General features: G+C 47.0%; 1 protein-coding gene across 1 annotated transcript; it reads left to right on the top strand.

Moving 5' to 3' along the window:
- Positions 1-51548: 51548 nt before the first annotated feature.
- LOC147706579 (cornifelin homolog A-like) lies at positions 51549-112942 on the top strand. Its single transcript, XM_086929100.1, has 4 exons — positions 51549-51594; positions 72655-72765; positions 100798-100934; positions 112546-112942. The coding sequence occupies exons 2-4, from the start codon at positions 72663-72665 to the stop codon at positions 112633-112635; spliced, it is 330 nt and encodes a 109-aa protein (XP_086785226.1). The 5' UTR covers positions 51549-51594; positions 72655-72662; the 3' UTR covers positions 112636-112942.
- Positions 112943-144179: the final 31237 nt, after the last annotated feature.

Genomic DNA, 144179 nt, shown 5'->3' with positions numbered 1-144179 from the left:
TGCTATGGAGCTTATGATAAGGGATACAGTGGTGTAAAACATGTGGCTAAGGGTGGAGTAAGCAAAAAAGCTAATGATAAAGGATACAGTGGTGTAAAATATGCGGCTAGGGGTGGAGTAGGCTACGTGACTAATGAGAAGTGATACGATGTTATGGAACATACGGCTAGGGGTGGAGCAAGTTATGCTGCTAATGTTAAGGGGTACAATAGTGTAGAATATGCAGATAGGGTGAAGCTAGTTATGCGGCTAATAATAAGGGGTACAATAGTGTAGAACATGCGGCTAGGGGTGGAGTAGGCTAAGCGGCTAGTGAAAAGGGATACAATAGTGTGAAACATATGGTATGGGGTGGAGTATGTGAAGCGGCTTACAGTAAGGGCCACAATAGTATACAACATGCTCCTAAAGATGGAGATGGGGATGCGGCTAATGATAATGGCTACAATGGTGTTGAAAATGCGGCTACGGATGGTGCCTCTAGAAGGAGATCCACTCCTAAATGACAACAACATCGCAACCGCTTTTCCAACATCAGATGGACTTACAATCGTTCCCTTCGCAAACTCGGAATGTATGTGGTACAGCTTATCAGGAGCTTTCCCTACTTCCTTGTCCCATTTTTCAACAAGAAAAGCACACATCGTATCGAAAACGTACCGTTGCTTCGGTGCTTCCCATTGAAGGAAAACATGCAGAACTCTAGGGAGGCGCTAGAGGGCGCACTGCGGAATGGCCGCACTGTCGTGATGCTCCCGCTGCCCGGAGCTATTATCCGCCTAGGTATCCTGATTACCATCGCTGCGCCCTGAACTGACCCCACGGTTCGGATGGGATATCGGCTGTCCACCCACGGTCCAACTCCTGTGCCATTCGGAGGTTGCTGGCCGAAGTTATGGGGGCCCCAAGTTTCTCCGACTCGCGCTCTGGAAGTCTGATGCCATCTTGCCCGGCGTCGCTGTTCATGCCAGTCCGGGGCTCTGTACGTGGGGTGTAGGCCTAGCTCCGCCCTTCTCCGCCAGGCCTGATCGCTGGCCGGGCGAGACGCTTGGCTCTCCCGTGTTGTCGGACTTTTCTTGGCTCTCCCATCTGCCTGTCCAGATACCATCGCCCACGGAAGTGCCGCGGATTTAATACTTGGATTCTGAGGATTTGCCACCTTGGGCTGGGAACGGCGACGGCCTTTGCTCATCGGTGGGAGTGGCGGGGCGTGCTGGCCTGCTCGTGCCCCCACGATTCGAGCTGCTCTCTGCTTGGTCGGGTCCCTTGCCCGACCTGTATCCTGACCCCCATTTGCCTCGTTCCCCTTCTGTACCACCGTTATGGGGAAGCCGGACACTAAACAGTCCAAACTGTCCTTTGACTCTGGAGGGGCCAGGCGTGGGGCGCGTTCGCTCCAGGAAGCTGGAACTTCGCGGTCCCCCCCCCCCCCGACTGTCGCTGAGAGTGTCCAGCACCCACCTCTGCCGGACTTCGCCCAAATGATGCAGGAGATGAGGCAGGGGTTCGCCACTATAGTGGACAAAGTGGACAAGATATCGTCGCGCATGGATGCGGTCGTTCAGAAACTGGACGTACATGAGGAGCGCTTGACGGCGGCGGAACAGCGCATTTCGGACCATGATGACACGGCGGCCGCCCATACCACCCAGCTGGCGCGGATGGACAATATCTTGCGTGTCATTGCCGCCAAGAACGAGGAGTTGGAGGCGAGGAGTAGGCGCAACAACGTGCGCATTGTAGGTGTGCCGGAGTCCACGAATGTGGGCAAAATGGAGACTTATGTGGAGAGGCTACTGGTGGGCGCCATCGGAGCGGAAGTTTTCTCGTCCCAGTTCATCGTCGAGAGAGCGCATCGGACTTTGGGACCTCGTCCGGCCTCTGGGGCTGCACCGCGTCCCATCATTGCGCGCCTATTGAATTATCGTGATCGAGACGCTGCTCTTCAGGCTGCCCGCACTAACAGGTCTCTTTCCTTCGAGGGGGTGTCTTTTACCATGTACCCCGACTTCACACCGATGGTACAGGACCAGCGTCGGAAGTTCTTGGGGGTGAAGAGGAAGCTTCGGGACCTTCAAGTGGACTACGCCTTGCTTTATCCGGCTAAACTTCGAGTGACGCACCAGGCTAAACAACATTTTTTCACCAACCCACAGCATGCTGAGGACTTTGCGAAGCGCCTCCAGCGCGAGCGCGCTGCTGCGGATCGTGGCGACGATCGAGATCCGGAGGGTGATCATTCGGCTGCTGAGGAGGAGGTCGCCTGATGCTGGTGACTTTGGACTTTGTCTATCATCTTTCCGGTTTTTGTAGTATTGTGGCTATGTAACTTTTTGTATTGGGGCCTGCTGGCTTCCTTCTCAGTGTTTGCGGCCTAGCTATTGTCCGTTTTTGATTTTTTTGCTGGTGCGTGGGCTATGTCTGTATTATGATGAGTGAGTGCGTTTTGCTGTTCCTGTGGGGTTGGGATGGCACCGCGGGGTGGTGTTATGGGAGTTCGCGCTCTGGGCACCCAACCCCCCGCGCTGCGCCTGGGGCCGCCTGATACTCGTTGGCGCGGACACTGGCGTGGCGTGAGGGAGTGGCGTCGTACACCTCTGGAAGGTTCCCCGGAGGGTGTGCCCCATATTTACCTTTTGTTTGGATTCTAGTCCTATGTTGGTTGCCTGGATGTGTGTTGAGGGATGGGGGGGAGGGGTGTATGTGGCCTGATAGTTGGGGTGGTGTCAGGTGGGTGGTTGGGGGGGGGTTGAAGCTGTCCATGTCTGTTTGCCCGGGACTTTTGGTTCGCTTTGGTGGATGCTGCTGTTGTTCGAGTGTACGGACATGTCGTGACGCCCGCTCTCCGGGCTGTTCCACTTTCCTATCTTACGAGACGGGTTCTGGGATCCGTGCTCCCGTCCATTTTGGGCCCGAGCGCGCCGGCCGCCATTTTAGGCTGCCACGTGCCGGGGCGCACTCTGCGAGCGTATCACGTGTGCGTGATGTGGGCCGTGTGGAATGGCTTGGCGGCGCGCGGCGCGTAGGCTGTCCCGAGTGCTTGCTGCGTGGATGGGGCGGTTGGGGGGGAGTTGCTGTGTTCTTGTTTGGTTGTTTTGGAGATGAATGGGAAATGTCTGGAGTGTATGTGGAGGTCTGCCCGTGCCCTGGGGCGCGGACCTATCGATGGCTGTTGCTGGTAGTTGGATGCCCTGTATTTGGCTATAGGGTCCTGTGGGGCCCTTACGTTATGTGATGTCAACTGCTGTTGTAGATCAGATTTCGATTTTGTCCTGGAATGTATGGGGCCTTAATGATGCCAGGAAATGTGGCAGTGTGATACAGTATTTGGACAGGCATGCTATTCAAGTTGCTTTTCTCCAGGAGACGCATCTGCGCCCCGCTCCCTCCCCCACTTTCGGCGGAAGGTGGGCTGCGGCCAGGGGGTTCGCTTCATACTCTTCTTATGCTCGTGGGGTTGTTACCCTTGTTAGGAAATCGCTTGCATTCCAGGAACTTGGATCTTTGGGGGACCCTGAGGGGCGCTATGTGCTACTGTGGGGACGGCTTGGGCAGACCACTGTACTGTTTGTTAATTGCTATGCTCCCAATGTTGATACGCCAATCTTTTTTGTCACTCTGTGGGGTCATGTTCTTGCTGTGGATGCTACTCACATTGTGTGGGGGGGTGATTTTAATTTTGCATTTCAGGCCCAGATGGATAGATCGGAGGGTAGCCCTCAGTACAATGTACAGGCAAGGGATGTGCTGCGGGGGATAGTGGAGGAGGCTGGGATGGTTGACAGCTGGAGGTACACCCACCCTGCCACTAAGGAGGGCACCCATTACACCACACATGCTCGTTCATGGGCGAGACTGGACTATGTATTTCTCTCTAGAGGGTTGATGGCTGGCCTAAGGGGGGCCTCACATTTGGCTCGGACGTATTCAGATCATTGTCCGGTGAAGGTTGATTTGTCCGTCCCCGGGTTACACAGGCCGCGCCCGCCTTGGCGTTTGTTTCCGACTGCTTTGCTTGACCCGGTGTTCAAGGAGGAACTCGGTGCGGAGGTGGAGGCGTTCTTCCCTAGAAACAAGGGCTCTGTGGAGAGCATTGAGGTCATTTGGGAGGCATTCAAGGTTACGATCCGGGGTGTCACTATTTCTAAAAGTTGTGGAGTACTCCGTCTGATTGTTCAGGCCCTCGAGAGATTGGAGGCTGACTTGCGAGACTTGGAGCGCAGGATGCAGGTGACTTCGGACCCCGCTCTTTTGGCACAATTCCGCACTAAGCTCTCCGAGTATGAGGAGGAGGCTGCTCGGGAGGCTAAGCACAGGGGGAAATACTGGACGGCGAGGCGATACTGCGAGGGGGAGAGGCCCGGTAAGGTCCTCGCTGCCCTTACTAGACATCCTAGGCATGGGTCGGACGTGTTGGAATTGGTGTCTCCAGATGGCACTCGCTGTCGAGACACATCGGAGATTCAGCGCACTTTTATTGATCATTATGCACACCTTTACATGACACAGCAGACGGGTGAGACTCGATACGGTGGCTTCCTCGATGAGCTGGCGCTCTGTTGGCTCTCGGATGGTCAGCGTGAGTTCTTGGGCAGGCCCCTGGAGGTGGAGGAGGTCAGGAATGCCATCATGTCCCTTTCTAATGGGAAGGCTGCCGGCCTGGATGGCCTTCCTGCTGAATTTTATAAGTGTTATATTGACATCATGGCCCCTGTGCTCCGTGAGGTGTTTGATGAGTCTCTGGAGGAGGGACGCCTTCCGAGCTCCATGCGGGAGGTCGCCATCACGTCGCTGCTCAAGCCGGGTAAGGATCCACTGGATGTGGGCTCCTACAGGCCCCTCTCATTGCTCAACTGCGATGTTAAAATTCTCGCGAAGGTCTTGGCGGTGAGATTAGCCGAACTCATGCCTGTTATCGTGTTGCCTGATCAGTCGGGATTTGTGCCCGGCCGCGCCACCTCTCACAATCTTCGCACTTTGTTTTCGCTTGTGTCGACCATCGATCCCGCTGTCCCGGTTGCCGCTGTTTTTCTTGATGCCACTAAGGCGTTTGACTCTGTCGAGTGGGGCTACCTTATTGATGTTCTTTGTCGGATGGGTTTCCCCAGGATTTTCATATCTTGGGTTAAGCTTCTATATACTGATCCGATGGCGAGGGTAGTAGTGAATGGGGTGCTGTCCCCCTCGTTCCCTCTCACGAGAGGGACCCGACAGGGTTGCCCCCTCTCACCCCTCGTTTGCTATCGCCATTGAGCCGCTAGCCTGTAGGATACGTCAGTTTCATCAGCAGAGCGCCTTTAATTGTCTTCAGCGGCAGGTCGGCATTTCTTTGTACGCCGATGATGTCACACTCTATGTCAAGGACCCTGAGAACAACCTTAATACGCTCCTGCGGGAGCTGGTCGCTTTTGGTGGCGTATCCGGGGTTCATATCAACTGGCGGAAATCTCAATTTTTCCCCCTCACATCTGCGGTGGCCAGGTTTCCCCTTGACTACCCTCTGGAATGGTGTGACTCGGAGGTGCGCTATCTCGGCATTGTTGTATCCTTGGATAGGGGAGACGCGGTTCGGCTCAACTATGGAGTGGCCATTACTAAACTGGCGGATGACGTCACCAGGTGGATGTCTTTGCCTCTCTCCATGGCCGGCAGGGCGTCTCTTATCAAGATGGTGGTTCTGCCCCGCTTTCTTTATCTCTTTCAAAACCTCCCATATCATCCTGGTGCTTATTTCTTTCGTAGACTTCGTTCTGAGCTTCTGCGATTGTTCTGGGGGGGCAAGCAGCCGCGGGTGGCCTGGGCTACCCTTACGTTGCCTTATGCTGATGGCGGTTTCGACGTCCCTGATTTTGAACTCTATTATCTCAGCGCTCAGGCGCACTATGCCTATCATTGGATGCGCCCCACGCCATTCATGCCCCAGATAGCTGCTGAGCATTGGGTCGCTCACCCGCTCCCACTGGAGGGGATGGTTTTGGGCAAGGTGTCAGATGTAGAAACGCCCCGCACGACGGTGACATGCACGGTGGACGCTTGGAAGCGGACGGCTCAGTTGCTAGACGTTTCCTTTCTCTACTCGCCGGCCTTGCCTCTATCTTATCATCCGGATCTGTCGCTGTTGTTGGAGACGGGGTTTCAGCGGATGTGCAAGCGGCTAGGTATTCTTACGTGGGGCGACTTGTTTCATGAAGGTGCCTTTCGTACGCAGGCTCATTTCTTCGGGTCGGCTGCTTGCTCCCCTTTAGACCTGTTCTATTTTGTCCGCCTGCGGCAGGGCATGCGTGCTCTGCTACCGGACTACCCTTCGGAGCCTGGGGTGACCCTCCCCCTCCATGTGCTGCTGGTTTCGGATGGGCGACACCTGGTGTCGAAGTTATACGGGGCTATTCGCCGACAGCGATCGGTCCCGACCAATCGGGTGCGCGAGCAGTGGGTTGCCGAATTGGGTGCTCCTATTACGGACGAGCAGTGGAAATATTGTTGCGGGCTCACGGCCAATGTCTCTTCTAGTTGTCGCCTTAAAATTATCCACTACAAGTTTGTTCAGAGGTACTACTATACCCCGGCGAGGAAACTGCGGTTTCATTTGGCGGAGGATGACAGGTGTGCTAGGTGTCGAGCGGAAGGCGCTGACTTTTTGCATTTGGCTTGGAGCTGTGCGGGGGTTTTGGAATATTGGACTCAGGTTCATGAGGCCCTGCAGGTTATGGCGGAGGATGGGGTGGCGTTTGACCCCTTAGTGATGTTACTTGGCTTCTCTAAGGACGTACCTGCCTCTCACCGTAGATTTGTTGACGTGGCCCTGTTGTTGGCTAAGCGTAGGGTTGCTTGTTGCTGGGGTCGTGGTAGGGTGCCGCGTTTTCAGGACTGGGTGACTGACCTCATTTACTGTCAGGATCAGTATAATATCTATTCTGAATTGATGCCTGTTCGATGCAGACCAAAGGACTTTTGGAGTCCGCTCCAGGTGTACCTCCTGACCAGGGCTGCGCGGGACTCTGATTCTGAACTTGAGGACCGTGAGGGGATAGGCTGATGACGACGGGATGGGCTGGGATTTTGCACGACACCTGCTGCTCTTTTGTTATCGGGGGGGGGGGCTGACTGTCTCCTGTTCCTGCGAGCTATTGAGGGGTGGGAGTCTCCCTTCGGACAGGTAATTTTTTTTTTTTTTTTTTTTTTGGGACTTCGGATTGTATCCCTGTGCGGCACCCCTCTATCCAGTGCTCCTCATAATTGTGTCCCCTCTGGATCACGTGGTCTCCGCTACTGTACTGTATTCATATTGCATTGTCTTATTGGCTCGCCTGTCCATGCTGGTTCATTGTATTTTAATATCTCCTGCACATTTCGCTGTTGCTCCTTGTATTGACTGATGCCTTGCCCTGTACTTCCTCGTGTCTCCTTATGTATTTCTGTTTTGTATGCTTTCTGGGCACTGACGTACCACTGTAATGGCCGAATGTGACTGTATGTTTTGAATGTACACTTCCCTTGTACCTACTTGTCTCCAAATAAAGGTTTAAAAAAAAACAAAAAAAAAACCATGCAGAACTCCCTCAAGATCATACTTTGTATTGTACATAATCCATTTACGCGCCATGTGGTCCAAAATCGTACGATCATCCATATTTGGCAACTGACTACGTGACTGTCTACGCTCAGTAGCAGGGGACATACCCAATTGTCCCAACAATGGAATCAGAAAACCAGAAAAAGCAGCAATCATTCGCTGTCTAGTAGAAGGAGAAGATGGAAAAACAAGAGAAGACGGAGCAATAGTGGAAGAATCCAAAGTCGGAGCAGAAGGAGTGTTAGAAACAGGCGTAGGAGTAGCAGACAAAGGAGGAGGCAAAGTTGGCGGTCCCTGAGGAGGCTGCGCCAAAGAAACAGTAGCCAACGGAAGAGGAGCTGGCTGTGGAGGAATCACAGGTGGCACAACAACTGGAGGTTGCACGGCCACAACTGGTGGCGGTGGTGCCATAGCATTTTGTGCATAAGGGGGTGGCGAACTCAAGAGACATTAAAGGATCTTTCTCAAGATCTTTCCTTGCTTCCTGTTCTTTAGTTGGCAAAACTGGGTAGCATCTATCTACCGCTAACTTCTTTACCCTTTTCATTTGTTCGCTTTCTTGCTCTTCTTCGTTATCCCTAAATGCAACAGCAGCTTGTACCATTGACATACCTCGTTCTCGTTTATTTTTCTTCGCTAATTTCATTTCTCTCTGTTTGGCTTCTTTGCGCCATATGCGAAAAGAGTCAAACATTGCCGGCCGGGGTTTCTTCTTAAAAAGTTTAACCTCTAAATTATCCAAAACCTCTCTGTCAAAACTACCATATTTGGGACATTTTAAAACACCATCTTTCCTGGTGTATCGGATCCATATTTCGTTATATGCGATAGGGCCTCGCCATGTTTCACATATAATTCGTAGGTTGGAGTTCCAATCGGAGGAACCGGACACAAGTCCGCCAATCAGGAATTCCTATTACAACCAAGACAAAACAAATTTCCAAGTCTGCTAAGACCAGGCATCTTCGCTCTCTAGTCTAGCTTCAAACTTCAAAGGATTATCGAATACGATATTCTCGTGAATACACGAGTCCCTCGGCTTTGGAGCTTGCAAGTTCCAAATCAAAGCGATCCCAAGGGGATACCAAAAACTAAGAACCAAACTAAGGACTGGGAGACGCTCCACTTATACTTAACTGAGGTATCGATGACGTCACCAGAAGACTCGTCTAACGTTTCGCTCTACCAATCGTCAAAGGTCCAAAACAGGGCGATAGTCAGGGCAGCAGTCCTTCGTAGCCGCCGGGAAGCAGGGAACCTCGCAGCAAAGACTTTCGGACCACGTCGACATGCAGGGGTCGATGAAGTGGCGGCCTTCCTCCAGAATTTTCACACGAAGCTCCTCACGAACCTCTGGCTTGGACCGGTACAGCTGAAATCGCCCCACGTTGGGCGCCAACTGAAGTACCGGGTTTTTTAAGAACCCAGCGGTGCCAGGGAAAACACCCAAAGACTTCGAGTCCTTCCTGTTTCAGACTACAGAAACACAGCGTCTTCTTGGTGAAGTCAAAGATCGTATTTATTGGCTGCAGCCAGTAACAGGTATCCTAGAAGTACAACACGGTGTATATTCTCAGGAGACTGCTCAATCTTACAAAGCCAGCCTTCTCCTTTTATACAAAATAATATGCTTTAGGCAAACATTCCTTATTTTACAGTTGACCATTCACATATTTTCACTACAAAGAAAAAGCAGAGTCATGATGACAACAAGCCCACATTTCAGTTTGTCCAGTCCACAATCAATTACCCGGCAAGGCCCAGTTTTCTCATCAGATATCGATGGACCCCCAATAAAAAACAGGCACATCCTCCTCGTAAAGCAAGTCATAAAGAAAGAAACAGGGACAGGTGTGTGTAAGATTAGGCATGGTTTGTGTGCGATGAAAGGTTTATGATATGTTGTGCCTTGATACTAATCTCATTCGGCCACTGGGAAAGGAACTGGCCGAACAGGTTTGGCTTCAGGCAGTGGAGTCAGCTTGCCCAGGTCACAGAGGAGTCGGCAAAGGTGTACGTGTCCTTCAGATCGAATTTAGCCTTAGTCATTTGGTTATGTGAGGGCAATCACAAAATGGCTGCCGTTCACAAAATGGAACCCGAGGGTTCAGGACGAAAACTCCGATTTCAGGGTGATTTCGTTACCCGAACATGACGGAAATGCTTGTGCATAGTATTCAAATCATTACCGGTCTGCTGATACCAAAATCGTCATGATACGGCGATGTTTATAACACGGGTCCAGAATTTTCAATACCACAGACCCCACAGAGGAGACGTGTGGTGGTTGGTGTAAGATTGGTGTCACCCCACTGGTTTTTCCTCTACATACTGCAGTGGTGAACACCAGATGCCCACAGATCAGAACAGCAATGGAGTGGGGCTTGTTGCCATGAACTCTCTGACTGATAGAAAATGACTACCAAAACAGAGCAGCTGCTTTCAAGCTGTTTTAAAGCTGCTCCGTGTTTTCACAGTGCAGGTGGCAACCCGCCTGCACTTTTAAAGCGGTTTAGAGATCCCCTTGCAGACGGCTTCAGTGAATGACTGCCCCCGCCTACATGGGAATGTCTGGGGGTTCATAGGACCCCTTGCTCCACCAGAGGGCTCCAATCAGGGAGGTGCACTCTCAGTGCACCTCCTGAGAGCTTCTTTGTCTCTGCACCCGCGTCTGCAATACGGAGCAAGTGCAGAGGCAAGGGGATTACCTAATTTGCATGGGACCATCACCAGGCAAATAAGGAAACACCTTCTTGAGAAAGGACTGGCCCTGTATGTGCACCAGGGCTTTCAGTATTACAGAAGGAGATGCACAAGCGTCTTCTGCACCTTATGTAATACCAAAGTGCCCCGGGGGCAAGCAAAGCGGGTGGCAAACCCCCATTATGCCCCTGGGGGACCTCCCTAATACGGGCCAAGGTATTCTCTGCATGCACACAAAGCTTTCGTTTTTCAACTAAGTCCCTTGTCTGATGTCTCCAAAAAGGAAGAGATTCCTTTTCTTATGTTAGACCCTCACTCGCTGTGGTAGTGGCATGCTGCATCATCAGGTCTCATCCCCGTCCCTAAAAACCATAATACGCTGGACCATATTGCCGGGAGCACTTTTAATATTCCTGTGACCGGGGTACCTAAAAATATAAAAATACCTTAAACCAACCTCATTATCCCTTTATTGGTGGTTGTTTGGGTATGGCTATAAAATCTCAATTGGCGCCAAGGATAGTAGAGTCCTAGGACCCTAATAAATCTTCAACATGTTTCAGCCCCTGCACTCAGGCCACTTGGGAACAGGGCTCTCATCGGGACTTCAATCGTACACTGCCCTGGATACACAATCACTCCATTTGAGAAAGCATGCAGTGCCAACTAGCGTGCAAGGTAGGTATTTACTCACCTTTCAGTGACTGTTAAACCTTGATTCCTACAGTAGAAAGAAAAATAATTTGTCATCTGCAGGGTAAAAACAGGAAAACAAACAATCATATGCTTCCAGGTTCATTCAATATTGGTAAAAACAAACCATGTGGAATGGTGCACCCAACCATTAAAGAATCCATAATTCGAAATATCTTGACATTTTTATTTATTGAATTCCTTTATTTCGTTTCATCAGAACAGCCAGACAACGCATTTCGTTCAAATAATTTGAACTTCCTCAGGGCTCTTTGTGTGAAAATGTGCAAAAATGTGAGTATTTTCACACAATAATCCAATCCAACGCTTCAATTATCACATAAGTCATGGTCAAATGGGATAGTCTTCCAAAATTCCAAAGGAGGGATTCCACCTCAATGTTGATACTCAGATCAGTGTTAATTGTCAACAATATAGCGTCTAGTTGCACGCATGGTAAAGATCTTGAGGAAGCCTGAGGAAGATCAAATCTTTTGACCGAAACGCGTTGGCTGTTGTCTGATGAAATAAAATAAAGGAACTCAAAGGAATTCAATCAAATAAAATTTCAAGATGTTTGGAATTATGGATTCTTTAACGGTTGGAGGCGCCATTCCACATAGTTTGTTTCTAGGTGTTTTCTGCTGAGGAAGCAGTGCAAATCAGTGGCCAGTACTGAGGAAGGAGTGCACCGAATTCTTACTTCCGGAACTGTGTGGGAGATGCGGTTCTGAATGTCTGTCTTTGTTCTTAGTCTCTTCATTTTATTTTGGTGATAACATAGGTGATCATAATCTGAAACTTCTCACGCTATGCGAATGCAATTGTGAGACTAACAAACATGCAATTATGCCACCATGCTGAATGCTCGGAAACAAATTATATGAACGCTATTTTTGGAACGCTTTGTGCTCTCTTGATGTCATGCCTAAAAAAAGAGCCAGCATGCCATGCACAACAGGAAGAGGTGGGTCCTCTTTGTTAAAAGCATTTGTATGTTCTCACTCAAAATGCTGGACTTACCCTAGTTAGGAATCCTACCGAACCACATGGAAGGAGGAGATAGCACGCCCCTGTAGTCACACACTATAGACGTTTGTCGTCAACACTTGAAAACTGTGTTGAAGAGGCACATACTGATGAAGGGTACAAGAGAAATCAATCAATAAATCAATCAGGTGCTTGTGTAGCACTGCTAGTCACCTATGAGGGTCTCAAGGTGCTGAATGAAATGAGACAGTGGTTAGAGTGCGATATCCTCCAAAGGTATCCCTCCGCCATGAAAGTTCGCCGTAAAGGGGGGGGGGGGGTGGACTCACTTCTTCAAGGGTAGCATGCTGTTGTTACCTATTCAGACTGCCTGCATTCATCAGGCTTGCCATGCCTGTGTTTTACGGAGGGCTGATCTATAATGCCATTCGCAGGCCTCTAGTCGGGGGTACACATGGATGGATGGCATCCACCCACTCTTTTCACAGGGTGGACGCAGTCCACACTGCCAAGAAGTTGAGCCCCACTCTAAAGTATGCTGAACTCATCCCGGTGTAAGTTTGAGACACCGGCATTCATTCAGCAGCGCCTGCTCGTTATCTGCTTTCCTTCCGAGCAGCAATGTGAAGACGGGGAGGGGGTTTTGTCATTTGAGGCTCCCGCGGGGCCATAACAAAGGCCGAACTCAAGGGCGCATTTGGCCTTCTTTGTCTGAGTATCCAGCCTGGGGCTGCCTGAAGCCTCACACCACTTGAGAAGGTCATAAGCAACATTACACAGATTCATCAAGAGATCGAAGATTTGTCAAAGATAAATGTTTGGGAAAAAGTAGGTCATGGAGTAGGAAAGGTTGGGAGTTGCCAACCTTGGTAAAAGCATAGTATGGTATATATTAAAACCTGTGTTAATAGTATTAATTTGTATAATAACATTATTAGGATTAGTGAAACTATATAAATGGTATAGGTCGAACCAGTTACAACGATCAATGAGAGAACAAGAAAGGAGATTAGCTGCTTTACAAGATCAACAGTATAAAAGTTTGAGAGCACTCGAAACGATAAAAAGAGGGAATGTTGTAACTAGTTCTGTGTAAAGGAGTTATTCAAATTGCATTTAGTGATGACTTCTAAAAGTCATCAAAGGGGGGAACTGAGAGAGCGCAATTTGAATAAAACGTATATCCGAGCCATATTTAGAAGTATATAGCATAAACCGTAGGAATGAAATGTATATCGTAATGTGAAGTGGACGCTTATAGCATAAAGTTAACAGATGTAACAAACGTAATATAGGAAATGTAAATGTATTCACTTTAGAACATGCATTAGATTTAGAAGGCCCGTATACATAGTGGGCTAATATAGAAATGTGTAGAAATGCTTACGAAATGTAGAACGTGCAAAGTAGAATTCATGTACGTGTGTAACTTTAAATGGAGAAACGGCGTGAAATATAACATGGAGAAATGTGCAGAGAGCATACACGGCGATGTAACAAATGAGAATATAAAGTTATACTCTATGTAATTTATATTCTATGTACAATGTATTCACTTATACGTAAAGGATTTGCTAAATGCGATTATATATAAATGTGTGTTAAAGGTTATACTGTGTAGAAGAAGTTTGTAGGAATGTTAGAAGAGTTTAGGTCATTTGTGATTTTAACCTGACTGACCAAGGGTTCGCAGGAGTGTAGTCCGCTGTATGTAATTTAGTGGGCTCACAGGAGTCGTGAATAGCCTTGATGTGAACGTGAGAGCCAAGGAGTCTAGCTCTCGTTAGATTTAAGGTGACAATGCCGGACGAAGTTTATTGCCTAAACGTGAGAGGAGACGCTTGGAATTTGAGTCTTGTTTTGAAATGACCATTCACAGGACCAAGAAAGGTTACATACATAGTCGTAAAGTTTAAAGTTCTGCTGAGGTTATAGACTTTTTGATCCGAAATGTCAAATGAAGTCACCAACAAGAAGACGAAGATGGCGTCTAAGAAGAAGGGTCAACTTAACGGACGACGCAAAGAGACGAAGCAATGAAAAAGCTAGAAGATGACCTCACGGGGAAAGTCCGTGGTGGGCGTCGAAGGGGCGTTCAACCCACACTGTGATTGTGTATTTTAGGGACAGCACCCCGGGGAGAAGAGAGCGATTAGCGAAAGGCGAGAGCGAAAGCGAAGCTAATTGCTCAGAGCGAGAATAGAGAGAAGGGCGAAGAGCAGATGACTTGAGCAGATGCGCTGAGAGAGATCAGAGCGCAAGAGAGCAGTAGGCCGAGGACCCTTAGAGAGCGGATGGGTAGGCAGAGAGGGTACTGCTTCTTAAACTTAAGTTACCTTTAGAGGCTAAGAGAGTTTGAACTTCTTTGGGAGTCAAACTGCTGACACCTTTTTAGGAGAGGAACTTGCGAAGTAGGGATGTCACTTAGTATAGAGTAGGGACAGATTTAACTTGATTATTTTTCTCTTTCTGTAGATGACGCAAAAGAACCACTTCATATCGATGCTTTTTAATTTACTGATTCTTGAACTGACTTCAATTGTATTCGTTTGTAGACTGAGGTTCTTTAGGGAATATATGTTCCTTCTAGTTCCTGTATATTTGTTGAATTTGATCCTGAGAGGATTGTATTTGCAACTTTTCTTAATTTTATATTAAACCTTTTAAACTTTATCAGTTGTAAGTGGTTCTTCAGAGTGGCGTCAGTTTATGGGGTTTATCTAACCTATGCGGGGTTTGTCTTTTACTCAATGACAGATAACAAGCGATCCAAAATTGACGAATGAGATAAGTTATTAAATTGATCATAAATTGATATTAAAATCTCATTCCCTGCAGTTGGTAGCAGAGGATGGTTTTCTTCTTGAGGAAGACAACCTAGGTCAGGTCTAGTTTACCCCAAGGTCCCTAGTCATCGACGACCAGAAGAAGAATCCCTGCCGAAGAAGGTGCTGACGGTGCGTCGAGAGAAAAGCAGCAGAGTCGGTCGAGAGTGAGTATAAGGGTCATGCGTTGTAAGATTGCGGTGTTTTATGTTGTACCTGTGTTGTAATGTCAAGCGGAGTTGAATGCCTGTAGTGTGATTGGGGGAAGGTTGTGAGCGCGCGCAACCGGATGAAATCTTAAGCTCCAGGGAAGGACTTAAGTGGTTCGGGTGTATCGAACACCCAGAGTAATTTGACTACCATTGAAAGGGGGTCATGAGGTACCATTGATCGCCCGACAGACCGATGATAGGGGGAGCGTAAGAGTGAGTGTATGAGTAACGGACGCTGGTCGTACGTTTACTGTGTGTAAGTAACCTATCAGTTGAGGCAAGCGTCCGACCGTCAGAGGGAAGACGTTTCGCCAGTTGAGGTAGCAATTACAGTTAGACTGTGGCCGTACAGTCAGAGAAAAGTGATCGCTTGGACGGAAGTAGTCATTTTTCGGTGTATGAATGAAACGCATGCAAGACCGCGAGACGAGTTGAGAAAGGAGGGGAACTGCTGCAGAGGGGACGAGTGACGTCAGCGTAGAGCCGCGCTGAGATTGGTCGGTTGGCGTAGAACCGCACTGGGATAGGCTGATTAGCGAGAGTCGCACAGGGATTGGTGGTTGTCATCAGGACGTAAACAAGGAAGAGAATTAATAAGAGAAAATCGTAGATTATCAAAAATGAAGTGTTTTAAGAGTTTAAGAGCAATCTTTAGGAGGAATAGAAGAAACTTATATGCCGGAGAAGAAGCTCCACCAGAAGGCACACCAGCTTATCATATGGCAGTAAATGTAGGCTTACACTCGATACTATGGATCTCCGAGTGGAATAAGCTAACTGAAGGGAATAAGGAACTGACGTTTCCGAGATTCGGAACGTTTAAGCTAGACGTGTTGAACGAACTAAAAGCGGTAATGCTTGCAACGAGACCTCTACCGAGGCCAACACAGTTTGAAGCCCTTAGTGCATGGTTTAGAGCAGCACACGAAAAGAGCGTAAAGAGGCGCCAAGAAAGAGTGAGACGATCAGTAAAGGCAGTACAGGATGCCAAATGGGACGATGAAGCCAAAAAGTGGAGGGTACAAAAGATAGAAGCAGACAAACTGTACCCGATGCTAGAAGTTACGGGAGAAAAGAAACCTCTAGAGGAAGATGAGGAAAGCGAGACGGAGGAGGATCTGATAGAGAGGCTATTAACAGATAGACCACCTCCGTACAACAGCGGAACCGCAAGTCCCATACTACAGCAAGGGGACGGAGCTAGATGGGGGGAATATAAATCGATCCCAATAACAGAGTGGGATACCAAGAAAGGTGAGGAAATACCTCAATCTAGTTCCGAACAGGGAGTAGTGGGAAGATTCGTGGTCCAGAAGGTGCCAGAAACGCAACATGCAAGGTCGTACCAAATGCCAGACGCTTTACAGGTACCTGTTACCATAGGCCCTATTGTGTCAATCTACAACCCAGAAGGGGTCCAGCAGGAGGAACAGGCACGATGGGACAGGGAAAGGGCAGAGATGGAGAATAGGAACAACACGATAAATCCTCAGAGGCAGATACTAGCGCCGATGAGTCGGAGTACCCCATTAGATGCCGCAACAGGTCCCTGGGTAGAACAGGGGGGTCAAAGAGGGCCAATGGACTTAAGGGGACCAAAACCGAAATCCTATAAGGAATTAAGGGAATACCTGAAAGAATGGGATACTGCCGAAGAGATTCGGAATAAAAGTTTAGAAACAGGAGCAGAGTGGAGAGACCAGGATAACAGGATCCTCTCTCACTGTGGAGCTGGCGAAAGCAGCCCGGAGTGGGAGAGAGGGAGCCAGGAAAGCAGAGGAAATAATTGTCCTACTATCAGCGGCAATAGGCAAATGTGCGACGACAGGAGTGCAGGGTGTGGCGAAGTGCCTCGCGTCACCTTTAGTGAGGGAGAACGAAGGACGCAGGAGTACCGAAATACTTTCAGATGCACTCACCATACCCCAGATGAGAATGTGCAACATTGGAATCACGGGAACATGGAGAGTCGCGAAGGGTCTCGCCATGCATCCGGTGATCGCGAGCGAAGTCATGAGAATATAGGGAGTCGCGAAACGTCTCGCCATACTTCTGGTGATCAGGAACGAGATCACGGGAGCATGGAGGGCCATGAAGGACCTTATCGTTTATTGAGCGACACCAGACAGCAAGCGAGTTACAGTGGTTTTGAACAGAACGGTGGATCCTATCTCGTATCTGGAGAAACCGAGCCGAAAAGACGGAATGTAGGGATGGGGGATGGAGCATTGTTCCATCACACCCCACGGGAAGATGGAAAGGCTTGGGATCTAGAGAGGTGGGAACAAAGAGATGGAAGAAAAACTCCTCATAACTCACCTGTGTTTAGGCGTAGGGCGCATAGTGGAGGTGAGAGGGGTGTGAGCGATCAACCTAGGACTGACGTACTGAGAGCTGAAATAAAAGCAAGACGGATTGATGTAATGAGTCTAAAATCAGACTTGGATGAAATAATTGACGGCACAGTGGCAATAGAGAGGTTAGAGCTGTACGCACCAGATGAAATATTGTTTTTATCCAAGGATGTTACTCGGAAAGCAAGGGCAGCTCATGAAAAACGATCCGAATTAGCAGAAAAATATATGATAGACATGTCACGAACTAAAGCTTTACAGCCCAACCATAGGCTAAATTGCACAGATCGAGATCTAGATGAACGTAGAACGATTGGGCTAAGAGTACACATAAGGGAACTAGTCATGTGTATTAGAATATGGAGAGATCTGGATAGATGGGAGGAAAAATGGTCTAAGAGGGGATCTGTCAGAAGAAGTACAATTGTGAAGTCCCAGGATACAGACCTAATGCGAATGGAAGCTTTCCCTTTGCGAGAAATCGCGAACGGAAACTACGTTCATGTGCCCTGGAGTAGGGGGGATTTAGCAGCATTCACTAATTCTTTCCCGAAGCTTAAAGAGAACCCTGTAGAGTGGTACAAGCAGGTAGAGAGGTTCGTGAAGATCTCTAAGGTGCTGTGGATCGATTTGAACACATTGTTTGATATCGTAGTACCCGGAGATTTGTGGACGGCATGCAAACTTAGTATTGAATGGCCCACTTGTGAGCCTCCGAGAGATACCCAGACAAATGGTCCATCCGATAGAGTCATGGAAAAGTACGAAAGAGTAATAACATGGCTAAAAGAGAAAGTGCCAGTGCAAGACATAGACTGGGTTAAGATAGATCGAACAACTCAGGAACCTAAAGAGACAGTTCACGAGTTCTATGAGAGGTTACTGAAAGCATTCAAGCAGTACAGTGGGTTAGACGTAATGGATCCTAAGGACATAGGACAGTTTGTGTCAAAGTTCGTTTTAGGATTGAGACCAGACATAAGCCTGATGATACAACAGCATTTGATCTGTTGGCAGAACAAACCTTTAGATGAGATTCTGAGGTATGCAAGGTACTGTAGCGACGAAATAGACTCAAAAGCAAAGAAACTTAAAGAAAAGCTAATGCTGGTACAAATGCAAGCAGCTGGAAAGGGTGGACAGCGGCAACAGGGAACAGGAACGCAAGCAAAGAAACAGAATAATCAGAGCAGAGATGAGGAGGAAAGACCGAGACCGAGAATGGATATTGCGACACTGAAAAAGACAACGAGGTGCCATTAGTGTAATGAGGTGGGACATTGGCGACGCGAGTGTCCTTACAATGTTGAGACAGGGGAATTAGAACAAGAAGAGGAAGAGGTACAGAACAACGTGGTTAAGGGAGCCGCAGTCCCGAAGGGAAAGTTTATCAAAGGGGGGACTCAGACTCCTCGAGCCCCGTTTCCTCAACCACCTCGCATTACAAATGGAGGGAAAACCTATAGACAAATGCCATTGTTCGTAGGAGGAGAAGAATGCTACTACGTTGATCCTCTTACAGGGCAACGAGTGAATAGGGAGGAAGACTGTACTCTAGGAGCAGCCCTGGAAGTAGATCAGAGAGGACCATACGTAGAGGCTGAAGTGGCTGGATGTCCTACAACCTTTTTGGTGGATACGGGGGCCACTCGATCCACGCTGAGATCAGCGGTAGTCCCAGGTCTGCCAATATCGGGAGAGACGATTCAGGTGGTAGGAGTCGCAAACAAGAGGATGACGAATCCTCTGACCGAACCAGTGTCAGTAAAGATAGGGAATTACAGTGACGAACATCAGTTTGTGATCTGTGATTCTAGCCCTGTGTGTTTGCTAGGAAGAGATCTGTTGTGCAAACTGAATTGCACAATACATTGCACACCTGAAGGAGTAGAAGTGCAGACCAACGATGAGGATGCTGATTTTAAAGTTGTAAACTCGCAGGAGTGCGTGGAACTATATCCTACCTTAACAGTGGAGGAGCTTCCACAGGATTTGAGGGAGAAAGTGTCAGCTGAGGTGTGGGATTTTACTGGAGAGGAAATAGGACTGATCAAAGGGGTAGAACCTGTAAAGATCTTGGTAAGACCCAATGCCGAATATCCAAGAACACCACAATACAAGTTGACACCGGAGACGATTACAGGAATAAAGCCTGTGATCGAATCCATGATTAAACAGGGAATACTGAAGGAGATCGTGGGTAGTCCATGTAACTCCCCGATTATGGGTTTGCAGAAGCCTAGTGGAAAATACAGAATAGTGCAGGATCTTCGAAAGATTAATAATATTGTTGTCTCATGTTGTCCAGTGGTACCGAATCCATCAGTAATATTGTTTCAGATACCGTTCCAAGCTGAATGGTTTACCGTGATAGATTTGTGCCAGGCTTTCTTTTCGATTCCTTTAGATGAAGAGAGCCAGTATCTTTTCGCTTTTAAGCTGGAAGATCGCGTCTTAACATGGTGTCGTATCCCTCAGGGGTATACAGAAAGCCCATCGATTTTTAACCAGCTACTGAAGAGAAATCTTGAAAGTCTAGTACTGCCCAAGAATTCGGTTCTAGTCCAGTACATAGACGACCTCCTAGTTGCGTCAGAAACTGAGGAAGCTTGCAGAGTAGACACCATCACCTTGTTAAATCACTTGGCCGAGAACGGGCACAAGGTGTCTCCAAGTAAATTGCAATATTGTATGACTGAAGTGCAATACTTGGGTCATAGGATCGAAAAGGGAAAACGGAAGGTGTCTCCAGACAGAATAGAGGCGATCATGAAAATGAACGCGCCTAAAACACAAAGAGAAGTCAGGATGTTTCTAGGCATGGTCGGTTACTGTCGGCAGTGGATAGCTAACTTCTCACTGAAGGCAAAACCGTTATTACAACTGACGCACAAAGGAGTGAGTGATCCGGTACCATGGGACAAAGATTGTTTGATGGCGTTTTTGCAGCTGAGGGAGGACTTATGTCGCGCCCCGGCTTTAGGAATGCCTGATTACACAAAACCATTTTTGCTTTACTGCTGCGAAAGAGAGGGATGCGCTTTAGCAGTTTTGGCCCAGATACATGGAGATGCGCGTAGGCCAGTTGCGTATTTTTCGGCTACATTAGATCCAGTAGCCGCAGCGTTTGTCATGTGCTTATCTAGGTTCCTGATCGATACTGTGACCTTATGCCCCTATTCGGCTATAAATCCATTTATTCCCTATATTGGCATAACCGTTCAAGTGCGATTTTCTGTAAAGTCATCTCTGGCCTCACACGAGCAGAGCCACAGAGCCACATTCCAGCATGACTCTCTGCTACTTCCTTTGCGACCAATTAGTGCAATGACAGAGCAGCAGTCACTATCTGATATTCCTAGATAACACTCCGAGTTCTTCAACAAGATAAAAACTTAGCAAACCTGGAAATCCCCGCTTGCTATGTTTTGATTAGTAATGGAACTCTAATGAGCAACTGATAACTGTCACTTCCTAGTGACATCTTTAATTGACGTCTTATGTCCAGCAAACTTGCGTCAAACCCGGCACCTGTCAGGTATAAATATTACCAACGTTGCCTTAAGCAATGAGCGAACATGTTGCTGATGCCAGCTGCCTGCATGACCCCGTGTTGGTAAAAACTAGCACTCTGTCGCTGCAGCCTGCTATCCTGTGGTGGTGAAGCTACTGATTACCATTATCGCCGCTACAGCGCGACCTATGGTGCAGTACGCTTGAGGAGCCGTGCAGCCGTCCTCTGCGAAGACATCCAGCCCAGCTGCCCGCGGACGCTGTCACCCCTCCTTCCTCGACGCGCTGAGAGAAGCCGCTGCCTTTCTCGTGCAGAGAAATCCAGTCCCGGCGCTTCCAGTTTACCCTCGCAGGTGACTGGGATATCGAGAGAGACCCCTGAAGGAGATACCAATCCTCCATCATTCTATTCAGAGGTATGGTGTTGACTAAACCCTTAGACGAGAATTCTTGAAACAAACCTTGGCAAAACCAACTTAACTTAAGCTACTTACTTACTCCCCTTCTCACGTGTTAGGCTTAGGTCAGGCACACTGGGGTAGGCTTAGTTAGAAGCACCAGTTGAGTATGTTAGCCTAATGTATATATGACTGTATATATGTTTTATTACTTTTAAACCATTGTATGGCTAAGAAACCATATCAATGCTTTTACAGTTCTATTTCGCTATTCTTATCTTACTGTACGTACTTTTTATAATAACAGTTATTGCAATTGTGGCAATACATTTCTCTTGTACGAGAAGAAAGACTGTTCAATAAATGTTAACCCTTTATTGATACACGCCCGTCTCTCTATTCTCTACATACTGTGAAAGTAAACTGCACTAGACTGACTGAGTGAAATCTATGTCTATTGTTTCACACGACCCTAGAGATCGACTCTTGATCTGAGGAGCAAAGTTGTCATGTTGCACGGTTGTTGGAAAGCTGAATCCCTTCTTGTCTGTGCCAAGGAAGCTGATCACTTCCTATGCAGAGAAGAAAGTTTCCAGTGACCTCTGAGCTAGTTGGTAACACAACCCAATTAAGTTTAGCATAGTCAGTGGAGGCCTGGAATATAAGCCGTTCCACGTCGATACTACTGTTTATGTTATTCCAATGCGCAGGGCCTAGTGGGAAACTAGGAACTACACTACATGGCGCCCTAACGTTTGGTAAGGCGATAAACTAACGTAAGACTTGTAGAGTAACTCAGTCGTGCATATTTCACACCCCTTTCTCCCGTAAATACTCCAATAGACGTCTGGAGTGGGTGAAAGGTTAAAAATCCGCCCGACCTTAGTAGGAAGAGATTCCTATGTAAAGCTCTGGTTTATTCAACGTTGAAGGATACAGTGTTCCAAAATATTGTGCATCTAATCTTTGTCTCCTTGGAGACCTACTCTGCAAAAACTGCATTTATACAATGTCAGTAGAAAACAACGGCACCACTGGGGCCGCAGTAGATGCGACTCAGCAAGGTCCCGAATACACAGACCCGGGTGCTATTATCATCCCGGTCCAGTTAAGAAGATCTATAACTTTAAAACTTATAGAAAACGGACTGCCACCTCAAGGTGGTACAGTAATTTTCGTGATAGAGGCTCACGAGTATCGGCAGACAGAGGTATTCTATTCATGGATAAACTTTCCAGCGGTAAACGCTATAACACAAGAGTTTCACTATTACAAAATAGAGGAACCTCCGGGAGAGTACGCTCCTTTCGAGGAGGTTGAAATCCCACTTAAATTTCAAGAGCACCTGCTCTGGTTTAATGGCGCCCTAAAACACAATGATCACATAACTAGGCTCGGTCCACTAGGTAGACCAGGAGCCACGTGGCCGGTTCTAGCCAGCTACACACCACATCCTGACATTGCAAAAATGTCTAAGGAAGAGCTGTTAGAACAGCTAAACACATTAATAAAAATACATAGGCAATTAGTCCAATATGTAATGCGGACTGCAACAGTCCAGCCAGCTGTTAATTCACCACAGCTGACCCCTCACCAGGGGAACACAAATAAAATTACACCACAGAACATACAGTCATGTCTTGGTAAAACACCCGTAAAACGGGAACAAATTCCTTTCTGGTTAGCCCAGAAAATCACTCAAATAGAGGCAGTATTTCCTGATACTACCCCTATTGAGAAACACAGAATCTTGACCATCTGCCTTCCTATGGGAATCGCACCACATGTGGAGGACTGCGACACTTGGGGTACAGTCTTTGCTTCCATTTACACAAAAACACACGGTGTTCCGTCTATGGCGGTAATACCAGACGTGCTAAAACAGATTCAAAATGAATTCGGTCCAGAACCAGCTTTAAATCTAGGTATGAAATTACTGAAAGACTTCAAGCAGGTCACGGCTATATTATTAGCCAATATAAAGGGAGAAGCAGCATCTGTGGCGATTCGCCAGAAGTTGAGGGAAACAGATATAAAAGATCCTGTTGAGCTTGCAAAAATCATAGAAAAATGCTATGAAGAATTAGGTAGAGACAGCTTGGGTGGAAAACCAGTTAAGCCCCAACTGCTCGAAAATCCTGAAAAATTATTTATTAAAAATAATTCAAACACTCCTAAAAAGAGCTGGGATGGAAATAAACAATCCACTCCCAAGGAAAAAGTTTTCCAGTCCAGAGGAAGGTCTCCTCGACGGAGGGAAAGAACTCCGACTCGAGAACGCCAGTCTCCCCAGAGGGAGCCCTCTGAGAAAAGATATAACCTTAGAAATAGGGATAATCTGAAAAAACCTGATAGATATCAAAGTATTGATACACGTCCCTCTCGATCTTTTCCACAGAATTCGGAAAGAAGAGGACGGTCAGACCCAGGAGAGCACACCAAGTCCAAAGACAAGGAACCTGCTCAAAATAAGAAATCTCAATTTCCTAAAAAGAAGGTAGCCAGTATTAGAGTAATCAACCATGCCGAGAATACTGAGGACACAGTTGAAAAACGGGGAGTGGGCATTGACAATGTTGGACAGTGCAGCAGAAATCAGTATAGCGCGCAAGATCTTGATGAGTCATCTGGAGACAGTGGACACGAATGAATACATTCAGGTTGAAACTGCCGACACCAGACTTAGCGAGCCCCATAAAATATACGAAATAACATTGCGTATAGAGGGTGATAAGACTAGGAAAATTAGGGGTCTATTTTGGGATAAGCTCTCAAAAGGCTATGATATTCTGTTAGCTGAAAAAGATTGGCCCCCAGAGTTTGTCAGGGAGTGCCCTCGTGGCGAAGAAGTGATTATGCCTGCCTTCTCGAATCACATACCGATTCACAAGAAATACACATATGCAAGGAAATGGGCTGTAGCCCAGGCACCTGCATTGTATAAAAATCATGTAGGATGGGATGAGGATTCTCCGCCTCACAAAATCCAACTAAAAAATGAACCAACTGCCCAACGGCAGTATCCCATAAAGCAAGAAGCTAAAAAACAGGTCAGGGAGATCTTAGATCAACTTGAGTACCAGGGGGTGATTGAAACATGCACCTCTCAAATGAACAATCCTTTGTTTCCTGTCTCCAAGCCAGACAATTCATATCGTCTAGTTTTGGACTACAGACACCTTAATACATGTTGCAAAACTTTTGCAGTACAAAACTCGCATAGTGCAGCCCTAATGAATAATATAGTTAGGAAAAAATATAAAACGACATTAGACATTTCTAATGGTTTCTTTTGTCAAAACATTGCACCAGAAAGCAGATACTTGACCGCTTTCTCCGCATTTGGGTCACAGAAAAAATTCTGTCGACTCCCACAGGGGTTCAAGAACAGCCCAGGACTATTCTCAGCTAGGGTAACAGAGTTACTACAAATCTATGATGATGAAGCATTATCTTACGTAGATGATATTTATCTCACAGACGACGACTTGGATACTCACTTGAAAAGAGTGAACACCATTATACTTGGGTTCGCAGCAGAGGGTTACAAATTCAACTTTAAAAAGTCTCGAATTGCCCATCTGACAGTACTGTTTTTAGGGTACGAATTATCAAGTGAAGGGAAAAGCCTAGCGGACAACTTCTTAGAGAAGTGCGCTGTACTCCAAGCTCCAAAAACGCTGAAGAATTTACAATCAATACTAGGTTTTCTGAATTTCGGAAGAACTTACATCCTAAATTACGCAGAGAGGGTTAAACCTCTCTACGAACTAATTAAACCTGATTTAAAACAAATCAATTGGACTCAAAAACACACAGAAATTTTGAGATCACTGCAAACAGACATGTTAGCAAAAACAAAATTAGATACACGTGACAACACACGTGATCTTGTAATCCGAGTCATCCCAGGAAGATGCGGATTCACATACCTAACCTCTAATGAGGGAGAAAAGGTACCAATTTCAATTAAATCTCACTTGTACACACAAGCAGAAAAAACATTCAGTCGCACAGAAAGAACTGTGAACGCAGTGCAAATCGCATTAGCAAATGAAAGAGAACTAGCACACGGCAAACAGATTAATATCCTTACAGCGGAATCCGCCTTCGAGGCGCTATTCAGCCCAGTAAACCTGCCTACAGTGTCACTGGATCCGAAATGGATACAGTGCATAGATTCTCTAGCAGCGGAAGACGTGAAATACTATTTCGCCCCGCAATACGAAGAACTGAATGATTTAGAATATGAAGAAGAATATCCTCTGCCAATCGAAATCCTGCCTCTCCCACAATACGCATGTATAATCTATACAGATAGTTTTGTACAGCATTTCAACGTAGAGAGTAAATCCTACAATGCAGCATGTGCGATCATTAAAGGTCGTTGGCTGTGCGGTAAATTCAGACCGAAAGTAACAAAAACTGAATCTGTAAGAAACTGTTCGGTTCAGAGAACTGAAATCAGATCTTTAAAGATGGCGCTCGAAAATGCAGAACGCGAATTCCCCACACTTATCGTGTGCGATTCTCATTTTTGCGTCAATTCTTACAACAACAAACTGCAGAGTTGGATCGAAAACGACTACAAAGATGACACAGGTGCCACAATAAAGCATAAATTGCTCTGGAACGAGGTAGCTCTTTTACACAAAGAACTACAAAAGACTCACGTGATTCACGCACAGAGTCTTCAACGTGATGGCGTTCACGTTGCAGGGAATTCATTGGCTAATACAGCCACCGCGGAAGCAACTAACCCGGCTTCCGTAGCCACAAAAAAGCGTACAGATAAGTATATAGACGGGGAAACCATGCTAGCAGTAAAAACGACCGTAAAAAGGCGACTGTGCAGCACTACCCGTAAACTATCCACTCAATTATGCATACATAATCGATGCAAACTCCGTTCCTTTTGCTCGAATCCCTGGAGTGGGGGATAGAGTAATTCCAAACAGGAGCAGGAGGGGCTTCCTCCTACTGGAAGCACACATGGGGTTGGGTCTGAAACACCAAACAATCAAAGCCTCTCTGAAAGAATTGCAATCAGAGTACTGGTGGCCAGGAATGAGTATAGATATTCAATGGTTTGCTCAAAATTGTGAAGACTGCAATAGAGATCGCAGTAATGAACAGGCAAGTGTAGTTTCAGGATCCCTTCTAGACAGCATAAGGCGGTCTATCTGCGCAATCAAAGAAGAGAAGCGCGTCCCAGTGTACACCATTAAGACGAAAAGCACTTAAAAAATGAGGCCACCATCGCTCGGCTGACGCTAGAACGGTTATAAAAGATTAGCAAGTCCATATCGGCACATACGCAATTACCACGTTCCATTCTGACCAGGGTCCTGCTTTCAGCTCTCGAGCCTATAAGGGGGCCATGGCCAGCATGGGAATTGGGTTGCGGTATTCTTGTCCGTCGCACAAGTGTGATAGAAAGAAAAAACCGGGACATAAAGCAATCTATAACAGCGAAGGTATTAGGTTCAGGCGCTGGGTGGGTCAAACATTTAATAAGTGTCCAGACTAGTCTTAACAACATGCCAAGAAATTCTCTAAAAGGTTTCAGCCCATACGAACTATTGTTCGGAATAAGAATGAACGTTCAGGACCTCGATAGTCAGATGTCAGTGGTACAAGAAGAAACAAAGCAGTTTGAAGTAAAAGACCGTTTGGCTGTTTTACAGGAACTGAATGAAACAAGAAAATCATTAAGCAACATAAAGTTAAAGCAACAGCCAAATACCACTGACGAGGCACCACCCGCAACAGCCCCAGCAAGGCCTGTCTGGATTCCAAAGATTGGGGATCTAGTCAGAGAAAAGATCGCGGTTAAGAAGGAATTTGGGCCTTCTTACAGAAAAGCAGTACCTGTCTTGGCAGTTACCGGAACAAGATCAGTTGTGCTACCGCCCCTTGCTGGTAAAAAGGAGAACAGAGTCGTGTCCATCGATCTGGTAAAACCACAAGCATGTGGCCTATAATCAACAGTAGGCCCAGTGGACTCCCAAGAAACAACAGAATACCCAAACTTGCAACAATCCAAGAGGTTCAAACTGAAAGACTAATCACATTCGATCAGCCTGCAGTGCACAATGAAGGACTATGCAATAATGCCATGGAACTCGTGCCTCTTGAAACACAGATTGAAACAGTTCATCAAGAAACAACACCAGTCTACAATGATGAGGCATCAGAAAGTGCCTACGAGAGACAGATTGAAAGAACAATCCCATCAATTGACAGAACTGCCTCTGGTTATTTCATCAACTTCGACAACTTCTCTGAAGATTTTAACGACCCCGAAGTGATGCCAGAAAGAAAAAAGTATTCTAAAGAAAATACAACAGGACTCCTTCAACAAATCAAAGAACTATATCTGGATTCACCGTTGATTGAGCATTGGATCATCTCAGGGGTATTCATACTCCTACTATGCCTAATTTTAGTTTTAATTTTAGGAAAGTTCATTACAATTGAATGGACACAGCAAGTCAGAACATCAACCTAGTCCTGAAACCACACAGATCATCCCACGTGAAGAAAAGAGAACTGTCAACAGTAAATGTCACAGCAATTCCAATACCTGGTGGGGTAGTATGGGAGAAAACAGACTATGAGATCTATGGTCCGGTCGAAATCCTGAAGTATCCTCATCAACTAAAGGTTTCCTTAAGTGACTTTTTGACACCAAGTACATTCTCTGATGATTGGGACTTTAACAGTATTAATGACATGATGTCTGATTTAGTAATGTCAGCTAGATTCACAGATCATGATTATTTACAAGGTTCATCTAGTTATGAGCAGTTATTCTGTTACACCCACTATGGGGATCATTACTTGCATAAATCTGCACAGCCTAGAAATGTTTTTATGTATAATCAATGGGAACATTGTTCTACACCACCTAAAAGCAGTTCTAAAGCATTTTTTGAGAAATTCAAATACTTCTCAGGGTTTAACACCAGTGATGCAGAAACGTTTTATTACAAACTGTTAGATAAAACAGGAATGAAAACAATGCTGACAAATTCTAAATTGATATATTCAGAAGCATTTTATGACAAAATGATGACATTTGGTTTTGATTATTGGAAAAATAATATTGAAACAAAATCAATTTGGGGTACAAAAGATTGGCAGGTGCAAGGCATAGAAGCACTGTTTAGAACCTGCATGATACCAGAACAAATGTTATTTTTAAATGACACTGTACACCAAACATCTTGTCTTGGCCTAGCTAAGAACAAAGACCTGAAAACACCGTCTATACCAAAGCCAATACCTGAAAATGCAACAGCTGATATTGAGTTAGACGTGTCACAAATTTTACATTTCAACAGAACACATCCTGATTGGAAAAAGTGGTTAATCTGGCCTACAGACACAAATAGCTGTCAAGATAGATTCCTGAATAAAACACAGGGTTTAAAAATGACCAGATTAGACCCTAGATATTCCCAGAGACAACATCCAGGAATTATAACCACATACAGTGTAGGGAAACTCTGCCTTGAATGGCTAACTACATCCACACTGGCTGAAATTAAGCAACACTTGTCTTTATTAAAAGATGGTGCTGATTTGCGCGACTTCATTCTTGGTCCACGCAAACAGCGTCAAAAGCGTTTCATAGCGACCAGCATCTATGCTGCTTACAACGAGGCTTGGAAAGTAAAGCACATTGAAACTGCTGAAAAGATACGAGAAATTGATCGTATTAATTTGGAAAAATCACTTTCTGTGGTAGACAATGGGTTAATGACTCTGTCTTCCAGAATATATTCTTTGGACAATATTGTATCCTCTGCCTTTGATGTGATAGACAGAGATTTGCTAATGTTACAACATGGCCAGTCTCAATTACGCTCTATTATAGAACTAGGCTGGACGCTGCAAAATCTTCGTTCAGGCTATGTGCCTTGGCGTCTGATAAACACAACGTCATTATTTTCCATTTTTAACCTTACTGATAAACAGATCAGTTTGGCACAGAAAGGAGCAGACTATACAATCTTGAGCATCGAGAAACTCGAGAGATTACCATTGACAATGTCAGAGAGCCCTGTCATTGAATGGATAATACACGGAATTATCACAATTCCGATAACAACTTTCCGCTTTAAAAAATGCCTTGAATACATACCTGCTGGCCAGTATGAACAATTGGGTAAGGGATATGTTAAATCCGAATGGAAATTACCATACACTCATTCTTGCTATAGTGACAGCGACAAAAATGTATTTCTTAGTGGTGACAACTGTAAACACTCACTAAGCGGTATACTTTTGTGTCAGGGTATTAATTTACACGGAGCATGTGATGGCAATTCAAACAACCTTTCATGCCACCAGCTAGTCACACCTGCAACTCAGATAGAGCCCTTCTTTATGCAACTCGCAAACGGGAGTTACATTCTAAGAACGGATCACAGGTGCTGTGGCCTCGCGCCCGGAAAAAGTTATCTAGTACAAGTAACGTCCATGGTCAAATGTTGCATGCAAGCATTGTTCCCGAGCGGGCCTCCAGACATAGTGACTCCCCTCTGGCCTCGTCTGAATCTCTATTCTATACGAATTGATACATTAAGCAAAATGAAATCTGTGCTTTTACAGACAACAGTGCCTATAACGTCATCTAAAGAGACGTATGATCTTCTAGTCGCAAGGACGGCTACTGAGGTCCATGACCTTTTATCAACAAATTGCCCCGTGCATTTCGTACAAATGCTCGACCAACTCCTTAACATGTCTAGTGCTACAAGCATCCCAGGCATATTTAAGACAGTCTTTACGGGACTGCTAACACCCTTCCAGGCAATTTTGGGAATCTTTCCTAATTTTGTGCACTCCATCTTTGGTGGTATTCCACTATTTTTTGGACTCATCGCAGGGATTCTATTTTTGACCCTTCTGCTACGTTATGGCAAACCTCGGCTCAGACATAGCTCCCATGGGAATGGAAGAGACAATCCTAGCAATGCGCTACAGGGACAGGATAACTAACGTCCTCGGATTGGCCAGGCTGAGAGATCTAAACATGACCTGGTTCCTTTCATTCAGACCAATATGGCAAAATAGCATTTTACCTGTGCTACGGTGTATGCTTTGCGGCGATGAATGCGTGTTGGACATCTGTCTTTCACTTCCATCAGCAGTACCAATGGACGTCGATACTTTGCTAAGTCCAATAACGGCTCACGCATTGTGTTGTCCCCAGCGGCTACCAATCCTGATGACGGCATTCGTGGAGGCTCCTGTGCTACAGCCAAGTGGTAACAGTGGAGCGAGTGACAAAAGCAACATCATCCAGGTACAACGTTCTGTGAGCAGAGCTGGTCCTGTCTTCGATGACAGCAATCATTCTCACACCTGCCAAGTTTCAGCGCTATCTAATTTGGTTGAACTATCACCTGATTTTGTAGACCAATTCTTTGCGAGCCTGTCTGATACGATGTTCTCACCCACAGAGAAACAATAACTTTTGAAAAGCTTTCCGACACACGGCGTTCCCATGAACTCTGAATTCGGCCTTCAGTTTTGATCAACATAAAACTGCCAGGAGCTTTGGTAAACTGATTTTTTCTTTGAATTGGACAATCTTTTTAATATTGACCCTTTCCTTTTGGCACGAAACAATTCTTTGCTTAACGTAAAAACTATTCTTAGAGAACAGAAGCTTCACACTTCTATTTCTAAAAAACACATCTAGAGACATAACAACATAACACCAGCCTCTAGCACACATATTATTACAATGCATTTTTATGTGATGATTTATCTCGCATTTCTTCTGTCAGAGATACTTCATGTGTAATTCTTTATGCATAATCGTTCATTAATTTCATATGCAATAATTTTTGAATGATTACTATGCTTTTAAAAAAAAAAAAAAAACGTACAGTACCTAAATTCCATGTATTACAAGTACGCCTATTTCGAATGCATTTATGTATTTTGGGGTGGGCTATGTTACACAATGTTACACATGCATCTAATTGCTTAGTTTTAGTAATTTTGATGGACATGAATTCGTGGAGTGGGTGTCATGTGCTTATCTAGGTTCCTGATCGATACTGTGACCTTATGCCCCTATTCGGCTATAAATCCATTTATTCCCTATATTGGCATAACCGTTCAAGTGCGATTTTCTGTAAAGTCATCTCTGGCCTCACACGAGCAGAGCCACAGAGCCACATTCCAGCATGACTCTCTGCTACTTCCTTTGCGACCAATTAGTGCAATGACAGAGCAGCAGTCACTATCTGATATTCCTAGATAACACTCCGAGTTCTTCAACAAGATAAAAACTTAGCAAACCTGGAAATCCCCGCTTGCTATGTTTTGATTAGTAATGGAACTCTAATGAGCAACTGATAACTGTCACTTCCTAGTGACATCTTTAATTGACGTCTTATGTCCAGCAAACTTGCGTCAAACCCGGCACCTGTCAGGTATAAATATTACCAACGTTGCCTTAAGCAATGAGCGAACATGTTGCTGATGCCAGCTGCCTGCATGACCCCGTGTTGGTAAAAACTAGCACTCTGTCGCTGCAGCCTGCTATCCTGTGGTGGTGAAGCTACTGATTACCATTATCGCCGCTACAGCGCGACCTATGGTGCAGTACGCTTGAGGAGCCGTGCAGCCGTCCTCTGCGAAGACATCCAGCCCAGCTGCCCGCGGACGCTGTCACCCCTCCTTCCTCGACGCGCTGAGAGAAGCCGCTGCCTTTCTCGTGCAGAGAAATCCAGTCCCGGCGCTTCCAGTTTACCCTCGCAGGTGACTGGGATATCGAGAGAGACCCCTGAAGGAGATACCAATCCTCCATCATTCTATTCAGAGGTATGGTGTTGACTAAACCCTTAGACGAGAATTCTTGAAACAAACCTTGGCAAAACCAACTTAACTTAAGCTACTTACTTACTCCCCTTCTCACGTGTTAGGCTTAGGTCAGGCACACTGGGGTAGGCTTAGTTAGAAGCACCAGTTGAGTATGTTAGCCTAATGTATATATGACTGTATATATGTTTTATTACTTTTAAACCATTGTATGGCTAAGAAACCATATCAATGCTTTTACAGTTCTATTTCGCTATTCTTATCTTACTGTACGTACTTTTTATAATAACAGTTATTGCAATTGTGGCAATACATTTCTCTTGTACGAGAAGAAAGACTGTTCAATAAATGTTAACCCTTTATTGATACACGCCCGTCTCTCTATTCTCTACATACTGTGAAAGTAAACTGCACTAGACTGACTGAGTGAAATCTATGTCTATTGTTTCACACGACCCTAGAGATCGACTCTTGATCTGAGGAGCAAAGTTGTCATGTTGCACGGTTGTTGGAAAGCTGAATCCCTTCTTGTCTGTGCCAAGGAAGCTGATCACTTCCTATGCAGAGAAGAAAGTTTCCAGTGACCTCTGAGCTAGTTGGTAACACAACCCAATTAAGTTTAGCATAGTCAGTGGAGGCCTGGAATATAAGCCGTTCCACGTCGATACTACTGTTTATGTTATTCCAATGCGCAGGGCCTAGTGGGAAACTAGGAACTACACTACACGTTGCCCGGATGTCTCAAATCCGTAGCTGCAACGGGTGTCAGCATTGAACGTTCTGAAAGCGTGGTAATGGGACATCAGTTAGTGGTGTACGTACCGCATTCTGTAGAATTGTTAATGACCAGGACTAAGACTCAGCATCTGACGAATAGCAGGCTCACACGCTACGAGCAAGTCATACTGGCTGCCGAGAATGTGACCCTAAAAAGATGCTCCGTCTTGAATCCTGCAACTTTGATGCCACTTCCAAATGATATTGATGATGAAATTTGTACAGATCATGACTGCCTTGATGTGACTGAACTATGTACCAAACCGAGACCTGATATTGTAGATGAGCCATTGACTGACCCCGATGAAATATTCTTTGTTGATGGTTCATGTGTAAGAGACAATATCGGTCAGCTGAGAGCAGCTTATGCAGTTTGCACAATTACGAGAGTAATAGAAGCCGCTTGCCTGGAAGGAGTACACTCCGCTCAGGTAGCTGAAATTGTTGCTTTGACGCGTGCTTGTTTAGCAGGCGACAAACTTCTAGTCACCATATACACCGATAGCCAGTATGGTTTCGGGGTAGTTCATGATTACGGGCAGTTATGGTCTCAAAGAGGTTACATGACCTCCTCGGGTTCTCCCATTGGGAATGGAGAATTCGTGAGACTCTTGTTAGAGGCATTGCAAGGCCCGACAGCCATTGCAGTTGTCAAATGTGCTGCGCATACGAAAAATGTAGATTTTGTGTCACAAGGCAACCGCTATGCGGATGAAGTAGCGCGTTACTGCGCAGAACAGGGATATTCTCACACTGATGTAAAAGTGGGGGGAATCCAAGAAAGAACGGAATTGACAATGTTGTTAGATACTGTAGATACGTGGGATGAGCTAAGGAGTGTTCAGGAAAATGCACCAGATGATGAGAAAAAGAGTTGTGAAACAGCTGGTTGTACTAGAAGTGAAATGAATTTCTGGATCTCTGCAGATGGGAGAGCAGTTTTACCAAATGAACTTGTTAGTCCAATGGCAAGAAAATTGCATGGATCAGCACACATAGGTAGAGATGCTATGGTGAGAGTATTCAGACAAACGTGGTTCAATCCAAAGTTTAGAGTAGCGGCAGAAGCAGTGTGTCAGCGATGTGCGATCTGTCAGCAACTAAACGTGGGAAAGAGAACACCAGTCATATTGAGTCACATTGGGAGGTCTGGGGGGCCTTTCAATAGAATGCAGCTTGACTTCATAGAAATGCCTAAATGCAATAGACTCAGATACGTTTTAGTGATTGTCTGCATATTTTCTAGATGGGTTGAAGCTTACCCTACACGTAGGTGCGATACACTTACAGTAGCAAAATTGTTACTTAGAGAGTTAATACCGAGGTTTGGGGTGCCATCCTCTTTGGAATCGGACAGAGGAACTCATTTTAACAGCGAAATAGTGAAGATGCTATGTTCAGCCTTGGGTATCGATCAGAAACTACATTGCAGCTATCGACCAGAAGCTTCAGGGATTGTAGAGCAAATCAACAGTACAATCAAGTCCAGACTTGCCAAAGTTTGTTCATCAACATCCCTGAGTTGGCCAGACGCACTTCCAGTGGTTCTTATGAGCATACGTAGCACACCAGATAGAAAAACAGGTCTCTCTCCACATGAAGTGCTAATGGGGAGAGCCATGAGATTGCCATCGGTTCCGACTGCAGCCCTAGTGAACATCACAGACGATTTGATCTTGGACTACTGTAAGGGACTATCTGATGCCGTTAATTCTGTGTCCCTCCAGGTCCAGGCTGCAGAGGTTCCATCAGCACAAGATTTGTGCCATGACCTGAGTCCGGGGGACTGGGTTTTGGTGAAAAAACACGTCAGGAAGAACTGCTTAGACGTGCGCTGGAGAGGACCGTTTCAAGTCATACTTGTGACGAACACTGCAGTAAAGTGTGGAGGCCTGCCAAACTGGATACATGCCTCACACACCCGAAGAGTGCCAACACCTCTAGAAGAAACAGCTCCTCTCTCGGATGAGAATCCGGCGGAAAGCGGAGAAGCCACAGAGGGGGAAAGCCAAGCTGTGGAGGTGATCGAAGAGGTTGAGACTGTGACGGAACAAGTCGACGAAGGTCAGGACACTAGTGGGACCGAAGTCGCCTCAGGAGAAGAAAGTAACTGGGAGATCGAATCAGATACTGAACAAGCTGAGAGTGACCAAGAGACAAGTCCAAGAACAAGGAGCAGGAGGACAAGGAGTGACGAAGCTAGTTGGCCGGAGAGGAGGAGAAGGCCAAGCTTAAAGGCACAACAAGAAAGAACTCTTGTCCCGATCGCTGAAGAATCGGATCAGGAAGAAGAAACTACAGACTCAGGGACTGAAAGTCCAAGAAGATCGAGAAGGGTACGTGTGCCCTGCCGAAGGTACGCCACCCCAGAGTGGACTTATCTAGCAGATGTCTTGGGGACAGAAATCTGGGAGAGTGAAGAAAGTGAAAGTAATCGATCACGATCCATTTGTGGCAGTGGAGATATGGATGTTGACGCCTGGACTCGAGACTGAGGGGTTACTGACTTTCACACTTCCCATACCCCCATACTTGAGTCAAATCAAAGATCTAGTGCTAAATCGATTACAGTTTCCGACTTTTGGTCATCAAATTCCAGAGGAAGAAGAAAAAGTCATTCGTTTTGAATTATTGGAAATTGTTGTGAAAGCTGCAGGTACGAGAATAATTGTTGATGCATAAAGACTTTTGTATATAAGCTATAAAGAAGAAGATAACCTAGCGCCGAGTGGAAAGAAGAATAAAATTAGGGATTACATTTAGAGGACGGAGAAGGGTTAGGGTTGTCTGTTGCTAAAGAGAAAAAGACATTGGTTGCGAAAAAGAGACTTTTGTTGATAAAGAGCACTTTACAGACTGAGAAAGCAAATAAAGCAAACAAAGACTGGAAAAGAAAACTTTTTCGCAAAAGAAGGAGCTACGCTGTTTGATAACATGGAGAACGGCAACCCAAACCGAAAAGCTAAATGTATAGTAGGTACACTTATAACGGTAGTAATTTTTCTCATAATTACAGTAGTGACAATATCATACATAATAGGACGTGACACTGATAAAGAAACAGCAGATGTAAAGCCTGTAACGACTTTGAGACCTGCTCTTGTGGGCAAGAAGGAGGAGAGCAATGTAATACGTGAAAAGGCGTTACTGGCAGATGAAGCTCGTAGATTACACGTAGACGAGTCACAGGGAAACTTTAGGTCAAACGCATATGCTAAACTATAGTACGAGTATATCGATGCCATGGAGGCCAAAGATTGCTATGTTTGTATGCAATTGCCGGCTTCCGTAGACGAAGGCATCCGATATCATCATCTCCCACTGACTTATGGGATAACATGTAGTTTACTGCTTAGTATATTTTATGGTAGGGAAGGGTTTGAGTACTACTTTTCAAATTATGATTCGGTACTGCCTGAAGTTCCGAATTATAAGCAAATGAATAAGTGGGACTATTACAAAAAGGAGGATAGACTAGCTAAATTCTGTCTTCCTTGGGATACATTAGATACATCATACGCATGCAGAAATAATCTAACTTGCAAAGTGTCAGAGGTTGAGAAAAGGTTCATAGGACAAGTAGATGACCGGTACAGAAGGCAGAAGATTCTAAAAATGTCAGGACAATGGAAAACTGATTGGACCGAAGAAGAGAAGGCACATAAAAAGAAAGGTAGCAATGGTCCAATAGCTTTGGATAGGACGCAGAAAGGAAAGTTATGTTTAACTCGAAGCAAGACGTATTATGAGAGTGTATTTGTAGGTGAAGTAAATTGCGAACATGCTTTTAGATTAGAGTACTATACGAAAGATTTCATGAAAGGGATGCAAGCTATTCCGAATGTGTATTTTGTATGTGGAAGAAATGCCTATGTAAAACTGCCTGACAATTGGTATGGTTCGTGTTACTTGGCAATTGTCTTCCCCAAAATATATCATGCAAAGGATTTAGCGATCATAGAAGGAAAGGCTTCGACGAGAGCGAAAAGAGAAGTAGGAGATGCAGAAGTAGTAGGAGACGTATTTGGAGCGATATTTCCTTTGTTAGGTTTAATACTTAACGATGTTAAGATCAGGAGACTAGCTACCGTTGTAGATAGATTGTCTGCAAGTACTGCAAGGTCATTAATGCTAGAAGAAGGCGAGATGCAATCGATTAGAGCAATGGTTCTTCAGAACAGACTTGCTTTAGATGTTTTATTAGCAAAGGAAGGCGGAGTTTGTAAGGCTTTGAAGGTTCAGGAATGTTGTACTTATATTCCTGATAATTCAAAACCACTTGAGAAGGTCATAAGCAACATTACACAGATTCATCAAGAGATCGAAGATTTGTCAAAGATAAATGTTTGGGAAAAAGTAGGTCATGGAGTAGGAAAGGTTGGGAGTTGGTTTGCCAACCTTGGTAAAAGCATAGTATGGTATATATTAAAACCTGTGTTAATAGTATTAATTTGTATAATAACATTATTAGGATTAGTGAAACTATATAAATGGTATAGGTCGAACCAGTTACAACGATCAATGAGAGAACAAGAAAGGAGATTAGCTGCTTTACAAGATCAACAGTATAAAAGTTTGAGAGCACTCGAAACGATAAAAAGAGGGAATGTTGTAACTAGTTCTCTGTAAAGGAGTTATTCAAATTGCATTTAGTGATGACTTCTAAAAGTCATCAAAGGGGGGAACTGAGAGAGCGCAATTTGAATAAAACGTATATCCGAGCCATATTTAGAAGTATATAGCATAAACCGTAGGAATGAAATGTATATCGTAATGTGAAGTGGACGCTTATAGCATAAAGTTAACAGATGTAACAAACGTAATATAGGGAATGTAAATGTATTCACTTTAGAACATGCATTAGATTTAGAAGGCCCGTATACATAGTGGGCTAATATAGAAATGTGTAGAAATGCTTACGAAATGTAGAACGTGCAAAGTAGAATTCATGTACGTGTGTAACTTTAAATGGAGAAACGGCGTGAAATATAACATGGAGAAATGTGCAGAGAGCATACACGGCGATGTAACAAATGAGAATATAAAGTTATACTCTATGTAATTTATATTCTATGTACAATGTATTCACTTATACGTAAAGGATTTGCTAAATGTGATTATATATAAATGTGTGTTAAAGGTTATACTGTGTAGAAGAAGTTTGTAGGAATGTTAGAAGAGTTTAGGTCATTTGTGATTTTAACCTGACTGACCAAGGGTTCGCAGGAGTGTAGTCCGCTGTATGTAATTTAGTGGGCTCACAGGAGTCGTGAATAGCCTTGATATGAACGTGAGAGCCAAGGAGTCTAGCTCTCGTTAGATTTAAGGTGACAATGCCGGACGAAGTTTATTGCCTAAACGTGAGAGGAGACGCTTGGAATTTGAGTCTTGTTTTGAAATGACCATTCACAGGACTAAGAAAGGTTACATACATAGTCGTAAAGTTTAAAGTTCTGCTGAGGTTATAGACTTTTTGATCCGAAATGTCAAATGAAGTCACCAACAAGAAGACGAAGATGGCGTCTAAGAAGAAGGGTCAACTTAACGGACGACGCAAAGAGACGAAGCAATGAAAAAGCTGGAAGATGACCTCACGGGGAAAGTCCGTGGTGGGCGTCGAAGGGGCGTTCCACCCACACTGTGATTGTGTATTTTAGGGACAGCACCCCGGGGAGAAGAGAGCGATTAGCGAAAGGCGAGAGCGAAAGCGAAGCTAATTGCTCAGAGCGAGAATAGAGAGAAGGGCGAAGAGCAGATGACTTGAGCAGATGCGCTGAGAGAGATCAGAGCGCAAGAGAGCAGTAGGCCGAGGACCCTTAGAGAGCGGATGGGTAGGCAGAGAGGGTACTGCTTCTTAAACTTAAGTTACCTTTAGAGGCTAAGAGAGTTTGAACTTCTTTGGGAGTCAAACTGCTGACACCTTTTTAGGAGAGGAACTTGCGAAGTAGGGATGTCACTTAGTATAGAGTAGGGACAGATTTAACTTGATTATTTTTCTCTTTCTGTAGATGACGCAAAAGAACCACTTCATATCGATGCTTTTTAATTTACTGATTCTTGAACTGACTTCAATTGTATTCGTTTGTAGACTGAGGTTCTTTAGGGAATATATGTTCCTTCTAGTTCCTGTATATTTGTTGAATTTGATCCTGAGAGGATTGTATTTGCAACTTTTCTTAATTTTATATTAAACCTTTTAAACTTTATCAGTTGTAAGTGGTTCTTCAGAGTGGCGTCAGTTTATGGGGTTTATCTAACCTATGCGGGGTTTGTCTTTTACTCAATGACAGATAATAAGCGATCCAAAATTGACGAATGAGATAAGTTATTAAATTGATCATAAATTGATATTAAAATCTCATTCCCCGCACCTCACACCTAGATGTAAATGCAGAGGAAGGGAAATAAAAGCAGCAGCTTGTTAACACTTCAAAGGTGCATAAAAGAGGCACGATTTTGACTTTCTTCGGACCCCCATATATAATAGATATTCATGCACTGTAAGAATGTCAGATGTGTTACTCTGTCCCAGTGCAAAATACCAAATTTAAATAGCAGTAATTTTTATTCGTTTTACAGCGCTATTCATCCCAGTTTAGGGTGCCAGATCGCTTTACAGCAAACATACATATTATATTGTCAATAAATCACACAGGTTTGTAAATCATTGTACAGGATGTGTTACATAAGACAGTGAGGGTTACTGGGTGTAGGAGTCACATATCATCCTTCATAGCTCACTGCTATACTAGAAGGATTACAATCCAACTGTGTGTAACAAAAGGATCTCTGTGTTCAAAGCAGTAACCTACTTACCTATCTACATACAATAAAACCTGCCATCTGCATGGTACATGATGTGCTTTGCAGGAGGCGCATTAACCCTGTATGCTACTTTAAGTCAAAACTAGGACTAGACAAAAACAGATCTTTCTATCAAATGTGTTAACCACCCGGCAGCTAAAGCAATCACATCTACTTGGAAATGTGCTGCCTGGTGGTGTAGTCTGACAGCAGAGTTAGTTTGTCAATCCTTGGGTAAAGGAACCTGTCACTTCCTGTGATGTCACTTCTTGCAATGCCACACACTGTGATGTCTCTTCCTGTTATACTACCTAACTTGGAGTGTCCCCCAACTTCTTTTTTTAGGACTTGTGTCCTTGCCATACGTATATAGGGTGGGCCGTGTCATGACCCCACCAAACGATGACGAAGTAATGTCTATCTTATAAAGCGGGCTTATGGGCATTGGAGTCCCGTCCCTGCCCAGGTCATCATCGGATGGTGTTTCATTACAAGTGCAACTTTTAAGATCCATGTGGCCGATGCGAGTACAGAGTGGATAAATGCGTGCGGATACTCCAAGGAAATAGAATCCAGTTGCCAACAGTGCAACCTTAAAGAATAGTAGCACAAAATGTTTTTTCCCTAATTTACTGTCCAGTGCTAAGCTTGTTTTGTATTGGAAAGTACCCTGGAAGTAACGCAAATCAGCGTGAAGCACTACGGGGAAATTACATGGGGGGTACATGGTCATTCCCATGTAACCATCCATGCTTTTTGATGCAAAACCCTATCTACAAACAATAGTAGCGAGGCTTTGGCGCCAAACGTTTGCGCCATTTGAAAGGAGGCATAAGAGCATGCAAGATCCCCCTGGCCGCCCCATAGTTTCGGGGTGCGACTCATGTCTAGAGCCTTTTTTTAAACCTTTTTGGAGTCAGGTAAAGTCATATTTGCGAGATACGACTGGTTTTTTGGTAAAAGTTGAAGGAACTAGCTTTGATGTACAGTCTCAAATTATGGTGACGATGGATGTCACGTCACTATATACTCAAATTCCTCAAGAAGAGGCTCTACAAGTGATGGAGATTTATCTTGACCAGAGAGAAAGACCACATCGGGTCCCCACTGCTTTTATCTTAGAATTGGCGGACATCGCTCCATAAAAAGGCGACTGATAGGAACACCATCCTGCACCACAGAAGTGCCCATCCACGCAATTTAAAGGCCAATCTGCCCTATGGGCAATTGCTCAGAATTAGGCGTAATTGTTCGGATGTGGCTGATTATGAAAGACATGCAAGATCTTTTTGTCATGACATGCAGGACAGGGGCTACCCTAAGAAGCTCCTTAAGCACTCCTTCAAACGTGCTAGATACACGCCGAGACAATGCTTGTTGCAGCTTAAGCAAGGCCCACCGATGAACAAAATGGTGTGCGTCACAACGTTCTGTCCCGACACCCACAAGTTGCGCCAAGCTGTTTTAAAGAATTGGCATCTACTAGAAGGTTTGAACTGTCCATTTCCAAAGCCCATCTTCGCTTATAGAAAAAATCGAAGTATTGGCGAACAATTGATTAGAGCTGACATTACCATTCCAAAACCTAAAAGTGATCTTTTGGCACAATGGAACCTAAGTCCCGTGGAAGGCCATCACAGGTGCGGCAATTGTGTTGCTTGTTCTACCACAATTGAGGGCAATGAATTTGTTCATCAGGGAAATAAGTGGAGGCATACAGAATTCTCCAACTGTAAAACGAAAAATGTCGTTTACGGAATACTTTGCCCGTGCCCACTAATATACATAGGCAAGACCAGCCAACAAGTCAATCAAAGAATCAGCCAGCATCGATCACGCATAAAGAAAACAATAATGACCGCTCCGCTGGTTGAGCACTTCTGCGACAAAGGCCATAATGAACATGAATTTAAATGGTCGGTGTTATTCACTGCGAATTCAATGACAAAATGCCACGATATTGAGCGTGCCTTATTGCAGAAAGAGGCTTATCTCATTTTGAAATACAATAGCACTCAAACAGGCCTTAACAGCTTGTCCGAGATAGCGCATATATAACTGGCAGAGACACACAGTACAGCGGACTGGCATCTGTTAGACATCCCTGGACTTAATCTGTAGCCTTATGTCCTCTTTTCACCAACACATCTTGTGTATAAAGATTAAGCGTGGCCACTGCTTGGCAGGTAGATATATGCAATCTTAACAATGGGTGCAGCGTCACCTACAGACTCCCCACATGCTCTGTTACTAAAGTTTATTTTTTTAAGGGTGCATGCAATACACGATTACAATAATGACCCTCAATGTGCTCGCCGTACTTGTGAAATAAATGCTACTTAAATCAGCATTTATCAAATTTAAATGAAATGGCACGTTTTAATAGTAGTGTTCAGATACGAGTTGCCAATAAAGTTTTGAGGTTTTTTTACTTCAAACCCAGCGCGTAACTAAAATAGTTAAAAAATTGATTTTCTGCCTTTATTCATTGAGAATGACACCACGTAACAGGCGCGCTCTGATTGTACATGCGCTTCCCATACTAAACATAATTTTCTCGTAGTGCAAGTTTGAGGACACTACAAGTCCCATCATGCCTTTTTTGGAGGTGGGCTTTAAATACAGGAGGTGCTTGGGCGGCCATCTCTTGTGAGAAAACTTTGATCACACCAGCGGCGTGCTTTTACTTTCAAGCAGGTAAATGCCAGGACATGTGTTCTGTCTATTTCACGCTTATAATTTGCTTGAATAGTCATACTTTTGGCTACAAGCGCTTATACTCGTTTTTTGTTTTTTTGCTAACACAGGACGGCAAATTGAGAGCACATTTCCAAAAATTAAAAAGGGAATAGAAATACATCATTAAGGTAGGCGAAATGACTCCTGCCTCTCCTGGTATTTTAATAATGCATGCACTATGCGAACATTGCAATCAGCAGCCCCACCACTAAAACATTTGTCACTATTGTTTTAGGAGTCTACCTTCATGGTGGTGGATTACATATAAGAACGCCGGTTGGCGGCAGTCAACAATAGCAAGGTATGCTTTATGTAGCATTGAGTGACGCCTTTTTTAATGAAAGCAGCTGCTGGTTAGATGTACCAATGCACAAAAATTTCTTAAAATTTCTTGTAGGTTGCCCTGCCTGGCCACGTTTAAAAATATTCGGTTTGAAATCCTTCACGCCTTAATGCCCTGCTCTACTCACAACCAAGTTTGGTATGTAGCAATTTCTTTTCTCAGCCCATTGCCTTAAAAGAAGTTCGGTTTTGAGAGTGATGAGTAAAATATTTTCTTTGCATCTTACAGATACAAAGAATAAAACAGCCCTGATGAGAGATCAGCGACACTGTGCCTGATCTCGAAACGCATCGGCACTTTCATAGGGTGGATTAAAATGTCATCATCTACGATACTAGGACCGGCTGGTCCAGTATTGATTTGTTTAAGAGCCATTCATTTGCTTATAATTCCCCCTAGGATTGGTTTTTCCTATTTTTCTCATTTTTTGATTGTAATGTTTGTTCTAATGTTGTTTGTGATGTATTCTTAGTTTTTTGCAATGTTTGATGCAGGAAATTTTCTTTTTGTACTGTTGTGTAAAGAATTTGTTTTTCATGTATGTACAAAGTATATATAGGTGTGTAAATATTTAATGTATTGTTGTTTTCTGTCATATAGCTTGTCATAACTTGAAAAAGATAAAAAACATTGACATTAAGTAGGATGTCGAAGGGGATCACAATAAATTGATATTTTCCCTCCTAATAAGCTTGTGGAGATTTTGTGGTTCGGGCAATTCGAAGTGTGTCTAGGCATAGTATTTTGTACAGGAAAGGTACCCTTCTTGTACTAAGCCTACGGTAGACTCAGGCTAAGGTGTGTGCCTGGTGCACGACAGCTGAAATCAGCCCCGCGCTAGTGGTGGGGGGGACGACAGTGCCACAGCTCTGCGAATATGGCGCTCTCCTGCTTCCTCCCTGTCACGCAACGCAGCGCAGCATTATTTCCTGCTGTGTTCCGTGACACCTTTGAGAATCTGGGCCGAAGTCTCCTCCCTATCCGGATTGTGTGTAGGACAGTAATATGATGTGGAAGCAGCCTCCAGAAGAAGTGGGGCCACACTTGCCACAATGGGCAAACATAGAAGGATTCATGGGAAATGTAGTCCAGTCCTCATCCTGAGAGTGACAGGAGGATATTATGCTATCAATGGTGTGAGAAGTTGGCCTGGTATATGCAGTCCACTAGTTATAGTGGGCACCTTGCACCAGTCCAACCGACCCTTATTGATGATTAGGTTAATGACAACCTTTATTGAAAGCTATCCTAATGGTAGCTGTGGAGAGCAGCCTTCAGGCTAAGTCTTGAAGGGATGCAAAGCAGCTTGTTTTACCAGATTGTAACCTCCTGAATGACTTAATGAAAGAAGAACCACACAGGTGTTATTATAAAAATATGTATTTATTACTAGACACTCTCTTCTAATCTCTTTATGAGATTAGAGCACAATATACACAATATTAAATCACTAGAACAACAGTAAACAGCACAATATACAGTGAGCTCCAGGGGGAGACCAAACCATATACTAAGAAAGTGGTATAACAACCATGACTTGCTTAGACACAGGGCCTAGAGCCTGTAGAGCCGCTGGGGCCACAAGGAACCACCCAAGGTAGTGACACAGGAGACCCACGGGGAACGTGTCCAGTGTGAGAACACAGCCGAAAGCTCTGTACAACTCTATGGGAAAGTCGCAGTTGGAATTTTAAAGTTTAAGGACATTTAGGAGAGGACTTTGAGCAAATCCTTTTAAACATAGAAGGTGCTAAAGCCAGCACCCATGTGAGCACCGGAGTACTCGTGTTACCTAACCCAGGGAAGCAGGGTGCATAGGTGTCAAATGGTGTAGGGAATCTTCATCATTTTCAGTGGTGTGATGCTGCAAAGTGCTGCTGCCTTGAAGAAGAAAAGTGTCCTGTATGATCCAAGCCTGGATTGAAGCTGAGAAGAACCTGAAAGCAGCGGGGACAGAGTCTGGGTCACTTGCCAGTGACCAGTGGCACGATAGACGAATGCTCACCGATGTCGGGTGCTTCAGGTGAGAAGAGGTGCAGCTTGACTCTGCAGCCACGGGAACCAGGAGAAGTTGAGGATGACCAAAGTTCACAGGTGAGCTGTGCCACGTTGCGAAGGGGGGAAGGGGGGTCAGTGTCTGGATTGAACACCAACAAGCCTTGGCAACTGCAACCCAAGAGATCAGATAAAAGATGCTTTGGTGAGGACCAGCAAGGTCCTGAGGATTCCCCGAGTGATGGAGAGTCAGGGCACATCTGGAGCAACCAGGAAAGCCCACAGAAAGTTAAAGTTGCTTCACAGGGACCCACAGACCAACAGACCAGTGATCTCGTAGGGACCTCAAAAGGAATCACAAAATACTAGCCCACGGAAGACTCATGGGTGTAGGCTGGTAATCTTTGGTGGAAACACTGCTCGGGTCTGGACTACAAGTAGTCTAAAGAAGAGCTTCTGGGATTGCCGGAAAGCTGATGCTTCTGCAAATGGACACGGTGCCCAGGAGTTCGGGTTGCACAGTCCCCACAAGGGATACGGGGACACTTGAAACCCCACCTCCTGTGTTGCAAAATTCTTCAGAGTCCTCTGGAGCTTCGGTGATGCAAACCGGTCAGATGCGTCTTGGTGCCTATTTTAGCAGGGGAGTAACTCCTTTACTCCAAGGGAGATTCTTCAGTCATCTAGTGCATTGTAGATAGTCGAAGTAATTGGTTTCTGTAGCAGAGTTTTGTCCAGGTAAATATAAAGTCCTATAGTCAGGGGTTCCTACTTTATACCCAAGGAAGGGGTGGGATAAACTCTGGGGACCCACCTATGAGAGGGTCAGGATACAGGGGTGGCTACAACCATGTCCTTTGTCCAGATTCACACCCGAACTGGACTATGAACAGGGACACCAAATGTGCCCCCAGTGCAGACTTCAAAGCACTCTCAGAGTTCACCCACCCAGCCCCAATACACTAAAGTCTGTCTGGGAGGTGGTTACACCTCCCTGTGGCAGGAAGAATATTACCAAGCCTTCCCCTGATCAACCTTGGCTCAGCAGCAGGAGAGCAGACTCGTGTCTGTGGCTGGCAGCATCCATCTTGTGATGCCAGGGTCAAGAAAGCTGGTACCGGGTAGACCGGTGCCGCACAGTAGTGGTTCTACAATGGAGGAATCATACCTCCCACACCAGTTACTAGTGTGAAGGTATGATTCCAAGGTGTTTGACACCAAACACTACATGTTTCTGTGCAGCCGTTTTAAAGTTAGCATTTACAGTGAGGTTATAATGCACTTAAGTAAATATGGTATGACTGCATCACTAACAACCCGGGAGGAGAGATTCCGAAGGCTGCAGAGGGGCTCTGCTCATGCATGGGCACCCTCTCACACAAAACACAGCACCCTGCATTCAGGATTGATAAGGCCGGCCATAGGGGTGACTGATAGGTTTATATGTGCAGTGATATAAGGTAGATATAGTGAACCTATATCTAAGTAAGGGGTGCATGTACCACCTTACACAGGTTGCACTAGCAGACTTGTCATGTCAGTTTGAGTGGTCTCTCAGGGGTGGAACAATACATGCTGCTGCCCCTGAGAGGCCTCTGGGGTACCTATGCCCTGGGTACATAGTATAACATATACTAGGGACTGATAAGGGTGCCCCAGAATCCAATATGGAGGGTACCTAAAGTACATGCAATCAATTGACAGGCGAAAGCAGCTAGGCTGGGGTCCTGCATAGCAGGATACCAGCCCGTCTAAGTCGAAAACAGTGAAACATCAGCAAAAAGTGGCGGTAACAATAAGAAGCAGATTCTACTCTCCTACAAATGCTCCTTCACAAAATAGTGGGGCCCTTATTTCACCTCAATAGGTGAAAAATCATGAAAAGGGGACTACCAATATGGATATCCCAGAAAATCTTGTTTGCGTCTTGGTCTGCATAGCCTGCTGAAGATGTTCCGGTGTCGGGAAGGGGGTCATTCATTTTCTAACCTCAGACAGCACACCCTAGGTCATATGTACGCATGCATGTATCATTTTTTCTCAAGACTGGTCAGGGAGGCTGTGACATCGAGGAATTGGTCATACTGGGAACCTCTAGCCGTAGCTCCTCAGACGACTGCGCTCCAGCTCCCTCTCCCTTGCTAACATGCCACGTCCACCGGAGCAGGAGCAGCGACTGCGCCTCCTCATCCATGGCCGACAAGACCTGGAACAGCCCCCCCTCCACCTGCGGACCTCCCCCACCATGCAGAAATTCAGAAACGGTTTAAAGACCTGGCTGTTCAACTGACTTCACCCCGCAGCAGCAACACCCAGCGCTTGGATACCCTCACCGGTGGTAAGCAGCGTTTTACACATACAATTTGATTGACTGATTGATAGTTCAGGACTTATATGGCATCAGAGTAGGCACTCATTCGTTACACGATAAGCAGAAGACACCACTTTCCTGTGTTTCATTTCTTTCAAAGAAGAAGCTTGAAATCATACATGTAAAGAATTCAACTGCAAAACACACAAGATGATGGAAGGAAAGTTGCACATTGGCAAAACATTCACCCCCAGTCACAGATCTGGGTTGAATCCATCGTTATTTTGCTCACTACGTCACCCCAGTTCAGACATGGCCATATGCAAATCAGCCTTGACCCTGTGCCTCATAGGAACAGTCCAGCCCGAACTGCCAAGCCATTTCTTCCCTGGACCGGAATCAAGCATCCTAGGACCAGTTTCTGGCTATCAGCCTTCATCAGCCAGGATAGCTTGACTCCAGTGGCGTAGTGAACACTGGATCCACGTCTGGGCATACCCTTCCCACATAGGGAGAACAGCAAAACACACAATATGACGGATGTAATGTTGCACAATTGCAAAACATTCATCCCCAGTCACAGATCTGGGTTTAATCCATCGTTATTTTGCTCACCACGCCACCCCAGTTCAGACATGGCTATATGCAAATCAGCCTTGACCCTGTGCCTCATGGGAACAGTCCAGCACGAACTACCAAGCCATGTCTTCCCTGGACCAGAATCAAACATCCTAGAACCGGTTTCTGGCTTTCAGCTGTCTTCAGCCAGGATAGCTTGACTCCAGTTGCTTAGTGAGCACCGGACCGATGTCTGGACATACCCTTCCCACATAGGGAGAACAGCAAAACACACAATATGACGGATGGAATGTTGCACAATTGCAAAACATTCACCCCCAGTCGCAGATCTGGGTTTAATCCATCGTTATTTTGCTCACCACGCCACCCCAGTTCAGACATGGCCATATGCAAATCAGTCTTGAAATATTCAACTGATTCCATAGAATGTCTTCATTGAGGCCTACTTTGTGGGGTTTTAGTTTGTATATCCAAGGCTGTTCTTTCTCCAATAGAGTCCTGGTCCTACCATCACGATGTGTCACTTTTTCTTTTATGGTCCGGTGTATCTCACAATTCTTGTGTTCTTTGCCGGAGGGATACTTTAGGGGGACAGCGCACTCTCACCGATGTCTCATTTCACCTGAACTCTTCTTAAAGACATGCCTCTTCAAAATGGTTTCTCAGAGTTGACGACAAATGCCTATAGTGTGTGACTGCAGGGCGTGCCACCCCCTCCTCCCTTGTGGTTGGGTAGGATTCCTAGGAAGGGTAAGTCCACCATTTTCAGTAAGAACGCACGTTTGCTTTTCTCAAAAGGTCTCCACCTCTTCCTGCTGTGCATGGTATGCTGGCTCTTTCAAGTCATGACATCAAGAAAGCACAAAGCGCGATACAAATAGCGTTCACAAAAATGTGTTTGCGTAGATTTAGATCAGTTGCATATTGTTTGCATGTCAGTCTCACCATAGCATTCGCTCAACATGAGAAGTTTCGGGTGATGGTCACCTATATTATCAAGAATACTGAATGAACCTGGAAACCCATGATTCTTTGCGTTCCTGTGCGTCACCCCGCAGCTGACAAACCATTCTTATTCCTACTGTAGGAATCAAGGTTTCACAGCCACTGAAAGGCGAGCAAACACTCACTGTGGGCGCTAGTTAGCACTGCATGCTTTCTCAAATGGAGTGATTCTGTATCCAGGGCAGTGTATGATTGAGGACCTGATTAAAGCCCTGGACCCAAATGGAGGGGCTGAAACATGTCGACGATTTATTACGGTCCTATGACCCTACTATCCTTACCCCAATTTACCTACCATTTTTTTTAACCATACCCAAACAATCTCCAATAAAGACGATTATCAGCTGTGGCCTCTCCTTGCCCCCCTGCCCCACCAAGCAATCATGCTGATGGTGGGCTGGGGAGGGGTGATTGTGTGCCAGAATTAGCCTCCCTGAGGGCCACATGTTGCTCAGGCCTTTGAGCCATTTTCACCTCTGACCCCCTGGGGCCCACGCAGCCCAGGAACAGTGTTTGCATTAACACCTCGCCCACAGCCCTTCACATTCAGGGCATAGTCGGTGAGGAAGAATGGGTCTGGCTGTGGGGGCCAGGTGATGTTGGGAACTCACACCACCTTAGCCTCCCCCCACTCCCATGGATAGCCCAGCAACTGTGGTTTTTGCTTTATCCCCTCTCCTGCCATGCCATTGCCCTGAGGCACTGTGGGGCTGGGGCGGGTTGAGTAATTTACGAATAGTTGGGGCCTCTCTGTTTTTCAGTTGCTCCTGCCCTGAAGGGCTGGGAGTAATTTGGTAATAGAAAGGGGCTCGGCTGTTTTTCAGGTGCTCAGCTTGTAGGACATTGTCACCTTGGCCCTGTGTCCTTCCCAAGAACAATGACCTCCCACTTACATTCCTTGTGTGTTTCATGAAAGGGCACGCCCTCGAATGTGGGACACGCCCCGCGAATATGGGTCACCCCCGCGAATGTGAGCCACGCCCCGCGAATGTGGCCACGCCCTGCAAATGTGGGCCACACTCCGCGAATGTGGGTCACTTTTTTCGTCAGTGCACGGGCCAAATTGTGAGCCCAACCCGTCCCTGGGTGAGGGTCTAACATGAGGAAGGGAATCTCAACCTTTTCAGTGACATCAGACAGGGGACTTTGTTGAAAAGGAAAGCTTTGTAGCAGACCGGTACAGTTTGTTAGTTTATGTGCAGTGGGCATAACTTGAAAGAGTTGTTCTTTTCAGTGCGTGACTTCGGAGCGAATGGAACCTCCTGGGCAGGTACTGTGAACACAGGCGCGGTTCGTCCATTGGGGCGTGGGGGCGTAGCCCCCCCTGCCCAACGCCGCCCGCAGCTCCCTCATGACAATCATGTCAATGAATCAACATGACGTCAGACCGCCGGGCGGGCGTCATGTTGATTCATTAACATGATTGTACAGACGGCAACACAAGTACGCATGCGTGGGGACGGAGGGTGAATTTTTACCCGTGCCCACGCATGCGCACTTGTGTTTTGGCGACGTTGCGCATGCCCATCAGGAGCCCTAATGGGCGTGCTGCGGGCGAGAGGGTACCTGTGCCCCTGGCGCCAGGATTGGCCAGAGGCGCTGTGAGCCTGTGACGTGTGCGGGACCGGCAGCAAGGTAAGAGTGTGTTTTTCGGTGTTTAGCTTGCACAAATGACTTGAGATAGTTCAGTGTGTTAAAGCATCTGCTGCAGAAATGTGTAAATACATGAATGATGGATGGATGCAGGGTGGGTGCATTAATGATTGTTCGGTGGATGGGTGCGTGGATGGGTGCATGGATGGATGCATGCATGATGGGTGGATGGATGCATGAATGATGGATGCAGGATGGATGGGTGGGTGGATGGGTGGATGGGTGGATGCATGAATGAATGATGTATGGATGCAGGATGGATGGGTGGATGGATGGGTGGATGCATGCATGATGGGTGGATGCATGCATGATGGGTGGATGCATGATGGATGGATGGGTGGACGGATGGATGGATGCATGAATGATGTATGGATGGATGCATGGATGCATGCATGATGGGTGGATGCATGATGGATGGATGGATGGGTGGATGGATGGATGGGTGCATGAATGAATGATGTATGGATGCAGGATGGGTGGGTGGATGGATGGGTGGATGCATGAATGATGTATGGATGCATGCATGCATGATGGGCGGATGCATGATGGATGGATGGGTGGATGCATGAATGAATGATGTATGCAGGGTGGGTGGGTGGATGGATGGGTGGATGCATGAATGATGTATGCATGGATGCAAGGTGGTTCGGGCTCGCTCGCTGCGCTCGATCGCTGCGGTGCAATATGCAAATTAGTTTACGCCTCACCACTTTCAAATGTCACCAGCCGCCCCTGTGTGAACACCTGAAGAATTGAAGGGCTCATTGTGTGATCGTCGGCAGCCTGGACCCGCCCTGGAGCAGGGGTTGCTTCATGTGGGAAATCCACAGTCTGTGCGGGTGGATTCCTGCGTGAGGGGCGTGGGGTATAAATGTCACCTGGAGGGTTCACCTGAGCAGTGTCGAGGCAGCACCGGAGGAGCAGAGGTACCAGCGCCCCCCCAAGGAGGAAGGAGCAGCGCCCCCCAAGGGAGGAAGGAACAGCGCCCCCTGTAGGAGAGAGAGAGGCCCCGGGCCCTGAACAGCTGATGAAAGAGCATCTTCAACAGGAGGTAAAACAGCGCCGCTCACACGGAGGGAAGACACATCCAGAGAAGATACAGGGAGGGAATAACCGCGACTTTCGTACAAAGGGAAAAAAAACTACACCCTCCAGAGAGGAGACGAAACTACACGATCCACAGGAGAAACTTATACCGTCCACGGAGGAGAGAAAACTACACTATCCAGAGAGAGAAAACTACACAGACGGGAAGACGCTCAGCACCCGACAGACGACCAAGGTGGGAACATTCGGGCAGTCTACACATTCTTATATCGTGGGGCGACTCACCCCACTTTTTTTACTCCTTTCTTCTCCTCTCCCTGAGTTTCTTCTTCTTCTCACCCTTTCTTTACTCACCCCTCTTTCGTCTTAATGTTCTAATTGATGGTGCTGCTCACACATTCCTTTCAATTGGTTAAACTCTCGCGCTGCATAAATCCGAATGAGATAGCTCAGCATGTTCAGCACCTGCTGCATAAATCCGGATAGGATAGCTCAGCCGGTTCAGCACTTGCTGCATAAGTCCGGATGAGATAGCTTAGCATGTTCAGCACTTGCTGCATAAATCCGGATGAGATAACTCAGCCGGTTCAGCACTTGCTGCATAAGTCCGTAGGCAAGCACGCAGGTTTCCCTGGCGATAACTCCGTCTACACGTGTCTCTGTTACACGGTCATCTAAGGGCTTTAAGTGGGATGAAAAAAGTGGGGGTCTCTCAAAGGGGCGTGGTCGGTGTAATGTAGGGCGTGGCTTAAAAACCCATGAACAAAAAATCTGTGCTTGGTATAGTGAGCTCTGCCACCTGACTGGTATTTGGCTGCATCTGTCGTTGCATCCAGATATATAATGCAACAGGTGACACTGGAATGCTCTGTCTCCAGACCGGCCCCCTGGCAGCAAACTTTGCGTCTTTTAATTGGCCACAATAAATTAATCCCGTGCCATAGCGCCTCGGGAGATCGGAGCCGAGATACAGCTGCGAGGAGCGCTTTGTGATATAGCGCTATCTACTATAGGCTTCTTTTTGAAATCATCCAAACACATGTATGCTGTCTCACCTGAAATGAAATGAAATGAAATGAAATGAAATGAAAAAAGATTTATAAAGCGCATGGCTGCCCTCGAGCGTCCCAGCGCTAAAACACGGACATGCTCCTGTTCACGCAGTTTCTTCTGAGTCAGTTCTATTCTTCCGCACTGACTGATGGTCAGAACTCAGAAACATTCACCTGTATTTCTCAGTCTGTTATTCCTCATTATTAGTTTTCAATGGTCCCAGCAGGTGCGCGCGCAGCCCTGCCCCCTTCGAGGCGCTTCACTGTTCGCGTCAGTATTTCCAGAAGCGATTTCGTTGGGCGTTTTCTTTCTAGTTCAATTAACTATTTTGCGTCTTCGTAAAAACGTCATTTTTTAATGTTATTTAAATGAGAATAATAATGCTTTAAGTTTAATTTATTTCATTTAGTTCTCTACTGATAACATTTTGTTAAATACATTTGTTATTAAACATTAATAAAAGAATCGTTTCAATACAATTCTGTTAAAGTTTTTAATAATGCCAAGGCGCTCTGCATTTATATTTATCCCTCAGTTATTCCACGATTTACACAAATGAGCTTCCGGTGGCTGCAACTGAAATAAACGTCCCTCTCGCAACACGTACCTCGCAGGCTGCCTGTCTTCTATTGCCATGTTGATGCCAGGAGGCAGCGGACACACCTCCAGACGGGCACTGCCACCTGTTTATATTTATTGCCCTGAGGATGAGGGCAAAAATGGAGAGCCCGACGGGGACCTGTCTAAGCGCCTGCTTCTAAGGACTGTGGGGGCTGAGCACCGGCACGACTCGGCCCACATAAAAACCCTGCTCTTATTTATTTCCTTCTCCGGGGTCTGTACGGGGTGTGGAAGGATGGGACCTGAGTTTGCCTTTCCTCGGCGCCCCTCTGGTAGTCGGCGCCCTGGGCTCAGGCCCAGCTCGCACATGCAACGGCCGCCTCTGGGTGGGACCTCTCTCTCTCGCTCTAGGTCCAGCCGCTTCTGCCTCTTTCTGTCCCTTGTCTGCCTCTGGGGTTGTCTGTGGCTGAAACTCCCCTGTCACTTCTTCCATCACCAGCTGGGTGTGATGTCTCAGAAGCAGTTAATTAAGAGTGCCTTTTTAGGTTTCGCCTGCCGAAAGCTGCGCAGCAGCGTTTCGCGCAGGCGAAATCTTTTGTTTACAAGTATGTGGGCTTTGTCCCGCCTCTGTCTACCATTGGCTAGCTCCATAAATGGAGGCTAGCCATTGGAAGAGAGAGGCGTCCATCATTCTGCGAGGCGACTCGTGGGCGTTCCGGCGATTTTTTCTCATCCAGCCCCTTTTAGCACGTCATTGCGACGGTTGGCGGGTGTTTTTTTTTTTTTACCGTGTTGTTTTCGTCTTTTTCGAAGTGCCTTTAGCCGGAGTGGTGTTGTTTTTATTTGCGATCAGGTAAGCAGCATTTTGTTTATATTTTAAACTGTTTGTTTTACGTCTTTGTGTGTCTCGTTGCTGCCTCGTGTTGTGAATGTTCCCGCCCCCCCCTCCCGCTATCCGTGTGCCGTTAACCCGCCCCACCCCTCCCGCTGTCCGTGCTTAATGCTTGTTCACAAAGCATTTCTGGCCGCAGAGCCAAAAACCTGAACCTAATTTATGGTTAATTAGAAACAGTGCATTAGTGACAGTGAAAAGCAGAGCAGGGCCCGTTCGATGTGTCCCGGAGAATTTAGGGAACCGTACCCTGCTGGCTGTCGAGAGCGCCGGGTCCTGGAATAGATGTCGAGAGCCTCGGGGAGTGTGCAGCCAGGCCATGGAGGAGAGTGAAGGTCCCGGGAGAGAGCATGGGTCCCGGTGCAGAGTGCTGCGGCCCCGGGGAGTGTGCAGCAAGGCCATGGGGAAGAATGTAGGTCCCAGGAGAGAGTGCAGCAGCGTTGGGGAGAGTGAAGGTCGCAGGAGAGAGTGCAGCAGTGCTGGCGGAGACTTTAGGTCCTGTCTAGTGCGCCTTGAGGCCTAGGAATGTAGGAGTAGAGGCGCCCAGAGAAGACAGTTCAGAAGGGGGTGGAGAGTAGTGAGAGGTCCTAGGAGAGTGCTGCAAGACCCCGGGAAGAATAATGAAGGCGCGAGGGGTTGGGGAAGGGTCGGTGAGAGACTCCAACCGAGGGCCAGGGTGGACACGGGTAGCTGGGTTGGGAGAAGACTGCAGATAGAGTTCAGGGGAGAGAGATGCCTTTAAACATTTTTGTTTTTGTGAATCGAGTTTTCAATGCGTTTAAAGACGTGGCTCAAATGTCAGGGTATATCTTCTGTCAAATTGTTGCTTATACTTGTAAAATCAAGATTGGCGTTTACTCTACTTTCTCTGACTGCATAGTGGGAGAATTGTGTAAAATGATATGGGGCAATCTTGCTGAGGTATAGGGAGTGTGAAAGGAAAGGCTACAGGGTGGTTTTGTTTCTAGCACACACCAAAATTTGAATACCTGCCAATAATCTGTACAAATATTTCAAAATGTATTTGCAGCATGTAAAGCACATGTGTGTTTCGGAACTGTGATGGGAACAAAGATTTTAATTGGATCAAGGCACCTTACTTGGTGATGGACAAATGATAAATACTCACTGAAACCTGTTTTTCACATGTGTGCATTATATCATTTTACCAGTAGGAATGGATGTCTGCAACTTTACTAGCCACTTCTATGAAAAATGTGCATTCTGTAAATAACTGTGTGCTACCACACCAAGGTTTAGTGATATCTTTCAAACAGTATTCTCCAAAGTGCACCGTCGCTACGTACTACACTCCTGCTACTCGCTGAATAGGGGTTGTTCATTTGTTATACTTATTTTTTGTGATAGGCTTGGATTTTTCACACTCCACGTGATTTCTGCGATGCAACATTGATGGCAGCATCCTCATTCTGGAAATTGTTCCAACAGCCATTTTATTTGCCATATAATTCCTTGGGTCGATTTTAATTTCTTTACAGGATGTAGTGGGCGAACTGTTGAGTAGGTGCCACCTGGTGGAAGCTGCACTTTCCAAAACTCCAGGAGCATGCGCAATATCACTATAAATCAGCTAATGACACTGGCCATCACATGTTGCACCACTTTTAACATTTTGACATTTAATTTTTTTGTGTGAATTTGGCCTAATTTATATTTTTACATATGTTGAGTTGTGGTGGTTTTGAGAGTGGGTGTGTGTTTGGCGCTGGGTGTGTGTGTGTGGCTCTGGGTGTGAGTGTGTGTGTGGGGCTCTGGGTGTGTGTGTGTGTGGCTCTGGGTATGTGTGGCTCTGGGTGGATGTGTGTATGTGGCTCTGGGTGTGTATGTGTGGCTCTGGGTGTGTGTGTGGCTCTGGGTGTGTGTGGCTGGCTCTGGGTGTGTGTGGCTGGCTCTGGGTGTGTGTGTGTGTGGCTCTGGGTGTGTGTGTGGTAGTAATTGCTGTCTGCTGAGCTCGTCCGTAGGGTACAATAGGTCTCACATTTGCGAGAGATTAAGCTATTGGCAATGTAAATGACAATGCCATTTATTTATCTGTTTTCAGAACCAACACATAAATACAAATTTTGTCATTTACAATGCCAATAGCTCTAACTTTTCCAAAGGCGAAGCCGTTGCATTGTAAATGCTTGTTAAGGTCTGTGCCCGATTCTCAACTGTCTCTTCCTGACGCGCCAGGCGTGATGTCTCAGGAACAGTCAAAGGAGAGAGCTGCTGAGAATCTGCCTTATCCTCTCCTGTCTCTTCCTCACGCGCTGGGCGTGATGTCTCAGGAACAGTCAAAGGGAGAGCTGCTGAGAATCTGCCTCACCCTGTCCTGTCTCTTCCTCACGCACCGGGCGTGATGTCTCAGAAGCATCGTCCGGTTAAGTGTGTGCCTGACCCTGGAACGTCTCTTCTTGTGTGGGTAGGCCTAGTGCCTGGGAAAGGAAACGCCCAAAACGTACTGTGGAGACTTCAAAATTATTGATCACAAAAAGACTTTGTTTTGCCAGGAAGACACCTGAGTTTTTGGTCCCAGGCTTGGGGAGCATCCAGGGAAACCTACTAAACCCAGATATTTCTGAAAACTGGACACCTAGGGTAGTCCAAGGAAGTGTGGCTTGCGTGGATTTCCCAACATTTTCCTACCTAGAATCCTCTGCAAACCTCAAATTTAGCTAAAAAAAATCTCGTTTTCCTCACTTTTCTGTGTGGGACAGTTGTGGAATCACTGGGCCGCCACAAATTTCCTACCAACCAGTGTTCCCCCAGGTCTTCCAATAAAAATGATTCCTCACTTGTATGAGTAGGCCTAGTGTACATGACAGGAAATGGCCCAAAATATATGGTGGAGACTTCAAAATTATTGATCGCAAAACTATCTGGTTTTGCAAGGGACTCTTCTGCTTTTTTGGTCCCGGACTCGGTGGCCATCTAGGGAAACCTACCTAACCCAGACATTTCTAAAAACTAGACAGCCAGGGGAGTCCAGGGAGGCATGGCGTGTGGGGATCTCCCAACATTTTCCTGCCCAGAGTTCCCTGCAAATCTCAAATTTAGCAAAAGAAAATCTAATTTTCCATGCTTTTCTATGTGGTAAATTTGTGGGATAACTGGGCTGACACAAATTTCCTACCACCCAGGGTTCCCCTAGGTCTCCTGATAAAAATGCACCTCACTTGTGTGTAACACAAGTGCAACAGTGACAGTGAAGTGCCCAAAACATATTTTGGAGACATCAAAATTACCTATCACAAAATGACTTGGTTTTGCAAGGGGGTCACTTGCATTTTTGGTCCAGGGCTCAGCGGCCATCTATGGAAACCTACCAAATCAAGACGGTTCTGAAAACTAGACACTTGGGGGAGTCCAGGCAGGTGTGGCTTGCGTGGATCCCGCAATGTTTTCCAACCCAGAATCCCCTGCAAACCTCAAATTTAGCTAAAGACATCACATTTTTCTCACATTCCTGAATAGGATCACAGCGCTGGCACAAATTTCCTACCACCCAGCGTTCCCCTCGATCTCCTGATAAAAATGATACCATCCCAGCACACTGCCAGCCAAGTGTCAGTCCACGCACATCGCCAAGCAAGCGCCAGTCTACACACACTGCTACCAAGCGCTAGTCCACACACCACCAGCCAAGTGCGAGTCCACACACCACCATTAAAATGCCAGTACACACACAGCCAGCCAAACGCCAGTACACGCACACCCTCAACAGAACTCCAGCTCACACACACACAGAAACTTTCCCTGGTATCTAGTGACTTTAAGCCCCCCTGGGGTTCAGATGTGCCTACAAATATTGCTGATCTGCCTCCAAGGGGGGGGGGGGGGCAGAAACAGCCAAAATTTGTCCCTAGAAAAAAAGGGGAGTGATTCTTGTCTATGGGGAAGCGCTCTGACATGCACATAAACACATCCCTGGTGTCTAGTGGGCTTTCTGCCACCCTGTGGGGCAGATTGAGGGTAATAACCCACATTAGGCCCCAGAGGTTGCCAGAAATACTGTCCAATGTGTGTTTGGGGCCATTGGCATGTCCATTTTGAGCAGCCCCCACCTCTATGTATAAAAAAACATAATCCCTGGTGCCTAGTTGGCTTTCTGCCCCCGGGGGGGGGGGGGCAGATCAATGGTTATTGCCCCCATCTGCCTCCGGGGGGGGAGGCAGAAAGACTATGGCAATTATTTTAAGGGGTGGGAGGATTGGCATGCCCATTCTATGTTTATGTGCATATTTAGGATTATTCTTGTCAACTGATGAGCTTTATTGATTTACTTATGTTTTTGACCCCTGACGAAGGGCTCAATAGCCTGAAGCGCAAAGGGAAGATACCCACACGGTTTCCAAGGATATATAGTGGACTCTGACATGCTACAGCATAAGGCCTGGATTGGCATTTCTGTAGGAATACAAATATGTAATTAAACTATTGTCCTATTAACATTGAATAACTTCTGGTACAAATATGGATTACCATGGATTAAAATTTGGTTTATGTTTGCAGAATTTTTGAAATTTTGCATTTGAATGTTTGCAGAGCTGTAGCGGCTTGCCACTGGGTGGTGATCACTTTCCAGTTTTTCATTCTAGGAAGCCCCTACCCCTACCCTAGAAAAAAATAGTCCCTGGCTTCCTAGCGGGCTTAGATCGGGGACTATTTCCTCAATCTCCCGATAAAGCGGGCATAAAATGGTCCAATTCGTTTTGGGGTTCGTGGTGGGACTGGAATGTCCATTTTGGGCAGCCCCCATCCCTTCATATAAAAAAATGATCTCATGTGCCTAGTGGGCTTTCCGCCCCCTCAGGGAGGCAGATAAGATACTATTGCTCCCATCTACCCCCTGGGGGGCAGAAAAAGTGAGGCAATTTTTAGGGGGGTGATGGCATTGGCATGCACATTTTGGGCAGCTCCCACCCCTAAATGTACATAAGTAAATTCACTGATGCCTAGTGTGCTTTTTTCAGAAGACTGTTTCCAAATACATTTGAGTGGGCGTGGTCTTGCACATTGTGAGCAGCCCCCCTTTTATAAAAAAAATCCCTTGTATCTAGTGGACTTTCTGCCCCCCGGGAGGCAGATCGGGAGTAACAACCCCCATTTGCCCCTAAAAAGACTGTGGAGATTGTTTGGGAGCTGGGGGCATTGGCATGCCCATTTTGAGCAGCCCCCACCCCTATATACAGAAATACAATTAATCCTTGGTGCCTAGTGTGGAGCAGAAAGATTGACTGTATGCAAAAACATTGGGGGGGAGCAAAACCCCTTGCCCAAGGGGCTACCTTCCCCTCCCTGGTGCGTAGTGGGGGGATCTTTGCTTGATGATGGCCCTACTGCGGTAATCCCTAAGTAGGGATCCAATAAGGTGTGGCATCATTAAAGGGGAGATTCTCCACTTTCCAACAATACCTCTCCCATGTGTTTCGGTGCTCGGGGGGCTGAGATAGCCCCACAAGCACTAAAACAGTGACACAGGCCCATTTCAGTCTCAGTTTCAATGTAATGATGTCAGCGCGCCATATGTGTGATCGTCATTACGAATCACTGACAAAATATCCACTACAACAATATTGAGGTACAAAAGTATTGTGACAAAAATATCGAAGTCAAGAATATCGACATCCTATCTACACCATACAAAAATATAGAGAAAAAAATATGGATGTAAAAAATATCGTTGTAAAGAATATTGTTTTTTTAAATGTTAAAAAAAGAATGTAAAATGAAGTAAATAATGCATAGAATTAAAATAAACAGTTAAAAATATTTAAAATGTTTAAAAATAATGACTAATACATATAATGGTAAAATAAATAAAACATATACATATAAAATATAATATACACTTACTTAATAATATTCATAAATAATTATTTTAATAACTTATACATTTTTAAAACATTTTATGAATTATAAATACATATATTCACATACAATATATATATATATATATATAAATATATATAACAAATTAAAAAACTACAATATTTTTAATGTTTTTAAAATAAATTATACCCAACATTAACTAAAACAATACATACAAATATTGGATAGTGGAGGGAAAGAAAATACATTACTATTCCCACTTCAAAGAGTGCAACAGTAGAGAAAGTTTTGCATAGCGTAGGGGTAAAAATTACTTTTCCAACTGCAGACAGTGCAACAGTATGGAAAGTGTTGAATAGCGTTGGGGTAAAAATTACTATTTCCACTTCAGAGAGTGCAACAGTAGGGAAAGTGTTGGATAGCGAAAAGGTTAAAATTACTATTCCCACTCCAGAGAGTGCAACAGTATGGTAGGTGTGAGATAGCGTAGGGGTAAAAATTACTATTTCCACTTCAGAGAGTGCAACAGTAGGGAAAGTGTTGGATAGCGTAAAGGTAAAAATTACTATTCCCACTCCAGTGGGTGCAACAGTACGGAAAGTGTTGGATAGCGAAAGGGTTAAAATTACTATTTCCACTCCAGAAAGTGCAACAGTAGGGAAAGCGTTGGATAGTGTAGGGGTATAAATTACTATTCCCACTCCAGTGAGTGCAACAGTAGGGAAAGTGTTGGATAGCGTAAAAGGTAAAAATTACTATTGTCACTGCAGAGAGTGCAACAGTAGGGAAAGTGTTGGATAGCGTTGGTGTTAGAATTGGGGGTCCATACTTGGTAGGGCCACGGCCTCTAACCAACTAGGGGCCCTCTCCTCTAGTCAAGGCAAGGTGGATGTACGTCAAAAGATAATCCCTGCTCACCCCCTTGGTAGCTTGGCAGAGCAGACAGGCTTATCTCCAGGGCAATGTGTAAAGTATTTGCGCCAACACTCACATAGGGAACACCACAAACAGACACCACACGGGTATAATATAAAAATCATATTTTTATATGTTCTTAGGCAGACTTAAAAAAAACGGACATAAACCAACATAAAATAGTCTTCTTAAAACAAAAGTGTTCTCCTTGTGGAAAGTGTTCTTACACGGTAAAAGGAGTCTGTTTCCAAAGATTGGACACCTCAGCATGTACCCGAGCAGTGTGTGGTTAAAAGGGACTGCCTCTCTCTTTATGGGGACACTCTGGTGCCAATACGAGGGTGCAGGGGAGGGGCTCGGCAATAGAGGATTTCCTCGCCGGCTGACGCGGGCGAGGCACACACGCTGGGCCTCCCTCTCCCCCCAGGTGGACGCGCTCGCACTTGTCCCACACTCGAGCGTTACCTGGGGGGGGGGGGGGGGGAAGAGCTGCAGGCTGCTCGGCTCCCGGGTCTCGGGGGGCCGGTATTCCTCCTCGCTCGCTGGGGCAATCCACGTTCCTTCTCGCGGGGGTAGGAGCTTCCAGCCAATCCTTGCGCGGCTTGCCGATGACGCGGCGGGCCGCCAGCCAAATCCTTCGCGGCTTTCCGGTGACGCGGCGGGCCGCCAGCCAATCACAGCGCGGCTCCAGGGAATCCCAGCCGTGAGGTCAGATCCCGCTGTCCAATCCCAGCGCGGCGATCTGGGCGAGCCTCCCCTTCATTTCGCGGCTCCCGGTGCCTTGCGATCTCGATGTTGGGGGCACCCGGGGACGCCGGGTTTTCTTGAGCAGAGTCAGGGGCCCACGGCTCCTACTTAGTGGCAGGCAGGAGGCCTCCTGAGCTCTGGCGATACTGTATGAAGTTCGAGCTTGGGGAGGGAGGAATACAGCCCACGAGCTCCCACAGCACCCTCTCTCCCTCGGCAATTCAAGTAACCAATAAGTCATTCCCCCGCACACAGCAAGAAGGGGGGGGAAGGCGGTGACCACGGCAGAGTTTCTTTGTCCCTGGACTCTGGGGCCAGGAGGCTAGCTCTTCTTCTAGCCCTTGGAGAGTTCTTCTTGGCAGGAGGGGGACAAAGCACACAGCACAGTCCCAACGGTCCCTCTTAGGCAGGACAAGACAAGACAGCAGGTCAGCTTCCAGACACACAGCAATGGCAGCACTGTTCCTGGGGTCTTCTTACGGTGTCCTCTTCAGCAGGGCGTCTCCTCTTCGGTCAGAAGTAGTCTGAGTCTAAAGTACACGGGTCTTTCCTTTATACAGAAAATTGTTTTTGATGCCTTTCAGGTTTTGTGATTTAAGTACGGGTCGCCCTTGTCCAGACTCTGGCGGTGGGAGTCTCTCGGTCCTGGGGAATCTTTCCCTTTGAAGCAGGGAGGCAGGGACATCCGTCATCCAGCCGACAGGGGAGCCGGTAACTCAAGAGGCAGGGTACAGCCCAGCACCACTCCTCCCCCTAACCTTCAGGGGCAGCCAGCTATCATCCCACTGCTGGAGCTTTCCCAGACCCTGTCACACTCCCTCTAACTTGCACACCCAGGCAGGCCCACAGACAGACTGGACAAGAAACTAGCCACTTTCTAAAAGTGCTATTTTCAGACACCACATTCAAAAACCACCCAGGCTAAAAGATGTATTATGAATTTCTGAGTCCTGAGAAACCAAGTTTGGATTCTCTATCTTGTTCCTAGGGGAAGATAGGCAGGTCCGCATGGGCCCCCGCCCCCCCTCCATTCTGTCCTATAGGCAAGGTAGCCTTGCTACAGTGAAAAACGAAGTTGGCAGTAATCCACTACTGCAGCATGTCCCTTACATCTGTACAGGCCCTACTAGGAGCACTTGCACTTTGGCACTGATCAGCAGTGGCCAAGTGCCCAAAGCATCTAAACCAGCAAAACATTATCCAGCATTGAATCAACAACATAGGAGGTAGAGATTAGAAAGTCAGGGGAAACCACGCCAAGGATGCCAGGTCTAACAGTTGGGGTTATAATTGCTATTCCAACTCCAGTGAGTGCAACAGTAGAGAAAGTGTTGGATAGCATAGGGATCAAAAATAACATATTTATCAATTAAATAATGTCTTTAATTAAATAATGATTTATTAATAAATTAACAATAGATTAATTATAAATACCAATAAAATGTATTTATTAATTACTTTAATAACATTAAATTATTTCCCACCCTATTCCCCAATAAACACACAACCCACTCTCCATAAAATTTTACACAATTAATATAATTATCAATCAATCAATTAACAATAATTAATTACCAATTAATAATTAACAATTAATTATCAATACCAATAAACATTAATAACTAATTACTCAATTATAATAAATTACTTCCCACCCTATTCCCCTATAAACACACATCCCACTCCTAAACAAAATGAACACAATTAATATAGTTATCACTTAATTAATAAAAATAATTACAAATTAATAATTCATAAACAATAAATTAATTATCAATACCAAAAATACAATTATTAATTAATTTACTTCCCACCCTATTCCCCAATAAACCCACAACCCGCTCCAATAACAAATTAATACAATTATTTTAATTATCAATTAATCAATTAACAAAAATGAATTACAAATTAATAATTATTTAACAATAAATTAATTATCAATACCAATACATAAAAATTAATAATTACCTAATTACAATTACATTACTTCCCACCCTATTCCCCATAAAACCCACAACCCGCTACAGAACTTAAATGCACAATTTAATTAAAAATAATTAATAATTTCTAAAAATTATGAATTAATTTACTAAAATTAAATTACTTCCACTCTATTACCCTATAAACCCACAACCCTCTACGGTACTAAAATGCAAAATGTAATTAAAAAAAATTGCTAACTTCTAAACGATTAATACATATATTTAAAAAAAAATACAAAACATAAACATATGGAACACATGCATAAAAAATACATACTAAAATATATTACACTAACATAAACATCGATATTAGTAACATCAATATTTTTGCTATTGATATTACTGACTTCGATATTAACAAAAACGATATTTCTTACCTTCAGGTCGATATTCTGGTCACCGATATTCTTGATGTTGATATTCTGTCCCTACGATATTTAAAACTCGATATTATTGTAGGTCAAAATAAAAAACCTTGATATTAATCTTGGTCGAAATGTAAACCTCAATATTATGTCTGTGCACCCGTCATTACATTGGAAGAAAATGCTTTGGGCTGGGGAATCTCTTCCCCACGTCCTGAGGCAAAAAAAAGGAGGGATCTAGTGCTTGTGTGCATGTGACGGATTGGTCCCGTCATGCGCACATGAGCACTGTGGCAAATGACGGAACAATTCTGGAGAGGGTTAATGGTTTTACATTCCTCAGGCATGAAAAGTGCTCTTAAATGTCAACAAAACTGCTTTTTTTTCCTAATGTGTTGCTGTTTTTAAAACGTTTTCATCAATGAAAGTACACTCTAAAAGAGCAATATAAAAATAAAAAGTTACAATGCTCACAGTATGCACAGACATCGGTGTTGGGCAAATTGCAAGGAGCAACTAGCCCGTCTTCCTAGTGCGAAACGCAAAAGGCTTCGGTGTGGTAACAGGGACCTCCTCAACCATGAACTATGAAAGCAATCTGCTTGGAACCCAGGAGCTTGTGTTGAAGCCTGGCCTGCTGGAAATGATAAGGGTTGCGGCAGGAGTATAGGGCAGGAGTATAGACATCCGCTCTTACGCTCAAATAACTCTCTAGAGGCACGGTATGCTTTTTTGGAAGAATATATGATGCAATCTTGCGTTTATAGGCTACCTCCAGAATTGACAAACATGGGCCCACATTGGGCCACCCAAACTTACCCTTGGCCCATCCAGATGACATTCCTGGAACTGGTCCTGCCTCTGTGCCCTGGATGTGGCTTTGGGGCCAGAGCTGTGGGCTTTGGAGCTGGGGAATCCAGTTAGAATCTTGGCGTCGGCTCAATGTCCTGTGATTCTGGGCAAGTCGCTTCATTTCCCCGTGCCAATAAGCAGTGAATGGTGGCCTTGTGTAATGTATCATGCGCACTTGTAAAGCGCCCAATACCTTCAGGATGACTTTGCGCTCTATACAAACCGTTGAAAGGTGCACAAAGAGGCCAAAACTAATCCTTAACCTGAGGAATGTTGCTCTACAATAATCTGGGCCAGTGAGTGGTTTACATGACAATGGTCTTACCTCCTAGTTCAACAAAGGTTCTTGTTTAACAATGATCACTTTTAATAAAGCTCTTTCCCGTGCAGTCCTATAATGTGCACTTTTAATGTCAAAGCTTCCACATGTAAGACTTGATCATATTTTGCAGGATGTTTGCTGCATGATTTACACAACATTCATTTTCCGGGCTCGGCTCGTGCACGGGCTGTAAGATCTGTGCCCTACCCTTGGCTCGGCTCTGGCTCGGCTCATGCACGGGCTCTAAGATCTGTGCCCTACCCGTGGCTCGGCTCTGGCTCGGCTCGTGCACGGGCTCTAAGAGCTGAGTCCGACCCTTGGCTCGACTCTGGCTCGGCTCGTGCACGGGCTCTAAGATCTGAGCTAGATCCTTGGCTCAGCTTTGGCTCGGCTCGTGCACGGGCTGTGAGATCTGAGCCCTACCCTTGCCTCGGCTCTGGCTCGGCTCGTGCACGGGCTCTAAGATCTGAGCCCTACCCTTGCCTCGGCTCTGGCTCGGCTCGTGCACGGCCTCTAAGAGCTGAGCCAGACCCTTGGCTTGGCTCTGGCTCGGCTCGTGCACCGGCTGTAAGATCTGACCCAGACCCTTGGCTCGGCCCTGGCTCGGCTCTCCCTGTTAGTTTATTGACTCACCCACCTCAAAGACTGGTGAGTCCTGGTGGGGTTACGAGCATGAGAGGAGAGGAAAGCTGGGGTGGGCAGGGGCGAGGAATGGGAAAGAAGCAAGAACAGGACCATGAGAAACACGCTATGGAAGAGAGGCCAAACTGTGACAGATAATGTGAAAGGCATGTAGGCCTGGGGTAGAGTCAGTAGTGTGACATGTAACTACCTGCACTCTCGGCCAATCAGGAGCACCAGCTGGTCACACCTTGCCAATAGGCACCAATGGGTCTCTCTGCTCCTGCCCCCTCCTGCTCTTTATCATGTTGGCCCCTGCTGCTGCCCCGCCGTCCTGTGAACATCAGAGCTGGGCCAACACCCACATCCACAGACCACACATGAAATCTAGGGATCCTCCTAGACTAGCTACAAGTTCAACATGGCATCTGAAGTCAACGCGGTGTGCACCCGTGTGCACCAGGAAACAATCTTTACATAGCGGTCATTGGACCGCAATGCCTTTTCAACGCGGTCATTACAACGACCGCATTGTTACAATGCGATGCTATTACTTAGCAAGTCATTACATCAACTTGCAGTAGATGGCGCTCTAACATTAGGAATAGTATAACTTACTATTTCAATACCTTCCCTACTGTTCCATAGGCCGGAGTTGGAATAGTAAATTATACATTCCTAATGTTACGGCGCCATCTACTACAAGTTGATGTAATGAATTGCGTAGTAATGGCATCACAGTTGTAACAACGCGATCGTTGTAACGACCGCGTTGTTACATACCGTGTAGTAAAAGCACGCGTTGTAACGTGCCATATTCGTGTGCAGCTATGCATGCTGCAAATGAGCTCCAAATTGTTGCCTCAGAACACCAGGAGGGCCGCCATGCAAGCATTCATCACCAGCAGGCTGGACTACGGCAACACTCTACACCGGAATCTCCGAAACAACTCCCACACAGACTCCAGACCATCCAGAACTTTGCCCCAAGGCTCATACTCCACCTCCCACTCCGCACCCACATTACACCGCACCTCAGGAAGCTTCACTGGCTCCCCATTCACATGTGAAGCTAATTCAAACTTCTGACACACACATACAAAGCCCTACACAACACAGGACCAGAAACCCTGAAGAGCCTCATACACTTTCACCACCCCACCAGCCACCCGTGCTCTGCCTCATTCCCGCACCCGCAAAAGCAAAACTGGAGGTCGCTCATTCTCCTACATCAGACCCAAGACATGGAACAACCTCCCTCGACGCATCAGAGCCCCCTGCTCACTTCTTCAGTCCTGGAAGGAGCTGAAGGCCGGGCTCTTTTTAGAAGCACCTTGGGGACCACAAACCCCGCACCTGCCCAAGCGCCTGGACACCCTCTCGGGTGAATAGTGAGCTATACTAATCAATATAACATCACACAGCAGTCTGAATTGTGACTCTTGTAGGAGTGTCACAATTAGGTGTTGGTTGTGGTTGTGTTGTTCCTGTCACTGGCCCCGCTGGTGCAGGCTGCAGCGACTCCTGAGAGCAGCCGTGGCCTTTAGTGATTTTTAATACAAATCAAGCACGGAGGATATGTCACTTCTTGACAGGGTCACTGATGACAGTGGACACACAGGGCTGCTTTATTTGAATACTGACAAGGACATGCAGCTTGATAGATGAAGAGTTTTGCTTTTGAGGCGAGCAGATTGAGAGGAAGGCTGGCGTTACTTGTGGGGTGACCGCGTGTCTCAGAGGCTAGTGTTTAACTCACTGAGCCATCCTCCTGAGAGAAAGAGTTTTATCAGACATTATTTGGGTTGAGGCAACATGTTTTGAGGCCTGGGCGGAGGAATTGGCTTTTGGGGGCGACCGATGTTGGTGGAGAGAGGGTCAAATGTGAATAAGAGAACCACACTTTTGTGGCATTGAAATCTGTCCTAGAGTATGGTGCGTGTTGGCCCACCTTTAAGGACGGTCTTGGGACAGGTGGCTCTGCTGCCTCCTGGTTTATGTTGTCTGACTCTGGACCCTATAGGAGGAAGCCAGCCGGTGACAGCTGGTGACGGTGCACAGAGCCAGGAGTCCGAGATGCACAGCAGGGGCGGCTCTAGGCTCATGGCGGCCCTGGGCAGGGAGCGTAGGTAGGGGGCCCCGGAAGAGGGGGTCCGGGCTGGACGGAGCACGGAGGCCAGTAAAGAGGGGGGGGTCAGGGTGTTTGGAAGTGGAACAGAGCCGGAGGCCGCCAAATCCCTGCCAGGGGCAGCCACGCACATATGTATCCATCCTCAGAGGATTATTATATTAAGGATATATATTGGTGTGGTGGCCCCTGCGGTTTGGTGGCCATGTGCAGGTGCACAGCTTGCACATGCCTAAGGCCGACTCTGTGCACAGAATCTCCACATTATGCTCGGAAGTGAAGTTGAACATTTCAGCAAGATGGGAACTGACTGACCTGACATTCACAGCATGAACCTCAGAAAGGAGCTGCCGCCAGGGTTAGAAGGCTGGCCAGCAGGTGGCGCAGTGGGTCAATGCATTCACTACAGGAGGCTGCAACTGAACCCAAGGGTCACAGGCTCGAATCTCTGGTGGTCCACTCAGCCTTTCATCCTTCTGAGGTTGATAAAAGGAAAACGCCTGGTTTATGAAACTATAAATAGATATTATTCTGTACCAAGAGGCCCAATGGGAGGCGTGTGCAGTACAAATAGTCATGTAATAATATGTAATAATATGGCCTTTGACTGTGAACCCCTTTGTGTCTGATGGAGCTATTCGTCTTGGCGTCTTTGGACGAAGAGTCTTTAGGGCGAAGGTATGAGTGGCCAATTGTAGGAACAGGGAATTGAGTATATGTGAGGAGTGAGTGGAACTGGAGAGTTAACTTGAGTGTTGTGTTTATGTTTGTGGGGTCACACGTGGGACGCTTTTCTTTTTTGGAGGTGTAGTGTGAAGTGGACTTCTTGGGTGGATGTGTGTGCTTCTGTGTGTTACTCAGGTTTGGTCCTAACTCTTTGTATGCATGTGCATTGAGATACAATTCTTGTCTATCCTCTAGACCCCTGCACAAAAGTGTTTAATCTGCCATAAACCACCTTAATCTTGCCTCATTTCCTCCAGTATTTTATCCTTCAGTTGTTATTTGTATTGTCTGAGATTGGAATGCATGTCACATAATTGAGATGTTGTTTGAGTAAAAAACCTATTGTGGGGGCCCGGAAACAAAGTGAACGATCAGTGGAAAATTTGCTGTTATTCACATCTCATGTGATTTTGTGTTATTTTTTAGCACAAAATGCGTCCTCACATCCAAAATGTAGCACATGTTGCTCTAAAAAAAGACAGGCATTTTGTATTGTGTTGTATTTAAATTTATAAAGCGCATTAAGCCAAAAGGCGTTTGAGCGCTAGTGCGGTAAGAAACAGCCAGAGTGAGACAAGAGCATCATTAAGGTTGAGAGAACAACCAGGGGCATATTAGCAACAACTTGCGAAAGTTATCCCAAACCGCGCCTAGCGCAATTTTTTTTTATCATTGGATGTTATCGCGGAGCTAACGCAGTATTACCAACTTTTATCTCCACAGCGATAAAAAATCCAGCAATAGCAGCAAATACCATGTTTAACGTGAGATTTCCAGCGATAAAAATCCTATCGCTAAGGAAAATCTCGCTAATAGGCAGGTGGGGTCTTAGCCATTGAATCCACCTCCCATTGACTATTATGGCGAAGTCAGGTTTTTCAATCAACTGGTTGCAGGACTATTACTCCATAATCCTCTCACCCTGGGCATCAGGAAGTTGCTGATACTACAGCAAAATAAAGTTCAAAACTCGACTACTGATTGTTTGCAAAACTGGTTCTATCAATTTTTATTCATCTTCATTCATTCTTTGCCAAAATATATCCATGTTATATTCACATGTATATTCTTTCAAATTGAAGTTTTCATTATTCCCATTTTTTCATTTCCAATGCATTTCGGTGCCTTTTGCACCTTCATCAGGGAAATCTGCAAAGTTATAAAACAAAAACTTGCTTCAACCTGTCCTATTAATGTCAACAAACAGTAATGATAACTCGACTTAATATTAACGCTACGACAATAGATTTAAACTACTGGTTTCAACTGTGAGATTCTTCTGTGCACGTTAACAATAAAGCTTTCAACTCTGAATCGTTATCACACTATTTTAAGTATCTAGAACATCCTGCTAGTGCGTTCGGTATGTTACGCTATCATTTATGCTACCAAAAGTATACTATAATGGTCAGCCGCCGTCATTATGCTTGCAAAAGTAAACATGTTTCAACAAGCAAACGCTTTGCGCTTTACCGCCCTTGTTCTTACCTACTAATCGTAGAAATGACCGCATCAGCTTTACATGGCAGACTAACACCAAAATAATCCAATTTTTGGATGTTGAAATCATCAGGTTCAACCATCAATTTCAAACTAATTTGTATCGAAAATCAACTGACAGGAACAACCTACTCAAATACGATAGCCACCACCCTCAATCACTGAAGACACACATGCCATATTCACAATTTCTCAGGGTCAGGAGAGTGGTCTCGGAAACAGAAGAATGCCAAAAACAACTGACCATCATGTCGTAAAGGTTCTCAGACAGAGGATACCCGCAACCCATCATAGAAACAGCACTAACAAGGGCACAAAAAATGCCCAGAGAGGAATTGTTTAAGCAGAAGAAGGAGCAAACCTCACAGAGAATAACATGTGTGAGCAAATATTCAAACGTCAGCACACAATTTAAGACTATAATTAGACGACACTGGCAAATTTTAAAACTAGAGGAGGATTTCAAAGGAATTTACCAAGATGAGCCACTATTTGCATTCACCAGGGGGAGAAACTTAGGAGAAATGTTGAAACATCCCAGCGAACGAGCACCATTGAGCACATTTCGAGGTACCATCCCATGTATGAATTGCAGCAGCTGTCATAACATCATGAAAGAGAATTCAATTTTCCACCAAATGAAAGGTTTCAGAATACCATTGAGAGTGAATGGCACTTGTGACACTATGAACTTAATTTACATGTTAAAGTGCCCCTGTGGCTCGGTATATGTCGGGCACACCGAAAGAAAATTATAAACACGGCTAACAGAACACAAAAGTAACGTAAGAACTGAACCCGTGAAATGAACAGTGGCAGCCCACTTCAAAGAAAAACATCATCACACAAACCAACTACGAGATTGCATCTTGGAAATTGTCCCAAAGACGGCAGATCCTTTAAACAAGAAGAACTTACTCAAGAGAGAAAACCACTGGATTTACCACCTAAATAGTTTGAAGCCAGATGGGCTTAACGATCGAACAGAATTTGTGTGCTATCTATAAACATTCAATATGCTGTATTTAATATAACTAATTGGTATCAGGTATCATTTAACTAAGAACTAACATATACATGCAAGCTTGGTGGAGATTTATTATGCGTTTAAACATGGCGCTGGCGAGTAGCCATCAGGACCAGCCGACATTGACTAGACTTAGTACCGCGGCTATACATTCCCGTAAAGTAAAAAAAAACACATTACACACAGCACAGCGCACGCGCTAGATTTCAACAGAAATACCAGCACCTGTGACAGAACGTTGAGCAGAGCACATTCGCGCTAGCGAGTTGAGAAAGTCGATCACGTTTAGTAGGTAAGAACAAGGGCGGTAAAGCGTAAAGCGTTTGCTTGTTGAAACATGTTTACTTTGGCAAGCATAATGACGGCGGCTGACCATCATAGTATACTTTTGGTAGCATAAATGATAGCGTAACATACCGAACGCACTAGCAGGATATTCTAGATACTTATAATAGCGTGATAACGATTCAGAGTTGAAAGCTTTATTGTTAACGTGCACAGAAGAATCTCACAGTCGAAACCAGTAGTTTAAATCTATTGTCGTAGCGTTAATATTAAGTCGAGTTATCATTACTGTTTGTTGACATTAATAGGACAGGTTGAAGCAAGTTTTTGTTTTATAACTTTGCAGATTTCCCTGATGAAGGTGCAAAAGGCACCGAAATGCATTGGAAATGAAAAAATGGGAATAATGAAAACTTCAATTTGAAAGAATATACATGTGAATATAACATGGATATATTTTGGCAAAGAATGAATGAAGATGAATAAAAATGGATAGAACCAGTTTTGCAAACAATCAGCAGTCGAGTTTTGAACTTTATTTTGCTGTAGTATCAGCAACTTCCTGATGCCCAGGGTGAGAGGATTATGGAGTAATAGTCCTGCACAGTTGATTATTATACACACTCTAGGAGGAAAGTGATACCCAGGAGGCACGGTCAACCACAACATTTAACATAGGCTGTGCACATCCCACACCTTGCAGTTCTTGTAAGTCAGGTTTTTACCAGGTGTAAAATTCTGGCACTAATCAGGGTTAGAAAACGTTTTTTATCGCGTCACGCTTATTGCTAATAGGCGATAGCTGTGTTACTGACTGCTTTCAGTCGCTACCAGTTTGGGTACGCCCACTTTGCATGTCATTTGCGATAAATGTCGCTGACATGCAAAGCGGGCCCCAAACCTCTCGCTATCGCCAGGAAGCTGTCGCTAACTGCTGTTAGCAACAGCTTGGTAATTGGGCGATAAAAAAATCGCCTCTTTATCGGCAAAAATTTCAGCTAAAGCGGCGATAAGACCCTTGCTAATATTCCCCAGGTTTTGAGTTTCTTACGAAACACAGTGTAGGAATTCAGGCTCGCAATATGTATTGGTAACATATTTTATAACATAGGCACCACCACAGAAAAAACAAAGATGGAAGCTGTCTCTTCGGAGGGTTCCGGTTGGAGCGGGTCTGAGGTGCAGGCGGCCCTGCTGGCGAAGCGCCTTGTAGAGCAGGCGGAGAGCTTTGAAGGTCACGGGAGGCCAGTGCCCCTCTTTAGTAAAATGATGCCCAGGACCACCAGGACCACCCGGGACGCCGCACTTGGATGACCCGGAGTTTGTCCAGAACTTGGCATCATTTATTGGCATTCCATGTAGTTTCTGCAAAGGAAGTTACACACATTTCTTCTAGACTTACTATTCTTTGTGACAGTATGTCCATTTTGACAAAGCAGTTACAGTTCTAAATCTTGTGTTATTCTTGTGTCCTCCTCTTACAGAACCCATCATGAGTCATCCAATCAGCAGCCAGCCTCAGAGCATGGGCTACAGCACACAGACGAGCCAGTGGCACTCAGAGGTGATGGACTGTTTTGACGACATGGGCATTTGTGAGTATTATGCTCTGCACATGAACATCACACATGTGCACACACACACACACACAAACACACACATGGCATCTGTGAGCATTACAGACTGCACCCACATAATGCACACAAGAGCATGTGCACTTCAGCACATGCACAGGCATCTACAAGTATCACCACTGCACATAAATGGCACACAAAGGCACACGTGCACTCAGGCATGCACATATGGGCATCTGTGAGTATCACACACTACACACACATGGCATGTGCACTCAGGCACACACACTCAAGCATCTGTGAGTATTACACACTGCACGTAAATGACATGCACATGTGCACTCAGACACATACACATGGCCACTGGGAATACCAAAGACTGCACATGACACACACAGGCACATGTGCACTCGGCTCCATGAACGGACATCTGTGAGCATCAGACACTGCACATACACACAGGCCTCTGGGAGAATCGCACAGTGCAACACACATGACAACACAGGTACCAGTGCACTCAGACATACACACAGTCTTCTCTGAGCATCACAGACTACACCTACATGACACGTACACAAGGACATGTGCACTCAGGCTCACACACATGGGCATCTCTTAGCATCAGAGACTGCACACATATGACAAACAAACAGGTACATGTGCACAGACACACAGGCATCTGTGAGCATTACACACTGCCCACACTTGACAAACACAGGCACATGTGCACTCAGTCACACACACATGGAAATCTGTCAGCGTTACACACAAACAACACACACAGACGCATGTGCACTGACTCACACACAATTGGGCATCATGGAATATCACTCATTGCAACACACATAACACACAGACACAACTGCACTCAGGGACCCATACATGTGTATCTATGAGTGTTGCGCACTGTGCACATATATACACACAGGCACATGCATTTAGGCATGCACAGAGGCATCTGTTCACACACATGACTAGCATGCATACACAGGTGCATGTTCACTCTGGCACATACACGGGCATCTATGAGTTTCACACCCTGCACACATATGATACACAAACATGCACACACATTCACTCAGGCATACACAAGTGCATCTGTGAGTATCACACCCTACACACACATGACTCACACACACACACATGCACGTTCACTCAGGCACACACACGGGAATCTGTGAGTATCACACCCTGCACACACATGACGTGCACAACCAGGTGCATGTTCACTCCGGCACACACACAGGCATCTATGAGTATCACACCCTGCACACATATGACTCACATGCACACATTCATTTTAATTGAGGTACATACATTGGCATCTATGAGTTTCACACCCTTCACACATATGATACACACACATGCACATTCAATCAGACACACACATGGACATCTGTGAGTATCACACCCTGAACACACATGACGTGCACACCCAGGTGCATGTTCCCTCTGTCACACACATGGGCATCTATGAGTATCACACCCTGCACACACATGACTCACACACACACACACATGCACGGTAATTCAGGCACACACAGGGGCATCTATGAGTAGTAAACCTTGCACACACATGATGCGCACACCCAGGTGCATATTCACTCCGGCACACACACACACACAGGCATCTATGAGTATATCACCCTGCACACATGACTCACACACACACACGTGCACGTTAATTCAGGAACATACATGGGCTTCTATGAATTTCACATCCTGCACACATATGATACACACACATGCACATTCACTCAGGCACACACACACGGGCATCTGTGAGTATCACACTCTGCACACACATGACTCACACACACGCATGTTCATTCAGGCACACACGGGCAACTATGAGTTTCACACCCTGCACACATATGATACACACAAATGCACATTCACTCAGGCACACACACGGGCATCTGTGAGTATCACACCCTGCACACACATGACTGACACAGACACATGCATGTTCATTCAGGCACACACATGGGCATCTAGGTGTATAAAACCCTGCACACACATGGAGCGCACACACAGGTGCAGGTTCACTCAGGCGCATGAACACGGGCACACCTCTGTTCTTAAGAATTGTGTCCACTCATCTCTGCCCTCCCTCACCCCCTCGGAGCCCCCGCTGTACCACTCATCAACAAGCTGCCAACCAGGAGGGGCTGTTTCATTTTCCCGGTTTAGTTGGGATCCAAGGGCCAGCTGTGGTAAATACAATGCTTTTTCTTATTTACTAATCCAATGAAATTATTATTCAATTAATTATTCATTATGATTTAGAATTCCGAAGAATTCCACATAAAAATACATCTTAAAAACAACATTACATTCCATACAAATTCCCACTCTAAATTCATCATATCATTTCATATAAAAACACAAAGGAGCATATCAGTAGCAGCCATTCTATAGGATTCAATCTAAGTAGCAGAATCACCCTATGTACTCCATGTTTAAGATTCCATAAAACATAAGGTTGGGGTTTTTTGCCAATACTACTCCCCACAATACAATCATTATTTCTATTCTCTGTGCACATTTTAATATATCTTTCACGAGAAACCCCATAGATTGTTTTCTCAATTATAATTTTCAAAGCCCTTTTACAAAGAATCGCCGCTCCATCCTTATCTAAACCGAACATTGTTAGCGCTTTTAGATTATTCCTAAAAAGAGCACTCTTTTCTTTCATATTTACAAATATATCTCTGTGCAGTGCTACCCGTAGCAGGTTCTCTGAGCTATTTAACAATGCATTGCTCCATCTTAAGCAAGCGGCCACCGATAGCACATAAGTGGAGAGTGAACCAAAAGCGAGCCTTAGCGCTGCAGTGGGTGCTGCACGATTCAATATGCTTATTTGGCGCCAGATTTGCCCTTTAACTTTCTCAAATTTGTCCCACTCTTGTGCATCTATTGTTTCACTGGCGAAGCTCAGTGTTGGTGGAATCTTTATTTTAAAGACTGATATAATATGAGAGAAATGTTTTTTCCCACAGTGTTTGTACAAACGGTTGATTGCAAAGGCTTGTGAAATTGCCTTGCCTTTGCAATGATCCACATGACTACCAGCTGCGAACCTATTCGTAAATATTTTTCCTGAGTATGGGTAAAATTTTACTACTTCCAATTTTTCTTTTCCCAAAAACCAGTGCACGTTTTTTCTGACCTTACATCCTTGATAACTAAAAATCATGACTTTGCTCTTTAAAATATTTATTTTTAAATAATACACTTCTGTGTACCTGGTCAGTTCGGCAAGTCGTCTTTGTAGTCCGATTGGGGTTAAATCCATTTTTATGGCGTCATCTGCATAGAGCTGACAGCTCAGCTCTAAGTTTCCTAATTTATGGGGATCCCCTTTACTGAGCCCCACTCTTCTTGGCAAATCATTAATATAAATAGAAAAATGTAAAGGGGCCAAAAGGCAGCCTTGCTTCCACCCATTATTAGTTACTATTTTCCTCGAGAGGCTCTGTGTTCCCCCTAATAAAACCTGAGTCCAAGTGGAGGAGTGAAGAGCAATTACTAATCGTAAAAGATTCCCTGGTATCCCCTTGGTGACCAATTTCCTCCACAGCTTCCCCCATCTACCCTGTCTAATGCTGTGGAGAAATCTAGAAAAGCCGAAAATAATGGCATACCCCGCCAAACAGGATATTTTTCAGTTAAAGTTTGCAAAATGGTGATATTATCCAGGGTGCCACTATTTTTATGAAATCCTGTTTGTTCCATATGGATGAAAACTGGCAGGGCAATTTTTTGGACCCTTTTGTATAGTGAAACTAATATACTTCCCTTCCAGGATTGTGGGATATCAACATGGGTATAACAATTAGGGGTGGGTGGAATTTGCGTAATCGCGTTACGCAAATCTCTGTGAAATGGTAGAAAATGGCAGCGAACACGCAGAAATTCCGCGAACACAAAGAATTGCTTGTTTGCGATGATTTTCTACTGTTCGCAATTGCTATTTGCGTGCTCGGGGGGAAATATCTCTCGAACACGCATTTTGAGAAAGCGAAAAAGCAAAACATTTTACGAAACACTGAATTTTGGCCAATTTTGCGTTCTCCGTAGAAGGCGAAATTACCCAAATTCCGCAAATTCTACGAGCGGAATGGAATTTACCGCCCAGGCCTAATAACAATGGACAAACAGCGGATGCACAAATTTCGCCCACTCTTCACCATCCTTTTGGTACGTCATCTGGGCCCATTGCGCTGGAATATCTTCCCCCTTTAATGTAACCCTCAATCTCTAAGCATGACAGTGCACCATAGTCACTCCCTGCGGTAGGCGCAATGCTATCCTCTTGATTCTGTTCAACTTCGAGATTTGAAGCATAAAGCTGGGAAATATATGTGGTCCATTCTGCTTCTGGGATTGAAATAGGTTTTGAGTTCTCTCTCCCGTCACAAAATTTTGCAATCAGAGCCCAATACTTCTTAGTGTCCCCAGAAAGAGCCACCTCTCGAAGTCTAACCCATTTTACGTCTTCAACCCTTCTACGATCCAATGTCATTTTCCTTTTCCGTACCTGTTTCAGTCTACTAATTTCTCTTAACCTTTGTATTGTGGGCTGCCTAAATTGGTCCCTAATTAAACCGTTAATTTTCCGATTCAGTTTTTTGATTTCCCATGGTATTATTACTAATGGTGTAAAACTGATGACTTGCTTCTTTCTTCCAAAGGTTCTAATTGCAGCCAAGACTCTCTCAAACCTGTAAACCGGGGTATCTTGGGTGGAAATAAAGGCAGTATTTTCAAAAACTCTCTTCAAATTTGGAAGCAAATTATTTGACCAGCAAGTACGCCCATTATTGCGATTATATGAGACCTTTTCATTCCTCTGATTCCAGAGTTCAGGATTCTCAATTTCTATATACATATTTACAGCTAAAATACCTTAAATTGTGTACATACATCGAATAGTTGGAAAGATACTGCCATGTAATCAATTAAGGAGTGACCATATGCACCCCAAAAGGTATAAGCAGCGGGGGAGTCCTCTGGAAATCTACAGTTTAACGTTACAAGGTCTAAACTTCTAAGATTTCACAAAAATAACTAGCCTCGTTTATCTGATCTTAGATCGACCGGCAATACAGAATCAGGGATGGCCCATACCTCCTCCAATTCAGGGTTTGAAAAAGACATAACTGCACTATTGGATAATTTTGCATTAAAGTCACCCATCATCATTATACATGAGCATTCTTCGTTGTTACTTAACCTTTGCACAAAAGTACAGATTGAATCGACCAATAAGTTCGACCCTCTCCCTGGAAGAATATACATGTTTACCAGTAAAAGAGAAATTGCTTGCCCCAAGTTATCTTCACCATTCCTCAACTTTACTCCAATATAGCATTTTGAGGGGTGCTTATAGATCACAGGATCCCATCCTATGGCACAGCTAAGTAAAATAGCTAAACCACCTCTTGCATACCCTTTTACAGATTTTATTTGCTGTACAAGCTGTACAACAACACACATAAAAATTCGCAAACTGAAAATCCTCCCCATCCACGTTTCTTGGAGGCAAATTATTTTGGGGTCAAATTCTAATTGTGATTTAAGCTTGCAACTCCTTTTTCCTACCCGTGCTACCTTCCAGGATAGGATTCTTCCCAATTGGCTACCCCAGCACTTTGGGCTTTGTGGTGGATATTTTTGACCAAATCAGGGTGCCAGCTACCCACCTCCACTTAGCTACCTCATCTTCCACATTGGGACTACTAAGCCTTCGGGATTAAGGACCTAAAATGTTGATTTCTCTGTTTCCTAGATTTCGCCCTACCGTTATTTCAATGTCTTTAAGGTTTATAGGGATTTTTGTGCCTCTGTTATTAGAGAACCCATACCTTTGCATCTGATGAATCGTTCCTGAACTTTCAGATGGGACTCAGCAAGGGGGTACCCCAGAAATCACATCTATACCTCTTTTTCTAAAGCAATCTATATTGGCTATTAGTACCGTTGAGACTACCCCTGACGAGAATGTAACTCTTGTACTTCGGATGTGCTCCTCCAGTCTAAGTAGATCGTCTCAAGGTCTTTACTTGTTATCAGACCCAAGACCTTTATCTCTGTTAACAACTGCAGGAGGGCACTTCTATTCAGTAACATTGGTTCCGTTTCAAACAGAGAGACAAAAAACAAGGTGCTGCTCACCTGCCCGACTACTGGCCCTGTATTCCTTATTGACCTATTATAAGGCTGCCCTAAGACCGGGCCCCTCTCTAACATGCCCCTATTACTGTTAAAAACTGTGATCAAGTCCCCTACCCCACCTATCCCCTGGCTGGAGTCAAACCGTGCTGGAAAAGTACCCCGTCCACGGGAATGGTGAGGGGCACCTCCAGTAGCTAAATCTTGATCTGTTGCAGGCTCAGAGTTTTCCAATCCGTTTCCAGGTGTGGGGTCTCTACTTATCTCATAATTAATCCCACTTTCTTCCTGTCCCTCTTGGCTCTGTGGGTAAGTCAGCACCAAGTTCGAACAGATCGACTGGTTATCATTATCTTGCCTGGTTTTTTGACCCGTATTCAATTTGAGTTGCCCCAAAGTCCCTGTGACCTTTGTACTTGGAGGAGATTTTGTACTATTCAATTCCTCACTTACTGGAGGAAACCCCAACTTTTTCTGTTTCCGTTTAGGAATACGTCGAATCCTGTTCTTCTTCTTACCCCTTCGACCAGGTCTGATATTACTTTCCCTCATACGGGTCCTCCCGTAAGGGTGCAATATCTGAAGTATTTGCTGATTCTTCAATCAACTGTAGACATGGATTGTTTGGGCTACTTTAAAAAAAAATAGGGTAGACCCGTAATGCGAATTACCGGGGATACTTTTAAATTTAAATGTCCCCCTTGGCTGGTATGCTGGGCACTCCTAGGGTGTTTAACTGAGGTTAAACTTACAATTGGGCTACCTCTGAGCGGGACGCTTTTAAAGCCCTCATTCGTTTCCTTCGTTTCCCCATCCAGCAATTTACTACCACCTTTTGGCATCCCATTACATATCTGACATGAGCGGCTGGATACCTCCGGAACCTTTACTAATTTATTTATAGCTTGATTGATCTGATTGAGCTCTTGGACCCCTATTAATATGAGAGATAGGACTTCCAATATATGATCAGAATTTACCATACTTTTTTCTAACAAAGATAACATTGAGGAGAGAATTCTCTCCAGTGCATTGAAAATCTCCAAGTTTCCCCCCTCTGTGCATTCTCAAATGAGTTCATGATGTTTTCTGCCCCCTTATCCAGTAATACTCCTGATGTCCCTTCAGCAGAAAATTCTAATAAATAAACGTGGGATGAACTAGTTGGTGTACTACTATAGAGAGCAGGCAAATGTGACTGACCGGCTAATAAAACCGGAGAAACTCCCCATTCCGGATCCATCTCCATGGCGCCTGTTTTTTTCATATGCGCCATCAGTTCTTCATTCTTTTCCATTTGTTTAGCAATATCCGGTAGAGTGTAGGCCTCCATTTTTGTCAGTTCAGTACTAGAGCTAAGTTCTGTACACTGTGGCACCTTTAGCTACAGTTCACTCAATTTAGGCGGGGAGAGACTGTGAGAAGGTGGCCTGATATGCAGTGCTCACTATTCTAGTGAACACTATGTATCAGTCCAGCAACCCTTATTGATGATTGGTTGTAAGTCAACCTTATAGACCAGCTATCCTAGTAGCGTGGATACGAGCAGTCTAAGGCTAAAGACTCGAGAGGGCGTGTTAAGCCAGCTGTTTACCACACATATACCCCTTGAATACCAAGTGAAAGGACACCACACAAGTGTTATGAAAATAAACAGTTATTTATTTAAAGATCACAACAGCCCTGTACTCTTTATGAGGACAGGGTACTAAGCACAAACCAAAACTCTTACAAAAATACTTAAGTTAGCACAGTATATACAAATGCCCGAGGGGCACGGAAAACCATATACTCTGAAAGTGGAATGCGAAATTACTAGCAGGTAAGTACAGTACTAATAGCTTTTGGAATCGCTAGGACTTGACTAGGGAATCGTTAGATTACTTCTAGGAGGCCTAGGGGACTCGGGTGCAGTGTGTGCACTCTCACGCGAGATGCGGGACAAAAGTCTATGGTAGCTAGGAATTAGAAAGTTAGTGTTCTCGGGCGAACCCGACCTGGTAGGGAGAAAACGAAAGTAGATTCTGACCCTTGGATAGTGAGGCTATGCTGGGGCACCGAAATGCCGAAGTTACCTAGCCCAGGGGCTGCAGCTGCATAGGTCTGAAAAGACGTCGGGAATCCTCGTAGACGGACCAGGAGCCGGAAGAAAAGATGCTGGCCGGTGACCAGTGAAGAAAGTTCAGTTGGATCCAAGCCTGGATCTCGAAGTTAGATGACACCTGAAAGCAGAGGGGACCAAGTTCGAGACTACTAGCCAGTAGTCAGTGGGCACCAGGAGGGCACCGGATGGTAGCCACCTCGACTAGGTGAGTGGGTGACGCTTGACTCGAAGATCTCACGGACCAGGAGGCGTTGTCGGCGACCAGGATGGAGGATCGAGCTGTCCCACGAAGATGGAAGCTGTCGGCGTCGCTGGACCCAGGATTGGGCAACAAAGCCTTGGCAAATTCAAGCCCACGCGGTGGACCTAAAATGGCGTCTGGAGTGGACCAGGAGGGTCCGGGGTGCCTCTCTTGAACAAGGAAGCAAGGGCCAGCCTGGAGCAACCAGACCAGCAGTCGTGAAGTCGTTGGGCGTCGTTCAGAAGGCCACAAGCCAGCCGGCTAGTAGCCAAACAACGCGGTGCACAGCAAACAGCAGAAGGGCCCCACGCCGATCGTGGAGATGCAGGGGGGCTGATCTTGAGTGCTGGAGCTGCGCAGGGTCGGGGCTTCTCGGACCCCAAAGCACTCACCAGTGGAGGACACGGTGGGCTTGCAGTAAAGATGTCGTGCAGTCTTGGCGATCGTCGGTCCCTTGAGGTCTCGTCGCACTCACGGTTCCCAGCTTGGCTGTAGAGGTGAGTAGAGGTCAGAGGTGCCAGGGAAGCCGGGTCTCGTCGAGCTGGGTCGTCGGATTCGTGATGAAGGACTTGCAGCAGACCGCAGTGTTCTTTAGGATGGTGCCTGCGGATGCAGGGTGACTACTCCTTAGCCACAAGGGAGAATCTTGAAGAAGAAATCGTGAAGTCCTTTCGAAGAAAGTGGTATCTTGATTCCAAAGATGATCTAATTTTAACAGGGGGCCCGCTCCCATCTTTATACTAAAAAAGGGGGCTGACCCGGTGACTAGGTCCTGCCTATGGGTGGGACTAGGTGGGGGGTGGTTACACCCCTCAGCCATGCCGGACTTCCCCAGGCCAGGGGCTGGTGTGCCCCTGGAACTGGTTCAGACCGGCCTATGCGTAGTGAGCACCGGGGTGCCACTCAGCAGTCACCTTCCTGTAAAGCCCTGCCTACCCAGGATACACAAAACCATGTCTGGGACGGTGCTAGCACCGCCCCTGACAGGAAACCCTTTGTCCAGGCTCCCCTCACTGGAAGGACTCCCAGCTGCAGGGGGTCAGACTCGTGTCTGTGGTGGCAGCATCCATTTTGTGGAGCTGAGGCTTCAGTTAACTTTAACCGGGGTTCACAGTTACATACATGTCGTGTCCCTCTAGAAGGGTGGAATGCTAACCCCGTCGCCAGAATTGGCGAGGGGTTAGTATTCCAATTCGTATGACACCTTACTCGACATGTTTTGATAAAGCAATACCAAAGATAGCATTTAACCGCGAGGATTATAATGCACTTAAGAGTATATGGTATGCGATATCATGGAACAGCTATTAGGACTTGATTCCGCAAGCTGCAGACAGGCTCAGCTCGTGCCAGAGCACCATCTCACACGATTCCAAGCACTCTGCCTTCAGGATTGTCAAGGCCTGCCATAGGAGTGACTGATAGGAATCTGTGTGTCCATTTTAGGGTTAGGTATAGGTATACTACACCTACAGCAAAGGGTGATTACACGACTTTGCCCCAGCTGTCATGCAGCCAGTTGTGTCAAATTTAGGAGGCCAGCCAGGGGTGGCATAATACATGCTGCAGCCCCTGGCAGCCCTGGGTACACCTATGCCCTGAGTTACAGGGTCTGATAAGGTGGCCCAGTACCAATTGGTAGATGCACCTAGGGTACATGAGGTAATTTAGAAAGAGAACAGCCAGGCTGTGGGTCTGATTGGCAGGCCCACAGCCAGAGAAAGTCGTAAACCAGTGAAACAAAAGCAAAAAAATCTGGGTGATCATAGGATTGCAGACCCTACTCTCCTACATGACCCCCCCCCAAACTTTGGGACAATAAGCTAACCTTGACCAGGTGAGTCTTCTTGTTCTAAGTGGAAATATCTGGAGAGCCCATCGGCATTGCCATGATCAGTACCAGGTCTATGTTCCACTGTAAAGTCCATCCCCTGTAGGGAAATGGACCACCTAAGCAGTTTGGGGTTTTCACCCTTCATCTGATTTAGCCACAAGAGGGGCTTATGGTCGGTCTGAATCTTGAAGTGAGTGCCAAACAAGTATGGCCTCAGCTTCTTCAGGGCCCAAACCACAGCAAAGGCCTCCCTCTCAATAGCTGACCAATTCTTCTCTCTGGGGGTCAGCCTTCTGCTTATAAAAGCAATGGGCTGATCCTGACCATCAAAATTCAGTTGAGAAAGAACAGCTCCCACACCCAACTCAGAAGCATCTGTTTGGACAATGAATGGTTTGGAGTAGTCTGGACTCTTAAGGATAGGTGCTGTGCACATGGCCTGCTTTAGGTCATCGAATGCTTTTTGACAGCCTGCTGTCCACTGAACCTTTTTTGGCATTTTTTTACTTGTCAGTTCATTTAATGGTGTCACAATGGAACCATAGTTCCTGACAAATTTTCTGTAGTATCCAGTCAGGCCCAAGAAAGCTCGAACCTGAGTCTGGGTGGTTGGGGGAGCCCAGTCCCTGATTGACTGTATTTTGCTCTCCAGTGGCTGAACCTGGCCTCCACCTACAAGGTGGCCCAGGTATACAACCTGTGTCTGCCCTATCTGGCACTTGGTGGCCTTGATAGTGAGGCCTGCTGCTTGCAGAGCCTCTAACACTTTCCTCAGGTGGACCAGGTGATCCTCCCAGGTGGAGCTAAAGACAGCAATATCATCTAGATATGCTGCACAGAAGTCATCCAGCCCAGTAAGGACTTGATTCACCAACCTTTGGAAGGTGGCAGGTGCATTTTTCAGACCAAAGGGCATTACCACAAATTGATAATGCCCACCAGGGGTTGAAAATGCTGTTTTGGGTTTGGCATCCTCAGCTAACCTGATTTGCCAATACCCAGCTGTTAAGTCAAATGTACTTAAGTAGTTGGCAGAAGCCAATCTATCTATAAGTTCATCTGCCCTTGGTATTGGATGGGCATCAGTCTTAGTGACTGCATTGAGACCCCTGTAGTCTACGCAAAACCTCATCTCTCTCTTACCATCTTGGGTGTGAGGCTTTGGCACTAGAACTACTGGACTAGCCCAAGGGCTATCTGAGGGTTCAATGACTCCCAATTCCAACATTTTCTGCACTTCAGTTTTTATGCAGTCTCTAACATGATCAGGCTGCCTGTAGATTTTACTCTTGACTGGCAGGCTGTCACCAGTGTCAACCTCATGGGTACACCAATTGGTCTGACTGGGTGTCAGAGAGAACATATGTCTGAAAGACTGAAGAACCTGTTTACAGTCTTTCTGCTGATGTTCAGAGAGGCTGCCACAAAAGACAACACCATCTACTGACCCATCATCAGGATTCTGAGTGAGCAGGTCTGGGAGAGGGTCACTCTCTTCCTCCTGTCCCTCATCTATGGCCATGAGCAAGCTCATGTCCTTCCTGTCGACATATGCTTTGAGCCTGTTGACATGGAGTACCCTATGGGGACTCCTGGGAGTTCCAAGGTCCACCAGGTAGGTGACCTCTCCCTTTTGCTCAAGGATTGTGTGGGGCCCAGACCATTTGTCTTTGAGTGCTGCTGGGGCCACTGGCTCCAGCACCCACACCTTCTGTCCAGGCTGATAAACAGTCAGGACAGCCTTTTGGTCATGCCAAGCTTTTTGAAGTTCTTGACTGGCCTTAAGGTTTTCTGATGCCTTCTCCATATACTCAGCCATCCTGGAGCGGAGACCAAGTACATAGTCCATTATGTTGGTTGCAGGCTTTTTGAGAGGTCTCTCCCATCCTTCCTTCACCAAACACAAGGGGCCTCTCACAGGATGCCCATACAAAAGTTCAAAAGGGCTGTAGCCAACCCCCTTTTGTGGGACCTCTCTGTAAGCAAACAGAAGGCAGGGCATCAGGACATCCCATCTACGCCTGAGTGTTTCAGGTAGTCCATGAATCATCCCTTTTAGGGTCCTGTTGAACCTTTCAACAAGCCCATTGCATTGTGGGTGATAGGGTGTAGTGAATTTGTAATTGACACCACACTCCTTCCACATAGCAGTTAAATAGCTTGACATGAAGTTTGCACCTCTGTCAGAGACAACCTCCTTAGGGAAGCCCACTCTGGAGAACACTCCAACTAGGGCCCTGGCCACCACAGGGGCTGTGGTGGTCCTAAGTGGAATAGCTTCAGGATACCTGGTGGCATGATCCACTACCACCAGTATAAACTTGTGCCCTGATGCTGTCTGGGGTTCCATTGGACCAACAATGTCAATCCCCACTCTTTCAAAGGGCACCCCCACCACAGGCATTGGTATAAGGGGGGCCTTTGTTGTGCCACCTGACTTACCACTGGCTTGGCAAGTGACACAGGAGCGACAAAACTCCTTGGTATCCTCATTCATGTGAGGCCAGTGAAAGTGTGAGACAAGCCTGTCCCAAGTCTTTGTCTGGCCTAAGTGTCCTGCTAAGGGAATCTCATGGGCCAAGGTAAGTAGGAAACCTCTCTGAGACAAGGGTACAACCAGCCTCCTGGTCATGCCAGGCTTGGGGTCTCTTGACTCAGTGTACAGGAGTCCATCTTCCCAGTATACCTTGTGGGTACCTGTGGCGTTCCCAGCAGCCTCAGCAGCAGCCTGCTGTCTGAGGGGTTCAAGAGAAGGGCAGCCTAACTGGTCCTTCCCCAGGTCTTCCCTTGAGGGTCCCCCTGAACCCAAGAATTCAACTTGATCAAGTTCAAACTCTCTAGGCTCAGTTTCCCTCAATTCCTGCAGGTCAGCCTCCTCTGAGACTTGATCCACAACCTGGGGCAAGGGGGAAGGCACAGCCTTAACCCTACTGCTCTTTTTCTTGGAAGGTGTCTGGTCCATTGTTCCAGGATCCAGCACCTGTTCAGTGGGGCATCTTCTGGCCTGTGACCTAGTCACAGCAAACACATGTGCTGGCAAACCTAACATTTCCAGATGAGTCCTCTGCTCCACTTCTGACCATTGTGATGACTCCAAATCATTGCCCAACAAACAATCCACTGGGAGGTCTGAACTAACTACAACCTTCTTTTGGCCAGTTACTCCTCCCCAGGAGAAAGCTACAATTGCCATACTATGATTGGTAGTGACATTGCTTGCATTGGTCACCAGGAATTCTGTACCTGGCATGATCTGTCCAGGGTCCACAAAGCTAGGTGTCACCATTGTGACACTGGCACAAGTGTCCCTATAGGCCTGAGCCATCTTTCCATTAATGAAAGGTGTCTGTCTGTATTTGCCCAAAGTATTGGGACTTATATCAGGGGACATATCCACATCCCCTGTACAAACAAGGACAGCCTGAGTGAGTGTACCAACTAAGTTGTCACACCCCTCAGAACCCAGGGTTAACCCTACTAAACCCTTGGGAGGTGCACTACCACTGCTGGCTGTACTAGGGGGCACAGGTGCCTTAGGGGCTGCAGTGGCAGGAGTCTGCCCTCCTCCTTTCTTGGTGCACTCACTAAACCAGTGAGTTTTACTTTTGCAGTATTGGCACCACCTTTTAGATTGGCCTTCTTTCTTCTTTTGGGGAGCCTGACCCCCACCCTCTTTGGGTTGTTGGGGACCTGTCGAAGACTTCTGGTCATTTTGTTCCCCCTTAGAATCTTTACCCTTCTGGTCTGCTTTCTTCTGACCACCTTGATTCTGGCCCTGGTTCTGTTTAACTCTTGTTCTAACCCATCTGTCTGCCTTCTTTCCCAATTCTTGGGGAGAGGTCAGATCTGAGTCAACAAGATGCTGATGCAACAACTGGTTCTGACAATTGTTTAAAATTTGCTCTCTCATCATCAAATTGTACAATCCTTTATAATCAGTAACCTTACTGCCCAGCAACCAGCCCTCAAAAGCCTTAGTGGCACAATCTACAAAGTCAGCCCAATCTTGAGACTGAGTTTTCTGGGTATCCCTGAACAGCACCCTGTACTGCTCAGTGGTTAGGCCAAACCCATCAACCAGTGCATTTTTCAAGACTTGGTAATCATTAGCATCCTCCACCCTTGTGGTGAGGAGCTTGTCTCTTCCTTTACCCTCAAAGGAGAGCCACAAGATAGCTGCCCACTGACTTGGGGGAACACCTTGCACAGTGCAGGCCCTCTCCAAAGCAGTAATCCATTTGTGGATGTCATCCCCTTGTTTAAAGGGGGGCACTATCTTACCAAGGTGTTTTGTATCAAAACTCCTTTCCCTATTGCTAGGTACAATGCTGCCACCAGTGGGGACTGTCCCACTCAATTGTTGCTCTCTAGCAAAGGCAAGCCTCTCTTTGGCCAGGGCAAGTTCTTCCCTTTCAATCCTCAGATTGGCTGCCTTTTCCTTAGCTTCATACATTCTCCTCTGGGGAGATGTCATTCCCCTTTGAGAGGAACGTTGAGAGCCATTGGTATGAAGGGATCTGATAGAGCCTCTTGATAGAGATCTATCTCGTCCATTCCCAATGTTAAGCTGACCTGAGAGTGGCCCCAAGGGTCCCCTAGTGCCCATCTCATGTCTGCTTAAGTTGGACCTGGTTAGTCTGCTGACTTCTACCTGTTCCTTTTCTGCCTCATCCCCTGATACCAAATCATCATCCTCATCATCAGCATCATCTGCTTCCTGAAGAGGATGGTCCTGGGCATCAAAGGGACCCTGTAAGGAGGGCATGTTGCCATCTGAATTAGAAGGGTCTGGGTTACCAGCCCTCCTTGCATCATGAGTCTCTAAGAGACCAATCAGAAAGGCAGTTGTGGGGTTAGACCCCTGCTTAATCTTCCTAGAGGTACACACTTGTCGTAACTCATGGAAGCTAAGCGCAGTATATCTTGAAGGGATGACCTGTGGAGGGTCAACTGACACAAGGGGAACCTCAGTGTTTCCTCCTTTGTCCGACATACTGTTTCTAGTGTGGTGTAAGTGATGCACCTACCTACACTATGTGTTTACCTACTGATCCCTTGCTAAGAGTTGCAGCCAAGGTGTGCTAAGCCTTGAGGAGCTACAACAGCTGGTTCAGTAGAACTCAGAGTATTCTAAGCTTTAGTTATGTGTACCTAACAGTACTTATGTGATCTTTCAACAAGATATTCTTAGGATACGTGTGGTAAAACAACAGCAAGCTCAAATCCCAACCGCTGCTCACCAATGTGAGAAGGTGGCCTGATATGCAGTGCTCACTATTCTAGTGAACACTATGTATCAGTCCAGCAACCCTTATTGATGATTGGTTGTAAGTCAACCTTATAGACCAGCTATCCTAGTAGCGTGGATACGAGCAGTCTAAGGCTAAAGACTCGAGAGGGCGTGTTAAGCCAGCTGTTTACCACACATATACCCCTTGAATACCAAGTGAAAGGACACCACACAAGTGTTATGAAAATAAACAGTTATTTATTTAAAGATCACAACAGCCCTGTACTCTTTATGAGGACAGGGTACTAAGCACAAACCAAAACTCTTACAAAAATACTTAAGTTAGCACAGTATATACAAATGCCCGAGGGGCACGGAAAACCATATACTCTGAAAGTGGAATGCGAAATTACTAGCAGGTAAGTACAGTACTAATAGCTTTTGGAATCGCTAGGACTTGACTAGGGAATCGTTAGATTACTTCTAGGAGGCCTAGGGGACTCGGGTGCAGTGTGTGCACTCTCACGCGAGATGCGGGACAAAAGTCTATGGTAGCTAGGAATTAGAAAGTTAGTGTTCTCGGGCGAACCCGACCTGGTAGGGAGAAAACGAAAGTAGATTCTGACCCTTGGATAGTGAGGCTATGCTGGGGCACCGAAATGCCGAAGTTACCTAGCCCAGGGGCTGCAGCTGCATAGGTCTGAAAAGACGTCGGGAATCCTCGTAGACGGACCAGGAGCCGGAAGAAAAGATGCTGGCCGGTGACCAGTGAAGAAAGTTCAGTTGGATCCAAGCCTGGATCTCGAAGTTAGATGACACCTGAAAGCAGAGGGGACCAAGTTCGAGACTACTAGCCAGTAGTCAGTGGGCACCAGGAGGGCACCGGATGGTAGCCACCTCGACTAGGTGAGTGGGTGACGCTTGACTCGAAGATCTCACGGACCAGGAGGCGTTGTCGGCGACCAGGATGGAGGATCGAGCTGTCCCACGAAGATGGAAGCTGTCGGCGTCGCTGGACCCAGGATTGGGCAACAAAGCCTTGGCAAATTCAAGCCCACGCGGTGGACCTAAAATGGCGTCTGGAGTGGACCAGGAGGGTCCGGGGTGCCTCTCTTGAACAAGGAAGCAAGGGCCAGCCTGGAGCAACCAGACCAGCAGTCGTGAAGTCGTTGGGCGTCGTTCAGAAGGCCACAAGCCAGCCGGCTAGTAGCCAAACAACGCGGTGCACAGCAAACAGCAGAAGGGCCCCACGCCGATCGTGGAGATGCAGGGGGGCTGATCTTGAGTGCTGGAGCTGCGCAGGGTCGGGGCTTCTCGGACCCCAAAGCACTCACCAGTGGAGGACACGGTGGGCTTGCAGTAAAGATGTCGTGCAGTCTTGGCGATCGTCGGTCCCTTGAGGTCTCGTCGCACTCACGGTTCCCAGCTTGGCTGTAGAGGTGAGTAGAGGTCAGAGGTGCCAGGGAAGCCGGGTCTCGTCGAGCTGGGTCGTCGGATTCGTGATGAAGGACTTGCAGCAGACCGCAGTGTTCTTTAGGATGGTGCCTGCGGATGCAGGGTGACTACTCCTTAGCCACAAGGGAGAATCTTGAAGAAGAAATCGTGAAGTCCTTTCGAAGAAAGTGGTATCTTGATTCCAAAGATGATCTAATTTTAACAGGGGGCCCGCTCCCATCTTTATACTAAAAAAGGGGGCTGACCCGGTGACTAGGTCCTGCCTATGGGTGGGACTAGGTGGGGGGTGGTTACACCCCTCAGCCATGCCGGACTTCCCCAGGCCAGGGGCTGGTGTGCCCCTGGAACTGGTTCAGACCGGCCTATGCGTAGTGAGCACCGGGGTGCCACTCAGCAGTCACCTTCCTGTAAAGCCCTGCCTACCCAGGATACACAAAACCATGTCTGGGACGGTGCTAGCACCGCCCCTGACAGGAAACCCTTTGTCCAGGCTCCCCTCACTGGAAGGACTCCCAGCTGCAGGGGGTCAGACTCGTGTCTGTGGTGGCAGCATCCATTTTGTGGAGCTGAGGCTTCAGTTAACTTTAACCGGGGTTCACAGTTACATACATGTCGTGTCCCTCTAGAAGGGTGGAATGCTAACCCCGTCGCCAGAATTGGCGAGGGGTTAGTATTCCAATTCGTATGACACCTTACTCGACATGTTTTGATAAAGCAATACCAAAGATAGCATTTAACCGCGAGGATTATAATGCACTTAAGAGTATATGGTATGCGATATCATGGAACAGCTATTAGGACTTGATTCCGCAAGCTGCAGACAGGCTCAGCTCGTGCCAGAGCACCATCTCACACGATTCCAAGCACTCTGCCTTCAGGATTGTCAAGGCCTGCCATAGGAGTGACTGATAGGAATCTGTGTGTCCATTTTAGGGTTAGGTATAGGTATACTACACCTACAGCAAAGGGTGATTACACGACTTTGCCCCAGCTGTCATGCAGCCAGTTGTGTCAAATTTAGGAGGCCAGCCAGGGGTGGCATAATACATGCTGCAGCCCCTGGCAGCCCTGGGTACACCTATGCCCTGAGTTACAGGGTCTGATAAGGTGGCCCAGTACCAATTGGTAGATGCACCTAGGGTACATGAGGTAATTTAGAAAGAGAACAGCCAGGCTGTGGGTCTGATTGGCAGGCCCACAGCCAGAGAAAGTCGTAAACCAGTGAAACAAAAGCAAAAAAATCTGGGTGATCATAGGATTGCAGACCCTACTCTCCTACAGAGACCTGACTCAAATCCGTTCGTACTTCTTGGGTTGACTTGAGAACTGCCGAACAGAGATACCAGCCCTGCCAATGGTGATAATGGTGTAATTCCCTTTCTTTTCAAGTTCTCTTTCGAAGAGCCTTCTGCTTTGCCCACCGATAGATCCATTTCCATCTTGCTAACCTCCCCTCCTGTTTGTAAAACAGCAATTTCACCTGGTGGCTGTGCAGATGACAACAACTGAGTATTTTCACCATTATTGTTCTGTTAATTAATTACGGCGGTGTAAATGGCTGCTTTAACTTCTAGATTAGTGGACTGAATGCCCTCCTCGTTCTCTGATGTTACATGAGTGTCCATCGCCACATCTTCCTGGACCTCCTTTTCTGTCTTCCTTTGTCCCCGTCCCGCGCTTGTAGCACCTTACACCTTTTGTAAACATTGACATCACCGATGGGCACGTTTTCAGATGAGGGAGGTGATCCCTATTTCTCCAGCGCCGGATGGTTTTTTGAAGTTTAAGGGGACCACTATGGCTCGTATAACAACTTGCTGAGCTGGCTGATGGCCCTGACTGGCCGGCTGCTGTTTTCGCTGATACGCTTGAGCGCAAGCACCTAGATGCTGTTACAAGATACTTAATTACATTTCGTTATGGTTTTTTACAATGAACCATTGAAATCCCACTGGACAGGAACTGTGAAGAATAAGACGTCCAGTTCCCTGATTCTCTACAGTTACTCTGCTTTCACCAACTCCCACCAACGCCCACAGTCATTAACTGTGTCCTGTGTAACTTACTGGGCTGCTTGAAGGAAATGGGAGAGGGGGATTCAATGCTCTCAGATGACCTTTACTGACCTTTACCGATCTTTACTGGACAGTACTGGGAAGTATGAGTACCACGCCACAAGTCCAGAGGACCACTAGGCCCACAGAGATCCACAGAGAGCCACAGCTTCAGGTTTCAAGGGCGTTTCATCATGCACGCCACCGCTGCGGTCACCACCGGCCCTGAGCACTGCCTTTGACCGCCACTGGCCTTAACCTCAGCCTTCGCCCAGGCGCGGTGCGTCCATTGGGGCGTAGGGGCGTAGCCCCACTAAGCCCCATGGACCCACCGCGTCGTCACAAAAATACAAATACATAATTTAAATAATCACGCGTACCTTCCGGCCGGGAATCCGGGAGACACCCGACTTTTTCGGAGGAGGGGGGGGGGGGGGGGAGGGCCTGCTGCAGCTGCGCAAATTCATTTTGGGGCACAAACAATCCCGCGCATGCGCACATTGTTTGCCCTGTACAGTACCCCCTTAGAGAGAGGACGGGGGGCGGGCCGCAGCCCCCGGGGTTTAACAGGGCGACTGGGCGAGCAGTCATGGTGCCCCCCCAGCGTCATGGTGCCCCCCAGCCAATCCTGGCGCTGCATACAGCGGCGCCAGGATTGGCTGGTCAATACATAGCCAGGGACCCCAGGGTACATAACCCCCTGTCTGGGGTTGCAGAGCCCTCTCCCTCCCTCGTACTGCGGCCTGTGTTTGTTTAGGGGGTTTGATTGAAGACCTGACCGGACCCAGGAAGGAATACTGCGACACCGACAGTCAAGTCCCGAAGGAACCGCTCGGCCAGGGAGACCCGGCCTTCACACTCAGCAGGTAAGATCAGAGTGCTAGGAACACTGCCGCAGTAGCAATCGCCAGTTAGGCAGCATAGGTTTGCTCATAAAATGCGGAGAAAATGTAAATACGTGATTTTTTTAGAAACTGTAGCAGAACGTTATGCAAGCGCTTGAAATGGTGGTTTTTGGCGCGCTTTGTCGGCCATCTGGTGGTTTTTGGCGCGCTTTGTCGGCCATCCAACTGCTAATGACTCGTTTGATGCCCTTATTTCAGGGACGTAACTCAAATTAATCTTTTTACAAGGAGCAATACCGAGATAAGAAGGCTGACAACTTAAAATGTTATATTATAAGCGTATTAATGATTTGTTTGTTATAAGCAGTGAGAGTGTTAGGGAGTTTCAGTATTACTTTGCCACTTCACCAAGAGAGCTGTTGAATTTCTGTGAAAGTAAACATTTGTACGTTTGTATTATCCATTGGCTATCATTTATAAATTCTTCCTAAAACTTTCCGCGATTTGAATCCACTAACGCACTACTTGCTATTGATAATATGTTTGTTTAATTCCAGGATCAACCTGCATTCTGTTTGCTTATACGTTTGCTTCTTGCAGGGCAGAGGCGAGAGGCCCATGTTGTGTAATATGTATTTGTAAACGGTTGCAGCCAGAGCTGGGCCCACTTCCATTTGTTTTACTTGTTCTCTGTTTCAGTGAGAAATAATCAGGGAATCAGCTCTTTTAATTACGACAATAGGGGGACCACCTCACCCCTCAAGTGCTATGTTTCACAAATAAACAAACACCTTCTGATAAACTTGTGTCCAGGAGTTTTCTGGCAACAAATAAAATCATGCCAGTGTAACTTATGAATAATGTTCCTGCTGAAGCACGATCAGCCTTTTGTCTAGTGGCGGTTTTCACCCATCCTGAAGTAGCACAGAATGTTAATTTGCCTGCTGCAAAGAACGTGTACATGCAGATCACAAAGTGTATTTTAAGTTGGTAGGTAGCTCAGTGAGTTACTGCTTTTATCGCAGAGATTCTTTATTACTTACAGTTATGAATGACTCCTACTATAACCAATTACTTCTGAACTGCAGTGAAGAGTTTGTTTTCAAACTGCTTAGTAAGTTTAGAAACGTTATTCCCCCCTCCCCAGACTTTCATTATCCTACTGTTGAGAAAAGGTTTTGTTTGTGTAGAAATACATTGTTCTTAGTATAACCAACCACTGTGGTACGTTTTAAGTCCTGAGTTTGTGCTTCTCCAGAACAAACACTGACAATATACTGTCTACTAGTGTGGATGACATGTGAATGCTACAATTTATAATCCTCACTGTTTTATGTGACATTTCTTTCAGACTGATTAGACACGTATGATTCGTTGTCTCTCTATAATGTGTGTATGATGTAGGGTTCTGACACCCTACACTAGCAATGGTACTTTGCAGCAGTTTAAAGATCCTATTTTAATTTATTATTGCTCATATTGATGTAACTTTTGGTATTTATTTGTTTCCATGGATTCATTGCTTGATTTTACACGGGAGAAAATGTCAATCTTAGGTGTCACCCATTGGTTGTTTTATGTCACTCATAATTACACTGAAACTGTGAAAATGTCATGCATAAGCAATCTCAAACCTTGGCAGCTATATGCATGGTGTGCAGTGCTCAGCACAAACCTTTGTGGATTTTGGCCTCATGGGGGGGCATATTGCCAGTCCCATCATAATGAATGAAATGATGCGTGGTGCGCTGTGCGCAGCGTCGGGCTTTGTGGATGTCAGCCTCATGGTGGGTCATGCTGTCAGTCCCCTCACAATAAATTAAATGCTGCGAGGTGCGCTGTGGTCTTGGCCTCATGTTGGGGCAAACTGCCAGTCCCCTCATAATGAGTGAAATGGTGCGCTGTGCGCAGCCCACAGCTTTGTGGCACTTAACTTAACAACAACACGGGCGCCACACTTAACATTTTAGCAGGGGCACCATTTTTGTTATGTATTTCTCCTAGACCATGTTGCAAATTTGGCCTGACTCTAACTCTCTATCTATCTCTTTCTATCTCTATCTCTCTCTATCTCTCTTTCTATCTCTCTCTCTCTCTCTCTCTCTATCTCTCTCTCTCTCTCTCTCTCTCTCTCTCTCTCTCTCTCTCTCTCTTTCATCTCTCTCTCATCTCTCTCTCTCTCTCTCTCTCTCTCTTTATCTCTCTCTCTCTCTTTCATCTCTCTCTCTCTCTCTCTATCTCTCTCTGTCTCTCTATCTCTCTCTCTGTCTCTATCTCTCTCTATCTCTCTCTCTGTCTCTCTGTCTCTCTCTCTGTCTCTCTCTCTCTCTTTTTATCTCTCTCTGTCTCTCTGTCTCTCTCTCTATCTCTCTCTGTCTCTATCTCTCTTTTTATCTCTCTCTATTTATCTCTCTATCTCTCTCTCTCTCTATCTCTATCGCCCTCACTCTATCTATCACATCACTCAGCGCCATCACAGCATCAAACTGTGCAACCATTCAACAACAACTGGTTCAAATATGTTCTCTCAATGTTTAAAGCTTTATTACAAATGTCAGAAAAAGATGTTAATATTTCACTTCTATTCTTATAAAATACACTGAACATAATCTTCACAAAAGTGATTTACAAAAGTTTACGCTATTGCCATTATAAATTACAGTAAATTTTATTCATGTATTAATTATTAAAAAAATAAAAAGCCATTGTTATTTGTAATATCAATACATCTAAGTCACGTAAATACAACACATATTGCATTACAAATGCTATAGGTGTCACATTTGCGAAAGTTAAAACTATTGGCTTTGTAAATGGCAAAAGCTATTAATTTACCTATTTCCATAACCAACACATAAATATAAATGTTGTCATTTACAATACCAATAGCTCAAACTTTCCTAATGCGAGACCTATTGCAAATGCTTGTTATTAGTAATAGCAATACATCGAAGTCACGTAAATACAAAACATGTTGCATTACAAATGCTATAAGTGTCACATTTGCAAAAGTCTGTTTTCTTATCCTGTACTGATTTGCTGTTCCCTTCCACCAACTTATTCTCTAACTCCCAGTTCTCTTCTTCCAGGATATCTTAAATTTAAGGTTTTTACTTTTAGCACTTTGTTAGTTCACCTTCTTCTTTTTGATTATAGTTGTGGTTGCTTGTGGGTAATTACTTTTATAGCACCTTGAGTCACTCTTATGTTGTCGTTACATATTTCTTAGGGGAAAAGGACTGACCGTGATACCCTCACTCTCTTGTTGTTTAAATATAACTCCAAATATGCCAGCATTTCCATACCTTCCTGTTCTGATATGGAAAAGTCACTTACAGAGACAGTGACTTTACTAAAAATTGTCATTACCACTCCAATGACAACAGCCGAAGCTGAACGATGTTTTTCAGCCTTAAAGCGCGTTAAGACATTCCTCAGGAACACCATGCTAGAGGAAAGACTCAATGCTTTGGCGATGCTCTCTGTAGAGAGCAAGCTAGTCCAAAAAATACCGGACTTCAACAATAAAGTGATTGACAAGTTCGCTACACTGAAAGAGAGACGTGCTGATTTACTTTACAAAAAGTGAATGCTGCTACTTGTTTGTTAAATAAAAAAAATACTGTGAGTGAGGTACTCAGAAATGCATTGTTATCTCTGTTTTTAAAAGTTTTCTAGTGTTTGTTCTACTTGGGGACTAAACAGATTTTACTGATCAAATGGCATATTAAGTACATTCTGTAGCACCTAAACACTATAAACTGTGTGGAAAGACATGCGTGATAAAGTCACATGCGCTCTAATGGAAACGTGGTAACGGTAATGCGTGGTTCCCAATGCTTTGTAAAGGCTGTTTCCCAACTGCAGTGCAACTTCTTCTACTCTTAGAGCTGAGATTTCCATGAAAGTCTTATAGTCTGAATTCCGCAGCGTAATAGGACGGAATGTATGAAGCTCTGTGGTTATACTGAATAAGCAGGTACCTATGTTAGGACAACTATTAATGTAATAACTGCACTTTCACAATTGCTTTATTAACCTTCCTGCTTTCTCAAATTTGCTTGGAAATGCACGATTTTTCAAAATTTTCTTCGGGGGAGAACCCCCCCAAACCCCCCTTAAGGAGGTTCGGGCTCGCTGGCTACGCTCGCTCGCTGGGGTGGAATATGCAAATTAGCTTACGCCCACCACTGTCAAATGTCACCAGCCGCCCCTGCCTTCGCCTCCTGCGCAGAGCGGGGCAGTGCGGGCCGTATGGGATGCGGGGATAGAATGCGGGTCAATCGAGAGCCTCTTGATTATGAAGCACAGGTCACACCGCGCAAACAGGACATAAAGGCGCTTGCTCCGGTGCTCCGGCGCTCCAAAGCCTCGGCCTTCCATGACCTCAACCACCACCTGCTGCTTCTTGCTGCATATTGGGGGGGGGGGACGCGGGGGGGGCATAGAGGTCACACAGATGACCCGGGGTTGATCCAGGCGCTAGGACTGGCACAGGCGAAAACATGTGCTCTTGCGGGCACAGAGTTCAGGGCACAGGTTGTGAGTGACTCCGGGTGGCTCCCGCTTCTCTCCCGCTCAACGCAGCGTAACGCAGATCAACCTGCTTCGGCACAGAGTGCAGGCCAGGGCAGGATTTCAGAATTCAGGTGCAGGTCACAGATCGCGAGCGAGTCACGGGTAACTTACTCCGCAACTCCGGGCGCTCCTCGCCTCGCCTCCCGCCCCTCGCTTCTCACCCCTCGACCTGCACCTGCACCACGCCGCCCAACCTTCTGACGGCTCCGGCTTTGGCTTTCGACCGCTCAGACTGCACAGCAGGCGGGCAGGATACACCAACGCTCTGACGCACCAACGGTCCTGAACCAGAACCGGAACCTGAACTCCATAGTCACGCACCCATTATTTACTTATCCTGTTTTGGTAATTGGAAAACTTTTTCAGACTCCTAAAATGGGATTCCCAACGGATACTGATTCTGTGGGAGGCATCCCTCCCAAATACCGATATGTACCAAATGAATCTATGCTTTGTGGCCAAAACCCATTTGCAAAAGATTGATATTTTACCAACACTTCGAAAGAGGTGAAAATCCATTCGCAAAAGGGAAGGGGCCCCCCCTAAACACCCTTTGTGTATGTAAAAAAAAAAGTAAACAAGGAGGCAGTGGGCCACGTCACCGCTGCCTCCTTTAAAAAAAAAAAAAAAGTTCGAAAAAAAGTTTGCCTTCTTAAAAAAGACAATCACGGACATGGTGGTCTGCTGGCCCCAGCAGGCCACCATCCCTCTGATGGCCTGTGCTAGCCTCCAATTGTAGTGAGTCGGAATTTGCAACCTACCATATTAATATGAATGACCCAGTACGATTATGAATTTTAAGAACTGACCTATTAGTACATAGATCGATTCTTTAAATTTTATTACTGGTTGCAAATTGAAACCAGTATTTTGCGACCGATAAATAGTGCACATGGCCCCTGCTTTGCTACTGGGGTGCAGGTGTTGGTGGCTCGGATAAGGTGGAAGCAGTATTGGCTCAGCCAATCTCCGATGACCACTGGACTTCACGCGAATCAGATGGGAAGCAGAATTTACAACGCAGTCTAGACCACATAGTGCCTTTACAGCACAGGTAGTGCAACAAATGTGTAGTTATCAAGTGTTCCTTAAGCACCCAAGTCATTACAACAACTTGTTTTAGGGAACGCATTGTTGGACTGGTGTTGGGTTTTAAGTCCAACAGCTTCCACACTGTTACACAGACTGGAGTTGGAATAGCAAATTATACTATTCTAAAGTCCAGCGATTCCCGATCAATCAATCAATCAATCAGGTGACTTATAGAGCACGAATACGCACCCCGGTAAGGGTCTCAAGGTGCCGGGAGGGAGGGGACTGCTGGTCTCTCAAAGGCACTGTGGTTCAGTTGAAGAGCCAGGTCCTGAGGTCCTTCCTGCATTGAGGCAGTGACGGTGATTGCTGAGGTGCAGAAGCAGGGTGTACCAGGTCCTGAGGTCCTTCCTGCGTTGAGGCAGTGACGGTGATTGCCTGAGGTGCAGAGGCAGGGTGTACCAGGTCCTGAGGTCCTTCCTGCGTTGAGGCAGTGACGGTGATTGCTGAGGTGCAGAGGCAGGGTGTACCAGGTCCTGAGGTCCTTCCTGCGTTGAGGCAGTGACGGTGATTGCTGAGGTGCAGAGGCAGGGTGTACCAGGTCCTGAGGTCCTTCCTACGTTGAGGCAGTGACGGTGATTGCCTGAGGTGCAGAGGCAGGGTGTACCAGGTCCTGAGGTCCTTCCTGCATTGAGGCAGTGACGGTGATTGCTGAGGTGCAGAGGCAGGGTGTACCAGGTCCTGAGGTCCTTCCTGCGTTGAGGCAGTGACGGTGATTGCCTGAGGTGCAGAGGCAGGGTGTACCAGGTCCTGAGGTCCTTCCTGCGTTGAGGCAGTGACGGTGATTGCCTGAGGTGCAGAGGCAGGCTGTACCAGGTCCTGAGGTCCTTTCTGCATTGAGGCAGTGACGGTGATTGCCTGAGGTGCAGAGACAGGGTGTACCAGGTCCTGAGGTCCTCCCTGCGTTGAGGCAGTGACGGTGATTGCCTGAGGTGCAGAGGCAGGGTGTACCAGGTCCTGAGGTCCTTCCTGCGTTGAGGCAGTGACGGTGATTGCCTGAGGTGCGGAGGCAGGGTGTACCAGGTCTTTGCTACAAAGTAGGAGAAGGATCTTCATCTGGCCGTAGTCTTGAGGCTATGTGGGACAGTAGCCAGGGTCAGTGGGCAGAGCGGAGGTCTCTGGTGGGTGTATGGAATGCGTGGTAGTGGTTAAGGTATACAGGTCCTGTGCCATGCAGGGCTTTGTCGGCCTGTGTGAGGAGCTTGAAGGTGATTCTTTTGTTAAATGGGAGCCAGTGGAGGTCTCTCATGTGGGCCGTGACATGACAGCGGCAGGGGATGTTGAGGATGAGTCGGGCAGAGGAGTTCTAAATGTTCTTCAGTTTCTTGAAGAATTTCTGTGCGATGCCGGCATAGAGTGCGTTGCCATAGTCGCTTCTGCTGCTGTTGAGCGCATGAGTGACCGTCTTTCTGGACTCGATGGGGATCCACTTGAAGATCTTTCAGAGCAGGCGTAGAGTGTGGAAGCAGGATTATGAGCCTGTGCTGATCTGGTGGCTCATGGTGAGCGATGAGTCCAGGATGATGCACAGGTTCCGTACGTGATCTGTGGGTGTGAGAGGGGTTCCAAGTGTTGAGGGCCACCAGGAGTCGTCCCAGGTGGAGGGGGAGGAGCCCAGGAAGAGGACTCCAGTCTTCTCAGAGTTGAGCATGAGGCAGCTGTTCTTAATCCAGGTGGCTACAGCTTTCATCCAGTCGTGAAAGTTGTTTTTGGCGACTGTGTATTCGTTGGTGAGGGAGAGAATCAGCTTGGTGTGATCGGCGTAGGAGACGATGTTGAGTCCATGGTTCCTGACGATGGCTACGAACGGGCCATGTAGATGTTGAAGAGAGTGTGGCTCAGGGAGGAGCCCTGAGGCCATCTGCAGCTGATCTCTGTTGGTTCAGAGTGGAACGGTGGTAGTCTGACTCTCTGTGTTCAGCCAGTGAGGAAGGAGCAGATCCATTCCAGGTCTTTGTTGTAGATGCCGACATCATGCCGGCATAATGGAGTCTTGTGCACAGGGTGTGGTAAAAACAGGTATCGCAGGCGGCCAAAATGTCCAGGGGTATGAGGGCTGCAGTTTGGCCTCGGTCGAGGAGGGTGCAGACATCTAAAGCAAGTCGCTGTAATGACTTGTGAACTAAATGAATGCGTGGTAACGATGCGTTTGTTGTTTGCCCGCATTGTTACTGCATGCATGGTAAAGGCATGTGTGGTTCTGTCATATAACCGAATCACACTTCTTGAGGCCTTGAAGCAGGGACTGTCTTGAAGACAAACTAGCCTGGTGCCCCCTGGAAAAGCCACAGAAGAAGGGGAGCAGAGTGAAGCTGTAGCGTGTTTGTGGGGACCCATACATCTGTCTGTAAATGGGTTGGGTAGAATGGAAGGAGGCCTGGAGGACTAGTACAGGAAGCTACTTCTGTGCAGTGTACTGACCCCTCTCTCTTTCTAGGTCTCTGTGGCACCTTCGTACCCTGCATCCTGATGTGCCAGGTCTCCAAGGACTTCGGGGAGCACTTCTGCCTGCCATGTCTGCCTGGGACCTTCCTCGCCCTGCAGACTGCCATGAGGGAGCGTTGGCACATTCCGGTAAGGGGGCACCTTGACTGCTCCTCACCTCTCAGTGCCTGTTACTCTGTGGAACACTCGTGGTTTGACAACATGTGGTGGGGTATGTTGAGCCAGGCATAAGTGAAGGGAGAGGGGAAGATGGGGTGAAAACAGAGTGGTGAACCAGTGTGAGTGTTTTTAGGCGTGTCAGTTATACTTGTATGTATCACTAAGTGTTTGTGTGTGTTGAGTTATATCAGTGTGTTAGGGCATGTGTGTGTGTGCATGTGCGTGTGTGTTTGTGTGTGTGTGAGTGTCTGTGTGCTTCGTAAAGAGTGTCAGTATGTGTTTGGGTGTATATCTCTGCTTTTCTGTTTGTTCTAGGCTCTCTGTGGCATGCCTACACACTTACTCTGGGAGACCCTCTCCTTTACAACACATGGTGCTTTGGGGATCTGACAAGAGTGGGGGTCTCATTCTCTTGGCTTCCCAAAGTACCTCCCCTGTATAAGGCATGTGGTGCTGTGGGGTTTGGACAGGAGTGGGGGTCTCACTCTCTGGCTTCCCAAAGCTCCCCCCTTCATAACGCACATGGTACTGTGGGGTTCGGACAGAAGTGAGGGTCTCATTTGTTTGGCCTCCTAAGGCCAAATTGACCTGAGCCAAATTTTGTTAACATAAATCTAATCACTACCACGGACTAAAGGGCTGGAGCAGTTCTGCTCCTCTCTCAGAACACCATAAACGCACAGTGTAGTGGCTTGTGAGTTAGAGATGATGGGACCCTTTTGGTCCCTGGAGGACTCCGTGGAACAGTAACATAAGTGTATGGGTTTGGGGATAGAATTTATGCTGTAGAAATGTTTAGTTTATGGTTACACGATGAGGAATAAAGATGTGTAGTTCCAAGCTCCATGTGTGGCGGGATCATTTACATGTACCCAGGCGGGTGATGAGATAGAGGATTGCGTAAACCCTGACCCGAAGAACTGAGAGTGCTCTCCTGGAGAGTTTGCCGTAGTCCAGCAAAGTGTGCGTGCATGCCACGTGTGCCTCAGTCGAAGTGAAAATCAGCGGTTGGCGTATATGGAGTCAAAGCGTAACTCCAGCCAGTGCATGGTCTGTGCCTGTGAAGAAAATAAAGGCCTTACAGAAAGTTTGTTTTTTGTCGTCTAGAAATTTGCTGGTAAAATCGAGACCAGAGATACTCTGCCACAGCGTAACAGAGCCATCATTCATACAGTACGACAACGCTGAAGACAGCGGTCACCAGGTACAGAAAAGCGCTAGAGGCAGTGATTGCTGATTGCAAAGAAGCACTAAAAGCAGAAAACACTTTGAATATAACAACATGCTAAAGGCAGTAGAAACAAGATACAATGCAAAGAGGGGAGAGTGGTGAAGATCCTGTGCACGAAACGAAACCGACACTCACCGCCAAAGAAGAAGACATTGCCTCACCACCAGAGAGTAGGTGCTATGACCCAAATGTTAGTGCACAGCTTGTGCTGAACCAAGGTGCCAGTCCAAGTGGGCAACCAACCCTGTCGGAGCAGGCACCACTCGTGGCAGCAGACAGTTCCACAGGGTATGATGCAGCCGCCTTCTTAAAACCACTGCCTCCCTTCGATACCACCAAACAGCAGAATATTGATGACAGGTGGACTGCCTAGATCGAAACCTTCGATGATTTCATTGTTGCGCTGGAAGAAGCAAATGATAAAAAGATCATTAAGTATCTAAAGAATTTGGCAGGGAAGGAGTCAAAGAAGCGATAAAGAAAATACCACCAGTGGTGAAGCGATGTACTGTCAAATCAAAGAAGTGGTAAACACCAAGTTCAGTCCAATGTCAATTGTTGACTATGAAAGATACATATCCAGTCAGGAAACGGGGAGAGAACTGCCGAAATGATGGATGAGTTTGCAGAAAGACTTGATTCACTCATCAAGCATTGCAAGTTCAACGAGTTCAATGATGAAGAGGCCATGTGTCTCAGAGTAATAGATGGTTGTCTCTCCGATTCCTTCAGACAATGAATGCTGGAAGAGGCACTCAGCTTGGAGTGAGGACTCGTGCCTGCGAGAGCAGAATAACGAGCTGACAGACAAGCAGCTAACATGGGGGCTGGAACAGCCCAAATGAATTAGCGCTGAGTGTAAAAGCACGGTAAAATGCAAGATAGAAGGCCGGAGATCAGTGGGGCAGATTTACAAGCCCTATGCGCCACATGTACGCCGCTGTTGCTTCACTTCTGTGATGCAGTGGCGGTGTAAACCTTGCACCACATTGCGCCTTATTTACAACATGACGCATCTAGGGAGATGCCTCACGTTATAAAGCCTTGCACCACATGAAACCTGCCTTAGGTTCCATGTGGGCGTTCGGGCGCAGGGTGGGCGTTCTGTCGCAGGAAAGCCTTGTAAAAGTGAAGCAGTGAAAACTACAAGATTTCACGGAGTCACTTTTACGTCCATGCTACGTCAAAACCCAGCACCTGCTTGAAGAAGGCATAATGAGTGACGCAGCATGTTAGGCATAGGGCGCTCCAGACCATTGTTGGAGCCGCGTCGCGCTTGCAACAGAAATCCAGCAATGCGTCGCCCTTACGCCACAGGATGGGACACGCATCAACGTATCCTTGTGCCACGGTGCGCCGCATTGTAAATGCGAGGCATTCGTGGTGGCGCAGGGAGGGAATTGAGTGTCGCATCTGTTCTGGCACATCCCTGCTGATTTGCAGAGGTGCACCAGAACTCATAAATCTGCCACAGTGTCTCCAAAGAAAAAGAAGTTGTGTTTTCGATGTGGATTTTCCTCTCCACATGAAGGTAAAAGTCCCGGCGTTGGACAGATATGCAAAGGCTGCGGTAATGAGAACTAAATTGTAATAGTTTTCAAAATGAGGGAAAGATCAAGTGTGTCACGTCGAGGAAACAACATGGAGGAAAGATCAAGTGCGTCACTTCGAGAAAACAAAATGGATGCCAGATAGTTCCAGAATCGTTCCAATCACTTCCATAAGACCAAACGCAACATCAAAAATGGCAAGCGGCAAGTAGAAACTGAACAACGTCGATTGTCATCAAATTCCTTGTCTAAAGTTAGTCACCGTCAGTGTTGAGCGACATTGAGGAAGATCGGTGCACAATGTCAATCTTGACCACTGAACAACGTGAGCATGTAGGATTAGCTTCCTGCAAGAAAGAATATCGAAGCTAGATCAACAAGTGAAAGTGTGAATTTAATTTGGACTTTGCCCCAAAATCACACTGAAAGTGAATGGGTGCTCCATACCTTTTACCATGGACCGTGGTGTGTTGATAAGCATTATGCCAGTGGAAAAGTACAATGAATTGTCTCCAGTGCCCTGTTAAACCCAGTCGAACATCAAATGATATACATGGGGTGCTTCGACGGCACTAAAAAGTCAAGGTTCATATATAGCAACTGTGAAACATAAAAAGATGAAAGTACAAGCATCAATTCAGGTGCTGCAAGGCACTTTATCGAGTTCATGTTTAATCAGTTTCAGCACTGCTGCTGACATGGGGATGATTTCTGTAAATTACAACATCAATGCCTACCCTGAGATAGTGAATCAGCGTCCACCCTTGTTTTCATGGACTGGGACGCCTTCAGACAATGAAAGTGCAGCTACACATAAATGAGGACATCTGTCCAGTTGCCCAATGACATTGTCAAATTGCATTTAATTTACAGGAGGCCGTTGAGAAAGAAATCGAGACATTATTGAAACATGACATCATTGAGTGGTCTACTGGTCTGATGTCATGGGTATTCTCCAGATGGGAAGTGCCCAAGAAGGATAGTAGAGGTGCTGTGTGCATCTATGTTGATATGCGTCAAGCGAACAAAACAATTGAAAGAGACTGACATCCATGTCCACACATTGCTGACATGATCAAGCAGCTGAATGGAGAATTTGTGGTATATTTATCAGGAAAAGTGCAGCGTGATGCTGTACGCAAGTTAGCAGCGCTGTGTCATTTCAAAAACACAGGGATGTGCCGTATTTACGTAGTGCAATGGCGCCTGCGTTGCCGGGATGATTCCCTGAGATGCAGGCACCCTTGCACCATGGTGCAAGGGAGCCTGTGTTGCAGGGTTGATTGTTTAAGGGACACCTTCCCGCACATAAACAATATTTTAAGGTGATTTGCTCTTTCTATGTGTACTGCAGAATGCAGCGCACATAGAAAGAGAAAAGACAAGAAGAAATTAAAGTATTTCTCCTCGTTGTGCCAAGCTAACGCCTGCTATTCAGCGGTGTTAGTTTTTGGCGCTGCATCAGATTTACATATCCTTGTAAATCTGGGGCAGCATAAAAAAGCAATGGGTGTTGCGGTGGAACGCTCACAGCAACACCCATTGCACACCCCCTTCACACAGATACCTGCATGAAAGGGGGGTGATATTTACAAAGCAGCGCTAAGCCATACAAAGTGGCTTAACGCCACTTTGTAAATATGGAGCAGGGCATTGTGCCACGGAATGTTGGAAAAGTGACATTCCAGTGGCACAGTGCCCTTGTAAATATGCGACAAAGTATTTTCGATCTCGATTTGAACAAAGAATATCACTAACTCGAACTGGGAGAAAATTGCAGGTACATTACTACCTTTACGACGCCTGTTGGTTTTTTAAAACTTTTTTTATTCACTTTTACAAATGTAACATCCATACATTATAATAAGGAATCATCATGTGCGTTACATAAGAGCTTACAGTACATATCCTCACAACTCGACATGACAGAGCTAGTTATGGCAATAGATAGGGAATAGGTAACAAAGGGATGCCATATATATTTCAGGCGCCAAGTCGCAGGTAATTCTTCCGCATACACCTGTAACTGTGCTTTACGATATACCATGTCCTCCACCCAGTGCTGCAGTTTTGGAGCTCGTTTACTCCCTCATTTCATAGCCGCTCTCCGTTTAGCAAGAAGTAGGGTTATCGCTAAGAACCTTCGATTAGTGGGTTGCATTGGCTTCACAAGACCTAGCAGACATACTTGGGGAGTAGTTGGAATAGTTTCGGATACCATGGTCTCTATTGCATTTGTGACCTCAGTCTAGAAGAGGTGAATCATTGGGCAAGCCCTGGCCATATGTAAGAAATCTGCCTGCGCATACCCACAGCGCACATAACTGCATCGTCCCACAGCACAAACGTATGCAGTCTGTCTGGCGTGTAATATATTTATTGTAAGAACTTAACGTGGATAATACGTAGGTTGCAATTTGGGGTGAGCATACATGTGAGTGTACAGCAGGTGCCCCATTCTTCCATGGTTAAAGCAGCATTCAGTACCACATTCCATCGGTCCAGGGATTTTTTCGAGTCCCTGTGGGCCTCCGCTTGAGCAGCAGAGTATAGCTAAGTGTCCTGTTGGGCTGTTTAGATACAAAAGACTACGTTTCGGAGTGTTCTCAGCTGAGGAACTCTTTCAGGATATGATTCATTGCATAATACAGCCAGTCACAAAAGCTTTCAATTACAGTGATGTCATACTCATTTTTGGGGCCACCCAGAAAGAACACGATAAAGCTCTTACACACGTGTGTCATATACTTGCTGATGCAGGTCGCACTATAACTGCAGAAAAGTTTCATAATACAAAACTCAAGTTTTTGGTCATATCTTTCTGATGGGGGAATGGCTCCAGATCCAAATAAAGTACACGCTTTGTCTTCCACTTCTCCCCCACAAGAGGTGACTATGCCACGATCCTTTCTTGCAATAGCCAGTTACTGTTTAAGGCATACTTGCCACTGTAAGTGCCCTGTTGAGAGACTTGACAAAATGAAATGTTCAATTTCTATGGTCATGTGTCTGCACAGTGCTTCAAGAAAACCAAACATGCTTTTGAGAACACCCCTGAAATGGCACACTTTGATCCGAAATTGCAAACAGAGATTATTGTTGATGCGGGCCCAGGGGGTTTGGATGCCATCCTTGCCCAGCACCCTGGACATCGCAATAAACCAAACGGCATTGTGGCTTATGCTTGCAGGAGTTTGTCATCAACAGAACGCGCCTATTCACAACCTGAAAAAGAAAGCTCAGCTGTGGTGTGTGCTCATGTGTTTCTGTATGGAAAGCACTTCATGTTTGTCACCAACCACCAAGCATTACTCACTAGTTTTTGGTAACACTAAAGTCAAGATGCCCCCTCGCATTGAGAGGTGGGGGTGCAACTGCAGAAGATGACTACACAATTGTGCATCATTAGGAAAAAGATCAAAAACCTGCTGACTAATTCCCACTCGTCCCAGTGCCTTGTCATGGCACCGTTTCTAAAGCGACTGATGCTTATGTTAAACTCATCGTGAAATCTAGTACACCTGCTGCCATATGTATAGAATAATCCATTGCTGCCATGAGCACTGAGAGAGAGCCGCAAATCCTCGAAGACATCATTAGTGTCAAGGCAGTCTGGTGCTCCAACTCTTCGCGGGGGCAGTAGTGACGAATGTCCCAATCACCCCTCTACCGGTACTCCCGCTTCAAGAGCAAGTCCACCAGCAGGGGGGAAAGGGGAATTGGACAAAGAGGAGAACCCTTGGCTCCAACTGTCACCTGCACCTTCTAGGGACTGCAAATAAACTTCCTGCCGTCTTCTATGGAGGTGCCTAATACACAGAGTAGGGAAAGAAAGAGAATATACCACAAACCTTCTTTCACTAAGCAGTCTTTCTTAAAGGTAAAGCAAAACTTGTCCTACCAGTTCTAGCCAAGGTATTTGCCCCTCTTCTATTAATGTTGGTAAGTATCTGGCAGGGCTTCTAGCTGTGAAAGAATGCACAAACATTAGTCTCTATACCTCTATGAATCTCCTTCTATCTCCCTCTGTACTGAACTATTACCTGTGAAGCCTTCTTCTAGACGTGGTCATGGGGTTTCTGTTTAGAAGGTTTGAATACTTTAGTGCGAGTCGAAGAACTGTTCTCCAAATGTCTCTTCAGAAGCGCGCAAAAGGGGAATAGGGAGGAAGATTAGGGAGGGAAAAGAATAGGGAAAGCGCAAGGGGAAATGTTCAGGGGAAACACAGTGCTGGATAGTTCAGAGCTAAAGTTCTTGCGCTCTGAGGCAATTATTTACATTTAACATAACTGCCTTACTTGTCGAGTCTGCAACTTCACTCCTGAACTGAAGCTTTTTCTTCTTTGTGGTTGAGCTTCACTGGATACAGGAATTTCTCTGGAACCTGCTAAGCTGTAACTCGCTGTACAAACAATACGACCCTTCAGTACATAGGGCGGTCGTAACGCTGTACCTCTGAGACTCCTTCTCAATGCTGACACCTCTCAGAACTGTGAGAGCGCACAGCGGGGAATAAACTTTCTAACACAATTAGTCTCTAAGATAACTCTGTTAGTATCTCTAAACTCTCTTCCGTTCCTAATTCCGACTACTCCCGTCATGAATTTCTGACGCGGAGCAGCGGCAATGAACAGCTGCTCGAACGAAAATCTGCGTTGAAGTGCGCAGTTAGAAGCGGGCGACTTCCCGACATCCACTACAGGGCGCACCACCCAGTTTGGCCTTAAAGGGAACATAACGCGGCCATCTTAGGGAGGTGAACTATTTACAATCTTTAGGCAGTTTCTGATAATCATTTAAGATTCCCCCTAGAAATGCCGAAGCTTCTCGGAGGAACAGGGGAACCAGACATTAGCCCGGGTAAAACGGGACATTGCCAGGGAACTGAATTGTTGTCTTGAAGAACCAACAGTAGCAACTCTGTGAATCCTGACAATTAGCCATCAATCGCGGAGAAAGCATGCTCGACCTCTGCCCGATGACCCAGAATACCAGCATTTCAAAAATGTGCAGGAAGAGCTTTCAGTTACCCCAGATGGCATGATCTTACAAGGGCCGAGACAAGTGATAGAACTGGCACATGTTGCGACTAAACAAGCTGTACAGGACAGAGTGTGGTTCCCTTGTCTTGTTGAAAGAGTTTAGAAAATAATTAAGGGCCTGTCATTTGTGCAACTGCTTGTCATCCAAAACCAACTTGCATCTATTAAACATGTCTGATCTCCCAAAGCATGCATGGGAGAAGATTGCAATTGGTTTCTTTTCCCCCCTGAACAATAGACATCATCTACTAGTTATTATTGATTAATACTCCTGTTTTCCCCTTGTGCAAGATCTGCCATCAAATACTCATGACAGAGTCATGGAGAGATTAGAAAGTATTTTTACAACATGGGGTGCTCCTTCGATTTTTAAATCTGACAATGGCCCACCTTTCGATAGTCGAGAATTTAAAGACTTTCACCCTCATCTGAATATCAAGCATCAGAAAAGCACCTCTCTGGCAGCAGGTGAATGATGTTGTGAAGAGGTTCATGAGCACACTCAAGACGACCATTCCACGCTGCGCTGGAAAAGCTTGAACTCAAATCAGTTCTTCTTCAGTCTACGGTTTATGCATACAGGTCAACTTTCCAATCCACCATGGGTGAAAGCCTTCACACCTTAAAGTTTGGGAGAGCCAATGGAACCAAGTTGCCACAATGGACCGCTGAAAGATCTATTAACATTGATAAACTTTGTGCTACTGATTCATTTAACAAAGAATGAAGACCTACACGGATAGACACCGATGTGCTAGGATTACTGTGTTCACAAGAGGAAACCATGTCATTGTGAGGCGGGAATGCAAATGCAAGTCTGATGCACAAGTGAAAGCTCACACCCCCTGGCCAGTACCCCAGAGCACAAGTGAGGAATTACACTCCCTGGCCGGTACCCAGGGGCACAAGTGAGAAATTACACTCCCTGGACAACACCCCTGAGCACAAGTGAGAACTCACACTCCCTAGCCAATACCCCTAAGAGCAAGTGAGGAATCACATACCCTGGCCAGTACCCCTGAGCACTACTGAGAACTCACATTCCCTGGCCAGTGCCCCTGAGCACAAGTGAGAAACTCACACTCTCTCGCCATTACCCCTGAGCACAAGTGAGGAATGACACACCCTGGCCAGTACCCCTGAGCAAAAGTGTGAGTTCACACTCCTTAGCCAATACCCCTGAGCCCAAGTGAGGAATCACACAGCCTGGCAGTACCCCTGACAACAAGTGAGGAATTACACTCCCTGGACAGCGCCCTGGAGCACAAGTGAGAGCTCACACTCCCTGGACAGTACCCCTGAGCACAAGTGAGAACTCACACTCCCTGAACCAGGGCTTAATTTGAGCAGGCGCTTTCAGGTGCTCAGCACCAGCACTTCTTTCACAGGGCCGGAGGAACAATTTCTGACACTGCAGGTGGTGGTCTCAATATTAATTGTTCAAATTCAAAATAAAAAGAATAACATATATTGCATGGTGACTGGCTAGTAAATGTTCATAGACAGGCCAGCATACGCCTGTCCAGGTAGGCATGATTGTGTTTCACCACATTAGTGAAGATGTCATCACGCCGATCACAAATCCAAGAAGTCATCGACAAACTATGTCTTGCATTATATTCCCCGAGTCTGCTGCACCCTGCCATTGCCTGAGCCTAAGCCTCCCATTGGATAATTGTAGCTGGGGGCCGGCTCATGACGAAGTTGGAGCAAGGAAGCTGCTAGAGCGCACTTGGAACTTGAGAGTGAGGGCTCTTGAGGAAGAATAAACAAAAGTAAGTGTGGACTTTCCACTTGCTGTGTAGCCAGAGTAGCATATCCTGCAGCCCTGCATTGCTGCTATCCTCAACGTGCTCGATGCGGCTGTGGCCCAACACAGCTATTGTGCGGCATCACCTGTAGAATCTGTGCGCTGCACCCCAGCATGGTAATTGCTGAGCGTGAGTGAGTCCAGTAGGCACCCCAGCCATACTTACCGCATTGGCAGCATTATGGCTGGGGACAATGCCTGTGATGTAGAAGGCAGGGTCACAGCAAGCTGAGAAGTGGATGCCGATGCCGTCGCAATCCTGGACCTACTAATTACAGGCAGCACTAGTAGTGACATCAGCTGCTGTGCTCGAGCAGCTACCTGTTCTGCAAATAACCCAGTTATTCTGCACTGGTTAATATTTGCAAAAAAAGCATTTTCATTTGGTGTACATTTTGTTTTTGCACTCAGTGTAGGTAAGAAAGTAAAACATATGTCATCTTCCGCTTCTTTAGAAAAGACAACAGGAAAACGCAGAGTTCAAAATAGCAGGGACATGTACAGGCTGACGACAGGGGTCACAGGCAGCAGCAGTGTTAGAGACAAGAGACAGCAAGAGTAAAGAGGAGAAGAAACAACAGGAGAGGAGAGAGATAAGACGGAGCTAAGTAGGAGAAAAGGAGAGCAAATCAGATACAAAGAGAAAGCAGCCATGATGTGAAGAAGAGAACATTGAGAAGAGAGAAGATAGAATGAAAGGATGTAGAGGACAGGACAGAGGGAAAAAGCAGACAAATGATAAAACTGAGACACAGCTAATCACTGCTAGAAGAGTTATCGTAAAGAGCCAAGATCGAGGGGAGAGAGAGCAGAGCATGGATAAAAGTGAAGATGAAAAAAGGGCAGGGGTAGAATGAATAGAGGGCAAATCAGAAATGCAGGGAATAAGGTAACACACCAGGTGTGACAAAGATGATAGAAAACAAGGTGAGAGGTTAGAAGATCGACTCTTAGAGCAAAGACTTAGGCGACAGACAACAGATCAAGGTTAGAAGACAGAGACTCAGGCAGAGAGAGTGCTGAAAGTGGGGCTCACCGGAGGAAGAAGTGAGCTGTGGCCTCCTTGGTAACATTTTCAGCACCTGCACTTATTCTTTTTACAAATTAAGCACTGCCCTGAACAGAACCCCTGAGCACAAATGTGAGCGCACACTCTCTGACTAGTACCCCTGAGCACGTGTAGAGCTCATCCTCCCTGGCCAGTACCCCTTGAGCACATGTGTGTGCAAATCTGTGTGTGCAAATCTGTGTCTGCACACAACAACCGTGAATTCTGCCGCCGTGACACACTTACCAGGTGCTACATATGTCTCTGTGTGTGTGCAGATGTGATCATGTGTCTCTGTCTGTGTGCAGGTGTGATAGTGTGTCTGAAGGGGTGAGGAGGGAACAGTGTCTGGAGGGGGAGGGATGAGGGTGAGGAGGCAGTGGTGTTAGAGAAACTTTCAGAGTGTGGGTGCTGCCAACAATGTTACATCAGAGAAGGCAGGGAAAGGATGCTGTAGCAGTGAGATGCAGCTGGTTATCATGGCAGCAGTGAGGCGCACCCAGTGAGATGCAGCTGGGTGGCAGTGGGGTACTCCCAGTGAGACACAGCTGGAGGGGGTGGCAGCAGTGGGGCACGCACAGTGAGATGCTGCTGGGTGGCAGTGGGGCACATCCAGTGAGACATAGCCAGAGGAGGTGGCAGCAGGGTGGCACACCCAGTGGGACTCTGCTGCAGGTGTGATATCAGTGGGGCACACTCAATGAGACACAGCTGGAGGGGTGGCTGCAGTGGGGTACACCCAGTGAGATGAGGGTGGAGGGGGGTGGCAGCAGTGGGGCGCACCCAGTGAGATGAGGGTGGAGCAGGGTGGCAGCAGTGGGGTACACCCAGTGAGATGCAACAGGAGGAGGGTGGCAGCCAGGGGACACACTTGTTCACCTCCTCTGTTTCCTCCCACAGGGCTCCATCTGCAGAGACTTTTTCTGCCAGTGCTTCTGCGGGTACTGCGTGCTGTGCCAGATGGCGAGGGAGCTGAAGAGGAGGCATTGAGGCCACCAATGCGCCGAGGGGGAGCCTTGGCCACCTCCATCCGAAGAATGGGTCTCTCTTGCTGATTTCTGATCCAAAATGCCCACTGTGCCAAGGCTTGCTACCCACAGGTCTTTCCTTATCATGAAGAAATGAATAAAGAATAATCCAGATGCCAGCCTCTAAAATGATCATCTCCTTCGCTGGGGGGGGTCAGACAGGGGCACCCTGCCCTGCCCTGCCTCCCCCTGGTCCCAGGGTTCCCCGGTTGAGGCATTGAGCAAGACCCAGGAATCCTTGTGTACTTTAAGCAGTTTCCCTTCTTCCCTGCACATAAGAGGCAGTTGAAGGAGTCAATGAGTGTGTGATGTCACTTCCGGCACTCCTGACATTTGGGCGAATCAAGGTCCACGCTCTTCTCCCGTCAGAGGGGTTCACTTTTTGGTGGTACCCAATGGGGAAGTCCATACTCTACCCTAGAGGACCAAGCAATGTGAGGGATATAAAGAAGCGCCCCCATCCCCCACAAACCGCTGTCCATCGTCTTACGGCAGAGACACTTCCAAGACGAACATTGCCCCCCAGCACCCACCGAAGCACCCTCCCCAAACCACTGCCCTTGCCTCCAGTAACCCTTAAACCCCATCCTCTTAATATAGAGAAACAGGCCACCTTCCAAGATCCCTACTCACCCAGGACTCACTGAAGCACCCCAACCCTTTATTTAATAGATATACTTTGACCCCCTTAATAGACCTTTCATGCCCTTACTCTCACCATACATCACCCAGAACCACCCTGAATTTACAGATGCAGATCTGCTTACAAGCTGTAGGGGCCCCTTTAAATCACTGTTATTACCGTATTCATGCAGACATGGGGCCCCTAGAATCACTGCTGTCTCATTACTGTATCCTTATAAAAAGCCTAACATCATAATCCATAGATCTAGATCTGCTTTCTAGCCCCCAGTACCCCTCGAAGCACCCCTACTGCTTTAATGTATAGATACACATCATATTAGCCTCTGCAATTCCATGATATACCAATTTAGGCCTGTTTTTCCAGCCTCTGCTACCACCGTGCCTCTTGGCCTCTAATGCACCCACCCCCCAACACTTTAATATGCTGATAATGACGTCACACAAGTCTTTGCTTTACTAGTATCCCTTGAGATATGGAAATGGTTAAAAGGCCCTCAACTTCTTCCTTCCTTAAACCTCCTACCATGCACCCCATGGATGGAGACCCCCGCAACGGTACAGGGAGCCTGACCAGGACAGCTTCTGGTAGTACTGTCATTATATGCAAAACTGTTGTCACTTGTTCTGAGTGACGTCACTATGTGCCTTTAAAACTGTTCTTTATTCAGGTCAATAAACTCTTTCAGAAGAATCCCCTCCGTGTTTTCCCAGTACCTGAGACACTACTTTTTAAGGTTCTGTGAGAAGCTGGCTTGGTATATGGTGTACACGTATGTGAGTGGGCACCTTGCACCAATCCAGACAACCCTTATGGTGATTTTAGTGGTCTTAGACAACCTTAGAAAGCTCTCCAAGTGGTAGCTGTGGAGAATGGCCTTCAGGCTTAGTCCAAAAGGAGTGTAAAGCAGCTTGTGTTACCAGAACGTAATCTTATCGGTATAGATTAAGTGAAAAAGAACCATACAGGATATTTATAAAAATATGTATTTATTATAATACACTCACTAACACATATAGTTATCTCCTAGCAAGAGATAAACACAAGGCACACAATAGTTTTCAATAGAAACAGGTAAGTAGCACACAATACACAGTGGTCTCCAGCGGGAGACCAAACCATATACTAAGATAGTGATATACGAACCACGACTCGAGTCAATACTATACCCAGAGGACGTAGAAGTACCAGGGACCCAAGGAACCACCCAAGTTAAGTAACCAGGAGCCCCACGGAGGCCGTGTTTGAAGTGGGAACACGACTGCAGAATCAATGCAAGTCAAAGGGTAAGTCACGGATGCAATTTTAAAGAAGAAGGACCCTTCCCAGTGGGCCCTGAAGAAACCCCGTGGAAGACAGAAGGTTGGAGACCTGCCAGCTTGTGGAAAGCTTAAGAACCAGGATATGTGCCCCAGGGAAGCCGGGTGCCTAGATGTGAAGTGGCGTCGTAAATCGCCTTTGAACTCAATGGAGGACTTCGGGAAGGTGCCGCTGCTGGAGTAGGTGAAAGTGTCCGGTGGAACCCAAAGGTGGATTCAAGATGTGAAGAACCTGCAAGCAGAGGGCACAGAGTCTATGCCACTCAAGAGTGACCAGAAGGCCCGGAAGACGAATGCCCACTGATGTCGAGTGTTGCAGGCGAGTTGGGGGTGACTTTGAAATTGCAGCTGTGTCGACCAGGCGATGCTGTGGTAAACCAGGAGCCGTACACGAGCCGTACCACATTGTATGTAGAGAGTTGAGAGGTCGGTGTCCGACGGGAGCACCAACAAGCCTCGGCAACTGCAACCAATGTAGAAATTAAAGAAGGTGCAGTGTCAGGACTATCAAGGTCTAGGAGACTCACCACAAGCAGGGGAGTCAGGTCACACCCCAGCAACCAGGGGAGCCCAAAGAATAAGAAGATGACCCTCAAGAGGACCCATAGGCCGAAGACACTGGAGTCGCAAGAGAGCCTCGAGCAGCTCATCAAAAATGCAAGTGTTATGGTGAGGATGAAGATGTTAGTCACTGGAGATGCTTGAGGTTGGCGCTACTTGCGGCCCGAAGATCTTGATGGAAGGAAGCAAACAAGCCTTTGCAACTGCAGGTCGACGTGCTGCACCGGGGTTCGGTTTCTGCGGCTCCGACGAGGGATACCGGCCTCAAACCTTATGAGAGGACAAGGCAGGCCGCAAGGGATGTGAAGAACCACCACCTGTGTTTTTGAGCCTTCTGGAGTCCGTGGGAGCCCAGGATCAGCAGACCGGTCCACTTAGTTGCGGTGCCTGAAGATGCAGGGAAGTGACTCCTTCACTCCAAGGGAGATTCCTTCAGGTGTCTTTGATGGCCGCAGGCCTTCAAAGGTTCTTGTATGGTGCACAGGCAAAGGACATTGCAGTAGACAAGCATGGCGATGAGATCAGGAGCAGCAGGAGTGTTCCCAGTGGCAGCCTTGATGCCCACAGCAAAGTCCAGAGTGCCCAGACGGTTAAAGAAGAAGTGGTGTCTGAAATATATCTTGTCCCATGAAGAATCTAGGGACCCACCCACTGGTAAACCATAAAATACCCTAAGGAAAGGGTTGGGTTGATTCAGGAGTCCCTCCCTAAGGAGGGCCTGGACAAAGGGGAGGATACTCCCTTGCCCTTTGTCCAGTTTTGAACCAGAGCAGAAGCCAACAGCTCCATGAACTGGTTTGAACTGGACTATCCGAGAAGGGCACCAAGTGTGCCCTGCACTCTGACTATGTAGTGCTGGCAAGTGCCCCCACCCTCCCCCAGTACACTACGCCCTATCTGGGAGGTGGTCACACCTCCCTGTGCCAGGATACCTATTGTTCTACCTTCCCCTGCTCGAGCTTGGCTCAGCAGCAGGAGGGCAGAAACGTGTGTCAGGTCGGCAGTAGCCCTCGCTTGCTGTCCGGGTCTCAAAGACTGGTACCGGGAGCACCGAGGGCCTCCCATTGAAGCTTAACAGTGCATGGAGGGTATGATTCCAACATGTTTGATACAAACATGATAGGATTTGTTACGGATGTACCATGTTACTCCGCATACTTTTACTCCGCATACCGTTACAACGCGGTATTTACAACGCATACCATTACAACGCATAGCGCTTTGGGGTGCTGGATAGTGGTAAGTATAATTTACTATTCTAACTCCAGTCCCCGTGGACCCTAGGGAAGGTGTTGGATAGTAAATTATACTTATTCCCTATCCTAGAGCGCCCCCCAGCGCAATGCGTTGTAATGGTATGCGGAGTAAAAGTCGCGTTGTAATGGTAGTGCGGAGTAAAAGATGCGTTGTAACGGGTGTATACCATTTGTTACAGCCAGTTTCGAGATGGTCACCGATTAATGGCGCGGTGCCCCTCTATATGTTAAATGGCTGTCTCACTTACAACCCAGGAGCATGGACTCCGGAGGGGTGTCCTGCTCATGCAGGGGCACCCTCACGCTTAGAGCCAAACACCCAGCCTCCATGATTGAACAGACTGCCTTAGGTGTGACTGATAGGTTTTAAGTGCAGTGACCATAAATATAGGTAAACCTATATCTTTGAGAAGTGGTGCGAGCACCGGCTAACACAGGCTGCCATGACAGGCCTGTAGTTGCAAATTGAGTGTTCTCCCATGGGTGGCCTAATGCATGCTTCAGCCCATGAGGGTACCCCTGGTGTACCTATGCCCTGGGTACCTTAGTACTATATACTAGGGAACGACAAGTGTACACCGGTGTCCAATCTGGAATGTACCTAAGTACTTAGCATACCAATTTAAGGGAGAAAGCACAGAGACTGGGGCCCTGCTTAGAAGCATCCCAGTCAGACCAGTCAGAAACAGCATTACATCAAGCAAAAAGTGGGGGTAACCATAAAAGCAGTTCCTACTTCCCTACAAATGCCCCCCAAACGTAAGGAGATGAGACTAACCTTGCCCAGATGAGTCTTCATTTTCTAAGTGGAAATATCTGTAGAGTCCATCTGCATTGGTATGGTCAGTCCCAGGTCTATGTTCCATCCACTGTAGGGAAGTGGACCACCTCAAAAGTTTGGGATTTTCACCCTTCATCGGTTTAAGCCATAAGAGAACCTTGCGGTCTGTCAGAACAATGAAATGAGTGGCAAACAAGTATGGCCTCAGCTTCTTCATGGCCCAGACCACAGCAAAGGCCTCCCTCGCAATGGCTGACCAACGTTTCTCCCTGGGGGTCAACTGTCTGCTGATAAAAGCTACTGGTTGATCCTCGCCCTTTGCATTAAGTTATGATAACACAGCCCCTACCCCTATCTCAGATGCATCTGTCTAGACAATGAAAGTTTTGGAGTAGTCAGGACTTTGCAGGATGGGAGCAGTGCACATGGCCTGCTTCAGGTCATTAAATGCCTTTTGACAGCTTACTGTCCACTGATCTTTCTTGGGCATTTTCTTAGATGTCAGACCATTCCAGGAAGTCACAATGGACCCATATCCCTTTACAAATCTTCTCTAGTACCCAGTCAGGTCCAAGAAAGCTCTTACCTGAGTTTGGGTAGTGGGTGCAACCCAGTCCACAATGGTCTGGATTGTGCTCTCCAATGGTTGAACCTGGCCTCCACCCACCAGGTGACCCAAGTACACAACCTTGCTCTGCCCTCTCTGGTACTTAGTAGCCTTGATAATGAGGCCTGCCTTCTGCAGGGCCTCCTGAACATTTCTGATGTGGACCAGGAGATCCTCCCAGGTGATTTGCTGTACTATGGCCTTCCAGACCTGTTAAGAGTGTATTCACCAATCTCTGAAATGTGGCAGGTGCATTCTTCCAACCAAAGGGCAGCACAATAAATTGATAATGCACACTAGGGTTGCGAATGCTTTATTTGGCTTGGCATCATCAGCTAGTCTGTTTTGCCAGTAGCCAGCAGTCAGGTCAAATATACTCAGAAACTTGGCTGAGGCCAAAGTATCTATGAGTTCATCTGCCCTGGGAATTGGATGAGCATCAGTCCTTGTGGCTGCATTGAGGCCTCTGCAGTCCACACAAAACCTCAACTCTCTTTTAACACCCTGGTGTGAGGTTCTGGCATAAGGACTACAGGACTGGCCCAGGGGCTATCTTAAGGCTCAATGACCCCCAATTCCAGAATCTTTTGGACCTCTGTTCTGATGTGATCCCTGACATGGTCAGGCTGTCTGTGGATTTTACTCTTCACTGGCAGACTGTCACCTGTGTCCTTTTCATGGGTACACCAGGTGGTTTGACTGGGTGTCAGGAAGAGACCGGGGAGGGTCAGGCACAGACCTCACCAGGCACTATCTCTGAGACATCACGCCTAGCGCATGAGGGATAGGCATGAGAGGGCCGGGCGCAGACCTCATCGGGCACTGGTTCCGAGACATCACGCCTAGTGTGTGAGGAAGAGACCGGGGAGGGTCAGGCACAGACCTCACCAGGCACTGGTTCTGAGACACGATCCCTAGCGCATGAGGGATAGACATGAGAGGGCCGGGCCCAGACCTAAATGGGCACTCTCCAGTGACTGCTCCTGAGACATCACGCCCAGCGCGTGAGGAAGAGACAAGAGAGGGTCAGGCCCAGACCTGAATGGGCACTCTCCAGTGACTGCTTCTGAGACATCACGCCCAGCACGTGAGAAAGAAACAAGAGAGGGTAAGCAAGAGTCTCAGCATCTCTCTCCTTTGACATTACGGCTTGTGCATGAGGAAGAGACTGTCAAGGGTCAGGCACAGCACTCATTAGACACTCTCCATTGACTGCTTATGAGACATCACGCCCAGTGCGTGAGGAAGAGACAAGAGAGGGTCCTATACAGCCCTAACCAGGCGCTGCTTCTGAGACATCACCCCCGGTGCGTGAGGAAGAGCAGGGCCGGCTCTAGGCTCATGGTGGCCCTGGGCAAGGAGCGTAGGTAGGGGGCCCGGAAGAGGTGGTCCGGGCGGGGCGGAGCGCGCAGGCCAGTAAAGAGGGGAGGGGGTCAGGGTGTCAGGGTGTTTAGTAGTGGAACAGAGCCGGAGGCTGCCAAATCCCTGCCAGGGGCCGCCACGCAAATATGTATCCATCCTCAGAGGACTAATATATTAAGGATATAAATTGGCGTGGTGGTCCCTGGGGTTTGGTGGCCCTGTGCAGGTGCACAGTTTGCACATGCCTAGAGCCGGCCCTGGGAAGAGACAGGAGAGGACCAGGCACAGCCCTGACAAGGCGCTCTCCATTGACTGCTTCTGAAACATCAAGCCCGGCGCGTGAGGAAGAAACACAAACGGGGCTGAGAGAAGCCCCCGCTGGCGCTACACGCGTGAGAGGGTCCTTGGCAGCGGTAGAAGTGGGCGGGGACGGAAGGGCACGGCGTGCCCCTACTTCTGAAAATAATTTCAGCCCGTTCCCCTACTTCTTTCTTTGAAAAAAGCATCCCGGGACGGAGAGAATAGTCCTACTAAAACGATAACTTTTTTTCAGCTTCCAGGGGCTGCTTGCATTCTCTGTTGACCTCCAGAGGCTGCAGCAGCCCCTCCCTGAGCTCGCACAGACTGAGGGCGGCCCATTGTCATTCCGATTATCCTCTTTGGAATGGCAATGCGCCCGCCCGCTGCCTGCCTTTAGCATATGCCAGTGAGATCTGCATGAGGTGTATCTCTAGTATCTGGGTGCAGGCCATGGCTCGTTGTGCAACAAAAATACGAGATGGGTCCGCAAATGTGTAATCAAAACTTTAAAACAATCCTGCTGGGACGTGAGAGGTGCGCTGTGGGCAGTGTAATCTGTTTGGAAAACGCGACCTTGACGTCCACGACGCTGAGGAGGCGAGGAAAAGCATTACATTCGATCAAGCTATTTTTATAGACAGTATACTTGTAAAAACACTTGCGACTGTCAAAGGCGTGCCCGAAGGTGCTTGCTTCTTCTAATAAGATTCATGGAATATATATTTTGCTGAGTGCTCTATGCTGTGTTTTTATAAGTGTGTTTTGCTGCTCGGTACGTGATGTATTAAAGGGGAAATCCGGCGAATATTACATTAGTCTCAACACCCAGCAGACGTAATTGAACAAGGGAACATCGTGGGATGCCTTTGTTGGGGATTGTTCGAAATACAGGTCTTGATAAAGAGAACAGGGTTTTCCTTTAAACTGCCAGACCCCTTTAACTGGAGGACAACGTGATCTTAAATGCCACAGGATCGCAGAGGAGGGCTTAAGGTGTGAGGCTCTGCTCAGGGGAGAAGCCAGAAAATCAAAATGCCCCGAACTTTGACCTACACTTATAATGGCAAGCAGCATGTGATGAGAGTGTCCTTTGCACTCCCTAAAAGAGCGGCCTTCACTGCTCCATCCAACCAAGGGAGTAGTCGGAAAATTAGAATGCCCCCCATTTTGCAGTAAACCTCTGATGCACACCAAGAAAAATAAGTAAATGTGCCCATCCTCCACTCGAAGAAGTGACGGGGACAGGAGAAGTGACGGGACAGGAGAAGGAGAAGGAGAAGTGACGGGGACAGGAGAAGTGACAGGGGCAGGAGCAGTGAACGGGACAGAAGGGACAGGAGAAGTGAAGGGACAGGAGAAGTGAAGGGACAGGGGAAGTGACGGGACAGTAAAAGTGAAGGGACAGGAGAAGGAGAAGTGACGGGATAGGAGACAGAGAAGTGACGGGATAGGAGAAGTGACGGGACAGGAGAAGTGACGGGGCAGGAGAAGTGACGCGGCAGGAGAAATGACGGGGCAGGAGAAGTGACGGGGCAGGAGAAGTGAAGGGACAGGAGAAGTGAAGGGACAGGAGAAGTGAAGGGACAGGAGAAGTGACGGGCAGGAGAAGTGACGGGGCAGGAGAAGTGATGGGGCAGCAGAAGTGAAGGGACAGGAGAAGTGAAGGGGCAGGAGAAGTGAAGGGGCAGGAGAAGTGAAGGGGACAGGAGAAGGAGAAGTGAAGGGGACAGGAGAAGTGATGGGGATAGGAGAAGTGAAGGGGGCAGGAGAAGTGAAGGGGGCAGGAGAAGTGACGGGGCAGGAGAAGTGACGGGGCAGGAGAAGTGACGGGGCAGGAGAAGTGATGGGGCAGCAGAAGTGAAGGGACAGGAGAAGTGAAGGGGCAGGAGAAGTGAAGGGGCAGGAGAAGTGAAGGGGACAGGAGAAGAAGAAGTGATGGGGACAGGAGAAGTGATGGGGACAGGAGAAGTGAAGGGGGCAGGAGAAGTGAAGGGGGCAGGAGAAGTGAAGGGGGCAGGAGAAGTGAAGGGGGCAGGAGAAGTGACGGGGGCAGGAGAAGTGATGGGGGCAGGAGAAGGAGAAGTGACGAGACAGGAGAAGTGACGGGACAGGAGAAGTGACGGGACAGGAGAAGTGACGGGACAGGAGAAGTGACGGGACAGGAGAAGTGACGGGGCAGGAGAAGGAACGGGGCAGGAGAAGGAACGGGGCAGGAGAAGTGACGGGGCAGGAGAAGTGACGGGGCAGGAGAAGTGACGGGGCAGGAGAAGTGACGGGGCAGGAGAAGTGAAGGGACAGGAGAAGGAGAAATGAAGGGACAGGAGAAGTGAAGGGGACAGGAGAAGTGACAGGACAGGAGAAGTGACGGGACAAGGAGAAGTGACGGGACAGGAGAAGTGACGGGACAGGAGAAGTGACGGGACAGGAGAAGTGACGGGGCAGGAGAAGGAACGGGGCAGGAGAAGGAACGGGGCAGGAGAAGTGACGGGGCAGGAGAAGTGACGGGGCAGGAGAAGTGACGGGGCAGGAGAAGTGACGGGGCAGGAGAAGTGAAGGGACAGGAGAAGGAGAAATGAAGGGACAGGAGAAGTGAAGGGGCAGGAGAAGTGAAGGGGACAGGAGAAGGGAAGGGGACAGGAGAAGGAGAAGTGAAGGGGACATGAGAAGTGAAGGGGGCAGGAGAAGTGAAGGGGGCAGGAGAAGTGAAGGGGGCAGGAGAAGTGAAGGGGGCAGGAGAAGTGAAGGGGGCAGGAGAAGTGAAGGGGGCAGGAGAAGTGAAGGGGGCAGGAGAAGTGACGGGGGCAGGAGAAGTGATGGGGGCAGGAGAAGTGACGGGACAGGAGAAGTGACGGGACAGGAGAAGTGACGGGACAGGAGAAGTGACGGGACAGGAGAAGTGACGGGGCAGGAGAAGGAACGGGGCAGGAGAAGTGACGGGGCAGGAGAAGTGACGGGGCAGGAGAAGTGACGGGGCAGGAGAAGTGAAGGGACAGGAGAAGGAGAAATGAAGGGACAGGAGAAGTGAAGGGGACAGGAGAAGTGACGGGACAGGAGAAGTGACGGGACAAGGAGAAGTGACGGGGGCAGAGAAGTGACGGGGGCAGGAGAAGTGACGGGGGCAGGAGAAGTGGCGGGGGCAGGAGAAGTGACAGGGGCAGGAGATGTGACGGGGCAGGAGAAGTGACTGGGGCAGGAGAAGTGACGGGGGCAGGAGCGGTGACGGGGGCAGGAGAAGGGAGGGGGCTGGACTGTTCCCATTGGGCGCAGAATCCAGACTGACTTGCATATGGCTGGTCCAAACTGGAATGGCATGGTGAGCAAAGAAACAATGGCATAATGCCCAGATCTCTGTACTGGGGTGAATGTATGATATTGTTCTGCATTCAGTTGTTCTTTTTGCTATTTTATGATTGAGCAGCTGGCTGGCGACATGAATATGAAGGAGCCCTTGTGGGTTTCCGTGAGTCTAGATTCTCCTGAAGTGTCCCTTTCTCTTCTGAGCCCTGCTTAACACATGTGTACAGGAGGAGCCCTGTATTCATGACCTCAATGTTTGAGACAAAAAATAATCATGGATTTCTGAACATTGAGTAAAAGCGTTAAGGTAACATGTTGTTCCTGCTTATATTTCACACGCTTTACATAAACCTGTATTCCCTATGAGTGTTTGCTTTTTCCTGAATTAAACCTCAAACATGTTTATCCATTGTTTTAATTAAATAACGTTACAAGCTGTAACTGGTCAGTGAAATGCTAAACCTACTAAAAATTGGTATGTTTTGCTATTTCTAGCCACGCCCCTGACTCCGCCCACTGATTCAATCTTCGATTATTCCCGCCCCCTCATTCTCCACCCACAGTTCCCCCACTTTTTTTTCCCCACTTCGACCACTGGTCCTTGGGAAAGGTGAGAGATGGACCTGGCTGCGGTGCTGAGCACCCACCGAGGCACCGTCTGGGGGCTCCCCGGGGAGGTCAGGGGTGAACAGGAGCTCAAAGCCCATAGGCTCCAAGGGCTTTAGACCAGCCCCCCTCCACATTGAGTGTGTCAGCCCGGGCTTCCCCACACACAGACAGTTCTTGAGCTGGTGTGGGCTGGCTGGTCTGGCGTCTTATTGCAGCTTCACCAAGTACTTAGCAGGTCTTTAAAAGCCCATTTGCTTGTCAACGAGGCTTTGTTGTGTTTTAGCCCCTTCTTAGAGCCCCTGCCTCCCCACTCTGCCTAGTCCTTAAAGTTGCAAATCCCTTTTGCTGCCACAGTGTGAGATACATTTCCTGGAAAGTACCCTTAAGGCTTTGTGTCTTTTTGCGGTTCTATAAAGCTCGAGCTCCCCCCCCCCCAAAGGTATTGAGGCACTCTGCATGAGCACCAATTACATTATACAAAGATACAGAGCTGGAAGTATTACCCCTCCCACCCTCTGAAATTTGGCTCTAGTTGCACCCCTGGGGGTGAAGGACTAGGGTGGCCCCTCATGGGGCAGATACAGTGATCTAACAAGTGTTCCAGGGGCCCTGATTCGAGCTAGGAGTGAACCCCCACACCATGTGGTGTAGTAAAAAAACACAACTCTTACTGGGTGACTCGGACACCTTGTAGTTAGGTAGCTGCAGCTAAGGGTGGGGGTGCGACCAGTCGGAGGAGGCCTATCCTGCTTTGAACCTGTTCGCGCTGTGACCGTCCTGACGAGTTCAGAAGCGGTCGCTCCCTTTGCCCTGCTGCCTGCTCCTGTGTAGTATCGTTATTTGGAAGTGCATTGCTTAATCATCTGCCTGCATTATTATTTGATTTGCCTGCATAGCGCTGCAGCGCGAGTGCTGCCACACGTAATTGGGACTTTTAAATAACTTCTGGGGAGTGCTGACTCGGCGCTCATTGACCTATTAATAGAAATAGGAACGCTTGGGGGCATTGTACTATCGGCGCTTTCTCTTTGAACACTAATTTAAGCAGGACGCTTCAGCTGCAAGCGTAGTCAGTTACCTGAGCCTCAGCATAACGCAAGTAGCGTTTTCTACATAGCTGCCGCCATCTTACGCTTGTTGTTGTTGTTGTTGGTGCCCCAGAGACCGGCCCCCACAGCCCACCCCGCCTCCCTGCTGACCCTCCCTCGCCCCTCCCCCTCCTCCATCCATTTATGACAGATGCATTCTCGCGCAGCGGTCGCGCCCCATTCGCGCCGAAGGTGCGCCAAAGGTAAGCCCGTCCGACCCAAGCCCGCGCCCAGCGCCAGACCCCCTGGCCCCCGTCCCACCCGCATTACATACGTCGCCTCCACCCTCCTAGCCCTTAACCCAGGCCGACTCCCCAACTGCGCCCAAGCCGCCCCGGACACACCCATGGACCCTTCACATGCAACTCCTGCAAGTTTGATGGCACCAAGACCAACTCCTCATCCACTAACACCAAACAGAGACCTAACACCAACCACCTTAAATGCATCCTGCTCAACACCTGCTCGGTCCACAGACACGCCATCGACCTCTGGAATCTACTAGACCCCATCTCTCCGGACGTCGCCTTCCTAACAGAAACATGGATGAACGCCTCCTCTGCCCCAGACATCACCATTGCCATCCCGGAAGGCTACAAGATCATCCGAAAAGACCGCACCAAGCAAACAGGAGGAGGCATCGCTATCGTCCATAAGAATTCCATCCGCATCTCAACCAGCTCAGACGTCGACCTTACCAGCGTCGAACACCTTCACTTCCAGATCCACACCGACCCCAAGACCACACTCAGAGGCACCCTCCTCTACAGGCCACCAGGACCCCGTGCACAATTCAGTGAGGAAATCATTGATTTTATCACCCAACACGCCCTCTCCTCCGAGGACTACATCCTATTGGGAGACCTCAATTTTCACCTGGAAAAAAGCAACGACAACAACACCACCACCCTCCTGGACAATCTCGCCAACCTTGGACTCAAACAACTTGTTAATACCCCCACTCACTACGCAGGTCACACACTCGACCCTATCTTCACCTCCAGCAAACATATTTCCTTCAGTCACACCAAAGTTCTCCATTGGACGGACCACAGCTGCGTTCACTTTATCTACAATAAGACCACAACCCACAACCATCCTCAACCTACTCTGCGAAGAAACTGGAACAAAATCACCATCGACCAGATCTCCTCATCGCTTCTTCAAAACCCCCCTGCCAATCTTCGAACCCCAACCAAGCAGCCATTAACCTCAGCCAATGGCTAACCAACAGCGCCGACAACCTAGCACCCCTGAAAAAACGTCAAATCAAACTAGGCAGAAAAAACGCCCCCTGGTTCAACGATGATCTTAAGAAATCCAAGAAACTCTGTCGCTCCCTTGAGAAGGCCTGTAAAAAAGACCCTAACACCAGCACCAGGGACGCCTTCAAAAACGCCACCCGCATACACCACCAACAGATACGGACTGCCAAGAAAGCCGCTTTCAAAGACCGACTTGACAACAACGCCCACAACAGCAAGGAATTATTCAACATCGTCAAAGAGTTTACCAATCCCACTGCCAACTCCAACGACATCACTCCCTCTCAAGCCCTTTGCGACTCCCTAGCTTCGTTCTTCCACGACAAAATCGCAGACATCCACAACAGCTTCGACAACCAACCCGGAGACCAACCCACCCTACCTTCTGCCGTACCCTCACCCCCCTTGAACATCCTTAATGACTGGAACCCAATCTCCACCGAGGACACCATCCGCCTGATGAACTCCATCCACTCAGGATCCCCCACAGACCCATGCCCTCACCACATCTTCAACAAAGCTGACTCCATCATCGCACCCCACCTCCGAGATGTCATCAACTGCTCGAAACACGCCGAACTCAGCGCCCTTCTGAAAAAACCCACAGCTGACCCCACCAAACTCAAAAACTACCGCCCCATCTCGCTCCTTCCATTCCCGGCCAAAGTCATCGAGAAAGCTGTCAACAACCAGCTCGCCGCCTTCCTCGAAACCAACAAATCCCTAGACTCCTCACAATCTGGCTTCCGAGCCAAACACAGTACTGAGACCGCACTCATCGCAGCAACAGACGACATTCGAACTCTACTTGTCAATGGAGACACAGTCGCCCTCATCCTCCTCGACCTCTCCCCAGCCTTCGACACAGTCTGTCACAGCACCCTGTTACAACGCCTCAGAAACATAGGAATCCAAGGTAAAGCACTGGAATGGATCACCTCGTTCCTCGCCAGAAGAACCCAGAGAGTTCGCCTCCCACCATTCAAGTCAGAGGCCACGGAAGTCATCTGCGGCGTGCCACAAGGATCGTCACTCAGCCCCACCCTCTTCAACGTATACATGAGCCCCCTCGCGGCCATCGCACGCCAACACAACCTCAACATCATCTCCTATGCTGATGACACTCAACTGATCCTCTCACTCACCAAAGACCCTAACACCGCCAAAACAAACTTACATAAAGGAATGAAAGAAGTAGCCGAGTGGATGAAGCACAGCCATCTGAAACTGAACTCCGACAAAACTGAAGTCCTTATCCTAGGTACCTCCCCCTCCGCCTGGGACAACTCGTGGTGGCCAGAGTCCCTTGGAAAAGCACCCATCCCGACTGACCACGCACGGAACCTGGGCGTCATTCTGGACTCCTCACTCTCGATGACCAAACAGGTCAACGCCGTTTCATCATCTTGCTTCAACATCCTTCGCATGCTCAAAAAAACATTTCGCTGGATCCCCACCGAAACTAGAAAAACGGTCACCCACGCACTGGTTACAAGCCGCTTGAACTACGGAAACACCCTATACGCCGGCACCACCGCAAAACTTCAGAAAAAACTCCAACGCATCCAGAACGCATCAGCCAGACTCATACTAGACATTCCGCGTAAAGACCACATTTCCGATCACCTGAAAAACCTCCACTGGCTCCCCGTCAATAAGAGGATAACATTCCGCCTCCTAACCCACGCACACAAAGCACTTTACGAACTTGGACCCGAATGCCTCAACACACGACTTTCCTTCTACACCCCCTCCCGCCAGCTACGCTCCTCCCACCAAGCCCTTGCTGCTGTACCTCGCATCAATAAAACCATCATGGGAGGAAGATCCTTCTCCTACCTAGCAGCCAAAACCTGGAACTCACTTCCCACACACCTTCGCCTCACTCAGAACCACCCAGCATTCAGAAAGCAACTTAAAACCTGGATATTCGACAAGTAATTCCCCACCCTTCTCCAAGCGCCTTGAGACCCTCTGGGTATGTAGCGCGCTATATAAATTAATTGAATTGAATTGAATTGAATGTCCTGGGGGCTGGGCATGCAGGTCGCAGCCTGTGGGGCTGGTGGGTCGCAGCCTGTGGGGGTGGGGTCGCAGCCTGTGTGGGTGGGGTCGTAGCCTGTGAGGTGGGGTCGCAGCCTGTGGGGGTGGGGTCGCAGCCTGTGGGGCGGGGGTCGTAGCCTGTGGGGGTGGGGTCGCAGCCTGTGGGGCGGGGGTCACAGCCTGTGGGGCTGGTGGGTCGCAGCCTGTGGGGGTGGGGTCGCAGCCTGTGGGGGCGGGGGTCGTAGCCTGTGGGGGTGGGGGTGGGGTCGCAGCCTGTGGGGGTGGGGTTGTAGCCTGTGGGGGTGGGGTCGTAGCCTGTGGGGGTGGGGTCGCAGCCTGTGGGGCGGGGGTCGTAGCCTGTGGGGGTGGGGTCGCAGCCTGTGGGGCTGGGGCCTCACCTTTAAGTAATCATAAATGCCACAACCCCAGAGGCAGACAAGGGACTGGAATAGACAGAAGCGGATGGACCTAGGGAGAGAGGTCCCATCTAGGGTCGTCCGTTGGCATGTGCGAGCTGGGCCAATGCCCAGGGCGCCGACTACCAGATGGGTGCCGAGGACAGGCAAACTCAGGTTCCATCCTTCCACAATTCGGCCACAAGGAATCCCCCTACAGGCCCAGGGGAAGGAAATAACGATGAACATATAGCAGATACACGTGTAGACAGCGTTATCATCATAGAAACCTGCGTTCCTACTTCCAGATTTATGCAGCGAGTGCTTAACCCGCTGAGTTATCTAATCAGTATTTATGCAGCAAGTCATTAACCCACTGAGCTAGCTCATCCGGATTTATGCAACGAGTCCTTAACCCGTTCATCTGCCTTATCAGTATTTTATGCAGCGAGTCCTTAAGTGGAACTAGGAAACTCAAATTCAGACTCCTTTGAGGTACCATGTGGTGTCCCGCAGGGCTCATCATTAAGCCCAACGCTTTTCAACTTGTACGTGGCCCCCCTTGCAGAAGTAATAAGGGAAAATGGCTTCACGCCAATCTCGTACGCAGACGATACCCAAATCGTCATATCCATAGATAAAGACACAAAGGTAACAGCCGACAAATTCCAACACTGCATGTTAAAAGTCAGTCATTGGATGCAACAAAATTGCCTTAAACTCAATGGAGAAAAGAGTGAGGTGATGTTTTTGGGAGGTAACGCAGACATCTGGTCCCCAGACTGGTGGCCTGACAAGCTGGGAACATGTCCAGACCCCTCGGAGAAAGTGAAAAATTTGGGATTCATGATAGACACCAAGCTAGCATACGAAGCCCAAGTAAACAAACTGGCATCTTCGTTTTGGCTAATATTAAAAATGATAAAAAAAATACTACCATATTTGCCCCAAGACGCACGCAAAACGGTAGTCACAGCGCTAGCTTTATCTCGCCTGGACTACGGAAATGCACTGTATGCAGGAGCCAGAATAAAAATCATAGATAAGATGCAACGCCTGCAAAATGCTGCAGCAAGACTGATCCTGGACATACCAAAGTTTCAGTCCGTCAGCCACAAATTAGCATCACTTCATTGGCTTCCAGTCGCCAAAAGAGTCAAATTTAAATCACTATGTTTGACCTATAAGGCCCTCCAGGGCAAAGGACCTATCTTCATAAAAACCCAGTTGAGGAAATACGAACCATCCAGACTACTAAGATCTGGGCAACAAAAACTGATAGAAATACCTAAGTTCAAACGAGCGAACTGGGGGGGAAGAAGTTTCTTCGTCCACGCAGCAAGGACATGGAATCAACTTCCATTGGATATAAAAAACAGCCCATCTCTGGACTTGTTCAGAAAGCAAATTAAAACATGGTTGTTTACTGCATAAAACTAAGACCAGTTCAGGACTATGGACATATCATAGCGCCAAGACGCCTCCGGGCATTCGCGCGCTTTAGAAATAGATAAATCAAATCAAATCAAATCATTAACCCACTGAGCTATCTAATCTGTGCGTGCAAGGAGTGTTGAGTCACACAAATTGAGGTGTTGTTTTCTCTCTGTGCAGGGTGTAGTTTTTTCTCTTCTGCCAAAAGTTGCGGTTATTCCCCCGTAACTGCTCTGGAGTTGTCTTCCCTCCTTGTGGGTGGCAGTAAAAAGTGAGTGCACGAACTAACGAGATTGTTGGAGACGTAGAGTACGACCCACTTTATAGTATCCGGGGACTTCAACCTATACTTAATGGGATCTTCCATAAGTGATCTATTAATCTCCCAATCTGCATTTTGGGAAATACCGGACCAGGGCAGCAACACACAGGGGAAATGGTTGAAAACTGCTTGCCAATTTCTGGATGATCTTGAACATCTATCTCTTAGGGACTTAACCCCTCCCATGCTGATGACGAGCTCAGCTCGTCATGAGCCACGGTGCTCCGGTGCTCATGACGAGCTGAGCTCGTCATGGCCGTTAGAACGCTCACACACCGGGATAATTCCCCTGCTGTGCTGAGCGTTCTAAGGAAACGGGTATGGCTGTGACGAGTTGAGCTCGTCATGAGCACACGAGCACTGTGGCTCATGACGAGCTGAGCTCGTCATGAGCACCGGGGCGCTGTGCACGCCCCCCCCCCCCCCCCCCTGCCCCCCAGCACAGCGGGAGAATAACCCCTGCAGCAGACAAACCGCCTAATGCTACGTATTATTCAAACGATACTTGTGGGTGTTTAGATTATACATTCATCTCCCTGACTATATTTGAAAATATTTGCTCATTCTAAATTAAGGATAGATCTGGTAGTGACCATCTCCCACAAGAAGTTACATTTCCCCATACATTACCCGTTCAACGCATACAAGGGAGATAACAGACAAAACATATTTAATAAATTGTAGATTTATCAACGAGATCGACGGCCGCGCTTGACCAATTGCGCAAAACTGTAATGGATACGCTCCAGGAAATCTCGAGCAACGAAAGTACAGCAGAAAACACGTGGAACGACTCATATGTATACTTCATGAAAAGCATTCTAAACCAGTAAAACCCAAAGGTAACAGCAAAATATATAGAGAAGCCGCCACTGCAAACCATGAAATCAGATTTCGGAAATATAAATCTTGAATTAACAAAGCATTGAGGACGCTTAGGAGAAAGCCGGGTGACTTAACTACCTTTGCAGAAGTGAAGTCAAACAAGGAACAAATCAAAAAGATAAAATGGAGAATTCAAAGGGACAAAGACAACGAATTATGGGCCAAATTACTCTTCGATATAAAATGTAAAAACAGCACTAGATTTTGGTCCACAGTAAATCGACTCCTCAATCCAGACAATAGAGGAATTAATTCTCATATTACAGACGCTACGTGGGTCAATTATTTAAGAACCGACTTCAATGATCTATCAGAAGAATATTCACCGACAAATATCTAGGTAATTCCATCAAAAATGCAGAATAAGGGCTTGTGGGGGTCAAATATAGAAATTATTATCAAAAAGCAGATAATGAAAGAACGGAAAGAGGGGGCCCCAGGCCCTAATTGCGTATCTCCTGTGGTCTTCAAATACAGCCAGACCTTTGGACTGAAACTTTGGCACAAGTATGTATTGAGGTAAGGAGCACGCAAACTATTCCTGAGTCCTGGAAGGGGTCGAAAACATCTCCCATATTTAAAGGGGGAATAGGATCGATCCGGGCAAACTATCGGCTTATAACATTAATGGATGTTGAGGCCAAATACTTTGCCGGAACTGTCCTGGAGGAGTTGACATCATGGTCTTCTAATAACAACATAGTTCCGTACAATCAGACTGGGTTCATAAAATCCACCGGCATAATCACAATTATATTGGCAATTTCTTTACATATGGATGCGGCCCGCGCATTGAAATCTCTATTAAACTTCTGTTATATTGACTTTAAATCAGCCGTCAACTGTATGATCAAGGGAAATTGTGGCAGAACTTGGCAGATTGGGGTATATCACAGAGTCTCTTGCACACATTGATAATGTTACATAGTGACGCATAGGTTCAAGTTAAAATAGGAGCTGACACACATCTCTCTCGGAAAATTCAAACTACACGAGGCCAAAAGCAAGGCTGTGTTTTGGCACCAACCTTATTTAATCTTTTCTTGGCAGACTTGACGGAAGTTTTGCAATCATACAACCCTCATGCCCCAAAACTAGGGGCTAATCCGATATCATCCTTCCTAATCCCGATGATGTAGTACTGGTGAGCCGCACTCGGTGGGGCTCCAACGTCTCCTCGATACAATGTCAACCTATTCGCAAACCAAGGGCCTGCAGCTTAATTACGAAAAAACTAAAACCATGTGTTATAACATCAAGAAAACACAAACACAGGCTTGGTTCATGGGTAAAGAGCAGTTGAAAAGCACAGCTGAATACAAATACCTTGGAGTAATTATCGATAATAAAGGGAACTTTCTTGTGATGAAAGGGGCAATCAAAAAGAATGGCCTGCTTTTAGCGACAGCTTTTAAAAACTTGAAGAAAAAGGTAGCTGGACCGGTTTTGACCCCACTACTGAAAGTTGTAAGAACAAAATTCCTTCCAACAATTTCATATGGACGTGAGACTTTAAGAGGGCAGCATGCAGCCCCGTTGGATAATGCAGTCTCCCAAGCTTATAGAATTATATACTCCTTGCCAAGTAATACCTACCTGGCTCAGATAAGGCTAGAATTCAGACTGGTCAAGCAATCAAAGCCAGGCGCTGCTCATATATAACATGCTGGAACTAAAATAGGAACGCTGAATTGAATAGATTGAATCATATGTTGTGGGACGAGTTACAGCATCGCCATACTTCACCAGGCAGAGAGTATCTACAACAGTCCGTAGAACATACAGGTCTTGTCCAGCTTTGGGAAATGTCAATTGACCAACAGGCTTTTAAACGTTTGGTAAAGAAGTCTCTTAAAATTCAATCAGCTACAGAAGATAAAGCTACACTAGCAGAGAAGGCACATGGGTGGATGACATTAAACAATTATAAGTCCATCTCACCACAAGATTACTTTGCCACCGATTTTCCAGTTTTTAATGAGCCGCAGTTTTTAAGATATCGGCTGGGGTTACTACCAGCCAAAGACCACATGGCACCTTGGCACCGCGGTAACCTACCTGTCACTTGTCGGCTTTGTGGGAGCTGCAAGGAGGACATTTTGCATTTGGTTTGCTCCTGTAATACCGTAAGGGAAGAAAGGAAACAACTGTTAACGAAGGCCTTTAACCAAAGAGGAATACGAACAAGAAGACGCGTTGACGCAGGGGACACTCAATTAAATTGCCATTTTGTCAAATTTCTACTAAAAGTGGACTAAAGACTAAAAGAACACGAAAATCATCCAGTACTTTTGACATACGAAGCAATTTAACCGGCATACCAAACCTTTAGAAGTAATATAGAGTCCCCATAATATTATTAGGGGCCGAACCATCGACTCTTATCGAATCCCCCAAGGACAACCAATGATATGGAATTCTTTCCTTGAGTGCTCATTTTCCTTCAAAATTGTGACCTACGCTTGCCACCTACCATTAGAAATATCTTGATACTAAAGATTTTATATTCAAATTTTGTCTCACCATGAATTTTAGGTTTATCAGGTATATATATAAGTTACTATAAAATGATTACATTTATTAGTAGGCCGTTAGGGGCGGATTGGTCATCCATTGGAATATATATGAATTGGAATATTTCTGTGTAACAGCATCTTCAATTTTTTAAGTTGAAACTACCAGATTTCCTTTTTTGAATCTGTTATACTTGAAAAACTGAATCAGAAGATTGTTTTAATTATTTTTTAATTCACTATGTAAATATATATCTTGTATATTTATTTCAAGGGTTTTAAGTAACCAAGCAATTGTTTAAATAAAAAAAAGAAAACTCCTTGTGAACAGCGATGTTTTACTTCACTGTGGAAGATGCTCCTTTATGAGCTGCGCGGGGTCCGGGGGGCCTCTCTCTCCTGCAGGGGGCGCTGTTTGCTTTCTCCCTTGTGAGGGGCGCTGGGTACCTCCGCTCCTCCCGGTGCTGGCTCAACACTGCACAGGTGAGCTCTGTGTCTTGTCTTCTCCTGTCAGATCCCTTCTGACAGTGATGAGTTTTTGGATACCGAGGTAGTCACCTCATTACTCCACATTCATTTAGAATTTTTTAGTCGCTGTTTCGGTTGTCTTATCAAAGTGTGACTCTTTGTCACAGTTGGGGTTTTATCACATGGTCAGCTCAGTGATACTGCACAGGTGAATCCTCCGAGGTGACATTTATACCCTACGCCCCTCACGCAGGAACTCACCCCGCACAACCAGGGGATTTACTACAGGGCGCCGCCCCTGCCCCAAAGGCGGGGCCAGGCTGCCGGAGATCACACAATGAGCACTTGTATTCTCCAGGAGTTCACAATACCTGGCCAGGAGGTTCCCCCCTGAGGCCTAGCGCTGAAAGGGGCCCTGCACGAATAACAAGGGATTCAAGTTACGCACAGTGCCCGGATCTGCCTTGTCTATGCGCAGAAAATAAAAGCCGCGGAGTGAAAAAAAGGCCAGCGCTGGAGGAAGCCCCGCAGTGGGAGTGAGGGTCCCAGCATCCCTCCGAGGACACCAAAGGGCATCCACATGAACACCTTTCCTTTGCGTCATGGCGTCCAAGGACATGGATCGCTGCAGTTTTAGAAGGCCCTTTTGGTGACCATGGGCCATATGTAGGTAATCCCTATTTACCGATTCTAAAATACTGAATTTTACTGATTCGATATTTCAGAATCGGTAAATAGTATGTAGATAAAAATTCTGTAAATTTTACCGATTCGGTAATTCCCATTCATTCCTATGGGCCTGGAGGCCCATAGGAATGAATGGGAAGCCATTCACTATTACCGATTAGGCAAATACCGAATCATTAATAGGGGGAACATATTCAAGGGTGGCAGGGTGGCACATTGACACCCTGTTGCACCCCTGCATCATGCATGTGTGCACATGTGGCAGACAGTCTGCCACATTGCACTTTTCAAACAGCACAAATTTGCTTTTTGAATGGTTTTCGATATTTACCACCAACTTGTAGTTGGTGGTAAATAACGAATCCTCAACTCAAAAATGCACTCACTTGAGTGCTCCCTACATTGAGGATTAGGTAATTTACCAATTCCTTAAATTATTGAATCGGTAAATTACCAAATCCTTATTTATATCCACCTACATTGGAAAAAGATAAATACCGGTTGGTAATGGCAAATTTACCGATTTTCGGCCGTTACCGTTATTGTTGCTTTAGCAGCAGTTTTCTGCGGCTAAACCGGCGATAATTTTTAACTGCCTGCTTGATAATAAGCCCCAAGGTTTTCTATAATTTGCAGCAAACTATCGCACTCCTAAAGTAAAGCGTACCGATGACGCATGGTGCTTCCACGTCCATAGGCTCCTCAGTAAGATGCTCTTCGGTGAGTTTGCCCAACGGGCCGCCTCCCTTCATGCACATGTCGACCTTTAATAGAGGCGGGTAGCCAGGGCCACTAGAAGTATGCCACGGTGAGGCCGCAGCGCTATTTGCATAATTATGGATTTACCGCCTTTGCCACATAATTCAACATCTGCATAATCTGCAAGTTTACATTTTTTTTTTAATTGTTCAAACGATTCAAAAGTGACTAAAAACGCAGCAACACGTGTAGCTGCGGAAGTGGCAGGGTCTTCTTTGTGAAGGTTGACTGCTCACTTTTTATTATTGCTACATTTGGGCATTAAACTGGTACTAACGAGGTACAACGTATGCCCAGAGAGTGCTAACAAGTGTAAAATAAGATAATTAAGTAATACTACAACCAACTGAGGCACATTACGCCGCATAATTTGTCTTTTCCTGCTGAATGGTTTAGTCAACCCTGCCGCATAAGTTGGCCCTTCTCTGCTGTATCATTCCAGTGCCCTGCATAGAGTCCCTGCTGAGGCCAAGCTATGAGCAGCCATGTCTTCACAGCATCTGCATTGAAAGGCCAGGTTGGAATGCGGTGCTCGCGCCTGCAGGGGGTGGACGGGTTTATTGCTATGCGGCAGCCCCCGCACCGACCCCCGTGACACTTGACTGCCATTCCCTGGGGAGGCGGCCTGGAATCCTGAGACGTCTGTAGCTGGGAGTGTGCCCCCACACCTGGAGCCGGCAGGGTCCCCGCCCTTGCACTCTGCAGCTTTTAGCAGCCAGGGGTTTCCTGGTGGGCGGGTCTTCCCGTCAGAAAAAAACACTAAATAATTCAATTCACCATATGTCCGCCTCTGCGGTCCCAAAACGCCCCTCCCCCTCTAATGGGCCTCCTTGCCGGAAGTAAACATGAACAAGAAGCCATGTTATTTCACACTGAAGGTCACGTGGAATCATCTTTTACTGCTTGGAATCCCCCTCGGAAAGAAACAAAGCATTCCTTTTCTTTACTGCCTTAGACACACATTAAAGTGCTCTAAAAAAGGCCATTTCCATGGCTCCTGCGAGGCGCTCTCTTCCCGCGGCACAAGAATGTGTAAATCGGCCTATTCGGGCCCTGCTCTCAGGGGTCCTTGGCAGCCTGGGCATTGTGCTGTCTCGGGGGTCTCACGCCCCATTCCCTCTCTGTGTGGGGTCAGTGCCGCCTTGGATAGTCGCTGGATGGATGGATGGATGGATGGATGGATGGATGGATGGAGGGATGGATGGAGGGATGGATGAAGGGAGGGATGGATGGATGGATGGATGAAGGGAGGGATGGATGGATGGATGGAGGGATGGATGGAGGGATGGATGAAGGGAGGGATGGATGGATGGATGGATGGAGGGATGGATGGAGGGATGGATGGAGGGATGGATGTATGGAGGGAGGGATGGATGGATGGAAGGCTGGCTGGATGGTTGAATGGATGGATGGATGGGTGGGTGGGTTTATGGATGGACGGACAGACGGAGGGAGGGAGGGAGGGATGGATGGATAGAGGGATGGATGGATGGATAAATGGATGAATGGATGGATGGATAAATGGATGGATGGATGGATGGATGGATGGATGGATGGATGGGTGGGTGGATGGATGGATGGATGGATGGATGGATGGATGGATGGATGGGTGGGTGGGTGGGTGGATGGATGAAGCTGACTTCATCTTTTGTTGTACCATGTTGCCGCCCCAGGGGGCTGCACACGGGCATCCAGGATCTGATAATGTCCTGAGCCAGACAGATAATAATCAAAGGCGCGTCAGAAGGAACATGAGCTGCACTTCCTTGTGGTTATCGATTACATGCATGGGCGTCCGCAGACATTTTTCGAGGGGGCGGGGGGGGAGGCTGGGGGGGGGGGGGGCTAACCTAGCAAAGGATCAGGTAATGCTCAGGCCAAGCTGAAAAAACTGTGGTGAATTCTGCATTTGAAACGGACAACAATTAGAGCACACGTGAACCCTAATATTACCCCCTTGGCCCCTTAAAACTCATACATTCCCTGATCTCTAAAATTAGCCTCCTGGCACCCAAAACCCATAACCCATATGCACCCTGACCCCTAAAATTGTCCCCCTGGCACCCCAAAACCCATACCCACCCTGAACCCTAAAATTACCCCTGCCCCCAAAACTCATACCCACCCTGAACCCAAAAATTACCCTTCTGGCCCCTTAAAACCCATACCCACCCTGAACCCTAAAATTACCCGCTTGGTATACCGAAACCCATATCCACCCTCAACCCTAAAATTATCCCCCAGGCACCCCAAAACCCATACCCACACTGAACCCTAAAATTACCCCCTGGCACACCAACTCCCATGCCCACCTGAAACCCTAAAATTACCCCCTGGCACCCCAAAACCCATACCCACCCGGGCCCCTAAAATTACCTTCTGGTACCCCAAAACCCATACCCACCCTGAACCCTAAAATTATCCCCTGGCACCCCAAAACTCATACCAACACTAAACCCTAAAATTATCCCCTGGCACCCCAACTCCCATACCCACCTGGAACCCTAAAATTACCCCCTGCACCCCAAACCCCATACCGGTCCTGAACCCTAAGTTCCCCCCTGGCCCCTTACAACCCATACCCACCCTAAACCCTAAAATTACCCCCCCCTGGTACTCCAAAACCCATACCCACCCTGAACCCTAAAATTAGCCCCCTGGCACCCCAAAACCCATCCTGAACCCTAAAATTACCCCCTGGCACACCAACACCCATACCCACCTGGAACCCTAAATTTACCCCCTGGCACCCCAATCCCTAATCCACTGTAAAATTACTCCCTGGCACCCTAAAACCCACACCTAACCTAAACCCTAAAGTTACCCCCTGGCACCCCAAAAGCTGAACACTACAAGCTTACACTACATTTGCATATTCAGAGGGGACTGTCCCCCTTGACGTTTTCATGCACGTAAGTCTATGTAGGAGGGTGGATACCTGACTATGGTTACCCTATATTTTTTGCCTTGTGTTTAGCTGGTTTTTCGACTTAGTTGGCCTGGGAACCTGCTAATCAGGGCCCCAGGCTATCTGCGCTCTTTGTAAAATGGACTCCATGCACCCTAGGTGCATAACTAAATTGGCTTGGGTCACCTTATCAGCCCCTGTACAGTGTACTATAGGTACCCAGGGCATAGGTGCATCCAAGGCCTACCAGGGGCTGCAGCATATCTTTTGCCACCCCTGGCTGGCTATCCAAACTGACACAACTGGCTGATCACTCAGCTGGGGGCAAGGTGGTGTAATCACCCCTTGCTTAGATATAGTATACCTATATCTAAACCTATATCTGGACACATATATACCTATAAGTCACTCCTATGGCAGGCCTTAACAATCCTGGAGGCAGAGTGTTTGGTTTTATGTGAGATGGTGCTCTAGCATGAGCTGAGCCTGTCTGCAGCTGTCGGGATCAAGTACCTTAGCTGTTCCGGCATATTGACATACCATGCACTCTTAAGTGCATTATAATCCTCGCGGTTATGTGCTAACTCTGGTTTGGCTTTCTCAAAACATGTCGTGTAAGGTGTCATACGCTTTGGAATACTACCCCCTCGCCAGTCCTGGCGATGGGGGTAGCATTCCACCCTTCTAGAGGGAGAAGACATGTTACTTTGCTAAAAACGCGGTTAATCCTAACCAGAGCCTCAGCATCACAAAATGGATGCTGCTTCCACAGACACAAGTCTGACCTCCTACTGCTGACCGAAACTTGGCAGGGGAGGCCTGGACAAAAGGTTTCCTGATGCAGGGAGGTGCTACACCTCCCCAGACAGGAGATAGTGGATTGGGGCAGGGATGGGCTGAAAGAAACTAGGCACCGCCTGGGGCACACAAGGTGTCCCATGCAAAATCCAGTCAAACCGGTTCTGGGGCACTCCAGCCCCAGTCCTGGTGCGAAACTGGACAAAGGGAAAGGGGTGTAACCACCCCCTTCCCTGGTCCCACCCACAGGAGGGACCTAGCAGGTAATCCAGCCCACTGATTTAGAATAAATTTGGGAACAGTGCCAATGCACATCAGATTATCCTGAACGAAACTTTGATACAGAACTCTGGACCCTTCGACATCCCACTCGACGTGGAAGACTGAAGAATCTCCCTTGTGGTCAAGGAGTGGCCACCCTGTGCAAACAGGCACCATCCAGCGCCTCACCATTTGCTTTGTTGCAGTTCCTGCCGGAACTTGAGAAACAGAGATCAACAAGAACCAGCTTTCCTGCCTTCCAACAGCTCGATCCACAGTCCCAGCGAATCTGAGACCCGTGGAGGCGACCTGAAGCGTGGGGCCGGCCATCTTGGAAAAACTATGAAGTGCTGACCGTGCAGCTCCCGAGGCTCCCTCGATGCTGTGCATTGGGGTTTGAGAAGCCCCAGCCCCGAGCAGTTTTTGCACCAAAGCTCCCCCCTCCACACTCACTGAGTGCTGCGTGGGGCCTTTTTGCATGTTCCTGCTTGACAAGTTGGTCCGGTCGCTTGCCCGTTGGCTAGTGGCCCCAGTACCAACAAACCAAAGAATTTACACTGTTAGTCTGGTTGATCCAGACTGGCCCTCGCTCCCCTGAAAAGGAGCACCCGCTCTGACCTTGCTGGTCCGAGTAAGAAGCGATCTTTGAATCCTGTGTGGGTTGCATTTGCCAAGGTTTGTTAGCTCCGATCTGGAAGCCGACACTGCCGACAGCGAGAGCTTTTGTGGGACAGCTCGTGCTCCACTCCGGGTCATCGTCGATGCCCCAGAGTCCACGTGGCAGCGGAGTCAAGCTTCACAACAACCACCTGATTGCGCCCGACATCGCCTGGTTTCTTCCTGGTTCCATCCTGGTCACTGGCTAGTGGCCCAGACTCTGTCCCCTCTGCTTTCAGCTACTCTACATCTTCTATCCACCCTTGGATCCAATCGGACTCTTCTCTCCTGGCCGCCTGCAGCATCTTCATCTCCAGGATCCATAGATCTACACGACGAAACCCGACACACTTTGGCACATATGCACCCGCTTCCTGTGGGTGCTCCTGTAGTGGTTTACACCTCTAGTGTCTAAGTCTAAAGTTTTGTACTTCTAGTCCAGTCAGAAGACTCCTAAAACTGTAACTCGATAACTTTTACGCACCATTGACTTTGCATTGGTGCATGGGAGTGCTTTTAGCGCTGCACCCGAGTCCCGCGGGCTTTTCCCGACTTCATCACTGCTAGCCCCGAGTAGCCCCAGCGATTCCCAAGGCCCTAGGCTTTACCACTGTTCAATTAGTGATACTTATATCACTATTTTAGAATATGGTTTGAGTGGCCACCGGGCCTCATCCATAAATGTGCAACTTTTGAATGTTTAACTGTGCTTTTGTTTAAACGCTTGTGCCTCTGCACTCATAAAGAGTACAGAGGATTATTCTAGTAATAAATACATATATTTTTATAATATATAACTTGTGTGGTGTCCTTTCATTTGATATTACAAGATTGCAAATGGTAAAACAGCTGGCTTCACATGCCCTCTTGAGTTTAGCCTAAGACTGCTTAGTCTATGCTACCCCTAGGATAGCTTGTCTATAAGGTTGACTTTACAACCACCACCATAAGGGATTATTTGGACTGATACAGGGTGCCCACAGAATTGTGGACATCACACATCAGGCCAATTTCTCACATTGGTGTGCAGCGGTTGGGATTTGAGCTTGCTGTCGTTTTACCATTGCAATCTTTTTATCAAATTGAAAGATCGCATTAAGTACCATAGGTACATATAAACAAAAGCTTAGCATACTTAAGTTCTACTGAACTTAGTAGTTGTAGATAAAAGGGCTTAGCACACCCTGCCTACAACTCACTAGCAAGGTACAGTAGGAAAACACTTGGTGTAGGTAAGTGCATCACTTACACCTCACTAGAGTCATGTCTGGCACAGGTGAGCAACCCATTGCTATGCCTGTAGAAGGTGACCTTGCCAAGGCACCCTCCAGCTATGACAAACTCAGCCATAGAGACTTGAGTGCCTTGTGCACTGTAAGGAGGCTGAAAAGGGTCACAACCCTACCATTCCCATCCTGATAGCCATCCTGGAGAAGGATGATCTTGAGAAAGCTAGTGCAGTTCCCTCAGGGTCAGGAGAAGGAGTGAACCCCCCAGATACTGAGAGCACCACCCCAGAAGACGAGGTGGACCCTGAATCAGAAGGTGGAGGGTCAGATCAGGATCAAGGGGATAACCAGGTACCAATTGGGAGGCTTAGCCAGACCAACTTGGATCTACATGGGAATGGAGAGGGCCAGCACCTCCCCAGGTCCCATAACATAATTTTTCCAGGCAATAGAAGAGTGAGATCTACTTCAAGGGATTCACACATTTCTAGTGCATCAAGGGAATCTCAAAGGGGAATGACTTCCCCTCAGAGGAAAGAGCATAGGGTCAGGATGAGGGCTGTCCAACTCCAGATAGAGAGGGAGGAGGTAGCCCTGGCCCAAGCTAAACTTGCTTTAGCAAGGGAGCAAAAATTGTGTGGATTAGATTCCACTGGTGGCAGCAACATTATCCCTAGAGATAAAGACAGGTCTTATGCTCATAAAAACCTGAGCAAGATTGTGCCCCCCTACAGAGATGAGGAGGACATCCACAAGTGGATAACTGCTCTTGAGAGAGCCTGAATGGTACAGCAGGTTCCTCAGGACCAGTGGGCTGAAATCTTATGGCTCTCCTTTTCTGAGAAAGAGAGATAAGCTCCTCACTGTTAGACAGGAGGATGCAAAGAACCACACTGTCCTGAAGAGTGCTCTAATTGATGGGTTTGGCTTAACCACTGAACAGTACAGGTTAATGTTCAGAGACACACAGAAGACACAGACACAGGACTGGACTGATTTTGTAGATTGTGCTACTAAGGCTCTGGAAGGTTGGCTTCTTGGCAGCAAAGTACATGACTATACAGGATTGTATAATTTGATTATGAGAGAGCAGATCCTAAGTAATTGTCAGAACCAGCTTTTGAACCAGCACCTGGTGGACTCAGATTTGGCCTCTCCACAAGAATTGGAAAAGAGGGCAGATAAATGGGTCAGAACCAGGATTAGGCCTAAGAATCAGGACAGTAACCAGAAGAAGGATACTTCCAAGGCTCAAGAGAAGGGTGGGGATAAATCTAAAGACAAGTCTCCCACAGGGCCCCAAAACTCCAAGGATGGGGGTGGGTCCCAAAACAACTCCTCTACCCAGAAGAAACCTTACTGCCATGCCTGTAAACAGACTGGCCACTGGAAAACAGATAGCTGTTGTCCAAAGAATAGCAATAAAGAAAATATTCCTCCAAGTAACACTCCAACACCTCCTGTCACTGTTAGCAGTGGTCCCCCAGGTGGTGGGAGCACCCCCAAGAATTTGGGTGGGTTTACTTTTGGAACACAGGTGGACTCTGGCCTAACCAGGTCCCCAACTACTCTTGTCTGTAAAAATGGCATGGGGTTTGCCAACTTCACTGATTGCCCAAACACTTTGAGCTAGTATAGACAGGAGCCCCTCATCAATGGTCAACAAGTTGAGGCCTATAGAGACACAGGGGCTAGTATCACTATGGTGACTGAGAATCTAGTCCCCTCAAGGCAACTTTTGCCTGGTGCCACATACCAGGTGACCAATATTGATGGAATACAAACTAATCATCCCATGGCAGTGGTAAATCTCAGCTGGGGAGGTGTCACTGGCCCAAAGAGAGTGGCAGTGTCCCCAAACTTGCCTGTAGATTGTCTACTGGGGAATGATTTGGAAATCTCAGCCTGGGCTGAGGTTGAACAGGAAACCCATTCTAAAATGGTAAATCTCCATGGAAAGGTTAGTGGGGCTGTGATGGCCACAGCCCCAATACAAGATGTCCTTCCTGAAAAGGTTGGTAGGGCTGTGCAAGTCTCAGCCCCATCTTCAGCAGACTCCCTTCCTAGACAGATCAGCAGGGCTGTGATGGTAACAGCCCATACCCAAACTGAGTCCCTTCCTGAAAAGGTTGGTGGGGCTGTGATGGCCACAGCCCAAACTCAAACTGATTCATGTGTTGTGAAGCCTGAAACGATGGATCACTCCACACAAACAGAGAGCATTGAGGAGGAAGAGAAATCTCCCTCCCACCAGACATTAGGAAAGGATCAGCCTCCTCAGGGAACTGATCTTACCCCTGATGAAGGAACTGTCCCAGAGTTTGTTAGGCCTGGCCTGACAGAGCCTCTGATGGCAGTGGACTCTTCCAAGGTGGGACCCAGTCTGGAGCAGGTAACCGCCCCTCTCTAACCTGCCTCAGTCAGCCCAGGGCTACAGAGGTCAAGGAGGTCAGTGAGCCACAAAGGGCCCCCCTGTCAAATAAAGCACCCCCATCAGCAGATTCGGGGCACCAAAGCTAGCAGCCCTAGCAAGGTGAAAACTTTAAAAATTCCTGAGGGATCCCCCTTACCACTAGTTAGGGACCTCCCCCAAATGGACACTGTTAGGCACAGCCAAACCTGGGACCTAAAAGCCCCAAACCTGATCTGTCCCTCCAGTAAGCCAACTAAAGGGACCCAGCCTCCAGCTGTAGGCAGCCAGAGGTTGACCCTGAGAGAACAGTGCAACTCAGTCATGGAAAGAAAGGCACACATGGTGGATAGTGATTGGAGGAAGCTTAGCCCTACATTAGTGGAGCCTCACTTCAGTACTACATCTCAAAACCAGCCTTTGACTTTGCAAAAACACACCACAGGTATTGATTCCCTATGGTGGAGACCCTTTGACACCCCTAGGGTGAGGGATTACTTCGTGGACCATGAGACAGGGGGTACCCATGCCAGTGCAGGTTCCTCCTTATATGGCCACTCAGGTAATATAGGCTTACCTGGTCAAAGATAGCCTTATCTCCTTTCGTTTGCGGGGGGGGGGGGTTATGTAGGAGGGTGGATACCTGACT

The sequence above is a fragment of the Lissotriton vulgaris genome, chromosome 7 (assembly GCF_964263255.1).
Source record: "Lissotriton vulgaris chromosome 7, aLisVul1.2, whole genome shotgun sequence".
In the NCBI taxonomy this organism is placed as follows: domain Eukaryota; kingdom Metazoa; phylum Chordata; class Amphibia; order Caudata; family Salamandridae; genus Lissotriton; species Lissotriton vulgaris.
Note: the sequence above shows the minus strand (reverse complement) of the source record. Positions and strands in the feature narration are given on the sequence as shown.

Bases quoted from the DNA above. Each gene is read 5' to 3' on its own strand.
- LOC147706579 (XM_086929100.1), top strand. From the start codon at position 72,663: ATGAGTCATCCAATCAGCAGCCAGCCTCAGAGCATGGGCTACAGCACA. The intron at 72,766-100,797 runs GTGAGTATTATG...CTCTCTTTCTAG, and splicing joins TTTTGACGACATGGGCATTT to GTCTCTGTGGCACCTTCGTA. The intron at 100,935-112,545 runs GTAAGGGGGCAC...TTCCTCCCACAG, and splicing joins GGGAGCGTTGGCACATTCCG to GGCTCCATCTGCAGAGACTT.